The sequence below is a fragment of the Aythya marila genome (genome assembly GCF_965140915.1).
Source record: "Aythya marila genome assembly, chromosome: W".
NCBI classification, from domain to species: Eukaryota; Metazoa; Chordata; class Aves; order Anseriformes; family Anatidae; genus Aythya; species Aythya marila.
In genome coordinates, this window is record NC_139081.1 from 16,049,044 (window position 1) to 16,193,222 (window position 144,179).

A 144,179-nucleotide genomic window follows, 5' to 3' on the forward strand; every position below is an offset into this window, starting at 1 on the left:
AAAGCTCCTGAACACCTGCAGTAAATCAATGACATTATTGTGTGGGGTGACACAGCAGAGGAAGTTTTCGAAAACGGAAAGAAAATAGTCCTTCTGAAGGCCAGTTTTGCCATAAAACAAAATAAAGTCAAAGGACCTGCATGAGAGATCCATTTTTTAGGAATAAAATAACAAGACGGAGGTCGTCAAATCCCAATGGATGTGATCAACAAAATAACAGCTATGTCTCCACCAACTAACAAAAAAGAAACACAAATTTTCCTAGGCAAGTAAGTGGGTTGCACTGATTACTCAACGGGCTCAAATAGGAAACCCCAATCGCCCAGGAATCCTGGAAGTGACTGTGGACTGGCCAGAAGGCAAATGTTTTGGGATATCATTGGAGGAAGGGGTGTCCCATGCTGAAGAAGCCCCACTTTATAACAACCTACCAGAAAATGAGAAGAAATATGCCCTGTTCACTGATGGGTCCTGTTGTATTCTGGGAAAGCATCGGAGGTGGAAGGCTGTTGTCCTACACGACAAGTTGAAGAAGCTGCTGAGGGAGAAGGTGAATCGAGTCAGTTTGCAGAAGTGAAAGTCATTCAGCTGGCTTTAGATATTGCTGAATGAGAAAAGTGGCCCGTTCTCAATCTCTATACTGATTCATGGATGGTAGCAAATGCCCTGTGGGGGTGGTTGCAGCAATCGAAGCAGAACAATTGGCAGCGCTGAGGTAAACCCAACTGGGCTGCTGCATTATACTATAGTATACATTGTAACATAGTATAGTATAGTATAGTATAGTGCCTATACACTATAGCACAGGTTATTCATGATTGTGAGACATGCGCTGCAATCAAGCAAGCCAATCTGTCAAAGCATGTTTGGTATGGAGGACGATGGCTGAAATATAAATAAGGGGAGGCCTGGCAGATTGATTATATCACACTCCCTCAAATCCGCAACGGCAAGCGCCATGTACTTACAGTGGTGGAAGCAACCACTGGAAACATATCCTGTGTCCCATGCCACCGCCCGGAACACTATACTGGGCTTTGAAAAGAAAGTCCTATGGTGACATGGCACCCCAGAAAGAACTGAGTCAGACAATGGGACTCATTTCCGAAACAACCTTATAGATACTTGGGCCAAAGAACATGATATTGAGTGGATGTATCACATCCCCTATCATGCACTAGCCTCTGGGAAAATCGAGCAATACAACAGACTGTTAAAGACTACACTGAAAGCAATGGGTGCTGGGACATTCAAAAATTGGGATACGCATTTGGCAAAGGCCACCTGGTTAGTCAATGCTAGGGGATCTGCCAACCGAGCTGGACCTGCCCAATCAAACCTGTTATGTACTGTGGAAGGGGATAAGATCCCTGATGTACATGTAAGAAACATGCTGGGGAAGACAGTCTGGGCTACTCCTGCCTCAGGCAAATGCAAACCCATTTGTGGGATTGCTTTTGCTCAAGGACCTGGATGCACTTGGTGGGTAATGCAAAGGAATGGGGAGGTCCGATGTGTACCTCAAGGGGATTTAATACTGGGTGACAGTAGCCCATGAGTTGAATTATATTATGTTAATTATTATATAATACTGTATGTCATCACCATTATGATTGCTGTATGACGATGTCCTATTAATGGTATCACAGTAACAGCCACGCAGATAATGACAAATGAATTTTGATAGAATTGAACAAGCCCAGCAGTGTGGTGGAACCAGAACAGGTTTCAACATGTGACAATCCAACATCACACACCATTTCTTCTGCCCTAAAAGACTGCTGTGACAGCAGTCAGTCATGGACTACACAAACTCAGTGGACATTTTATATACATATATGAAAATTGGTGATTAATTGGAATGTATTGGAAAGTGTGAGACCAAAGCATGACATAAATGGTGTGGAATAAGGGGTGGATTTATGTCCTGGTTTCAGCTTGGATAGAGTTAATTTTCCTCCTAGTAGCTGGTAGGGTTCTATGTTTTGGCTTAGGATGAGAAGAGTGCTGATAACATGCTGATGTTTTAATTGTTGCAGAGCAGTGTTTACACCAAGCCAAGGACTTTTCAGCTTCTTGCTCTGTCCTGCCAGCAGGAAGCCTGGGGGTTGTCGTGGTTTAACCCAGCCGGCAGCTAAACACCACACAGCTGTTCTCTCACCCTCCCCCCTCCCTCTCTGGGATGGGAGAGAGAAACAGGAAAGTAAAGCCCGTGAGTTGAGATAAAGACAGTTTATTAAGACAGGAAAATAATAACAACAGCAACAACAACAACAACAATAATAATAATAATAACAATAATAATAATAACAACAATGATGATAATACTACTACTAATAATAATGTGTACAAACAAGTGATGCACGATGCAATTGCTCACCACCCGCTGACCAATGCCCAGCCTAACCTCGAGCAGCCGGCCCCCCTCCCCCAGCTAGCCACCCCTATATATTGTTCAGCATGACGTCAGATGGGATGGAATACCCCTTTGGCTAGTTTGGGTCACCTGTCCTGGGTCTGTCCCCTCCCAGCTCTTGCTGCACCCCCAGCCTGCCCATTGGCAGGACAGAGCAAGAAGCTGAGATGTCCTTGGCTTGGTGTAAGCACTGCTCTGCAACAATTAAAATATCAGGGTGTTATCAGCACTCTTCTCATCCTAAGCCAAAACAGAATCACAGAATCACAGAATCACAGAATCACAGAATTTCTAGGTTGGAAGAGACCTCAAGATCATCGAGTCCAACCTCTGACCTAACGCTAACAGTCCCCACTAAACCATTTCCCTAAGCTCTACATCTAAACGTCTTTTGAAGACTTCCAGGGATGGTGACTCCACCACTTCCCTGGGCAGCCTGTTCCAATGCCTCACAACCCTTTCAGTGAAGAAGTTCTTTCTAACATCTAACCTAAAACTCCCCTGGCTCAACTTAAGCCCATTCCCCCTCGTCCTGTCACCAGGCACGTGGGAGAACAGGCCAACCCCCACCTCGCTACAGCCTCCCTTGAGGTACCTATAAAGAGCGATAAGGTCGCCCCTGAGCCTCCTCTTCTCCAGGCTGAACAAGCCCAGCTCCCTCAGCCGCTCCTCGTAGGACTTGTTCTCCAGACCCCTCACCAGCTTCGTCGCCCTTCTCTGCACCCACTCGAGCACCTCCATGTCCTTCTTGTAGCGAGGGGCCCAAAACTGAACACAGTACTCGAGGTGCGGCCTCACCAGAGCCGAGTACAGGGGGACGATCACCTCCCTAGCCCTGCTGGCCACACTGTTTCTGATACAAGCCAGGATGCTGTTGGCCTTCTTGGCCACCTGAGCACACTGCTGGCTCATATTCAGCCGACTATCCACCATCACTCCCAGGTCCTTCTCTGCCTGGCAGCTCTCCAACCTTTCCTCTCCCAGCCTGTAGCTCTGCTTGGGGTTATTGTGCCCCAGGTGCAGGACCCGGCACTTGGCCTTGTTGAACTTCATGCAGTTGACCTCAGCCCATTGGTCCAGCCTATCCAGACATAGCATTCTACCAGCTACTAGGAAGAAAATTAACTCTGTCCTAACTGAAACCAGGACAGGATGCAGCAGGAGCTGGGAGGGGACAGACCCAGGACAGCTGACCCAAAGTGGCCAAAGGGGTATTCCATACCATCTGACGTCATGCTGAACAGTTAATATGGGGTGGCTGACCGGGGTGGGGGTACTGGCTGCTCGGGGATAGGCTGGGCATCGGTCAGTGGGTGGTGAGCGATTGCATTGTGCATCACTTGTTTCATACACATTATTAGTAATAGTACATTTATAATTCTCTTCTCTCTTCTCTTCTCTTCTCTTCTCTTCTCTTCTCTTCTCTTCTCTTCTCTTCTCTTCTCTTCTCTTCTCTTCTCTTCTCTTCTCTTCTCTTCTCTTCTCTTCTCTTCTCTTCTCTTCTCTTCTCTTCTCTTCTCTTCCCTTCTCTTCCCTTCCCTTCCCTTCCCTTCCCTTCCCTTCCCTTCCCTTCCCTTCCCTTCCCTTCCCTTCCCTTCCCTTCCCTTCCCTTCCCTTCCCTTCCCTTCCCTTCCCTTCCCTTCCCTTCCCTTCCCTTCCCTTCCCTTCCCTTCCCTTCCCTTCCCTTCCCTTCCCTTCCCTTCCCTTCCCTTCCCTTCCCTTCCCTTCCCTTCCCTTCCCTTTTCTTTCTTAATAAACTGTCTCTATCTCAACCCACAGGCTTCATTTTCCTGATTCTCTCCCCCATCCCAGAGAGGGAGGGGGGAAGGTGAGCGAACAGCTGTGTGGTGCTTAGCTGCCGGCCGAGTCAAACTGCAACACAGCTCCCGCATCTCCCTCTCCTGAAAGGCTTATCACCCAGTATGTGCCATGCTCCTATTCTTCAAGGCTGCCCAGCAGGCAACAGAGCTGCTCCTTCCCCTCCTGACCTGGCCCCGTGCAGTGGGGCTCCTGGCAGCTCCACACTCATCCCAAGAGGCTGTGCCAACCCTGTTCCCTCTCCTGCCCCTTGCCAGGCTATTAGCAATAACCACGGCACAGCATCCCCAAAGTGCTTGCGGTTCTCTGGATGTGTGCCAGGAGAAGAGACGCCAAGAGGCTGGTGATGGTGGTCAGAGCAGGACCACAGCAGGGCTGCCCAGCCCTGGCCTTGGCTGACCCGCAACGTCAGCTTCAGGGGAGTAGGGCAGAGAGTAGGGCTGGTAGGCTCCATGGGGCTTGGCCCGCATTTCATCGCCACCCTTTGATCTGAACAGCTTGGTGTTTTTGCAGGGAGGAACTCAGGAGCAGTACAGCAATGTACAGGGAAAGGCCAGTGAGAGCGTGCGTAGCTCAGCACAGTGCTTGCCAGACCCTACAGGCCAAACCCACCTGCACAGTCTGCCCAGAGACCCCGCATTAACAAACCAACCTCCTCAGCTTTGCCCTGGCTTCATCGCCCATCTGAGATATGACAAAAAGAAAACCTGGAAGAGAGCAATGCATTGGGCTGGAGATCCATCTCTACCACAGGGTGGGACCCATCCCATCCCTGCCACAGGGGGAGGTAGCAGGGCTGCCTGAACTCAGCAGTACTGTATCCTCTGGTGGATCCAAATTCAGGAGGCTCCCACTCTGCAGAAAACATGTGAGGCCAGTGCTCCCAGGCCAGCAGTGACAGCAGCACGTGGGGAGAAGCTGGGGCAGTGGGGGACAGTGCCACCTTGAACCGGTGGCCCTGGCACAATGCAGAGTTGGGCTGAGCTGAGTGGGACAGGGCTTAGGTTCCCATGCCACCCCAACACATTAATCACTTTGATTATAATGGCCTACTTCCTGTCCACTCGTGTCATGGGTGACCCTGCATCCCAGCCTGCATCCCAGCCAGCATGCCTCATGGCCCTGGGCTCTGCAGCATTTCAAGGAGGAACTGGCCAGGCTAATCAGGGATTCCTTGTGGGAGGTTGTCACATGAGGTGGGACCTTCCTTTTGCCCCCAAGTCATCTGTGGCTCTGCTGTAGATCTGCTCAGGATCTTCCCCTTGGCTTGATCCTGGGCTGGAAACACACGTGACTTTATGTATGTATTTATACGATAAAGGGCAGCCTGGGCACCGTGCCATCCCCACCACTCACACTGACCTACCAGGACACAGTGCCCTTCTCTCTTCTCCTTTGTGAGGAACAAGCTCACACTGAGGCGAGCTGTGGCTAGACATCTCAACTCATCCTGAAGGCGGGGGAAAGCCAGCAGGCTCCCCAGTTGTTTGCATGGAAGAAAGAGGTGATGGGGAGCTCAGACAACCCCATGATGATGGCAACCCCATGGCCAGGACATGGCCAGGTCAGGTGGGGGCTCTGCCAGCTCAGGGTCCTGCTGGCAGTGAGGCGACCAGCACCTCCAAGGTGCCATTGGTGCAGGGCCAGGCAGGATGAAGGGTTCTGCATCCCACAGAAGCCCAGCTTGAACCACTAGCTGTGCCACCTTCCCCCTCTGACAGGCCACTGGTTCCAGTTCACCAGGGAAACAGATGCTGGGCTTTTTCTACCCTATTCATACTGTTCCTTCTGGGCTTATGATATTTTGGGCACTTCTCTGTTCCCAGCTACCCTGGGTGGCACAGGTGGTTCCTCAGGATTTTCTTTCCTCTGGAAGCTCTACAGGGTGAGAACTGAAATGGAGAAATGCCAAGCCCTTTATTTAAGACCTGAGTATGGAAGGAGAGATTCATGACTCTACCAAACACATGTACTCCATCAGCTGCCGATGAAGGCGAGCTGTGATGGGTGGGGCCAACATGCAGGGCAGGGGGGAACATTTGGGAGGAGCAGCATAGAGGCTTGAGGAACAAAGGCAGTACAGAGTGCAGGATTTGTGTAGGAGATACAGAGCTGCTCTGCTCCAGTGGCAAGAGAGACCACTGGCACAACATGCCACCCCTGCCAGAGGGCAGATGGCTGATGTGGGTATGAAAAAGTGGGGCAGAAAGAGCATGTCAGAAGTATCAGTCTTGGTGCAGAGACACTGTCTGAAAGTGGCACCTTCAGGTAGCAAGGTTTGGGGAGAAGCTGGTCTGGCCTGAGATGTCGCTCCAGATCTTATGGTTCCCACCTCTAGGGCTTAGCTAGGTTGCCTGTCCAAGAACCAGGGTGGGATGAGCTGAAGGCAGCCCTGGGGAGTGGAGCAGGAAGGGATGGGCCAAATGTGGAACTGCTCAGAGGTTGGAGCTAGAAACCCCATTTCTGAGCACATCTCCTTCAAACCAAAGTGCAGCATCCCACACCCCTCCAGCCTTACTCCACCCTGCTCCAGCTGCAAACTGCTTACATCTAATTTGGTGCACTAAAAATATCTTTCTGGGTGGTCAGCAAGTGCACAGCCAGATGGGAGCAGGTTGCAGTGTGAAGCAAAGGGAAGTGGGGGATTGTTTGGGGTGGTGTGGGCTGCAGCACAAGGCCAGGTGGGTGCAGGCAGGCTGGGTAGGGGCCGTGGGCTGGCTGTCACTGCAGAGGGAACATGCACCAAGATGGCGGTGCCAGGGCAGAGTCTTGCTCAGCTTGTGTCCGTGCTCCTGCAGAGGTGGGCATCGCAGGGAGGCATGCACAGATGGACTCGGAAAGGTGCAGAGATGGCAAAACATCCAGCTTCCTCCCCTGGAAAGAGGATGCTGGAGGGATGGTCATCTGGCCCCCAGGACCACAGCTCTGTCTGGCACCCAGGAGTGCCCTGCTGAGGCCATGCACCTCACACCACTCTCAGCTCACCCCTCCTGAACAAGGCCAGGCTGCAGGCAGAGCTGGCAGCTCGAGAAGCCAACTTGGGAGCAGAGATGATAGCCTCGGGTGGCCATTGCCAAAAGAGCTGCCCAGGCTGCTGCATCTGGATGGGTGACAACAAGGATGCCCTCCTACAGTCTGTGATAGCCCACGGTGACCAGGCTGTCACCCTTGTGAGAAACAAAGTTGTGTTTTTGCAATAGAAGGTGTTTTTGCAGTGGAAAATTTCACTAACCTTGCATAATCAAAAGTGATTGTGCAGCATAGCAGTGGGGAGTATGTTAAGCAGATAAGGGGAAGGTCCCACTATCCCAAAATAAGGAGGATAGGTAAGAAAAACAGGATGAGCAGTACAAAATCAGTAAAAATAAATGACAATGTTCCCATATCGCCGTTTGCGGAATTAAAAAATATTGTTGCCAGCAGCTGGCTTCAAGGACAGGATCTACCTGACTGCTAATCACAAGGGGGTTGTTTTCTTGCAGGTAGGGTTGTTTTCTTGCAGTTGTTTGTCTGAGTGCTTTTGACCAATAATCTTGTGTGAGACACTATCTGCCCCTATTAAATTTGCTATAAAAATCAGGCTATTCAGGTAATAAAGAGGGAGCATGATCTGACCATATTGGTGTGTGTCATGTCTTCGGCCGTTCTTCCTGCAACAAGCCCCCGTTCTTCTATCCCTGGCTTCACCACCGCTGACGTTGCTGGCTCTGCCTACACCTCATCAGCCTCCCTTGTGGGAACAAAAATGTTGTTTTTGCAAAGAGTTACATTGTTTAAAGGTAAGGAATGTGGTATTGAGATATGCCTGCAGCAATAATAAAGCTTAAGAGACAACCTTGTAAAATGCAGACAACCAGACTCTTTAGTGCAATTAGGTGAAAATCACAGAAAATCAGTCAGGTAACTGAAGAAACATTACCACCTCACAGAGTAAAAAAGTCAAAAGAAATTTGAAATTTAATAGGCCAGTAACTGAAAGCCATGTATTGTCTGTGAAACATAGGATATGTTGTGAACCTGGACTCCCCAGGTAATGGGGAAACAGGGGATGGTCCTGGTCTTTGAGAAATAAACTGTGCAATGTGACCAGAAGGTGAGCTCCTGCTTGTGGGACACTGTCGTGGTTTAACCCGGCTGGCAGCTAAACACCACGCAGCCGTTCGCTCACCCTCCCCCCTCCCTCTCTGGGACGGGGGAGAGAAATGGAAAGTGAAGCCCGTGAGTTGAGATAAAGACAGTTTAATAAGACAGGAAAATAATAATAATAATAATAATAATACAATGATGATAATAGTACTACTAATAATAATATGTACAAACAAGTGATGCACAATGCAATTGCTCACCACCCGCTGACCGATGCCCAGCTTAACCCCGAGCAGTCCGGCCCCCTCCCCCCGGCTAGCCACCCCTATATATTGTTTAGCATGACGTCAGATGGTATGGAATACCCCTTTGGCTAGTTCGGGTCACCTGTTCTGGGTCTGTCCCCTCCCAGCTCTTACTGCACCCCCAGCCTGCCTGTTGGCAGGACAGAGCAAAAGTCTGAGGTGTCCTTGGCTTGGTATAAGCACTGCTCTGCAACAATTAAAACATCGGGGTGTTATCAGCACTCTTCTCATCCTAAGCCAAAACACAGCATTCCACCAGCTACTAGGAAGAAAATTAATTCTGTTCTAACTGAAACCAGGACAGACACCCACCATTGCAATCGCAAATAAAATTGCTAGTTCACTGAGATCCTTGCCTGAGCCTATGTTATTGGCTACTGAGTGTTTCTCACATCCTCGCGAGGGCTGCTGGTTCCTGGCGGCTCCCTTGGTTGCCTCAGGTGGTCTCAATGCTGGAAAAAAAGCCCTGCCTGCCTCAGTCTCCCACTCCGCTGCAGAACGCGTGTGCCCTGGAACTTGTTGAGCACCTCATCCTTCTCCATGTCTTTGTTACCAGTTCTCCCTTCTCATCTATCAGAGGGGTATATTCTCCATGGCCTTTCTTTTCTGACCAATGTACTTATAGAATCCCTTCTTGTTATTCTTGGCATCCCTTGCCAAGATCAGTTCCATCCGTGCCTTGTCTTTCTTGATCCTGTAAATGTGTTCATCTGATTCGTGTCAATATCAAACAATGCTAGGGCCGCATGGTATGATTGTTATATATATGGAGTGGTAATTCGTGTCGAGAAAATGGTTGATATTAATAAAGAAGGGGGAGATTTGAGAGCATGGCCATGGGGGTTGGAAAGCCCCATTATTGAGATAACATTAGACTCTTAATGATGAGGCCATCAGTAATGTAAAAGAGTTTAGAGGGAACAAAGAAGGGTGATTCAGGAGACTCCATGCAGTCTCAGGTTTCTTGTTCTCCAGATGGTCTCTTGTTCTCCAGCCTTTAAGGCATGGAAGTTGCTGGGTGTTTTCTGTTGTTGTTATATGCAAAATTGTTTGACCAATGAAAAGTTGTTTTGAAAAGAACTGCTGTGGGGAGAAGGGTATAAGAGGGGAGCCTGACCTCAGAATAAAAAAAAAAAAGGCAACGCGATGTGATGAAGTTATGTCATCAATAAAGAAGCAGAGAGAAGGAATGAAGAGGAACAGGCTGGCAGAATGGAGACCAGGACGGGAACAGGCACTTTGATTGCCTCATGAAGATGGGTTCGGCCAAACTCAGCAAACTGCTCAAAGAACTCGTACAGGAAGTCGCTGGAAACAGGCACACCGGAGCTGGAAAGAAGCTCGAGCTGAGAGAAGTGGACCCGCGCACACAACTGCCCCTGGCTGGTAAGCAGCTGCACATTATGGGGAATCATACATCCTTAGAAACAAAGACTGTCCTGGTAACCTTACAGCTTATTCTCCTTATTAACAATCTGACAGTTTATGATCCTGAAACATGGAACCAAACTGAGGTCAAGGTGTGGGACTCTGCAACTAAAAACGACAAGGTTGCAGTGGGATTGCTCGGCACCTGGCGAGCAGTCTCTGAGGCCTTAAAGAGCCATGTGGGTTCACAGTCAGAAATGTGTGGTTTGCCAGACAGTGAGGGATTTGCGGGCTCCTTTACTGACCCGACTGCTACGCCATCGGCCCCTCTGCTGCTACAGCCATGGAAGGCTTTTGCTGTTACGCCCCCTGCTGACCTGGACGTTCCTTTTGACCCAGGCCCTATTGGCCTTGATAGGCTTTTCTTCGATCCAGGAAGAATGGGATACATAAGGCCTGAAGACCGAGTTGCTTGACAACTTAAAGCGAGACATATTGTTCAAAAGGAATGGAAAATGGAGACTGTTAAGTCATGAAACTTAAAGGATTGTTTGTTACCTTTCCTGATTGTACGTATGTATAGGCATACTCTCTTTTAGTATGTAAAGCAATGTTCTATATATTTAGAATGTTTGATGTTCATGTGTGCATGTTGGTGGAGCGTAGACTGCCCGCAGACCCAGTGCTGTTTACTTGCCTTTTATACCTTTTATACCTTTTATAAATATTCCTTTTTTAAATATTACTAAATTTTGATTGAGTTGAGACTTTATTTATAACAAAGCTGTAATAGAAATAGTTGTAAATAAAACTGGAGATGCACTTGGATTAATTGCAAAGCAAAATACCAAGATGAGAACTGCTTTGTATCAAAATCGCTTAACTTTGGATTATTTACTAGTACAAGAAGGAGAAGTCTGTGTAAAATTTAACCTTAGTAATTGCTGTTTAGAGACTGATGATGAAGGTGTTTCTTCCTAGTAGCTGGTAGAATGCTATGTTTTGGCTTAGGATGAGAAGAATGCTGATAACACGCCGATGTTTTAATTGTTGCCGAGCAGTGCTAACACCAAGCTAAGGATGTCTCAGCTTCTTGCTCTGTTTTGCCAACAGGCAGGTTGGGGGTGCAACAAGAGCTGGGAGGAGGGCCGGACTGCTCGGGGTTAGGCTGGGCATCGGACAGCGGGTGGTGAGCAATTGCATCGTGCATCACTTGTGTCGTACACATTATTATTAGTAGTACTATTATCATCATTATTGTCATTATTATTATTGTTATTATTATTTTCCTGTCTTTATCTCAGCTCACAGGCTTCACTTTCCCATTTCTCTCCCCCATCCTGGGGGGGGGGGAGGTGAGCAAATGGCCGTGTGGTGTTTAGCTGCCAGCTGGGTTAAATCACAACAGAAAGAAAAGCTGTCAATGAAATTGTAAAATAAATGAAGAAAATTGCACATGTCCCAGGAAAAAATTGGAATGGAATTGATCTAAGAGGATTATGGAAGGGAGCTTTATGGGTGATGATTGGTTTGCTAAAATAAGGATGGATGTATTTGGGATAGGTGGAGGATTGTTAATAATTCCATGTTTAATACCTTTTATTACCAGACTAATACACTCAGTTATACAAGGAATGCAAATATCTCTGGTACCTGTTGACCCAGAACCAGGGAAAGTGAAAACCCATTCCCTGATGATAATAACTGATGAAATCCAGTTGTTACTGGCAAAAGTTGAAGAAGAGAAATGAATTGAGAATATTAAAAGAAGATGAGGGATTGTAAGGAATGTTTCAGCAATTCATGTCAATAGAGGGCTTGAAGAGTAAACCTTGAGTCTCAAAGACAAAGCTTGCATGGGACGCTGCGCAAGTCTCTGACATCTGGCCAATATGGACAAAGGAGAAGGAGAAGGACAAAGCCTGGGAGGAAGACTACGAGCCTTCAGCACGAGAGACCCCCAGAGGGACCACTGGAGACTGATATGCATGCTCCAGTGGGAGGATTCAGATTCCAGGAACTAATTATAATAACCCTGCCTTTTCTAGAAGTATTAATGAATATGTATTAGCCTAGGAGCATAAAAGCCAGCCGCCTGATGTAATAGGTGTGTGTGTTGGAGGAGCACAGACTCCCCACGCACCCAGCGCTGTTTACTTGCCTTTTATTGACCCCATAAATAAATCTTATAAAGCTAAATTGACTCAGAATTTATAACATGAGGTTACCGCTGCATCCCAGTATTGGGAGCCAGGACAGACCTGCTAATGACTGTATAAGAAGCAGGAGAAGGTTAAGCAGGCCTCTCACAATTGTGACAAGGTTACCTGGGTAATATTTGCAGCTGCTGGAGGGATATTAATTGGAGTGTTAGTAATTGTATGTCTTATTTGTAGATGTCTATGTATCCCATGTTGAAAGCATTTGTGTAAGTGTATGTGTTTGAGTCAAAGTATTGTTGTGAAGTGAGTTACTCCACGAGGAACATGGCCAGAGACGATACAAACAAGTTTGCTTATTGTTTTAAGTGATATATTCCTGTGGTATGAACGAGAAGTGCAAGGGGTGTCTTTGTGTGATTGTGTGACTGTGCTGTGTGAGTGAGACACAGCATCGCTGAGAAGTGAGTGTGAAGTTCAGATCCACGGTTCCGTATTCTTTGCGAGGGGAGCAGTCAGAGACGAATGAAGTGCATGACAGACCAAAAAGAAGTGCTGTTTTATCCAAATGTTGACCAATGGTGCCCAATAACTGGGAACAGCGGTGCATTTTGTAATCCTATTTTTTTTGTTCTTAAATGTTTTGAGTGTGACAAGGAGGAAGGCAGGAGCATTATCTAAGTAACAGTTAAGACGTTTTGATATATTCGCGGTGGTGTTTGTTCGGTTTCCCAAGTATCAGGGGAGGGGGCCTGAACTGATTATCAAAGTGGTAGAACAGAGAGTCACTACTTTGGTGGTTCGGGCTTGAGTCCTGTGAATTTAATAAGAAGGGGGAGAGCAAATTTATTTAGGCCTGTTATAAATGAAGATACAACTCAATCTGAATTTAGTAATATTTATAAAAGGCAAGTAAACAGAGCTGGGTGCACGGGGAGTCTATGCTCTACCAACATGCACACCCAACTGTCGAACTTTCTAAACATACATGTATATAGAACATTGCTTTTACATATACATAAGAAACCCAAGTATGCCTATACATATGTATGACCTATTCCTGCTTCGTATTATAATTAGTATTTTCACAAACTCCTCTTTTTGGCACCTTCACAGTGTCTCTTGGTGGTGGTCGTTGGGGTTGTGGGGATGAAGGCTCACGGTTCCCCCCCATGGCTGCTAGCAACCTTTTGTTCCTGGATCTCGTCCCAGACCACAGGAGCAGCTTCGACTGCCTCCCTCTTCTTCTGCACATTGTGATAAATTAGTAGGGGTTTGTTCATTGTCCTTGAGAATTTAAAGAATCTACTGAGGAGATAAGGTTTCACAACTCACGGCATTGTAACATGGGGACAAATGGGGAAGGGGGGTTGGGTGAACATCCTTGTTAAAACAAAGATTTTGTAAGATACCACCCACCCACCGCAAGACATCCTGTTTTGCCCCCACCTGAACACAAGCACAACGCATGATCACCGGAGGAAGAATAACAACCCCCAACAACAGACTGCGCAGTCTCAGGACAGGTCTCGACAAGTCGACAAGTCGACAGGTCTCGACAAGTTGACAAATCGACAAGTCTCGACAAGCCAGAACTTCAATGCTATAAAACAGCGACACTGGAAAGGGGAAGTTGCGTGCCGTGGTGGAGCGGAGACTCCCCAGCCACCCAGCGCTGTTTTGCTTGTGTCTGCTTACTTGATTAATAAAATAATTTCAATAGACCAGTAAATTGTGTGGTCTAACTTATAACACACATGCTCTGCCCTCCACAAGGTTCCCAAAAGCAACAAAATGTGATCGACGCCAACCCATGCAAGGCCGTTTTTCCCCGCATTTCGTTAACCCTTTGAAACCACACTAATAATATGGTCATCATATAATATTAAACAACAAATTTTAACAGCTTCAACCAGAAACCCCCCCAGCAACTTCCATGCCTTAACGGCTGGAGAACAAGCAAGCTGAGATGGCATGGCATCTCCTGAATCACCCTTCTTTGTTCCCTCTAAACTCTTTCCATTCCTGATGGCCTCATCATTAAGAGTCTGATGTTATCACTAACCATGGGGCTTGTCAACCCCCATGGCCACACTCCCACATCTACCCCTTCTTTATTAATATCAATCATCTTCTTGAAAAGAATTATTACTCCATATATCACAGGCCTCAATACCTTTTTAAACCCCCATATTGATAGATACGTCAGAGTCATTCCTTGTTTTTGGGGGCTTACTAACAAAGTGCATGAGAAAAATTGGCATTCAGCTTGAAATTCGGTCCTGTTGAAAAGTACATTTTGTGAAAGAGGTGGCAATATTTGTCTGGAAGATGGAGGGCTGAGTGCTTCAGGTGTTTTCCCAAAGCCCTTTGGATTTATGATTGGATAAGAATCTGAAAAAGTAGAAAAATGTGGAAGGAAAGGTTCAATCCCAGAGAAATGGGAAATTTGGGAAGATTAGGAAAAGATAGTAAAAACCTGCAATAAAAAGTTTTGTGTGGAAATGGAAACAACGGCCAGTAACTAATAAGGAATAGTAATAAATAAAAAATGTGGGAATAGAAATATTGTTTTTACAGAGTTACATTGTTTAGAGGAAAGGAATGTGGTATTGAGATATGCTTGCAGTGATAAGAAAGCTTGGCAGACTACCTTGTAAAATGCAGACATCCAGAATCCTTAGAGCAATTAGGCCGAAATCACCATGTAAGAAACATTACCACCTGAAAGAGTATAAAAGTCAAAAGAAATTTAACTTATAACAGGTCGGCAAATGAAGGTCATGCAATGTCTGTGAAGCATCAGATACATTGTGAACCTGGATTACCCACTGAGTGGGGAAACACGGGAGGGTCCTGTCATCAAAAAGTATATAAACTCTGTTTTGGAACTAGTATGTGCGCTCTCCTGCTTGTGGGGCACCCGCCATTGCAATCGCGAATAAATTACTACTTCACTGAGATCCTTGCCTGAGCCTAAGTTACTGGCTACAGAGTGTTTCTCACAATTTGGGGGCTCATCCGGGATCCAGTCACCTGCTGCGGAGCCCCACCGCCGCAGCAGCAGGAAGGCATGCCCTGCTGATTTCAGCGGTCCTGTGCATGGACAGTGGCGGTTCTGCGGAGAGCTGACAGAGGGCCTGAGATTGATTAAAGAGTCAGGATCCATGAAGTATTGGGTGTGATCTATGGCATAATAATTCGTGTCAAGAAGATGGTTGATATTAATAAAGAAGGGGCAGATTTGGGAGTGTGGCCATGAGGGTGACCAAGCCCTGTAGTTGATGAAAACATCAGACTCTTAATTATGAGGCCATCAGGAATGTAAAAGAGTTTAGAAGGAACAAAGTAGGGTGAGTAGGTCAAAGCAGAGCTACAGACTGGGAGAGGAATGGTTGGAAAGCTGCCAGGCAGAGAAGGACCTGGGAGTGATGGTTGATAGTCGGCTGAATATGAGCCAGCAGTGTGCTCAGGTGGCCAAGAAGGCCAACGGCATCCTGGCTTGTATTAGGAACAGCGTGACCAGCAGGGCTAGGGAGGTGATCGTCCCCCTGTACTCAGCTCTGGTGAGGCCGCACCTCGAGTCCTGTGTTCAGTTTTGGGCCCCTCGCTACAAGAAGGACATCGAGGTGCTTGAGCGGGTGCAGAGAAGGGCGACGAAGCTGGTGAGGGGCCTGGAGAACAAGTCCTACGAGGAGCGGCTGAGGGAGCTGGGCTTGTTCAGCCTGGAGAAGAGGATGCTCAGGGGTGACCTTATCACTCTCTATAGGTACCTCAAGGGAGGCTGTAGCGAGGTGGGGGTTGGCCTGTTCTCCCACGTGCCTGGTGACAGGACGAGGGGGAATGGGTTTAAGTTGAGCCAGGGGAGTTTTAGGTTAGATGTTAGGAAGAACTTCTTCACTGAAAGGGTTGTGAGGCACTGGAACAGGCTGCCCAGGGAAGTGGTGGAGTCACCATCCCTGGAAGTCTTCAAAAGACGTTTAGATGTAGAGCTTAGGGATATGGTTTAGTGGAGGGCTGTTAGCGTTAGGTCAGAGGTTGGACTCGATGACCTTGAGGTCTCTTCCAACCTAGGAAATTCTGTGATTCTGTGATTCTGTGATTCTGTGTGTGATTCAGGAGATGCCATGCAGTCTCAGGTTTCTTCTTCTCCAGCCCTTAAGGCATGGCAGTTTCTGGGTGTTTGCTGTTATTGTTATATTCAAAGTTGTTTGACCAATGAAAAGTTGTTTTTGAAAAGGACTGCTGTGGGGAGAAGGGTATAAGAGGGGAGCCTGCCCTCAAGATAAAAAAAAAAAAAAAGCAACACGATGAAGTTACGTCATCAATAAATAAGCAGGTAAAAGGAGTGAAGAGGAACAGGCTGGCAGAATGGAGACCAGGATGGGAACAGGCACTTTGATTGCCTCATGAAGATAGGTTTGGCCAAACTCAGCAAACCGCTCAAAGAAGCTCGTACAGAAAGTCGCTAGAAATAGGCGCTCCGGAGCTGGAAAGAAGCTCAAGCTGAGAGAAGCGGACCCGCGCACACAACTGCCCCTCACTGGTATGCATTTGAGCATTATGGGGAATCATACGTCCTTAGAAACAAAGACTGTCCTGGTAACCTTACAGCTTATTCTCCTTATTAACAATTGGACAGTTTATGAGCCTGAAATATGGGACCAAACTGAGGTCAAGGTGTGGGACTCTGCAACTAAAAACGACAAGGTTGCAGTGGGATTGCTCGGCACCTGGCGAGCAGTCTCTGAGGCCTTAAAGAGCCATGTGGGACCACAGTCAGAAACATGTGGTTTGCCAGACAGTGAGGGAGCTGTGGGCTCCTTTACTGATCGAACTGCTATGCCATCGGCCCCTCTGCTGCTACAGCCATCGCAGGCTTTTGCTGTTCTACCCCCTGGTGACCTGGACGTGCCTTTTGACCCAGGCCCTATTGGCCTTGAAAAGGAGATGGATATGCTTTTCTTCGATCCAGGAAGAACGGGATACATAAGGCCCAAAGACCGAGTTGTTTGACAACTTAAAGCAAGACATATTGTTCAAAAGGAATGGAAAATGGAGACTTGTTTGTAGTCAAGAAAAGGAATGGAAAATGGAGACTGTTAAGTCATGAAACTTAAAGGATTGTTTGTTACCTTTTCTGATTGTATAGGCATATTTGGGTTTAGTATGTAAAGCAATGTTCTGTATGTTTACACAGAATCACAGAATCACAGAATTTCTAGGTTGGAAGAGACCTCAAGATCATCTAGTCCAACCTCTGACCTAACGCTAGCAGTCCCCACTAAACCATATCCCTAAGCTCTACATCTAAACGTCTTTTAAAGACTTCCAGGGATGGTGACTCCACCACTTCCCTGGGCAGCCTGGTCAAACAACCCTTTCAGTAAAGAAGTTCTTCCTAAGATCCAACCTAAAACTCCCCTGGCGCAACTTAAGCCCATTCCCCCTCGTCCTTTCACCAGGCACGTGGGAGAACAGACGAACCCCCACCTCGCTACAGCCTCCTTTAAGGTATCTGTAGAAAGCAATAAGGTCACCCCTGAGCCGCCTTTTCTCCAGGCTGAACAAGCCCAGCTCCCTCAGCCGCTCCTCGTAGGACTTGTTCTCCAGGCCCCTCACCAGCTTCGTCGCCCTTCTCTGGACCCGCTCGAGCACCTCGATGTCCTTCTTGTAGCGAGGGGCCCAAAACTGAACACAGTACTCGAGGTGCGGCCTCACCAGAGCCGAGTACAGGGGGACGATCACCTCCCTAGCCCTGCTGGTCACACTGTTTCTTATACAAACCAGGATGCTGTTGGCCTTCTTGGCCACCTGAGCACACTGCTGGCTCATATTCAGCTGACTATCCACCATCACTCCCAGGTCCTTCTCTGCCTGGCAGCTCTCCAACCTTTCCTCTCCCAGCCTGTAGCTGTGCTTGGGGTTATTGCGCCCCAGGTGCAGGACCTGGCACTTGGCCTTGTTAAACTTCATGCAGTTGACCTCTGCCCATCGGTGCAGCCTATCCAGATCCTCCTGCAGAGCTTTCCTACCCTCAAGCAGATCGACACATGCACCTAACTTGGTGTCATCTGCGAACTTACTGAGGGTGCACTCAATGCCCTCGTCCAGATCATTGATGAAGATATTAAAGAGGACTGGCCCCAGCACCGAGCCCTGGGGGACTCCACTAGTGACTGGCCTCCAACTGGACTTGGCTCCATTTACCACGACTCTTTGGGCCCGGCTATCCAGCCAGTTTCTAACCCAACGAAGCGTGCGCCAGTCCAAGCCAAGAGCAGCCAGTTTCTTGAGGAGAATGCTGTGGGAGACGGTGTCAAAAGCCTTGCTGAAGTCAAGGTAGACCACATCCACAGCCTTTCCCTCATCCACCCAGCGCATCACTTTGTCATAGAAGGAGATCAGGATCGTCAAGCAGGATCTGCCTTTCATAAACCCATGCTGACTGGGCCTGATCGCCTGCTTGCCCTGCAAGTGCTGCGTGATGACTCTCAGGAGGATCTACTCCATGAGCTTCCCTGGCACTGAGGTCAAACTGACAGGCCTGTAGTTTCCTGGGTCTGCCCTCCGGCCCTTCTTGTAGATGGGCGTCACATTTGCTAGCCGCCAGTCAACTGGGACCTCCCCCGATTGCCAGGACTGCTGATAAATGATGGACAGTGGCTTGGCCAGCTCCTCTGCCAGTTCTCTCAGTACCCTTGGGTGGATCCCATCCGGCCCCATCGACTTGTGCACATCCAAGTGCCATACCAGGTCACCAACCAGTTCTTCATGGAAAGTGAGGGCCACATCCTGCTCCCCATCCCCTTCCACCAGCTCAGGGTACTGAGTATCCAGAGAACAACCGGTATTTCCACTAAAGACTGAGGCAAAGAAGGCATTGAGCACCTCCGCCTTTTATGGCGGAGGTTTAGAATGTTTGATGTTCGTGTTTGCGTGTTGGTGGAGTGTAGACTCCCCGCACACCTGGCACTGTTTACTTGCCTTTTATACCTTTTATAAATATTCTTTTATAAATATTACTAAAGTCAGATTGAGCTGAGACTTCATTTATAACAGTTCCAAGAAGTCATTTCCATAAACTCCTCCCCTCTGCAGTTGCGCGGTGTCTTCGGGTGGTGGGTGCTGAGGGTCATGAGGATGAAGTAAGATGTCTTGATCAGGGTTGAAGTTTTCACCTCATCTCCTTGCTCATGCTATCTGAGGCCTTGGTCACAATCTGGGCCATAAGGTTGGTTTGGTCTGTTTCTCTGGGTCTGAGGGGCTCGAGGGTCTGTTATCTCGAGGCCTTGCATGTTTGACATTCTTTATCTGTTCCTTTATGAACAGTCCTCCTTATCTCAGACCCCTTTGTTAAATTCCAAACCATGAAGTTGTTTTGATCTGGTTCTCAGGGTCCGAAGGGCTCCTGTTATCTGGAGGTCTAAGCGCAGCACAGGCACAGTACATCGCAAATGTAGCACATATTCATTGTTAATAAATTGCTGTCTAATTTCTAATTCCATGTTTCAGTCCCCCTTTCTGTAGAAAATCTAGTAAATTCTTTTACTTAATACAAAATTATTCCCAATCTCTATATGTATCCCTCAATGCCTTGCCATGTACATTTATCAAGGAAGCTAATATAGCCATTCGTTGTAACAATTTCCAATTCCAAACAAGTATTACAAAGCACAATATTAAACTTATACCAACTAATATCAATAAAACAATAATTGGGTGACACAATGTGTTCAAAATCCCAATTGCAGTTGGCAACCATCCAAAGAGTGCGTCCCACCAGTTGTGATTTGTGTCTTGTTTTACTCTTTGCAAAACTCTGCTTATTTAAAATTTTGATCAGGTCTTGGTGTTTAACTAGTTGCTTCACTAATGTGAGGTTCATCCCAATAGGTGTAGGTAATAACTTGTGATACATTGTGTTGTTAGACTTGATCAACTGGTGGGATACCACTGGTGCCAGATATAGAAAATCATATCCGACGATTCTAACAAAGTTACAAATACAAAAGTTAGGATGATTTTTGCTAGGGAGAGTTATGTCCTCCTTATCTACTTCTACAAAAGCACAAGCAGTTCTTAAACACACACAGCCTTATACATGCACAGTCTTTTGACTAGTATTTGGATGAATTTCAAAGTGGCAAACACCTTGCGCCGTGTTAAGACATACATCCTGAGCATCAATTGTGTTGCCTTCACAAATAAATCCTTGTTGTTCCCAGGTAACACATGATTCTAGATTTACAGACTGCCATTTCCCATTCTCCATCTGTCCCCATGTTCTATGCTCCAAAGGATAGAGCACTGTCTCCTCATGGTTTAATCCTAGTGCAATGATGGGGTGGATAACATAAACTGTGGCATTACTTATAGTAAGCACAAAGGCAGTAGCCATGTTAACAATGGGATCACAGGTAAAATTTACCAGAGTCCACCAAGACTGGAACTTCTTCTCAAAATCATTGGCATTGTCCCAAACATTCTTTTGGACTTCAGACGGAAAAATGCCTTCACTTCCTTCCCTAATGATCAAGGCAGCCGTTGCCTGCAACCATAACTGTGCTTGCATACAAAAAAGAGCTAAAGGTACATTATCTTGAACCATACTGAGTGCATCTATTATTAGTTTGTGGTCTTGGTCTTAGCCTTTTCCCATCTCGGTGACACCTTTGAAACTTGCCGTTGGCTAGTTCCCAATGCCAATAAGGATGATTGTAGAGGCTGTTTTAGTTTTGTCCCGCTGTTGTAGGAAGTACAGCCAAAACCAGCTAATTACTACAGTCTGTGTTAATATAAAATTATACCAGCAATCTGATTTACCTGGGTGGATACAACCTTCTTGTTGGCCACTTTTGGAAATCGGTTTTACTAAAATCCCCATTACTTTCTCGTGGGTCGTTCCATTAATTATTCAGCACCCTATTTTAATTTCGTCCCCTACAGTTCTTTGGTGTGTCCATTCTTCCCCTATTTTTTTCCATTCTTATAATGTATATAAATGGTCACCATTTGTTCACCAAATAACCACAACTGCTAACTTTCCATTAATGCTCTTATCCTCTGTTGTTACAGCTTTGGACCAAGGCCACTCACCATTCTCTATTATCATAGAGGCACCTTCTTGAATCACAATTACAACTTATAAGCCAATAAAACAATTCTGTTAACAAAATTCCTGCTAACTATATTACTAAATACTCCTGACTGTAATGTCCTCATTTTGCTCGACTGAGCTTTAGTTTCAGTTCACTGTCACCTGGCGTTACTTTCCAGGGGGCTTCTGGAGCTTTCTTCACTCGAGAATGGTGAATCCAGGCACTCTGTTCCTTGATCTCAATTGTGGTGGAGGTTGTAAGGAGCACCTGGTATAGTACTTCCCACTGTGGTTTCAAAGTTTTCTCTACAAGAGACTTAGTTGCCTCTCAGGGTTTGGCAGTCCTAGTGGGGAAAGCCTCTGGCCATCCTGAAAAGGTATCTGTTAACACCAGTAAATATCTACACTCCCCTTTTCTTGGAAGTTCAAAAAAGTCAATTTGCCACTGTTGCCCAGGCCCATGACCTTTTCCAATTTGACCCAGTTTTGGTTTGGGGGTGTTTTTGGGGTTAGTCTGGAGACAAAGATCACATTGTTAAGTTATTTGAGTGATGGTAGTATATAAGATCCTGGCAATAATTTTTCCAATTAGATAGTTATACAAAGCGTCTATTCCCCAATGTGTTTTCCGGTGTTCCTTCTTTACCAGTGACCACAATAAATTGGAGGGGATGACTAGCTTCCCTTCCCTTCTTTGGTAATAGCCCAACCCCCTTGGTTGTATTTTCCCTTTTGACTTTCGATTAATTTTCTATCCTTATTGCTATATATAGAAGCTTACTGTCAAGGGGAATTTGCCTGTCTGGAATCAGGGCTCCCTCAGTTGCTACCTCACCTTCTGCTGCTTCTTTTGCCTTTCTGTCTGCCAGATCATTTCCTTTCTGAGCTCAATTCTGAGCTCACCTTCTGGTGTGCCTCAGTGTGCATTATTGCTACCTTTTCAGGCAGCTGAACTGCTTCCAATAATCTCATTATTTAGTCCCTATAGATGTTTATTTTCCAGATTCTATTATGTCTTTGCAAGTGATAACTGCATACCCAGCATGTCGTTTTCCACTGACGATGTAGCTGCTCCCATATTTCCACATCATCAAAAGGAGTGTCCTTCAGATCTGGACGGCTGGAGTAGATAGCTTCAATGGTCTCCAGGCAGTCACGGTGTACTGGCTCCCCTTGGTTTCTGCTGATTTCAGGAACCTTTGGGGGGAAAGCCAGAGACCGCCTTTCACTTCCAGCACTGTGGACACTTGTGTGAGACACTAGCACAGTTATTTTCTGTCCCAAGGTGAACTTGCATGCTTCCTGGATATTTAGCACCACTGCTGCAAGGGCTCTGAGGCATCCCAGCCATCCCTTGGCAGCAGCATCCAGCTGCTTCGAAAAATAAGCAACTGCCCTTCAATATGGGCCCAGGTCCTGTGCTAGTATTCCCAGGGCAATCCCCTGTTTCTCATGGGAGAAGAGGAAAAATGGTTTATTCACATCTGGAAGTCCCAAAGTTGAGGCTGACATGAGAGTCTTCTTTAGTTGGCCAAAGGCTCGCGTGGCCTCCTTTCTCCATTGGAGGTCCCTGTTCCCATTTGCAATGAGCACATACAGCGGTTTTACAAGCAATCAGTAATTATAGATCCACAATCTGCACCACCATAACATCCTTCCCCAAAATATTCATAGTTCTTTTATTGTCTCGGGTTTCAGGGTTTGACATAGTGCTTCTTTATGATCTTGCCCCAAGGTCCGTTGTCCAGCACTAACCTCATAACCCAGGTAGGTCACCTTCTGCTTTACCACCTGAACCTTTTTTTTCGATACCCTGTACCCCTGTAGTCCCAGAAAGTTTAGGAGGCTTACGGTCCAGGCCACGCATGCTTCTTCCTTCTAGGTGGCTATAAGGAGGTCATCTACCTACTGCAAAAGCCTTCCTTCTCCTGATGGGGCTTCCCAGATCTCCAAGTCCTTTGCAAGTTGTTCTCCGAACAAGGTGGGTGAGTTCTTAAAGCCCTGAGGCAACCTTGTCCATGTGAGCTGTGTTTTGTGCCCACTCTTAGGGCTTTTCCAATCAAATGCAAAGATTTTCTGACTGGCTTCATGGAGAGGGAGGCAAAAGAAGGCATCCTTCAGGTCTAAAACAGTAAACCAAGTTAGCTCTGGTGTTAAGCATGTTAATCAATTATCGGGCTAATTCCTTCTCTATCTTCCTTTTTCAAGGGATACTGTTTAAGTGCATTTTTCACCTTCCCTGATACATTAGAAGATCGTACTCCGGAAAACACTTGACTTAGAATTTCCTCACTAATTTCCTCTTTGGTCTCAATAGCTGTCAATATCAAACTCAACACTTCCACATATCTTTGATCATTTACCTCCAGAATAATCTCCCCATTTTTAAATGAAATGGTTGCTTGTAATCTTTCCAATAAATCTGTCCCTAGGAGTGACTCCGGGGAGTTGGGCATGTATAGGAACTTGTGAACGCCCCACTGCTTCCCATATTTGTATTTCAATGGTTTGCAGAAATATGCTCTTTCAGACTGGCCAGTTGTTGAGGGATTTCTTGAAACAGCAAAAATCCCATGGCTTGCTGTAGCTGAGCAAACCAAGCTACCAGGGCAACTATGAGAAGTTCCCATGACAGTGTTCCCACATCGCCCAATTGAGGAATTCAGGAAAATATTGTTACCAGTAGCTGGCCTCAAGGACAAGATCTATGTGACTGCTAATCACAAGGGGGTTGTTTTCTTGCAGGTGGGGTTGTTTTCTTGTAGCTGTTTGTCTGAGTGCTTTTGACCAATAATCTTTTGTGAAACACTGTCCACCCCTGTTAAGTTCTCTATAAAAGTTAGGCTATTCGGGCAATAAAATGGAGCATGATCTGACTCTACTGGTGTCTGTCGTGCTTTCGGCCGTGCTTCCTACAACATATGGCGCCCGAATAGGGACCCCTGAACAGGACCCGAACAGGACATCGCAGCGGCGCCGGGACAAACATCGCAGCGCAGCGGGACACTAGCGGCGCCGGCACATTGGAACGCAGGGGGACCAGGAAACCAGCGGCGCCGGGGACCAGCGGCGCCGCGACCTCGCCGTGCCGCCGGGACATCGGAGCGCCCATCCGACCGGCGCTAGAGCAGACCAGACACCAACCCGGAAACACTGTACACGGGCCTCACGGTGAGACGCGGTACTCCCGGTGAGAGATGCGGGACGCGGAAAACGGAATCGTGGTGAGACGCGGAATCGCGGTGAGACGCGGAATCGCGGTGGGACGCGGAAAACGGAATCGCGGAGGGACGCGGAATCGCGGAGGGATGCGGGAAACGGAATCGCGGTGGGACGCGGAATCGCGGTGGGACGCGGAATCGCGGAGGGACGCGGAAAATGGAATTGCGGTGAGACGCGGAATCGCGGTGGGACACGGGAAACGGAATTGCGGAGGGACGCGGAAAACGGAATCGCGGTGAGACGCGGAATCGCGGTGGGACGCGGGAAACGGAATCGCGGTGGGACGTGGAAAACGGAATCGCGGTGAGACGCGGAATCGCGGTGGGACGCGGAATCACGGTGGGACGCGGAAAAAGGAATCGCGGTGGGATGCGGAATCGTGGGGGGACGCGGAAAAGGGAATCGCGGTGGGACGCGGAAACGCGGGGGGACGCGGAATCGCGGTGGGACGCGGGAAACGGAATCGCGGTGGGACGCGGAAAACGGAATCGCGGTGAGACGCGGAATCGCGGTGGGACACGGAATCGCGGTGGGACGCGGAAAAAGGAATCGCGGTGGGACGCGGAATCGCGGGGGGACGCGGAAAAGGGAATCGCAGAGACACGCAGAATCGCGGAGAGACGCGGAAAAAGGAATCGCGGTGGGACGTGGAAAACGGAATCGCGGTGAGACGCGGAATCGCGGTGGGACGCAGAAAAAGGAATCGCGGTGGGACGCGGAAATGCGGGGGGACACGGAAAAGGGAATCGCGGAGAGACGCAGAATCGCAGAGAGACGCAGAAAAAGGAATCGCAGAGAGACGCAGGAAATTTGAAGTAATTGCATGAAATTGAAGTAATCGCGGTGCGATACGGGACATCCGAGATCGAGTTGCTACGGGAGACCAGAGGCGTCAGTGGACAACGGCAGCCGACCCTCACCGTGTGGCGAGTCGGCACAGAGCAGAGGGACGGACATCAGGACCCTGCAGCCTGTCTGACGTAACCATGGAGGCAGCGGCAGCAGCGGCTGTGCTGCTTCTCTCTGGCATTCTTTTTATAAGAAGTTTATCTTGCAATGCAAAAAAGACTATTCGTCCCCAGATCGGTGTTATAACTATGTTTCTGGATAAGATTCCGTGGGGTTGCCACATTCAACAGATTACTAGTGACAATTTAGCTCTATTGCGGGGCAGGAGTGCAGAGACGCAGATTACACTGCCAAATGACCACCGGCAGGCTTGTTCACAAACAGCTTCTAGGGTTGCAGCTGGCACGGCCTGCAGCCGTATAGCAGACGTTACACTCTCTTTCCTAACTAGTAATCATGTGTCTCATCCATTTGTGGTGAATGGTCAGTGGCAAAAAGAAAAGGGGGAGAGTAAGGGGCGGCAAAGACAGAAATGGTACCAGGAGGATGCCACTGACACTAACAGCAGGGGTAATAGGAGTAGTATAAGTGACACAGGTGCAGAGCGGTGGCAGGCGCTGCTGCTCTGTGGGGCGCTCTGCCTGCTGCTCGCCCTCGCCTGCCTGTGCACTGCCGCCGACAGTGCTAGAGTAAAATGTGAAGACTGCTCAGATGGCAGTGATGAGAGTGCTTGTGTGAAGAAGACGTGTGCTGAACCTGACTTTGTCTGCAACAGTGGTCAGTGTGTGCCAAATAGATGGCCGTGTGATGGGGATCCGGACTGTGAAAATGGGTCTGATGAGAGTGCTGATCTGTGTCATATGAGAACATGTCAGGTAAATGAAATTAGCTGTGGTCCTCAGTCAGTCCAGCGTATCCCGGTGTCCTGGAAATGTGATGGTGAAAAGGACTGTGACAGTGGAGAAGATGAAGAGAATTGTGGCATTGTGACTTGTAGTGCAGCAGAATTCACATGCAGTAGTGGGCAATGTATTTCCAAAAGCTTTGTCTGCAATGTTCAAGATGACTGCAGTGATGGTAGCAATGAGCTGGAGTGTGCACCTCCTACCTGTGGTGTTCATGAGTTTCAGTGCAAGAGTTCTACCTGCATCCCTATCAGCTGGGTGTGTGATGATGATACTGACTGCTCCGACCACTCGGATGAATCTTTGGAGCAGTGTGGCCGCCAGCCTGCACTTCCAGTGAAGTGTTCTACGAGTGAGGTGCAGTGCGGCTCAGGTGAATGTATCCACAAAAAGTGGCGATGTGATGGAGATCCTGATTGCAAGGATGGAAGTGATGAAATTAACTGCCCTTCTCGGACCTGCAGGCCAGACCAGTTCAGATGTGAAGATGGGAACTGTGTCCATGGGAGTAGGCAGTGCAGTGGTGTGAGAGACTGTCTGGATGGCACTGATGAAGCAAACTATAACAATGTTATTCAGTGCTCTGGACCTGGCAAATTCAAGTGCAGAAGTGGAGAATGCATAGATATGAATAAAGTGTGTAACCAGCAGAGAGACTACAAGGACTGGGGTGATGAGCCCCTGGAGGAATGCATCATAAAGGAATGTGACTGTCCAGCTGGGTTTGAGTTTATAGACAAGAGAAACTGTGGAGACATTGATGAATGTCAAAACCCTGGTATCTGTAGTCAAATATGTATCAATGTCCTGGTTTCAGTTAGAACAGAATTAATTTTCTTCCTAGTAGCTGGTGGAATGCTGTGTTTTGGCTTAGGATGAGAAGAGTGCTGATAACACCCCGATGTTTTAATTGTTGCAGAGCAGTGCTTATACTAAGCCAAAGACATCTCAGCCTTTTGCTCTGTCCTGCCAACAGGCAGGCTGGGGGTGCAGTAAGAGCTGGGAGGGGACAGACCCAGGACAGGTGACCCAAACTAGCCAAAGGGGTATTCCATACCATCTGACGTCATGCTAAACAATATATAGGGGTGGCTAGCCGGGGGGAGGGGGCCGGACTGCTCGGGGTTAAGCTGGGCATCGGTCAGCAGGTGGTGAGCAATTGCATTGTGCATCACTTGTTTGTACATATTATTATTACTTTCCTATTATCACCATTGTAACATTATTGTTATTATTATTATTTTGTTATTATTATTTTCCTGTCTTGTTAAACTGTCTTTATCTCAACTCACGGGCTTCACTTTCCATTTCTCTCCCCCGTCCCAGAGAGGGAGGGGGGAGGGTGAGCGAACGGCTGCGTGGTATTTAGCTGTCGGCCGGGTTAAACCACGAGAGTCTTTTTGGCGCCCAACGTGGGGCACGAAAGGTTGAGATAACGGCAGATCTGACCACAGTGTGTTAAACTAAAATTGGTGTATTAGACCTGCTTAATAGTCACTTGTCATAATGCTGATTGCTTTAATCTCAACTCTGCTGTGCCTGTTTTCCAAATTGAGTATTATAGTACATTATTTTCCGTACTTGCTCTCTGTCATGTTGTTTATCCTCTCCGGGCCCTGGTTTAAGATCATTATGGTACTGAGTGTTGTAGCAATGGCTTATGAGACGATGAGATATCTGGTCATGACTCTAACTTGGTATTTGTACTCAGTAACATCGTCGACTCTGTATTTTGGAAACTGTATCTTGGAAACTATTAGCAATTATACCTATTGTTTTTTTCCATTAGGGAGTCAATCTGTGGAGGGGAAAGGGGAAGATATTTTTTCTTACTTGATTACTCTCCCTTTCTCCTTCACCACCCCTGTATCCTCCTTGTTCACTCTCCCTTTCTCCTTCACCACCCTCTTACCCTCCGAGCTTGCTACAATAGCTCTCCAAGATATTGAATATCCTTGGGATACTCAGACCAGCATAGTCTTGTTGTTCTGCCTCCTGAATGCACTTCAGGTTCTGCTTAAAGTTAAACAACTACTTAGGAAGCTCATCCGGAGATCTGCCCGGAGGCAGTATAGTTGTGGGTGGCAGGGAGTATGGGAGGATATGGGCAGGCATCTAGAGCAGTTGGCACCCCCAGTGTTTTGGAAATTCACCCCTGAACAACTGCAAAATCCTCAAAAACTGGCAGAATGCTTGAGAAAAAGGTGTCATGATTCTGGCAGTTCCAAAGTAACACAAATCATTGTAACATGCTGGGGCCTGGCTCATGCCTATCGAGCTGCCATTGATACTGCTATCAACTTAGTGACAGACCCTGCGGCCACTCCAAGCCCTGTGACAGATCCAACGGCCACTGTGACCCCTACGGTGGACTCTGCAGCCGCTCCAGTCCCAGCTTCTGCAGATGCTCCAGTCCCAGTTCCTGTAGCTGCTCCAGTTCCAGCTCCTGCAGCCACTCCAGTCCCAGCTCCTGCAGCCGCTCCAGCCCCAGCTCCTGCAGCTGCTCCAGTCCCAGCTCCTGCAGCCGCTCCAGTTCCAGCTCCTGCTGCTACTCCAGTCACAGCTCCTGCAACTGCTCCAACTCCAGTTCCTGCAGCCACTCCAGCTCCGGTTCCTGCAGCTGCTCCAGCTCCTGCAGCCCCTCCAGCTCCTGTGGCTGGGTCAGAGAAAGCTGTAGCAGTGCAAGTTGACCCTGCAGAGGGTATTCCAACCTCTGTGGCAGACCCTGTAACAAGGTCAGAGAAACGAGCAGTAGCAGTGCAAGCTGCCCCTGTAGAGAAGGTGAAAAAATGGTATAGAGATTCAGGTCGTTTAGAACGCAGAGAATCTTCTGCCAAATCTAGGTATAGAGACGACGGAGACGACGACGACGCTGGGCCATCAAGGGTTCAGGAGGAAGAAGATGAGGATGTCGAAAAATCAACAGTAACTACCCGAAGCCTAAACGAGCGTGAGTTATGAGATGTGCGAAAAGATTTTGGTCGCTGTATAGGTGAGCAGCTTGTCACCTGGCTGCTCCGATGCTGGGACACTGGAGCCAATTGTGTGGAATTAGATGACAGGGAAGCCAGGCGGCTGGGATCCCTTGCTAGAGACGCCGGCATTGACAAAGCAATTGCAGATGGAGCACAATCTAACAGCCTCTGGAGGCGTCTCCTCTCAGCTGTGAGGGAAAGGTATCCCTTCAAGGAAGAACTTTTATGTCTACCAGGCAAGTGGACCACTATGGAGAAGGGAATCCAGTATCTGAGGGAATTAGCCGTACGGGAAGTGATTTATGAGGATCCAGACCTCAGACAAACATCCACAGATCCAGATGAAGTCAGGTGTACACGACCCATGTGGAGGAAGTTTGTACGGAGTGCACCATCATCATATGCCAGCTCATTGGCAATAATGGCCTGGAAAGAGGATGAGGAACCCACAGTGGATGAAGTGGCTAAACAACTCCGGCAGTACGAAGAAAGTCTCTCCTCTTCCTTACAGGCCTGCGTCTCAGCTGTGGAGAAACTTTCTGAAGAGTTCCACCAACTTAAAGAGAATCTATCTTCATCCCCACCTGAACCAACCAGTGTCCACCGACCAAAAGAGAACACTGTGGAGAAACTTTCTGAAAAGGTTCACCAACTTGAAGAGAGATTATTCTCCTCCGCACCTGTACAGAGCAGTGTCTCAGCTATCAGGGGTAGGCGTTCATCCACACAAGGAAGACGATATGGTGGGTACTCACCCCGTGCCACCCTGTGGTTTTACTTACGAGACCATGGAGAGGACATGAGAAAATGGGATGGAAAATATACTGCGACCCTAGAGGCACGGGTACGTGAGTTGGAAAAGAAAACAATCAAGAAAAAGGGATTCTCTGAAAAGTTTGCTGCTCCAACTTCCAGCAGACAGTCCTTCAAACACAGAAATGAAGAAGATTCTGACCAGGATTAGGGGAGCCCTGCCTCCAGCCAGGGGGAGGAAAGGGACAATCGAGTTTATTGGACTGTGTGGATTCGATGGCCTGGCACGTCAGACGCACAGAAGTATAAGGCTTTAGTAGACACCGGTGCACAATGTACTATAATGCCATCGAGATATAAAGGACCAGAGCCCGTCTATATTTGTGGAGTGACAGGGGGATCTCAGCAGTTGACTGTATTGGAGGCTGAAGTGAGTCTGACTGGGAATGAGTGGGAAAAGCACCGCATTGTAACTGGCCCGGATGCTCCATGTATCCTTGGCATAGACTATCTCAGAAGAGGATATTGCAAGGACCCAAAAGGGTTCCAGTGGGCTTTTGGTATAGCTGCCTTAGAGACAGAAGGCATTAAACAATTATCTACCTTGCCTGGTCTCTCAGAGGACCCCTCTGTTGTGGGGTTGCTGAGGGTCGAAGAACAGCGAGTGCCAATCGCTACCACAACTGTGCACCGGCGGCAATATCGCACTAACCGAGACTCCCTGATTCCCATCCATAAGCTAATTCGTCAATTGGAGAGCCAAGGAGTGATCAGCAAGACTCATTCACCTTTCAATAGTCCCATATGGCCAGTGCGAAAGTCTAATGGCGAGTGGAGACTAACAGTGGACTATCGTGGCCTGAATGAAGTCACGCCACTACTGAGTGCTGCAGTGCCGGACATGCTGGAACTTCAGTACGAACTTGAATCGAAGGCAGCCAAGTGGTACGCCACAATTGATATCGCTAATGCATTTTTCTCCATCCCTCTAGCAGCAGAGTGCAGGCCACAGTTTGCCTTCACTTGGAGGGGAGTCCAATATACTTGGAATCGGCTGCCCCAGGGGTGGAAACACAGCCCTACTATTTGCCATGAACTGATCCAGTCTGCGCTGGAGCAGGGGGAAGCTCCTGAACACCTGCAGTACATCGATGACATTATTGTGTGGGGTGACACAGCAGAGGAAGTTTTTGAGAAAGGGAAGAAAATAGTCCAAATCCTTCTGAAGGCCGGTTTTGCCATAAAACAAAATAAAGTCAAAGGACCTGCACGAGAGATCCAGTTTTTAGGAATAAAATGGCAAGATGGACGTCGTCAAATCCCAATGGATGTGATCAACAAAATAACAGCTATGTCTCCACCAACTAGCAAAAAAGAAACACAGACTTTCCTAGGTGTTGTGGGGTTTTGGAGAATGCACATCCCAAATTACAGTCTGATTGTAAACCCGCTCTACCAAGTAACCCGTAAGAAGAATGAGTTGAATGGGGCCCTGAACAACGACAAGCCTTTGAACAAATCAAGCAGGAAATAGTCCATGCAGTAGCCCTTGGGCCAGTTCGAACAGGACCAGATGTAAAGAATGTGCTCTACACTGCAGCCGGGGAGAACGGCCCCACCTGGAGCCTCTGGCAGAAAGAACCTGGGGAAACTCGAGGTCGGCCCCTGGGGTTTTGGAGTTGGGGATACAGAGGATCTGAAGCCCGCTATACTAAAACTGAAAAGGAGATATTGGCAGCATATGAAGGAGTTCGATCTGCTTCGGAGGTGGTCAGTACTGAAGCGCAGCTCCTCCTAGCACCATGACTGCCGGTACTAGGCTGGATGTTCAAAGGAAGGGTTCCCTCTACACATCATGCAACTGATGCTACATGGAGCAAGTGGGTTGCACTGATTACTCAGCAGGCTCGAATAGGAAACCCCAGTCGCCCAGGAATCTTGGAAGTGATTATGGACTGGCCAGAAGGCAAATACTTCGGCATATCATCAGAGGAGGAGGTGGGTCGTGCTGAAGAAGCCCCACTGTACAACCAGTTACCAGAGAATGAGAAGAAATATGCCCTGTTCACTGATGGGTCCTGTCATATTGTGGGGAAGCATCGGAGATGGAAGGCTGCTGTATGGAGCCCTACACGACGAGTTGCAGAAGCTGCTGAGGGAGAAGGTGAATCGAGTCAGTTTGCAGAAGTGAAAGCCATTCAGCTGGCTTTAGACATTGCTGAACGAGAAAAATGGCCAGTTCTCTATCTCTACACCGATTCATGGATGGTAGCAAATGCCCTGTGGGGATGGTTACAGCAATGGAAGCAAAACAACTGGCAGCGTAGGGGCAAATCCATCTGGGCTGCTGCTTTGTGGCAAGACATTGCTGCTTGGGTAGAGAACCTGGCTGTGAAAGTACGTCACGTAGATGCTCATGTGCCCAAGAATCGGGCTACTGAAGAACATCAGAACAACCAGCAGGTGGATCAGGCTGCTAAGATTGAAGTACCTCAGGTGGACCTGGATTGGCAGCATAAAGGTGAATTATTTATAGCCCGATGGGCCCATGACACCTCAGGCCATCAAGGTAGAGATGCAACATACAGATGGGCTCGTGATCGAGGGGTGGACCTGACCATGGACGCTATAGCACAGGTTATTCATGACTGTGAAACATGTGCTGCAATCAAGCAAGCCAAACGGTCAAAGCCTCTTTGGTATGGAGGACGATGGCTGAAATATAAATATGGAGAGGCCTGGCAGATTGATTACATCACACTCCCTCAAACTCGCAATGGTAAGCGCCACGTACTTACAATGGTGGAAGCAACCACTGGATGGCTGGAAACATATCCTGTGCCCCATGCCACCACATGGAACACTATCCTGGGCCTTGAAAAACAAGTACTATGGCGACATGGTTCCCCAGAAAGAATAGAGTCAGACAATGGAACTCATTTCCGAAACAACCTTATAGACACTTGGGCCAAAGAACATGGTATTGAGTGGGTGTATCACATCCCCTATCATGCACCAGCCTCTGGGAAAGTTGAACGATACAACGGACTGTTAAAGACTACATTGAAAGCAATGGGCGCTGGAACATTCAAAAATTGGGATACGCATTTGGCAAAGGCCACCTGGTTAGTCAATACTAAGGGATCTGCCAACCGAGATGGACCTGCCCAATCAAACCTGTTACGTACTGTAGATGGGGATAAAGTTCCTGTAGTGCATGTAAGAAATATGCTGGGTAAAACAGTCTGGGCTACTCCTGCCTCAGGAAAAGGCAAACCTATTCGTGGAATTGTTTTCGCTCAGGGACCTGGATACACTTGGTGGGTGATGCAAAAGAACGGAGAGGTCTGGTGTGTACCTCAAGGAGATTTAATACTGGGTGAGAATAGCCCATGAACTGAATTGTACCATGTTAATTACTATATAATACTGTATGTTATCACTACCATGACTACTCTAGGTGACTAATTAGAATGTATGGAAAAGAGTGTAACCTGAGCATGACATAAATGGTATGGAATAAGGGGTGGATAGATGTCCTGGTTTCAGTTAGAACAGAATTAATTTTCTTCCTAGTAGCTGGTGGAATGCTGTGTTTTGGCTTAGGATGAGAAGAGTGCTGATAACACCCCGATGTTTTAATTGTTGCAGAGCAGTGCTTATACCAAGCCAAGGACATCTCAGCCTTTTGCTCTGTCCTGCCAACAGGCAGGCTGGGGGTGCAGTAAGAGTTGGGAGGGGACAGACCCAGGACAGGTGACCCAAACTAGCCAAAGGGGTATTCCATACCATCTGACGTCATGCTAAACAATATATAGGGGTGGCTAGCCGGGGGGAGGGGGCCGGACTGCTCGGGGTTAAGCTGGGCATCGGTCAGCGGGTGGTGAGCAATTGCATTGTGCATCACTTGTTTGTACATATTATTATTATTTTCCTATTATCACCATTGTAACATTATTGTTATTATTGTTATTATTATTTTGTTATTATTATTTTCCTGTCTTATTAAACTGTCTTTATCTCAACTCACGGGCTTCACTTTCCATTTCTCTCCCCCGTCCCAGAGAGGGAGGGGGGAGGGTGAGCGAACGGCTGCGTGGTATTTAGCTGCCAGCCGGGTTAAACCACGACAATCAACCTGAAAGGTGGCTACAAAAGTGAACGTAGCCATGGATATCAGATGATTCCTGCTACAGGAACCTGGAAAAGTCCATACCGGTACAAAACCACAAATAACACCTGTGATTACAATGACGCTGCTAAGCAGGGTTTAGGGGTTTATAGCATGGAGACAAGGGGTAACAACTACAGTGTTTGGAACAATTGTACAGCTTTGGCCTTACCTCCTGATGTTTTTCTGATTTGTGGGGATAGGGCCTGGCAAGGTATCCCTGCAAATGCTATCAGATGTCCATGTTACTTAGATAAACTCATTGTATTTGCTCCTAGCTTGTTACAGTTGTGTGAGATCACCAGACATAAATGGACATTGCTTGCATCGGATTGCAATGATAATGTTGAATTGTGTGGGGTTGCAGCTAGAGCGGCATTAGCAATTTCAGTGCCTGGAGTGGCATCTGCGGCCGCACGTAACAACTTAGAAAAATTGGTATGCTGGGCCGAGAGGCAAGCATATGCCACGACAGAGATACTTGAGGAGATGTTACCAGATCAAAATAGTCTGCGACATCTGCTTTTACAGGATCAAGCTGCTATTGACATCTTGCTTTTGGCTCAAAGGAATGGGTGTGAGGACTTTAAGGGAATGTACTGTTTAAACCTTTCTGATCATAATGAGTCAATTCACAAATCCATTACTTTCCTGAAAGAGCACACGAGAAAGATTCAATATGGTATCAATATGGTATCAATCCTTTCAATCAATGGTTCACTGACTTGTTTGAAACAAAGTGTAGATGGTTGCTGGGTTTAATCACAAGGGGATTAAGGATTTGGTTTATGGTGGTGGTAATCATTGTTGTGTGTTGTAAGTATAGCTAAAGAGTTACTTGTAAAACTGCTGTGTCGGGCTTGGTTTGCTCAAAAGAAGAAGGGGGAATTGATGAGGGATTTCTTGAAACAGCAAAAATCCCATGGCTTGCTATAGCTGAGCAAACCAAGCTACCAGGGCAACTATGAGAAGTTCCCATGACAGTGTTCCCACATCGCCCAATTGAGGAATTCAGGAAAATATTGTTACCAGTAGCTGGCCTCAAGGACAAGGTCTATGTGACTGCTAATCACAAGGGGGTTGTTTTCTTGCAGGTGGGGTTGTTTTCTTGTAGCTGTTTGTCTGAGTGCTTTTGACCAATAATCTTGTGTGAAACACTGTCCACCCCTGTTAAGTTCTCTATAAAAGTTAGGCTATTCGGGCAATAAAATGGAGCATGATCTGACTCTACTGGTGTCTGTCGTGCTTTCGGCCGTGCTTCCTGCAACAGCCAGTTGCCCCCTTCACTACAATGTAATCATTCCCCACTGATACTAATGCTTTATTTAAAACTGAATATGTTGCCCCCGCATCTACCATAAGTTCCACCTCTTTTCCCTCCTTCTCCAGCTTCATTTTTATAACCAACGGAACTGCTGGGGTAGATTTCCCGGTCCTCTTGAGTCATCTTTTGCATATGCGATAACCAAATCCCTTCCCCAGTTCCCTTTTACATTTCTTTTCCATTCTGGGCATTTATTTTTCCAATGCCCAAATTTCTTACATAGGGCACATTGCACCTTGCCTAGCTGGGGCTGTTCCTGTCTGGGCCAACTTTTTCCTTCTTCCCTAATAACTGCTATCAGCCTCTTCTGCATGTTTAACTGAGGAAGATAAAAGGATTCTCTCCTTCCAAATTGCCCCGTGGGCATGCACCACACCAAAGGCATTGTCGTGGTTTAACCCAGCCAGCAGCTAAACACCACACAGCCGTTCGCTCACCCCCCTCCCTCTCTGGGACGGGGGAGAGAAATGGAAAGTGAAGCCCATGAGTTGAGATAAAGACAGTTTAATAAGACAGGAAAATAATAACAACAACAACAACAATAATAATGATACAATGATGATAATAGTACTACTAATAATAATTTGTACAAACAAGTGATGCACAATGCAATTGCTCACCACCCGCTGACCGATGCCCAGCCTAACCCCGAGCAGTCCGGCCCCCCTCCCCCGGCTAGCCACCCCTATATATTGTTCAGCATGACATCAGATGGGATGGAATACCCCTTTGGCTAGTTTGGGTCACCTGTCCTGGGTCTGTCCCCTCCCAGCTCTTGCTGCACCCCCAGCCTGCCCGTTGGCAGGACAGAGAAAAAGGCTGAGATGTCCTTGGCTTAGTATAAGCACTGCTCTGCAACAATTAAAACATCAGCATGTTATCAGCACTCTTCTCATCCTAATCCAAAACATAGCGTTCTACCAGCTACTAGGAGGGAAATTAACTCTGTCCTAGCTGAAACCAGAACAGGGTTCAAAGGTCTCATTCAACAGCACAAAGTTCCACGTCAAGCCATTGGCCCTGAGGACATGGCTGAAGCTACTTTCACCAGCACTGGACTCCTTGTGCTGCTGACCAGCAGGAAGGGGACATACTGCAGGCTTCGGGTGTGTTCAACCACAGAGCTGATTAAATTCCGGGTGTTGCCGCACAATATGGGTGGCCTCACCCAGTGTAGGCGTTCTAACTGAAACCAGGACATCTATCCACCCCTTATTCCATACCATTTATGTCATGCTCAGGTTACACTCTTCTCCATACATTCTAATTAGTCACCATTTTCAACTAGGGTATATAGTAGTCATGGTAGTGATAACATACAGTATTATATAGTAATTAATGTGGTACAATTCAATTCATGGGCTATTCTCACCCAGTATTAAATCCCCTTGAGGTACACGCAGGACCTCTCCGTTCTTTTGCATCACCCACCAAGTGTATCCAGGTCCCTGAGCAAAAGCAATTCCACGAATGGGTTTGCCTTTTCCTGACGCAGGAGTAGCCCAGACTGTTTTACCCAGCATATTTCTTACATGCACTACAGGAACTTTATCCCCTTCCACAGTAGGTAACAGGTTTGATTGGGCAGGTCCAGCTCGGTTGACAGATCCCTTAGTATTGACTAACCAGGTGGCCTTTGCCAAATGCGTATCCCAATTTTTGAACGTCCCAGTGCCCATTGCTTTCAATGTAGTCTTTAAGAGTCCATTGCATCGTTCAATTTCCCTGAGGATGGTGCATGATAGGGGATGTGATACACCCACTCAATACCATGTTCTTTGGCCAAGTGTCTATAAGGTTGTTTCTGAAACGAGTTCCATTGTCTGACTCTATTCTTTCTGGGGTGCCATGTCACCATAGGACTTGCTTTTCAAGGCCCAGGATAGTGTTCCATGTGGTGGCATGGGGCACAGGATATGTTTCCAGCCATCCGGTAGTTGCTTCCACCATAAGTACATGGCGCTTGCCATTGCGAGTTTGAAGGAGTGTGATGTAATCAATCTGCCAGGCCTCTCCATATTTATATTTCAGCCATCGTCCTCCATACCAAAGAGGCTTTGACCATTTGGCTTGCTTGATTGCAGCACACGTTTCACAGTCATGAATAACCTGTGCTATAGCGTCCATGGTCAGGTCCACCCCTCAATCACGAGCCCATCTGTATGTTGCATCTCTACCTTGATGGCCTGAGGTGTCATGGGCCCATCGGGCTATAAATAATTCACCTTTATGCTGCCAATCCAGGTCCACCTGAGCTACTTCAATCTTAGCAGCCTGATCCACCTGCTGGTTGTTCTGATGTTCTTCAGTTGCCCGATTCTTGGGCACATGAGCATCTACGTGACGTACTTTCACAGCCAGGTTCTCCACTCTAGCAGCAATATCTTGTCACAGTGCAGCAGCCCAGATGGATTTGCATCTGCGCTGCCAGTTGTTCTGATTCCATTGCTGTAACCACCCCCACAGGGCATTTGCTACCATCCTTGAATCAGTGTAGAGATAGAGAACTGGCCACTTTTCTCGTTCAGCAATATCTAAAGCCAGCTGAATGGCCTCCACTTCTGCAAACTGACTCGATTCACCTTCTCCCTCAGCAGCTTCTGCAACTCATCGTGTAGGGTTCCATACAGCAGCCTTCCATCTCCGATGCTTCCCCACAATATGACAGGACCCATCAGTGAACAGGGCATATTTCTTCTCATTCTCTGGTAACTGGTTGTACAGTGGGGCTTCTTCAGCACGACCCACCTCCTCCTCTGATGATATGCCGAAGTATTTGCCTTCTGGCCAGTCCATAATCACTTCCAAGATTCCTGGGCGACTGGGGTTTCCTATTCGAGCCTGCTGAGTAATCAGTGCAACCCACTTGCTCCATGTAGCATCAGTTGCATGATGTGTAGAGGGAACCCTTCCTTTGAACATCCAGCCTAGTACCGGCAGTCATGGTGCTAGGAGGAGCTGCGCTTCAGTACTGACCACCTCCGAAGCAGATCGAACTCCTTCGTATGCTGCCAATATCTCCTTTTCAGTTTTAGTATAGCGGGCTTCAGATCCTCTGTATCCCCAACTCCAAAACCCCAGGGGCCGACCTCGAGTTTCCCCAGGCTCTTTCTGCCAGAGGCTCCAGGTGGGGCCGTTCTCCCCGGCTGCAGTGTAGAGCACATTCTTTACACCTGGTCCTGTTCGAACTGGCCCAAGGGCTACTGCATGGACTATTTCCTGCTTGATTTGTTCAAAGGCTTGTCGTTGTTCAGGGCCCCATTCAAACTCATTCTTCTTACGGGTTACTTGGTAGAGCGGGTTTACAATCAGACTGTAATTTGGGATGTGCATTCTCCAAAACCCCACAACACCTAGGAAAGTCTGTGTTTCTTTTTTGTTAGTTGGTGGAGACATAGCTGTTATTTTGTTGACCACATCCATTGGGATTTGACGACATCCATCTTGCCATTTTATTCCTAAAAACTGGATCTCTCGTGCAGGTCCTTTGACTTTATTTTGCTTTATGGCAAAACCGGCTTTCAGAAGGATTTGGACTATTTTCTTCCCTTTCTCGAAAACTTCCTCTGCTGTGTCACCCCACACAATAATGTCATCGATGTACTGCAGGTGTTCAGGAGCTTCCCCCTGCTCCAGCGCAGACTGGATCAGTTCATGGCAAATAGTAGGGCTGTGTTTCCACCCCTGGGGCAGCCGATTCCAAGTATATTGGACTCCCCTCCAAGTGAAGGCAAATTGTGGCCTGCACTCTGCTGCTAGAGGGATGGAGAAAAATGCATTAGCGATATCAATTGTGGCGTACCACTTGGCTGCCTTCGATTCAAGTTCGTACTGGAGTTTCAGCATGTCCGGCACTGCAGCACTCAGTGGTGGCGTGACTTCATTCAGGCCACGATAGTCCACTGTTAGTCTCCACTCACCATTAGACTTTCGCACTGGCCATATGGGACTATTGAAAGGTGAATGAGTCTTGCTGATCACTCCTTAGCTCTCCATTTGACGAATTAGCTTATGGATGGGAATCAGGGAGTCTCGGTTAGTGCGATATTGCCGCCGGTGCACAGTTGTGGTAGCGATTGGCACTTGCTGTTCTTCGACCCTCATCAACCCCACAACAGAGGGATCCTCTGAGAGACCAGGCAAGGTAGATAATTGTTTAATGCCCTCTGTCTCTAAGGCAGCTATGCCAAAAGCCCACTGGAACCCTTTTGGGTCCATGCAATATCCTCTTCTAAGGTAGTCTATGCCAAGGATACATGGAGCATCTGGGACAGTCACTATACGGTGCTTTTCTCACTCATTCCCAGTCAGACTCACTTCAGCCTCCAATACAGTCAACTGCTGGGATCCCCCTGTCACTCCACAAATACAGATGGGCTCTGGTCCTTTATAGCTTGATGGCAATAGAGTACATTGTGCACCGGTGTCTACTAAAGCCTTATACTTTTGTGCGTCTGACATGCCAGGCCATCGAATCCACACAGTCCAACAAACTCGATTGTCCCTTTCCTCCCCCTGGCTGGAGGCAGGGCTCCCCTAATCCTGGTCAGAATCTTCTTCGTTTCTGTGTTTGAAGGACTGTCTGCTGGAAGTTGGAGCAGCAAACTTTTCAGAGAATCCCTTTTTCCTGATTGTTTTCTTTTGCAACTCACGTACCCGTGCCTCTAGGGTCGCGGTAGATTTTCCATCCCATTTTCTCATGTCCTCTCCACGGTCTCGTAAGTAGAACCACAGGGTGGCACGGGGTGAGTACCCACCATATCGTCTTCCTTGTGTGGATGAACGCTTACCCCTGATAGCTGAGACACTGCTTTGTGCAGGTGCGGAGGAGAATAATCTCTCTTCAAGTTGGTGAACCTTTTCAGAAAGTTTCTCCCAAGTGTTCTCTTTTGGTCGGTGGACACTGGTTGGTTCAGGTGCGGAGGAAGATAGATTCTCTTCGAGTTGGTGGACCTCTTCAGAATGTTTCTCCACAGCTGAGATGCAGGCCTGTAAGGAAGAGGAGAGACTTTCTTCGTACTGCCGGAGTTGTTTAGCCACTTCATCCACTGTGGGTTCCTCATCCTCTTTCCAGGCCATTATTGCCAATGAGCTGGCATATGATGATGGTGCACTCTGTACAAACTTCCTCCACATGGGTCGTGTACACCTGACTTCATCTGGATCTGTGGATGTTTTAAATCACCTCTTGTACGGGTAATTCTCTCAGGTACTAGATTCCCTTCTCAATAGTGGTCCACTTGCCTGGTAGACATAAAAGTTCTTCCTTGAAGGGATACCTTTCCCTCACAGCTGAAAGGAGACGCCTCCATAGGCTGTTAGATTGTGCTCCATCTGCAATTGCTTTGCCAATGCCGGCGTCTCGAGCAAGGGATCCCAGCCGCCTGGCTTCCCTGCCGTCTAATTCCACACAATTGGCTCCAGTGTCCCAGTACCGGAGCAGCCAGGTGACAAGCTACTCACCTATACAACAACCAAAATCTTTTCGCACATCTCGTAGCTCATGTTGGTATAGGTTTCGGGTAGTTACTGTTGATTTTTCGGCATCCTCATCTTCCTCCTCCTGAATCCCTGATGGCCCAGCATTGTTGTCTCTATACCTAGATTTGGCAGAAGGCTCCCTGCGTTCTAAACGACCTGAATCTCTATAACATTTTTTCACCTTCTCTACAGGGGCAACTTGCACTGCTACAGCTTGTTTCTCTGACCCCGTTACAGGGTCTTCCACAGGGGTTGGAATACCCTCTGCTGGGTCAACTTGCACTGGTACAGCTCGTTTCTCTGACCCAGCCACAGCAGCTGGAGCAGCTTCAGGAGCTGAAGCAGCTGCAGGAGCCGGAACTGGAGCATCTGCAGGAGCTGGGACTGGAGCAGCTACAGGAACTGGACCTGGAGTGGCTGCAGGAGCTGGAACTGGAGCGGCTGCAGAGTCCATCGTAGGGGTCTCAGTGGCCATTGGATCTGTCACAGGGCTTGGAGTGGCCACAGGGTCTGTCACTAAGTTGATAGCAGTATCAATGGCAGCTCGATAGGCATGAGCCAGGCCCCAGCACGTTACAATTATTTGTGTTACTTTGGAACTGCCAGAATCATGACACCTTTTTTTCAAGCATTCTGCCAGTTTTTGAGGATTTTGCAGTTGTTCAGGGGTGAATTTCCAAAACATTGGGGGTGCCAACTGCTCTAGATGCCTGCCCATATCCTCCCATACTCCCTGCCACCCACAACTATACTGCCTCCGGGCAGATCTCCGGATGAGCTTCCTAAGTAGTTGTTTAACTTTAAGCAAAACCTGAAGCACATTCAGGAGACATAACAACAAGACCATGCTGGTCTGAGTATCCCAAGGATATTCAATATCTTGGAGAGCTATTGTAACAAGCTCGGAGGATAAGAGGGTGGTGAAGGAGAAAGGGAGAGTGATCAAGTAAGAAAAAATATCTTCCCCTTTCCCCTCCACAGATTGACTCCCTAATGAAAAAAAGGCAACAGGTATAATTGCTAATAGTTTCCAAGATACAGTTTCCAAAGTATAGAGTCGATGATGTTACTGAGTACAAATACCAAGTTAGAGTCATGACCAGATATTTCATCGTCTCATAAGCCACTGTTACAACGCACAGTACCATAATGATCTTAAACCAGGGCCCGGAAAAAATAAACAACATGACAGAGAGCACATACGGAAAATAACGTGCTATAATACTCAATTTGGAAAACAGGCACAGCAGAGTTGAGATTAAAGCAATCAGCATTATGACACGTGACTATTAAGCAGGTCTAACACTTATACCAATTTTAGTTTAACACACTCTGGTCAGATCTGCCGTTATCACAACCTTTCGGGCCCAACATTGGCACCAAAAAGACTGTCGTGGTTTAACCTGGCCGGCAGCTAAACTCCACACAACCATTCGCTCACCCCCCTCCCTCTCTGGGACAGGGGAGAGAAATGGAAAGTGAAGCCCGTGAGTTGAGATAAAGACAGTTTAATAAGACAGGAAAATAATAATAACAACAACAACAACAATAATAATAATGATACAATGATGGTAATAGTACTACTAATAATAATTTGTACAAACAAGTGATGCACAATCCTGGGTCTGTCCCCTCCCAGCTCTTGCTGCACCCCCAGCCTGCCCGTTGGCAGGACAGAGCAAAAGGCTGAGATGTCCTTGGCTTGGTATAAGCACTGCTCTGCAACAATTAAAACATCGGGGTGTTATCAGCACTCTTCTCATCCTAAGCCAAAACATAGCGTTCTACCAGCTACTAGGAAGAAAATTAACTCTGTTCTAACTGAAACCAGGACATCTATATTTCAAATCTGTCCAAATGTTTGCCAGCTCAAGAGCTCTTATCAAGGCGATGATTTCCACCTTTTGGGCTGATGTTTGTTACCACATATCCTGTGAGGCAAAATCCCTGGTGGACGAAGCTGCTTCCATCTATATACCAATCCTCTGCATCTTCTAGGGGTGTATCTTTTAAGTCTGGTCAGCTGGAGTATACTGTGTCCATTGTCTTGATGTAATCATGAATGGGTGATCTGGAAACTCTGTTACTAAGGAAAGAGGCTGGGTTCACAGTATTAGTGTTGAAAAAATGTAGTGAACTAACAGTCCATTATACACATTCCTTTTCTTCTTCAGTAGCTATCATTTGCGTATTGCAACAGTGTCCTCTTTTCCCGAAGGGGTCTTTCAAGCTTCAAGATCACAGTTCCCAAATATGGTGGGGCTATTCTTGAACCCCTGTGGTAACACTGTCCAAGTAAGCTGAGTTTTCCGTCCTCTATTATTATTTTCCCACTCAAAGGCAAAGAGTCTCTGGCTTTCAGTTGCCACAGGCAGGCAGAAAAAGGCATCCTTTAAATCTAGTACCATGAACCAAACTTGACTGTTTTTCTCAGTTTGTAATTCCAATCATTTTCCCAATTTAAATTTCAAGCATTCCAAAAAGATTCCTTTTCCTGTTGGCCACTTGCTCCTATTACATTTACAGACTAATTAACACGGAGAAAGAAGCTCCCGTAACCAACAAAAAATTCAAGCTTCACTTCTTCATTCCCTAGCTTTATTTCAACCAGTGGACCTGCTAGGCTAGATGCCCCAGGTCCCCATCATTCCTGACTGTTGTAAGTTTATCCTGCAACCTAAGAAAATTTCTTTCCGATATCAGGGGCTGATTGCCCTAGAAAGAGGCTAATCAATTGCCTCTGTTTGTTTTCTGAAGCCAGGTCCAATTTTTTAATTTATTTTTTAATTATTTTTTCTCTTTGAAAGTTCTCTGAGCAGTCCCATTAAAAATCTGAGCTCACACATGAACTCGGGTTGTATTTAAGAGTTAACTGCTTTTCTGTTTCCATGACAACTCTCTTGGACCCATCATGGTCCCTCTGTCCCAGAGGGCTCACACCCGTGATTTTGAGATCACAGCCTCCTGTTGAGGCAGAACTATTAACATTCCTACATCCTCTTTCCCTGCTCATTCAACTTCAAACAGCTCTGTCAAATACTACATGCCACACCTTTAACACCTTCAACAACCCTTTTAACACTTCCTTTATCTTTCTCCAGACTGTACTTTTCTAATGCCAATACCAAAGGCTAAGTCAGGGACCAACTTAATTCCATACCTTTTCCCTACAAGATGCTGAAACAACATATCAGTATACATTTCATCCTATTTTCACAGAATCACAGAATTGAAGAGGTTGTGTGATATATGGAGTAATAATTTGCGTCAAGAAGATGGTTGATATTAATAAAGAAGGGGGAGATGTGGGCAGACTTTTAAAGATGAGGCCATCAGGAATGTAAAAGAGTTTAGAGGAAACAATGAAGGGTGCTTCAGGAGACTCCATGCAGTCTCAGGGTTGCTTGTTCTCCAGCCATTGAGGCATGGAAGTTGCTGGGTGTTTGCTGTTGCTGTTATTTGCAAAGTTGTTTGACCAATGAAAAGTTGTTTTTGAAAAGAACCGCTGTGAGGAGAAGGGTATAAAAGGGGAGCCTGTCCTCAAGATGGAAAGAAAAAAAAAAGGCAACACGATGTGATGAAGTTATGTCATCAGTGATGAAGTAGAAAGAAGGAATGAATAGGGACAGGCTAGCAAAATGGAGACTAGGATGGGAACAGGCACATTGATCGACTCATGAAGATAGGTTCGGCCAAACTCAGCAAACTGCTCAGAGAAGCTTGTACAGAAAGTCACTGGAAATAAGCACACCGGAGCTGGAAAGAAGCTCAAGCTGAGAGAAGCGGACCCGCGCACACAACTGCCCCTCACTGGTATGCATTTGAGCATTATGGGGAATCATACGTCCTTAGAAACAAAGACTGTCCTGGTAACCTTACAGCTTATTCTCCTTATCAACAATGAGACAGTTTATGATCCTGAAACATGGGACCAAATTGATGTCAAGGTGTGGGACTCTGCAACTAAAAATGACAAGGTTGCAGTGGGATTGCTCGGCACCTGGCGAGCAATCTCTGAGGCCTTAAAGAGCCATGTGGGTTCACAGTCAGAAACATGTGGTTTGTCAGATAGTAAGGGAGCTGCGGGATTGTTCCGACTGCTATGCCATCGGCCCCTCTGCTGCTACAGCCATGGAAGGCTTTTGGTGTTCCACCCCCTGCTGACCTGGACGTGCCTTTTAACCCAGGCCCTATTGGCCTTGAAAGGGAGATGGATATGCTTTTCTTCGACCTGGGAAGAACGGTATACATAAGGCCCGAAGGCCATGCATTGTCTGTGAAGCATCAGATAGATTGTGAACCTGGATTACCCACTCAGTGGGGAAACACGGGAGGGTTCTGTCATCAAAAAGTATATAAACTCTGTTTTGGAACTAGTAGGTGTGCTCTCCTGCTTGTTGGGCACCTGCCATTGCAATCGCGAATAAATTACTACTTCACTGAGATCCTTGCCTGAGCCTAAGTTATTGGCTACATATTGTTTCTCACAATTTGGGGGCTCATCCAGGATCCAGTCATCTGCTAGGGAGCCCCACCGCTGCAGCAGCAGGAAGGCATGCCCTGCTGATTTCAGTGGTCCTGTGCATGGACGGTGGCAGTTCTGCAGAGAGCTGACAGAGGGCCTGAGACTGATTGAAGAGTCAGGATCTGTGAAGTAGTGGGTGTGGTGGTTTTACTCAGGTGGGCAGCCGAGCTCCACCACAACCGCTCTCTCACTCCCCCTCTCCTCAAAGAGGAAGGGGGAGAAAATACAACACAGAGAACTCGAGGTTTGAGATGAGAAAGGTTTAATTAAAGGGAAAGGGAATGGGGAGGAAAAAAAGAAACAAAAGAAACAATCAGTCCGCGCGGAAGCACAGGGAGGGAAAAAAAAATTATTCTCTACTTCCCATCAACGAGCGGTGTTCGGCCACGTCCTGGGAAGCAGGGCCTCAAACGCGTAGTGGTTGTTCAGGAGGAACAGCCCCCTCCCCCACGAGAGCCCCCCCTTTTATTGCTGAGTGTGACATCAGGTGTTATGGGATATCCCTTTGGTTGGTTTAGGTCAGCTGCCCCGGCAATGTCCCCTCCCCATCACTTGCCCACCCCCAGCCTGCTGGCTCTTGGGGGCTTGGAAGGAGTCCTGATGCTGTGCCAGCACTACACAGCAATAGACACAACACTGGAGTGATATCAGTGCTGTTCCAGCTACGAGTGCAGAGTACAGCACTGTGTGGGCTGCTGCAGGGAAAAGGTGACTCCAGCTCAGACCCAACGCAACTTCCACCCCTTATTCCATAACATTTGTGTCACAATCAGGTACAGTTTAGTATATAGATGTTCTCATCACCATTGTTTTCTGTCCATTGAAACATTTATATGTCTGTACTTCCCTTTATTCCATAGGTCTTTTCCCAAAATGCTCATAAAAACTGTTGATGGTTTCAGCTTCATCTGTCAATGTGGTCACTCAGGGCAGGCGAAGTTGGTTTTCTTGACACCAGCACCAGCTTAGCTCAACACAGGAAGAAGGTAGGCACTCAGGGTTTTAAGAATTGATCCGGTAACTGTGCACAGACCAAGGTAAGAAATATTAAGTATTGCCTTGGGGGTCGAGTGAGACTCTGTATGATGTGTGATTGAGACGTACTTTTGTACGAAGTCAGTGTGGAGTCCTGATCCACAGTTCTGCATCTCCGCGAGGGGCGCAGCCGGAGACGGATGAAGCACGAGATAAGGCAGAGAAAGGATGTCTCAGGAAATTTGGTGTATGGTAAGCTCTTGCACGGGGAAGTGCTTGGCAGTACAACAGGGAATCTGGTAAACTCATAGGTGTGCGGTACCCCTTGCACAGTGAAGTGCTTGGCAGTACACCCCCATTTTCCATTATTGGAACATTAGTGTGTGGTACCCTGCCACACACTAGGTACCTAGGTTGCGTTGTTTTCTTGCAGTTGTTTGTCTAAGTGCTTTTGACCAATAATCTTGTGTGAGACACTATCCGCCCCTGTTAAGTTTACTATAAAAGTCAGGCTATTCAGGTAATAAATGGAGCATGATCTGACCATACTAGTGTGTGTCGTGTTTTCGGCCGTTCTTCCTGCAACATATGGCGCCCGAACAGGCTGAGACCCGCAGATGCTGAGAGACGCTGAGAGACCTGACAGACGCTGAGAGAAGCTGAGAGACGCTTAGAGACACAGAGAGACTTCAGAGACACAGAGAGCCCTGAGAGACGCTTCAGAGACACGGACAGCCCTGAGAGACACGGAGAGACCTGACAGAAGCCGAAACACCTGAGAGACATTGAGAAACTCCAAGCACCGACCCGGACACAGAAATCACGGTGAGAGGCGGGGAGAAATCGCGGTGAGACGCGGGAAAGTGACGTCATCGCGGTGAGACGCGGGACATCCGGGATCGAGTTGCTACGGGAGACCAGAGGCGTCAGTGAACAACGGCAGACGACCGCCACCGTGTGGCGAGCTGGCATATAGCAGAGGGGTGGAGATCACGACCCTGCAGCCCGTCTGACCATGGAGGAGGAAGCGACTGTGCAGCTTCTCTCTAGCATTCTCTCTAAGAGAGGCGTATCTTGCAATGTAAAAAAGATCAAATCCTTGGTACACTGGGCCCAGAAGGAGGGTTTTCTAAAGGAAATCCTAATTTTTAGCCCAGATGAATGGCGGCTCGTAGGAGATCATTTAAGGGATACAACCATCACAAGTGGAAAGTTCGATAAAGATCTATGTACAACCTGGCATGCAGTGCTTAACACGCTGTGCGGTATAAAAACCGAACGACTTTTTATACTCAACAGCAGATGGGAGAGCGAGGAGCGAGAAACCTCCCCGAGGGCACCCAATTCAGCACAGAAGGAGGGGGAGGAGGCGCTCCAGGCACTGGATCCAAAGCCCCCTGCGGCCTGTGGAGAGGCCCCTGGTGGAGCAGGCTGTCCCCCCCATCCTCCCCCCTTCCTGATACTTGGAAAACTGACCAAACACCACAGCAAATATACCAAAACTTCTAGACTGTTACTTAGATAATGCCTACATCCACTTTCCCTGCTCATTCAACTTCAAACAGCTCTGTCAAACGCTACATACCACACCTTTAACACCTTCAACAACCCTTTTAACACTTCCTTTATCTTTCTCCAGCCTGTACTTTCACCAAAGTCTCAGTCATTGGCCAACTTAATTCCATACCTTTCTCCCTCCAAGATGCTGAAACAACATATCAATAATGCCATGTTTCATCCCATTTTCCTTCTTTCCTCCTTCTTCCACTCCGGATACTACTATTTGAAGTGGCCAGCCTGGCCACATGTAAAACATCTTATCAAAGTCTGTCCCTGCTAGGATTCAGGCCGCAACACAGGCAGCCTTCCTTGCCTGCCATTCCTTCATCTCTCTTCCTCTCCTTTCCATCCTGGCCCTGACTCCTCCTGAAGATTTTCTTCCTCTTTCTCCAACCCTCTGCCTCACTACCTGCTGCACTGTCAATACCATTAGTTTCACTCTCTGCTTTTCCTTCTCATCTCCCCTCCATTTCAGGGCAGCTTCAGGGCCTCCCACAGGAGGGCCCCCCAGTAACTGTTCACTACATCCCCTCATCTTCTGGAGCATTTTCTGCATATCTTGCCAGGCTTTAATCACAAAATGAACTTTCCAGAGCCCTTGGGATACTGGGTCCTCAGGACTCATCCCCGAGTACTTTCTCATTCTGACCCCAAGTCTCTCATATGATTTCTGTGTTGCACACTATTATTATTCCAGCCAGGAACAGCAAGTGGGTATTTCTGCCCTGTTGGTATTACCCCTGGTCCTGGAGGATGAGATCTTTCCCATTCTTGTATACCAGCTCTCCTCCTGATCATTCCCATTTCTTTCCCTGTAAACAACATATTTATAGACATAATTCCCCCCACATGAGTGTAATTTAGGTTGCAGGAACTGGTCTAATAGTTCAGCTAGGCTGTTGGGGTCCTCGAATAAAGACTTCCTCTCCTTCTTAAAAGTCCTAACCTCTCTGCTGGTAAGGAGGGGGGGGGGAGTTCACCTAAGAGGATGCACAGTTAGTACTGTTAGTATCAGGAAAGGCAAAATTCTCAATATCTCTTCTACTGTGTTCTAATTCTTGCCAGAGCCTAGAGTACGCTCCTTCTCTAGGGACAGTGTTAATTGCAGTCCCTGTCTCCCTGGAGTGACTGCTGCTGCCACCGGTGAAATATTAGGATTATAGGGAGCATAACTTGGCTCCTTCTCCAAAAAAGGAATCTTATTTTTTACATATAAAATTAAAGCCTGAATTTTCAGCAGACCCGTATTTTGGCCAAAATACTGCTGTTTCTTTAATTGGTTCTTTTGTCCAGACAGATACACAGTATTTAGCCTTTTTTTTTTTTTTCTTTTATCATCTCCTCTAATTTTGAGATTATTTTTCCAATTTCTCATCATTCTTCAGGAAGAACTGTCAGAAGAACTGTCGGCTTTCCCTTCAGTACTGGTACTGGTAGCCTGCTTGCGAGAAACCTGGCCATGGTATCAACCAGGCAGAAAACCATGGCCTCCATATCTCTTGCGGTTTCTCTAGCCACCGTCACCGATGTGGCTACTCAGATGGAGGGCTCGGGGAAACACACACTGCTGTCCAGGTCTTGGGCTGCAGGGTGTTCCCGAGTCTTGTGTCCATATCTGACAGCAGCAGCAAGGGGTATGCCTGTGGGAGGTGTGCCCAGGTTGAAGAGCTGCTCAAACAGGTAGAGGAGCTTTGGGAGGAGGTGAGCAGGTTCAGGAGCATCAGGGAGTCAGAGAAGGAAATTGACTGGTTGAGGTGTACTCTAACTTCTCTGAGACAGACTCAAGAGCCTGCCACAGCACAGGTGTCTCCTGCTGCACAGAAGACAAAAGTCCCCTCATCCCACCAGGCAGTAAGAGGGGGTGTAGGCTATGGGGGAGAATGGAGGCAAGTTTCTGTTCGGGGTAGTAGGTGAGCCCTGTCCCTGCCCACCTCACCTTCCCATCTACCCTTATGTAACAGGTATGAGGCTCTAGAACACCATAGTCAGAACAATGAAGGAGACGAAAGCCTGTCCCAGTTGAAGAGGGTGCCTAAGGCAAGGCAACCTACCCCCCACATTGCTACACTGTCTGTCAAGAAAGACAGAAGGGTTATTGTCATGGGTTATTGTGACTCCCTTTTGAAAGGGACAAAGGGCCCGATATGCCGACTGGACCCAACCCACAGGGAAGTCTGTTTTCTCCCCGGGGCTCAGGTGAGAGACTTCGCTAAGAAAGTCAAGCGCCTGGTACGGCCCACCAACTACTACCCGCTACTGGTCTTTCAGGCTGGTAATGACAAGGTAGCAACGAGAAGTCTGAGAGATCAAAAGGGACTTCAGGGCTTTGGGGCAACTACTTAAAGGATCAGGGGCACAGGTTGTGTTTGCCTCTGTCCTTCTGATAGGGGGGATTGATGCTGACAAGCGGGATCACCACATTAACACGTGGCTTCGGGACTGGGGCAACTGACAGAACTTTGGGTTTTTCAATCATGGGAAGGTCTACGTGACACCAGGCCTACTGTCACCAAATGGGATGCACCTCTCTCAGAGAGGGGTAAGGATTTTGGCTCAGGAGTTGGCAGGGCTGATAGATAGGGCTTTAAACTAGAGTTGAAGGGGGAAGGGGATAAAATCAGGCACACCGGTGATGAACTAAGGGATGGTGCGCTAGAATCAGAGGGACTGTGTGTCAGTGAGGTCCTTCGGTCGGATCCACAAGGTGCTGCGTGTAGGGAAGTGCATTTGAAGTGCTTCTACACAAACACATGCAGTATGAGGAATAAAATGGACGAGCTAGAAGTCTTGTCCCAGTCCCACAGCTACGACATCATCGGCATAAGCGAAACCTGGTGGGATGAGTCCTGTGGCTGGTGTGCTGCAATAGATGGTTACAGGCTCTTCAGGAGGGACAGGCAGGGTAGGCGAGGTGGCGGGGTGGCAATATATGTGAAGCATGGGCTGGACTGCGTGGAACTTCAAGTTGGGGATGGCAAAGTTGAGAGCCTCTGGGTAAGGATTAAGGGATGAACAAATAAAGGGGATGTCGTTGTGGGAATCTATTACAGACCATTCGGCCAGGACAACAACGCCAATGAATTATTCTTTGCAGAACTAAGAGATGCCTCGAGATCAACTCCCCTTGTCCTTATGGGGGATTTCAACTTGCCAGACGTCCAATGGGATCACCACACGGCTGACACGAGCAAGTCCAGGAGGTTCATAAAGCACCTAGATGATAACTTCTTGATGCAGGTGCTAAGGGAGTCAACTAGGAAAGGTGCCCTCCTAGATCTGTTGCTGGAAAACAGAGAGGGTCTTGTGGGAGACATGGCAATTGGCGGTCATCTCGGTCATAGTGACCATGAAGTGGTTGAGTTTAGAATTTATGGCGACAGCAGGAAAACTGCCACCAAAACTTCAGCCCTGGATATGGGGAAAGCAGACTTCAGGCTGCTCAGGGAACTGGTTAGCAAGGTCCCCTGGGAAGCTGCTTTTGAAGGCATTGGCGTCCATCAGTGCTGGTCAGTCTTTAAGCACTGCCTCCTAAAAGCACAAGATCAGGCAATTCCAAAATATTGGAAGGCAGGCAGGCAGGGCAGAAGGCCGTCCTGGCTGACCAGGGATCTTCTTCTGGAGCTTGGGCGAAAAAGAAAGTGTACGGCTGATGGAAGGAAGGTCAGGCGATAAGGAAGGAATACAGGGATGCTGTTCGTGTTTGTAGGGAGAAAATTCAGGTGGCCAAAGCCCAACTAGAGTTGAAGCTGGCCATGTCTGTGAGAGACAATAAAAAAGGTTTTTTTAGATATGTGAACAGAAAAAGGAGAAACAAAGAAAACATAGGTCCGCTACTTGATGGGGAAGGTCTCCTCACAGACAATGACATAGGCAAGGCAGAGACATTTAATGCCTTCTTCACCTCTGTCTTCAATGCTGATGATGGGCTTCAGGACCCTGGGTGCCCTGAGTGGGAGGACCATGATGGTGGGAATGACAGACTCCCAACCGACCCTGAATGTGTGCGGGATTTGCTGCTCCACCTGGATCCATACAAGTCCATGGGTCTGGATGGGATCCATCCCAGGGTGCTTAAAGAGCTGGCTGACGTCATCGCGGGACCTCTCTCAATTATTTTTCAACGATCTTGGGAATCTGGAGAGATCCCAGTAGACTAGAAGCTGGCAAACGTTGTGCCAATTTTCAAGAAGGGTAAGAAAGAAGACCCTAACAATTACAGGCCTGTCAGTCTCACGTCAGTGACTGTAAAATTATGGTGAAGATGATTCTTGAAGTTATTGAGGCACACCTGGGGGACAATGCAGTCATTGGTCCCAGCCAACATGGGTTCATGATGGGTAGGTCCTGCCTAACAAATTTGATTTCCTTTTATGATAAGATCACCCATCTAGTTGACCAAGGGAAACCAGCTGATGTGATCTTTTTGGACAAGATCTTTTTGGACAAGATCTTTTGGACAAGATCTTTTTTCAGCAAGGCTTTTGACACGGTTTCCCATAGGATCCTACTGGACAAAATATCCAGCATACAACTTAACAAAAACATCATACGATGGGTGAGCAATTGGCTGACGGGCAGGGCTCAAAGGGTTGTGGTAAACGAGGCCACATCAGGCTGGCGGACGGTCACTAGTGGGGTCCCTCAAGGCTCCATCTTAGGGCCAGTCCTCTTCAATGTCTTTATAAATGATTTGGATGTAGGACGAGAAGGTGTTTTGAGCAAATTTGCCGACAACACCAAACTTGGAGGAGTTGTGGACTCTGATGAGGGTGGAAAGGCCTTGCAGAGAGATCTGGACAGATTGGAGAGCTGGGCGATCACCAACCGTATGAAGTTAATAAAGCAAGTGCCAGGTCCTGCACCTGGGATGGGGCAACCCTGGCTATATGTACAGACTGTGAGATGAGATGCTGGAGGGCATCCCCACAGAGAGGGATCTGGGGGTTGTGATCGACTGCAAGTTGAATATGAGCCAGCAGTGTGCCCTGGCAGCCAGGAAGGCCAACTGTATCCTGGGATGCATCAAGCACAGTGTCGTGGTTTAACCCAGCCGGCAGGGTTTAACCCGGCCGACAGATCCCCCTGTCACTCCACAAATACAGATGGGCTCTGGTCCTTTATAGCTTGATGGCATTATAGTACATTGTGCACCGGTGTCTACTAAAGCCTTATACTTCTGTGCGTCTGACGTGCCAGGCCATCGAATCCACACAGTCCAATAAACTCGATTGTCCCTTTCCTCCCCCTGGCTGGAGGCAGGGCCCCCCTAATCCTGGTCAGAATCTTCTTCGTTTCTGTGTTTGAAGGACTGTCTGCTGGAAGTTGGAGCAGCAAACTTTTCAGAGAATCCCTTTTTCCTGATTGTTTTCTTTTCCAACTCACATACTCGTGCCTCTAGGGTCGCAGTAGATTTTCCATCCCATTTTCTCATGTCCTCTCCATGGTCTCGTAAGTAAAACCACAGGTGGCACGGGGTGAGTACCCACCATATCGTCTTCCTTGTGTGGATGAACGCCTACCCCTGATAGCTGAGACACTGCTTTGTACAGGTGCGGAGGAGAATAATCTCTCTTCAAGTTGGTGAACCTTTTCAGAAAGTTTCTCCCAAGTGTTCTCTTTTGGTCGGTGGACACTGGTTGGTTCAGGTGGGGAGGACGATAGATTCTCTTCAAATTGGTGAACCTTTTCAGAAAGTTTCTCCACAGCTGAGAAGCAGGCCTTTAAGGAAGAGGAGAGACTTTCTTCGTACTGCCGGAGTTGTTTAGCCACTTCATCCACTGTGGGTTCCTCATCCTCTTTCCAGGCCATTATTGCCAATGAGCTGGCATATGATGATGGTGCACTCCGTACAAACTTCCTCCACATGGGTCGTGTACACCTGACTTCATCTGGATCTGTGGATGTTTGTCTGAGGTCTGGATCCTCATAAATCACTTCCCGTATGGCTAATTCCCTCAGGTACTGGATTCCCTTCTCCATAGTGGTCCACTTGCCTGGTAGACATAAAAGTTCTTCCTTGAAGGGATACCTTTCCCTCACAGCTGAGAGGAGACGCCTCCAGAGGCTGTTAGATTGTGCTCCATCTGCAATTGCTTTGTCAATGCCGGCGTCTCTAGCAAGGGATCCCAGCCGCCTGGCTTCCCTGTCATCTAATTCCACACAATTGGCTCCAGAGTCCCAGCATCGGAGCAGCCAGGTGACAAGCTGCTCACCTATACAGCGACCAAAATCTTTTCGCACATCTCGTAACTCACACTCCTTTAGGCTTCGGGTAGTTACTGTTGATTTTTCAGCATCCTCATCTTCCTCCTCCTGAATCCTTGATGGCCCAGCGTCGTCGTCATCTCCGTCGTCTCTATACCTAGATTTCGCAGAAGACTCTCTGCGTTCTAAACGACCTGAATCTCTATACCATTTTTTCTCCTTCTCTACAGGGGCAGCTTGCACTGCTACTGCTCGTTTCTCTGACCTTGTTACAGGGTCTGCCACAGAGGTTGGAATACCCTCTGCAGGGTCAACCTGCACTGCTACAGCTCGTTTCTCTGACCTTGTTACAGGGTCTGCCACAGAGGTTGGAATACCCTCTGCAGGGTCAACCTGCACTGCTACAGCTCGTTTCTCTGACCCAGCCACAGGAGCTGGAGCGGCTGCAGGAGCTGGAGTTGGAGCAGTTGCAGGAGCTGGGACTGGAGTAGTAGCAGGAGCTGGGACTGGAGCGGCTGCAGGAGCTGGGACTGTAGTAGCGGCAGAGTCCACTGTAGGGGTCTCAGTGGCCATTGGATCTGTCACAGGGCTTGGAGTGGCCGCAGGGTCTGTCACTAAGTTGATAGCAGTTTCAATGGCAGCTCGATAGGCATGAGCCAGGCCCCAGCACGTTACAATTATTTGTGTTACTTTGGAACTGCCAGAATCATGACACCTTTTTTTCAAGCATTCTGCCAGTTTTTGAGGATTTTGCAGTTGTTCAGGGGTGAATTTCCAAAACACTGGGGGTGCCAACTGCTCTAGATGCCTGCCCATATCCTCCCATACTCCCTGCCACCCACAACTATACTGCCTCCGGGCAGATCTCCGGATGAGCTTCCTAAGTAGTTGTTTAACTTTAAGCAGAACCTGAAGTGCATTCAGGAGGCAGAACAACAAGACTATGCTGGTCTGAGTATCCCAAGGATATTCAATATCTTGGAGAGCTATTGTAACAAGCTCGGAGGATAAGAGGGTGGTGAAGGAGAAAGGGAGAGTGATCCAGGAGGATACAGGGGTGGTGAAGGAGAAAGGGAGAGTAATCAAGTAAGAAAAAATATCTTCCCCTTTCCCCTCCACAGATTGACTCCCTAATGGAAAAAAACAATAGGTATAATTGCTAATAGTTTCCAAGATACAGTTTCCAAAGTACAGAGTCGATGATGTTACTGAGTACAAATACCAAGTTAGAGTCATGACCAGATATCTCATCGTCTCGTAAGCCATTGCTACAACACACAGTACCATAATGATCTTAAACCAGGGCCCGGAAAAAATAAACAACATGACAGAGAGCAAGTACGGAAAATAATGTACTATAATACTCAATTTGGAAAACAGGCACAGCAGAGTTGAGATTAAAGCAATCAGCATTATGACAAGTGACTATTAAGCAGGTCTAATACTTACACCAATTTTAGTTTAACACACTCTGGTCAGATCTGCCGTTATCTCAACCTTTCGAGCCCCACATTGGGCGCCAAAAAGACTGTCGTGGTTTAACCCGGCCGGCAGCTAAACACCACGCAGCCGTTCGCTCACCCTCCCCCTCCCTCTCTGGGACGGGGGAGAGAAATGGAAAGTGAAGCTTGTGAGTTGGGATAAAGACAGTTTAATAAGACAGGAAAATAATAATAACAAAATAATAACAATAATAATAATAATAATACAATGGTGATAATAGGAAAATAATAATAATATGTACAAACAAGTGATGCACAATGCAATTGCTCACCACCTGCTGACCGATGCCCAGCCTAACCCCGAGCAGTCCGGCCCCCTCCCCCTGGCTAGCCACCCCTATATATTGTTTAGCATGACGTCAGATGGTATGGAATACCCCTTTGGGTTTTAGTTTGGGTCACCTGTCCTGGGTCTGTCCCCTCCCAGCTCTTACTGCACCCCCAGCCTGCCTGTTGGCAGGACAGAGGAAAAGGCTGAGATGTCCTTGACTTGGTATAAGCACTGCTCTGCAACAATTAAAACATCGGGGTGTTATCAGCACTCTTCTCATCCTAAGCCAAAACACAGCATTCCACCAGCTACTATTCTCTGACCTATTCTCTGTAAACACCAGTGATAGGACCCGAGGGAATGGTGTTAAGCCGAGGCAGGGGAAGTTTAGGCTGGACATTAGGAAGAGGTTCTTCACCAAGAGGGTGGTTGCACACTGGAACAGGCTCCCCAGGGGCGTAGTCCCTGCACCACGCCTGTCTGACTTTAAAAAGCGATTGGACTGTGCACTTAGTCACATGGTCTAAACTTTTGGGCAGACCTGTGCGGTGCCAGGAGTTGGACTTGATGATCCTTATGGGTCCCTTCCAACTCAGGATATTCTATGATTTTATGATTCTATGATAGGCACTTCCCCAGGGATATCTCCCTGTCCCCTGGATCTCATATTTCCCATTTTTCCTAGCCTTTGTCAGTGTGCTGCTACAGAAATTTCCCTCCTGCAGGGTACCACACACTAATGTTACGATTCTGGAAAATGGGGGTGTACTGCCAAGCACTTCACTGTGCAAGGGCTTACTGTACACCAAATTTCCTGAGACTCTTCTTGTCTCTCCCTTATCTCATGCTTTGTCTGTCTCCAGCTGCGCCCCTCGTGGAGCTACGGAACCGTGGATCAGGACTCCACACTGACTTCGTACAAAAGTACGTCTCAATCACACATCACACAGAGTCTCACTCGACCCCCAAGGCAATACTTAATATTTCTTACCTTGGTCTGTGCACAGAGTTACTGGATCAATTATTAAAACCCTGAGTGCCTACCTTCTTCCTTTCCCCACTACTTCAAGGTTCCTACCTCTTTAATCAGTCTCAGGCCCTCTGTCAGCTCTCCGCAGAACCGCCACCGTCGATGCACAGGACCGCTGATATCAGCGGTGTATGCCTTCCTGCTGCTGCAGCGGTGGGGCTCCCCGGTAGGTGACTGGATCCCAGACGATCCCCCAAATTGTGAGAAACACTCTGTAGCCAGTAACTTAGGCTCAGGCGAGAATCTCAGTGAAGTAGTAATTTATTCGCGATTGCAATGGCGGGCGCCCCACAAGCAGGAGAGCACACCTACTACTTCCAAAACACAGTTTATATACTTTTTGATGACAGGACCCTCCCCTGTTTCCCCACTCAGTGGGTAATCCAGGTTCACAATCAATCTGATGCTTCACAGACATTGCATGGCCTTCAGTTGCTGGCCTGTTAAATTTAAAATTTCTTTTGACATTTTTACTGCTTGAAGTGGTAATGTTTCTTCACTTATCTGACTTGACTTGACACCGCGATTTTCACCTAATTGTCCTAAGGAGTCTGGTTGTCTGCATTTTACAAGGTCGCCTGCTAAGCTTTCTTATCACTGTAAGCATATCTCAATACCACATTCCTTTCCTCTAAACAATGTAACTCTGCAAAAACAACATTTCTATTCCCACATGTATATCCGACAAAGCGTGGTAGAATGAGCTTGAGGGGGATTCTCAGTAGACAATCCAACCCTAACCCGGTTCTTCGCCATTCACTTCCTACTGCCTCTCCTAATCGCAGGAATTACCCTAGTCCACTGTGAGAAGCTAAGTTGTGTTTTTGCAGTAGAGAACTAATTTTCTGTATTCAAAGGTAGCTGTGTAGTCATGACAAGGAGAAATGCTAAGTAGATAATTGGACAGTAGAAGGCCTCACTGTTCCAAAATAAGGTAGCAGCTTGAGAAAAACAGGATGAGCAGTGTGAGAACAGTAAAAAAAAATCACAAATTCTCAAAACATAAGAAAGGAAAAAAAAAGGGGGGAAAAAGGAGAAATTAAGGGGTTGAAAAAAAGAAAAATTGTACATACATGGTATAGAGGAGTGTCAAGTAGCTTGTGAACCTGTAGTACTCAGCTAATGAGGAAACAGGGGAGGTGATCAGGTGTCAAGTAATAGGGAATAAAAGGTTATGATATGTTTACTAAAATGCACTCCTAATTGGCAGGACGCCTGCCATTGCAATCACGAATAAAATAGCTGCACAGAAGATCCTGTCTGAAGAAAATTATTTGAGATTTTTCTCACAATCTGAGGGCTCGTCCGGGATCTTGTCACCTGCCAAAGATTTCTTGCCATCACAGACAGGAAGTTGCACCCTGCTGATTTCAGCGGTCCTGTCGGGGGTGGTGCGTTGTCTCCATACAGCCAGCAAAGGATCTATTGTTAATCTGAAGACAGGCTCTGCAAAGCACTGGGGAGAATGGAGGCCAGCACTGACAGACCACAGACACAGCCCAGACACAGCACAGACATGGTACAGGCACAGGGATTACTGCTGATAACCTGGACCAGGAAGCCGTGCACGGACCGAGGTAAAGGAAACTTTACCGTATATTGTCTCGGGTTGGATTCAGGGAGACTCTTGTGTGGAGCATGAATTAGATGTGTTTTTAGTGCGAAGCAAGTGTGGAGTCCTCATTTTGTGATCAAAGCCTTACAAGATATGCAGAAAAAGCTCCAGAAGGTGTGAGGATGGAGTGAACAGTGTAGGTAGTATGAAGGTGTATGCCAGGAGGGGAGATGAGAAGGAAAAGTAGAGAGCAAAATAAATGGTATTCACAGTGTACTGGGTAGTGAGGCAGAGGGCTAGAGATAGAGGGACTTTCGGGAGGAGTCGGTTCCAGGCTGGAAAGGAGAGGAAGAGAGACAAAGGAATGGCAGGCAAAGAAAGCTACCTGTGTTGCAGCCTAAATCCTAGCTGTGACAGGCTTTGAGAAGCTGTTTTAAGTGTGGCCAGGCTGGCCATTTCAAAAAGGAGTATCTGGAGTGGAAGAAGGAGGAGAGATTGCTGTTATAAATTCAGAATAGGGGAGTTGGGGATTCTCAGAAAGCTAGTTCCTGTTGGGAATTGGCATACAGGGCCTGCACATGTGTCCATGGAACAATTGTTCAATCTGAGCTTGCCTTAAGCAACCAGGAGTAGGCCTTAGAAAATCTCATGGCCTGCTGTAGCTGAGCAAACCAAGCTACCAGGGTAACTGTGAGAAGCTCCCACGGCAATGACTCCCACATCGCCCAATTAAGGAACTCAGAAAAATATTGTTACCAGCAGCTGGCCTCAAGGACAAGGTCTACGTGACCGCTAATCACAAGGGGGGTTGTTTTCCTGACTGCTAATCACAAGGGGGGTTCTTTTCTTGCAGGTGGGGTTGTTTTCTTATAGTTGTTTGTCTGAGTGCTTTTGACCAATAATCTTGTGTGAGACACTGTCCGCCCCTGTAAAGTTCACTATAAAAGTTAGGCTATTCGGGCAATAAAATGGAGCAGCATGATCTGACTCAACTGGTGTCTGTCGTGCTTTCGGCCCTGCTTCCTAACCATTTATCCCTGATAAATGAAAAAGTGCACCTCAAGGGTTCCTCGAGTGTACCTCAATGGGGATCACTCTACAGTTATTGTTGCGGGCAAAACAGACTTAGCATAGGAAGATTAATAAAATTTATTACCTATTGCTGATGGGCTGGAGCGGTAAGAAATGGAGAAACAAGCTGGGGGCACCTTCCTCCGTTCACTCTCTTCCATGTTTTCCCTACCCTCAGTGGCTCAGGGGGGCCGGCAGTGGAGGCTGCTGTCAGACCGTGGTGCTCCATTTCCCCTGCTCCTTCACGGTCACTCTTGCCCCTGCTCTGGTGTGGGGTCCCTCTCGTGAGGATGGCTCCTGATTCCTTAAAAAAAAATCTTTCTCTTAAAACTTTTTAATTCTTTCCTTGGCTGCTCCTGTGTGGGTTTCTCCACAGGCGGTGAAAAATGTTTTTTTTGGTGCTCCAGGTATGGGTCTTGTGGGAAAAAAATGTTGGTTTTGCAGAGTTACATTGTTTAAAGGTAAGGAGTGTGATATTGAGATATGCTTGCAGTGATAAGAAAACTTAGCAGGCGTATCAGGGATTAAATTAACTAATGAAACCCTAAAAAGTGGTGGGGGTAGAAGGGGCTGGGATAACAGTGACACTTTTGGGGGATACCAAGCTGAGACTAGGGGATAAAATGATCACTGGGCAATTATTGTATGTACCCAAGGCAGGGACTAACTTGTTGGGAAGGGATTTGATGATGAAATTGGGCATTCAAATAGTAAATTGTTAGGCTGGAATAACAGTGTTATTAATGGAGCGCTCTCAGGCCTTGAGAGCAAAGATATATTCACCTCTGACTGGAAGACCCTGAAATGGGGGCAGAAGCAACAATACAGGTGGACAGTTTTACCTCAGGGGTTTACAGGGCCACCTATTTATTTGGTCAAGTTCTAGAACAGATTTTGGAGCAATTGTAACCTCCCTAGGAGGTATTACTGTTACAAAAACGTGGATCATTTTTTATTGTCAGGACAGGAGAAAAGAGTTATGAAGGAAGCTACTAACAAGCTATTCAACTTTCTGGGAAAGCAGGTCTTGAGAGTTTTGAAAAATAAATTACAATATTTAGAAAAAGAAATCAAGTATTTAAGGTGTGAAATGTGTTCATCTGATTCGTGTCAATATGGAACAATGCTAGGGCCGCATGATGAAATGTGACCTTCTGTCTTACATATCCTTGTATAACCACAAGTCTAAGAAAAACAGAGTGGTTAATGTATATAGTTCTTGTATCTTGCAAAGGAATGGTCCAGCAATTCTTGTCAATAGGGGATTTGAAGGATTAACATTGAGGCCTGGGTCTAGGGGATAAGAGAATAAAGGGGTTTTAAAAAAAAAAAACCTGCTGACTACTGCGAGTCTCTGGCATCCGGCCCAGAGACTACCAGATAAGAAGAGAGCACAAGTTTCTGATATCTGGCCAAGAGATTAAGAAGGGGAAAGCTGAAGGATGACTAAAAGACAAAACTTGCATGTGTGAGGAATGTTTTAACAATTCGTGTCCATAAAGAACAATTCTGTTTGAATCCTGTCTGCCTCTGGGCCCTGCACTGGCAATTTAATTCTTGAACCACAGATGCAGTGTGTCCCAGTCTCCCCCTCATTCTAGTCAATTTATCACTTCTTAAATTTATGAACCTGTTTGCTTTTGTTATTACGGACTTCTATTTCTAACACTGCTATAGATGTGTCTGTGAATGGCTGGGGAAGAATGTTTTAATTATTCGTGTGTCTGGGAGTTTCAGAACAACTGATAACAACTAGTGACTGTTATGGGATACTATGTGGATCTTTGGTATCTGGTTAGGGGGGGCCAAGAGATAAAGAGGAAGGAGAAAGAAGCTGAAGGGCGGCTGGGAGACAAGACTTGAAGAAGATGTTCCGTAAACTTGGTATGGTGCCCAGTAAGTACAAAGGTGGAGAGGAAGACTACGAGCCTTCAGCATGAAAGACCCCTAGAGACCCCCAGAAGAGACCCCAGAGGAGACTGCGCATGCTCCAGTAGGAGGGACTGCACCCCGGAAGCTAATTTTAATAATCTATTTTTTTTAGAAGTAGTAATGAATATGTATTAGTCTAGGAGCATAAAAATCAGCTGCTTGATGTAACTGGTGTGTGCGTCCTGGTGGAGCGGAGACTCCCGGTGCACCCAGCGCTGTTTGCTTACCTTTATTCCTTTGTATTCTTTCAATAAATCCTATTTTTTTATTTAATCCTGGTTTGAATCCTGAGCCATTTATAACAATTTGGGGGCTCGTCCGGGATGGCTATAGTTCCTGAATTCTGATTTAATCTAGGAGAGGCGCCCCACCATTTGGTGGCTCCTGTTTGAGTCAGATCGGGACTAATGCCATCCTGAACCTGAATAAAGGTAAGCAAAGAATTTGATTTTTTTTGAGCTCCCTTGCCGGCTGTTTTTTGCCCGTAATTCTGCGCGCGAAGATCCGGACGAAGACGACAGGGTCGTTTGGATACCGTTCGGTTGGATTCCGGTGTCCGGAATCGAACCGGATGAAGACGACAGTCGTTTGGATACCGTCTGGTTCGATCCCAGACGAAGACGCTTGTGGATACCGTCCGGTTGGACTCTGGACGAAGACGACTGATTCGTAAGATACCGTCCGGTTGGGTAAAGGTACGGTTGCCCGTGTTTGTGTGTGAGAGTGTAACTGAGACTTCTAAAGTCAGCGTGGAGGTCTTTTTGTTTTCTCACCGGTTCTAATCTCCTGTCGGGGGGGCTGGGCTGGTGAATGGAGTGATACGTGGGTGGGTGATAGGTCCTAAACCCCCTGCAAGACACTCTCACTGGGGGCAACCAAGGGCTGTGGGAATTGCCACTAGTAAAATTCCCGGATGGGTCAGATAAAATCGAAGACCAATGACCAGAAAGTGAGCAAATTACCAGATATATGACCAAAAAGTCCATTATGAATAATGATTAGAAATTGGATCAATAGGGGCCCCAGAAAATTAAAGAGTAAATTAAAAATGATCCAGTATTATATGATAGAATGACCAAAAGAACCCTTAAGACCCCATGTATTTTGATCCACGGAGGACGGGGTCTGTCAGGCTTTGAACATTAATAGTAGAATACCTGTGGATCCGGAAAAGAGCAAGCTGAAACATTGGAATTAGAAATTAGAGAGCAATTGATTAAGAATGAATATGTGCTACATTTGTGCCTGTGCTGCACTTATACCACCAGATAACAGGAGCCTCTCGGACCCCGAGAACCAGATCAAAAACAACCTCACAGTTCGGACTTTAATCAAGGGGTCTGAGATAAGGAGGACTGTTCACAAAGGGACAGGTTAGGAATATGTATATGTATAGGAATGTTCATGTATATGTAACTCTTTACTAGAGCAATTTGCCACGTTAGGCGTGCACGACTCTGGTGGGACTACCCGCCCCATGCTGCATGGAACTGAGTAAACATACCTACTTTACAATCTTACTGATTGTGGAGTCAGCTTTCTGTGAGTCATTTTGGTGAGCCAGGCAGGAGACACTCTGCTCGGCTGCAGGATCGGCTGCAGCGCGGACGCCCCTAGGTGCACCCTGAGTGTTTTTGCTCGGAGGGGACTCCACTCTCAGCTGCTCACCGCAGGAGCAGAGATCTCCCGAAACTGCAGACAAACGGTATGTTTTCAGCTGCTGGAGGGATACTAACTGGAGTGTTAATAATTGTATGTGTTTTTATGTATGTATTTTGTGTTGAAATTTTGTATATTGTAATATTTGCATATTGTACGTATTTTGTGTTGAAAGTATTTGTGTAAGTGTAAGGGTTTGAAACAAAGTGTTACAAGTCACTTCACGAAGAACACAGTCAGAGACAATACTTATTTGGTTGGTTATGGTTCTAAGTTATATTCCTGTGGTATGAATGAGATGTGCTGGAGGCCTCCGTGTGCGATTGTGCTGTGTGAGTGAGACGCAGCGTTGCTGCAAAGCGAGTGCAGAGTTCCGATCCGTGGTTCTGTACTCTCCGCAAGGGGAGTGGGCAGAGATGAACGAAGTGCTTGACAGACTGAAAAGAAGTGCTGTTTTATCCAAGTTTGAGTGGTGGTGCCTAATATATGGGCCCGGTGTATCTTGTGTATCTCGTGTATCCTATTTTTGCTCTTAAATGTTTTGACTGTGACAAGAAAAAGGCAGGAGCATGATCTGACTCTACTGGTGCTTTCGGCTGTGCTTCCTGCAACATATGAGGCCCGCACAGGCTGAGACCTGGACTCGCTGAGACCTGAACAGGCCGAGAGACCGGAGCGGCGCTGAGAGACTGGAGCGGCGCTGGGAGACCCGAGACACTACGGAGGGACTACCGCTGGACGGAGAGAGCCCTGGGACGCTGCAGAGCCACGGCCGGCTCTGAGAGACACAGAATAGACCTGACAGAAGCTGCAAAACGCGGGGAAATTGAAGTAATTGCGGAACATCCGAGATCGAGTTGCTACAGGAGATCAGAGGCGTCAGTGGACACCGGCAGTCGACTCTCACCGTGAGGCGAGTCGGCGCAGAGCAGAGGGGCGGACATCAGGACCCTGCAGCCTGTCTGATGTGACCATGGAGGCAGCGGCAGCAGCGGCTGTGCTGCTTCACTCAAGCATTCTTTTTATAAAAGGTTTATCTTGCAATGCAAAAAAGACTATTAGTCCCCAGATCGGTGTTATAACTATTACTAATGACGACTTAGCTCTATTGCAGGGCAGGAGTGCAGAGACGCAGATTACACTGCCAAATGACCACCGGCAGGCTCTTTCACAAACCTAAGGTTGCAGCTGGCACTGCCTGCAGCCGTATAGCAGACGTTACACTCTCTTTCCTAACTAGTAATCATGTGTCTCATCCATTTGTGGTAAATGGTCAGTGGCAAAAAGAAAAGGAGGATGCCACTGACACTAACAGCATGGGTAATAGGAGTAGTATAAGTGACACAGGTGACGGTGCGGGGCGCTCTGCCTGCTGCTCGCCTTCGCCTGACTGTGCACTGCTGCCGACGGTGCTAGAGTAAAATGTGAAGACTGCTCAGATGGCAGTGATGAGAGTGCTTGTGTGAAGAAGATGTGTGCTGAATCTGATTTTGTGTGCAACAGTGGTCAGTATGTGCCAAACAGATGGCAGTGTGATGGGGATCCGGACTGTGAAAATGGGTCTGACGAAAGTGCTGAGCTGTGTCATATGAGAACAGTGTCATGGAAATGTGATGGTGAAAAAGCCTGTGACAGTGGAGAAGATGAAGAGAATTGTGGCAATGTGACTTGTAGTGCAGCAGAGTTCACATGCAGTAGTGGGCAATGTATTTCCAAAAGCTTTGTCTGCAATGGTCAAGGTGACTGCTCCGACCACTCGGATGAATCTTTGGAGCAGTGTGGCTGCCAGCCTGCACCTCCGGTGAAGTGTTCTGTGAGTGAGGTGCAGTGCGGCTCAGGTGAATGTATCTACAAGAAGTGGCGATGTGACAGAGATCCTTATTGCAAGGATGGAAGTGATGAAATTAACTGCCCTTCCTGGACCTGCAGGCCAGACCAGTTCAGATGTGAAGATGGGAACTGTGTCCATAGGAGTAGGCAGTGCAGTGGTGTGAGAGACTGTCTGGATGGCACTGATGAAGCAAACTGTAACAATGTTATTCAGTGCTCTGGACCTGGCAAATTCAAGTGCAGAAGTGGAGAATGCATAGATATCAATAAAGTGTGTAACCACCAGAGAGACTCCAAGGACTGGGGTGATGAGCCTCTGAAGGAATGCAACATAAATGAATGTTTGGTGAACAACGGTGGATGCTCCCACATCTGCAGAGATTTCATTATTGGCTATGAATGTGACTGTCCAGCTGGGTTTGAGCTTGTAGACAAGAGAACCTGCGGAGATATTGATGAATGCCAAAACCCTGGTATCTGTAGTCAAATCTGTATCAACCTGAAATGTGGCTACAAATGTGAATGTAGCCGTGGCTATCAGATGAATCCTGCTACAGGAACCTGGAAAGGGCCATACGGCAAAGCAAATTAGATAACTGTTATTTAACTTGTCAGAAGATAAAAAAGAAAGTGTTTCAACAAGCAGCCATGGGAGGGAAGAATCACTGAACCCCCGATGTGAGGGACTGTACCTTGTTTTACTGACTACTGAAACAGCTGTGAGAACTGCAGAAAGGGACCCACGCATCCAGAATAAAAGGACCAGTAACTACTGAAACTTGGAGGGTTGAGTCCGCTCCTGGGAAACTGAAACTCAAGCTAAGGGAGAACTAATATTCTGGCAACGAGGCTCTGCATGAATGAAGGATGCTAAATAAAGGGGACAAGCCTAAAGGGAGAAAAGGGAGAAGGCAAGACCGGGGCAGGACCCTCCACTGTGGTGTGTATGGTCTACCGAGGGAGGCAACCCCTATGGGTATTGACTGCCGAGTGAGAGGGCCTTGACCGGACTTCTCCCACACTAAGATCAGGTTGTCCCGAGAAAATAACATAAAAAAAACTTTTTTTTAAACCTATATAAAATTGTGATTCGTTTTCCAGGAGCTGGATCACCCTGACAGGCCGAACGGTAACACAAGCCTGAAGTGACCCTGAAAGCAGGCCTAACTCCTTGACTGAAGGCGTTTGCCTATTATGATCCAGCTACGTGGGCAGAAGACAGATCCTGGGACTATAGGACCCCAGTATATATACTTAATAGAATAATTAGGTTATTAGCTGTAATAGAAATAGTTATAAATGATGAGAACTGATTTAAATGAGTTATAAAGATGAGAACTGCTTTGTATCAAAATTGCCTAGCTTTGGATTATTTACTAGCACAAGAAGGAGAAGTCTGTGGTGCGCAAGTCTCTGATATCCGGCCAAGATGGGCAAAGGAGAAGGAGAAGGACAAAGCCTGGGAGGAAGACTACGAGCCTTCAGCACGAGAGACCCCCAGAGACTGATACGCATGATCCAGTGTGAGGGTTTGGATTCCAGGAACTAATTATAATAACCCTGCCTTTTCTAGAAGTAGTAATGAATATGTATTAGCCTAGGAGCATAAAAACCAGCCGCCTGACATAATAGGTGTGCATCTTGGTGGAGCGGAGACTCCCGGTGCACCCAGCACTGTTTTCTTGCCTCTATTCCTTTAATAAATTGTAAACTTTAATTGCAGTCCTATTTGGGACTCAGTCATTTATTACAGAAACAGTCCTCTATTGCCATCAGAGAAAGGGAGAAACTCAAGGAGAAAACGGGAGAGAAAACAGGAGGCCTTCTTTGAAATGCGGCAGTTCAAACATTTGAGATTCAAACAGGGTATGGGGATGTGAATGCCTGGATAGAATGGGTCAAATATACTGTCCAGAGTCTCAACCATAGCGATTGCTATGCTTGTGCCTCGGGATGACCGATTGCCCAGATAGTGCCCTGTTGAGGGATTTCTTGAAACAGCAAAAATCCCATGGCTTGCTGTAGCTGAGCAAACCAAGCTACCAGGGCAACTATGAGAAGTTCCCATGACAGTGTTCCCACATCGCCCAATTGAGGAATTCAGGAAAATATTGTTACCAGTAGCTGGCCTCAAGGACAAGGTCTATGTGACTGCTAATCACAAGGGGGTTGTTTTCTTGCAGGTGGGGTTGTTTTCTTGTAGCTGTTTGTCTGTCGTGCTTTCGACCGTGCTTCGCAACAAATGGCACCCGAACAGGCTGAGACCTGAACTGGACCTGAACAGGACATCGCAGCGGGAGACCTGAACAGGGCCTGAACAGGACATCGCAGCGGGACAGACATCGCACCGGAGCAGGACATCGCAGCACCGGAGCAGACATCGCAGCCGAGCACAGACATCGCAGCGGCGCCGGGGCGAACATCGCAGCGCAGCGGGACACCAGCGCAGCGGGACACCAGCGGCGCCGGCACATCTGAACGCAGGTAGAGCAGGAGACCAGCGGCGTTGGGACCAGCGGCGCCGGGCGCCGGGACATCGGCGCGGCGCCGGGACCAGTGCCGCCGGGGACCAGCGGCGCCGCGACATCACAGCGCCGAGACTGAGACATCGGAGCGGCGCGGGACATCGGAGTGGACATCGGAGCGGACATCGGACCGGCGCTGCACCTGACCAGACACCGAGCCGCAAACACTGTACAAAGGACTCACGGTAAGACACGGGGAAAGGAAACCGTGGGGAGCGTGGGAAAAGATCCGCGGGGAAGCGCGGGAAACGGAACCGCGCAGGGACGCGGGAAAAGGAGCCGCGGAAAACGCGGGACATTGAAATAATCGCGGTGCGATGCGGGACATCCGAGATGGAGTTGCTACGGGAGACCAGAGGCGTCAGTGGACAACGGTAGTCGACTCTCACCGTGTGGCGAGTCGGCACAGAGCAGAGGGACGGACATCAGGACCCTGCAGCCCGTCTGACGTAACCATGGAGGCAGCAGCGGCTGTGCTGCTTCTCTCTAGCATTCCTTTTCTAAGAGGTTTACCTTGCAATGCAAAAAAGACTATTCGTCCCCAGATCGGTGTTATAACTATGTTTCTGGATAACATTCCGTGGGGTTGCCACATTCTACAGACTATTAATGACGAATTAGCTCTATTGCGGGGCAGGAGTGCAGAGACGCAGATTACCCTGCCAAATGACCACCGGCAGGCTGTTTCACAAACAGCTTCTAAGGTTGCAGCCGGCACTGCCTGCAGCCGTATAGCAGACGTTACACTCTCTTTCCTAACTAGTAATCATGTGTCTCATCCATTTGTGGTGAATGGTCAGTGGCAAAAAGAAAAGGGGGAGAGTAAGGGGCGACAAAGACAGAAACGGAACCAGGAGGATGCCACTGACACTAACAGCAGGGGTAATAGGAGTAGTATAAGTGACACAGGTGTGGGGCGGTGGCGGGCGCTGCCGCGCTGCGGGGCGCTCTGCCTGCTGCTCGCCCTCGCCGGCCTGTGCACTGCTGCCGACGGTGCTAGAGCAAAATGTGAAGACTGCTCAGATGGCAGTGATGAGAGTGCTTGTGTGAAGAAGACGTGTGCTGAATCTGACTTTGTGTGCAACAGTGGTCAGTGTGTGCCAAATAGATGGCAGTGTGATGGGGATCCGGACTGTGAAAATGGGTCTGATGAGAGTGCTGAGCTGTGTCATACGAGAACATGCCGGGTAAATGAAATCAGGTGTGGTCCTCAGTCAACCCAGTGTATCCCAGTGTCCTGGAAATGTGATGGTGAAAAGGACTGCGACAGTGGAGAAGATGAAGAGAGTTGTGGCATTGTGACTTGTAGTGCAGCAGAATTCACATGCAGTAGTGGGCAATGTATTTCCAAAAGCTTTGTCTGCAATGTTCAAGATGACTGCAGTGATGGTAGCAATGAGTTGGAGTGTGCACCTCCTACCTGTGGTGTTCATGAATTTCAGTGCAAGAGTTCTACCTGCATCCCTATCAGCTGGGTGTGTGATGATGATGCTGACTGCTCCAACCACTCGGATGAATCTTTGGAGCAGTGTGGCCGCCAGCCTGCACCTCCAGTGAAGTGTGCTACGAGTGAGGTGCAGTGCGGCTCAGGTGAATGTATCCACAAGAAGTGGCGATGTGATGGAGATCCTGATTGCAAGGATGGAAGTGATGAAATTAACTGCCCTTCTCGGACCTGCAGGCCAGACCATTTCAGATGTGAAGATGGGAACTGTGTCCATGGGAGTAGGCAGTGCAGTGGTGTGAGAGACTGTCTGTATGGCACTGATGAAGCAAACTATAACAATGTTATTCAGTGTTCTGGACCTGGCAAATTCAAGTGCAGAAGTGGAGAATGCATAGATATCAATAAAGTGTGTAACCAGCAGAGAGACTGCAAGGACTGGGGTGATGAGCCCCTGAAGGAATGCATCATAAATGAATGTGACTGTCCAGCTGGGTTTGAGTTTATAGACAAGAGAAACTGTGGAGACATTGATGAATGTCAAAACCTTGGTATCTGTAGTCAAATGTGTATCAACCTGAAAGGTGGCTACAAAAGTGAACGTAGCCGTGGATATCAGATGATTCCTGCTACAGGAACCTGGAAAAGGTCATACTGGTACAAAGACACAAATAACACCTGTGATTGCAATGACGCTGCTAAGCAGGGTTTAGGGGTTTGTAGCATGGAGACAAGGGGTAACAACTACAGTGTTTGGAACAATTGTACAGCTTTGGCCTTACCTCCTGATGCTTTTCTGATTTGTGGGGATGGGGCCTGGCAAGGTATCCCTGCAAATGCTATCAGATGTCCATGTTACATAGATAAACTCATTGTATTTGCTCCTAGCTTGTTACAGTTGCGTGAGATCACCAGACATAAATGGACATTGCTTGCATTGGATTGCAATGATAATGTTGAATTGTGTGGGGTTGCAGCTAGAGCGGCATTAGCAATTTCAGTGCCTGGAGTGGCATCTGCGGCCGCATGTAACAACTTAGAAAAATTGGTATGCTGGGCCGAGAGGCAAGCCTATGCCACGACAGAGATACTTGAGGAGATGTTACCAGATCAAAATAGTCTGCAACATCTGCTTTTACAGGATCAAGCTGCTATTGACATCTTGCTTTTGGCTCAAAGGAATGGGTGTGAGGACTTTAAGGGAATGTACTGTTTAAACCTTTTTGATCATAATGTGTCAATTCACAAATCCATTACTTTCCTGAAAGAGCACACGAGAAAGATTCAATATGGTATCAATCCTTTCAATCAATGGTTCACTGACTTGTTTGAAACGAAGTGTAGATGGTTGCTGGGTTTAATCACAAGGGGATTAAGGATTTGGTTTATGGTGGTGGTAATCATCGTTGTGTGTTGTAAGTATAGCTAAAGAGTTACTTGTAAAACTGCTGTGTCAGGCTTGGTTTGCTCAAAAGAAGAAGGGGGAATTGTTGAGGGATTTCTTGAAACAGCAAAAATCCCATGGCTTGCTGTAGCTGAGCAAACCAAGCTACCAGGGCAACTATGAGAAGTTCCCATGACAGTGTTCCCACATCGCCCAATTGAGGAATTCAGGAAAATATTGTTACCAGTAGCTGGCCTCAAGGACAAGGTCTATGTGACTGCTAATCACAAGGGGGTTGTTTTCTTGCAGGTGGGGTTGTTTTCTTGTAGCTGTTTGTCTGAGTGCTTTTGACCAATAATCTTGTGTGAAACACTGTCCACCCCTGTTAAGTTCTCTATAAAAGTTAGGCTATTCGGGCAATAAAATGGAGCATGATCTGACTCTACGGTGTGTCTGTCGTGCTTTCGACCGTGCTTCCTGCAACAGTGCCCTTCCCATGGGGGTGGACCAAGGATTCTCAGGGGGATGCGATGTGTGATTGCATTGTACCAAGAAAAGACTGCCTGGGGAAATGAGGCCTGTAAGTCTCTCTTTCCTGTTCCTTGCATGATAGCAATATCATGGTTCCCCCTGCATTCTCTACAGCTATAGGTAACCATACAGCTTGCCTCTCACAGCAGGGTGTGAGTGCTACCTGGCATCTGGGAGAATTTGCCTTGTGCTACCAAGGACTTGATGGGAAACTGCTCAAGACTAGAGATCCCCAGGGCAGATCTCTGGTGGTACTGTGGGGGGAAGATCTTACAGTCCACCCTACCATCTAATTGGGGAGGCACTTGTGCACTTGTTCAATTAGCTATACCCTTCACCCTGGCATTTGAAAGAGAAACATCACAAATACCCAGAAGAAGTAAAAGAGGCTTAGGAATATCTTTTGATGATAGAGTATACATAGATTCTATTGGGGTGCCTAGAGGAGTTCCGGATGAACATAAAGAGAGGAATCAAATTTCTGCAGGGTTTGAGTCACTGTTCTGGTGGGTAACAATCAATAAGAATGTGGATTGGATTAATTATATTTATCAGCAGAGATTCATAAATTATAAAAGGGATGCGATAAGAGGAATTGATGAACAACTAGATGCCACCAGCAAAATGGCTTGGGAAAACAGAATAGCATTAGATATGATGTTCGCGGAGAAAAGTGTGTGTGATACTAAGCAACCATTGTTGCACTCTTATACCCAACAATACTGCCCCAGATGGCACAGTAACTAGAGCATTGCAAGGGCTTACCACCCTTGCCAGTGAATTGGCAGAAAAATTAGGCATATTTACATCCTTGATTGTAGCTTCAGGAGTTTTGACAGCCGTTGGTTGCTGCATTATCCCCTGTGTAAGAGGACTAGTACACTGGTTAACTGAAACTGCACTATTGCAACAAATGACTGTGGAGCCACCACCTTATTCAGATAAGGTGATGAGGAAATGGAAAGCAAAGAAAGTGAAGAAGAGGAAGATATCTACCAAATTACACTTTAGCAAAAAGTTCTGCAAAAATTAACAGTTTATAAAGAAGAAAAGGGGGGAACTGTGGGAATAGAAATGTTGTTTTTGCAGAGTTACATTGTTTAGAGGAAAGGAATGTGGTATTGAGATATGCTTACAGTGATAAGAAAGCTTAGCAGGCGACCTTGTAAAATGCAGCCAACCAAACTCCTTAGGAAAATCACGGTGTTAAGTCAAGTCAGATAAGTGAAGAGACATTACCACTTCAAGCAGTAAAAATGTCAAAAGAAAATTGAAATTTAACAATCCAGCAACTGAAGGCCACGCATTGTTTGTGAAGCATCAGATAGATTGTGAACCTGGATTACCCACTGAGTAGGGAAACACGGGAGGGTCCTGTCATCAAAAAGTATATAAACTCTGTTTTGGAAGTAGTAGGTGTGCTCTCCTGCTTGTGGGGCGCCCGCCATTGCAATCGCGAATAAATTACTACTTCACTGAGACTCTCGCCTGAGCCTAAGTTACTGGCTACAGAGTGTTTCTCACATATGGAAGGGCTGAGAATAGGTTGGTAATTATGGAAGCCCCTCAGAATGATATTGGTCCTCAGGGTAGGATGTAGCCTACGAAGGCAGTTGCTATGAGGGTAAGTAGGAGGATTACTCCTGTGTTTCAGGTTTCTTTATATAGGTAGGAGCTGTAGTAGAAGCCCCGCCTGATATGTAAATAGATGCATATGAAGAAGAAGGAGGCGCCATTTGCGTGGAGATTGTAGATGAGTCATCCGTATTGGACGTTTCAGCATGTATGGACTACTGAGGAGAAGGTAAGTGAGGTGTCTGCGGTATAGTGTATGGCTAGTAGGAGACCTGTTAGGATTTGTGTGGCCAGGCAGATGGCTAGTAGGGATCCGAAGTTTCATCAGGCAGAAATGTTCGAGGGGGCGGGCGGGTCAATTAGTGAGTTGTTAATTATTTTTAGTAGGGAGGGAGATTTACAAATGTTAGGGGACATTAGTGGGTCTGTGTGTCGTCAGAATTATTACTAGAATAGAGAGAGCAAAAGATCCCAGGTAGGTTTTAATCAGTCCTGTGTGTATTAGGGTTGCAGCTTTGCTTGCAGCCACTTGCAAGTCGGCGAGGCCCTCTGGTCCTACTTTTTTGAATCAAGAGAGGTCGATTAGGTGTAAGGCAATTTTTTGCCCTTTTTCTAGTATGTTTTTGGAGTAGAATCGGTGTACTAGGGGTTTGAAGTATCCTAATATGGAGGAGAAGTTTAAGAGGGGGTTTGGTTTAGGGTAAGTAAAGGCATGTGTTCCGTTTGAGAGTTCTAGGGCTATGGCGATTCCTAGGATTGTCACTAGGATAGCAGCGGTTTTAGTGATAATAGGTATGCTTATTGGGGTGTTTTGGTCGGTGCGATAAAGGAGGTGATGAGTATTCCTGCTGTGATGCTGCCTAGGGCAAGTTGAGTAAGTGCGGCAGTAATTAGTGGGTTGTTTTCATTTATTGGTGTTGTCCTGGTTTCAGTTAGGACAGAGTTAATTTTCCTCCTAGTAGCTGGTAGAATGCTATGTTTTGGCTTGGGATGAGAAGAGCGCTGATAACACCCCGATGTTTTAATTGTTCAGAGCAGTGCTTACACCAAGCCAAGGACGTTTCAGCTTCTCACTCTGTCCTGCCAATGGGCAGGCTGGGGTTCAGCAGGAGCTGCGAGGGGACAGACCCAGGACAGCTGACCCAAACTAGCCAAAGGGGTATTCCATACCATCTGATGTCATGCTAAACAATATATAGGGGTGTCTAGCCAGGGGAGGAGGGCCGGGCTGCTCGGGGTTAGGCTGGGCATCGGTCAGCGGGTGGTGAGCAATTGCATTTTGCATCACTTCTTTCGTACACTTTATTGTTAGTAGTACTATTATCATCATTATTGTTATTATTATTATTATTTTCCTGTCTTAATAAACTGTCTTTATCTCAACTCATGGGCTTCACTTTCCCATTTCTCTCCCCCATCCCAGAGAGGGAGGGGGGAGGGTAGGCGAACGGCTGTGTGGTGTTTAGCTGCCGGCCGGGTTAAACTACAACAGTCCTTTTGGCGCCCAACGCGGGGCTCAAAGGGTTGAGATAACGACAGATCTGACCAGAGTGTGTTAAACTAAAATTGGTATAAGTATTAGACCTGCTTAATAGTTGCTAGTCACAATGTTGAGTGCTTTAATCTCAAGTCTGCTGTGCCTGTTTTCCAAATTGAGTATTATAGCACGTTACTTTCTGTATGTGCTCTCTGTCATGTTGTTTATTTTTTCCGGGCCCTGGTTTAAGATCATTATAGTACTGTGCGTTGTAACAGTGGCTTATGAGACAATGAAATTTCTGGTCATGACTCTAACTTGGTATTTGTACTCAGTAACATCGTCGACTCTATACTTTGGAAACCGTATCTTGGAAACTATTAGCAATTACACCTATTGCCTTTTTTCATCAGGGAGCCAGTCTGTGGAGGGGAAAGGGGAAGATATTTTTTCTTACTCGTTCACTCTCCCTTTCTCCTTCACCACCCCCCTTATCCTCCTTGTTCACTCTCCCTTTCTCCTTCACCACCCTCTTATCCTCCGAGCTTGTTACAATAGTTCTCCAAGATGTTGAATATCCTTGGGATACTCAGACCAGCATGGTCTTGTTGTTATGTCTCCTGAATGTGCTTCAGGTTTTGCTTAAAGTTAAACGACTACTTAGGAACCTCATCCAGAGATCTGTCCTGAGGCGGGATAGTTGTGAGTGGCAGGGAGTATGGGAGGATATGGGCAGGTTTCTAGAGCAGTGGGCACCTCCAGTGTTTTGGAAATTCACCCCTGAAAAACTCCAAAATCCTAAAAAACGGGTAGAATGCTTGAGAAAAGGGTGTCATGACTCTGGCAGTTCCAAAGAGACACAAATCACTGTAGTGTGCTGGGATCTGGCCCATGCCTATCGAGCCGCAATTGATGCTGCTATCAACCTAGTGCTGGGACACTGGAGCCAATTGTGTGGAATTAGAGGGCAAGGAAGCCAGGTGGCTGGGATCCCTTGCTAGAGACGCAGGCATTGGCAAAGCAATTAGAGATGGAGCACGATCTTACAGCCTCTGGAGGAGTCTCCTCTCAGCTGTGAGGGAAAGGTATCCTTTCAAGGAAGAACTTTTATGTCTACCAGGCAAGTGGACCACTATGGAGAAGGGAATCCAGTACCTGAGGGAATTAGCCGTACGGGAAGTGATTTATGAGGATCCAGACCTCAGACAAACATCCACAGATCCAGATGAAGTCAGGTGTACACGACCCATGTGGAGGAAGTTTGTACGGAGTGCACCATCATCATATGCCAGCTCATTGGCAATAATGGCCTGGAAAGAGGATGAGGAACCCACAGTGGATGAAGTGGCTAAACAACTCTGGCAGTACGAAGAAAGTCTCTCCTCTTCCTTAAAGGCCTGCATCTCAACTATGAAGAAACTTTCTGAAGAATTCCACCAACTTAAAGAGAATCTATCTTCCTCCCCACCTGTACAAAACAGTGTTCACCAACTAAAAGACAATACGTTGGAGAAACTTTCTGAAAAAGTTCACCAACTTTAAGAGATATTATTCTCCTCCGCACCTGTACAAAGCAGTGTCTCAGCTATCAGGGGTAAGCATTCATCCGGGCAAGGAAGACAATAAGGTGGGTATACACCCCATGCCAGCCTTAGGTTTTACCTACGTGATCATGGAGAAGACATGAGAAAACGGGATGGAAAATCTACCGCAACCCTAGAGGCATGGGTTTGTGAGTTGCAAAGGAAACAGTCGGATAAAAGGGATTCTCTGAAAAGTTTGCTGCTCCAACTTCCAGCAGGCAGTCCTTCAAACACAGAAACGAAGAACATTCTGACCAGGATTAGAGGGGCTCTGCCTCCAGCCAGGGAGAGGATGGCCTGGCACGTCAGACACACAGAAGTATAAGGCTTCAGTAGACACTGGTGCACAATGTACTCTAATGCCATCAAGCTATAAAGGGCCAGAGCCCATCTGTATTTATGGAGTGACAGGGGGATCTCAGCAGTTGACTGTATTGGAGGCTGAAGTGAGTCTGACTGGGAATGAGTGGGAAAAGCACCGTATAGTGACTGTCCCAGATGCTCCGTGTATCCTTGGCATAGACTACCTTAGAAGAGGATATTTCAAGGACCCAAAAGGGTTCCAGTGGGCTTTTGTCATAGTTGCCTTAGAGACAGAGGGCATTAAACAATTGTCTACCTTGCCCGGTCTCTCGGAGGACCCTTCTGTTGTGGGGTTGATGAGGGTCGAAGAACAGCAAGTGCCAATCACTACCACAACTGTGCAGTGGTGGCAATATCGCACCAGCCAAGACTCCCTGATTCCCATCCATAAGCTAATTCGTCAATTGGAGAGCCAAGGAGTGATCAGCAAGACTCATTCACCTTTCAGTAGTCCCATATGGCCAGTGTGAAAGTCTAATGTTGAGTGGAGACTTACAGTGGACTATCGTGGCCTGAACGAAGTCATGCCACCACTGAGTGCTGCAGTGCCGAACATGCTGAAACTCCAGTATGAACTGGAATCGAAGGCAGCCAAGTGGTACGCCACAATTGATATCGCTAATGCATTTTTCTCCATCCCTCTAGCAGCAGAGTGCAGGCCACAATTTGCTTTCACTTGGAGGGGAGTCCAATATACTTGGAATCGGCTGCCACAGGGGCAGAAACACAGCCCTACCATTTGCCATGAACTGATCCAGTCTGCGCTGGAGCAGGGGGAAGCTCCTGAACACCTGCAGTACATCGATGACATTATTGTGTGGGGTGACACAGCAGAGGAAGTTTTTGAGAAAGGGAAGAAAATAGTCCAAATCCTTCTGAAAGCTGGTTTTGCCATAAAACAAAATAAAGTCAAAGGACCTGCACGAGAGATCCAGTTTTTAGGAATAAAATGGCAAGATGGACGTCGTCAAATCCCAATGGATGTGATCAACAAAATAACAGCTATGTCTCCACCAACTAGCAAAAAAGAAACAGACTTTCCTAGGTGTTGTGGGGTTTTGGAGAATGCACATCCCAAATTACAGTCTGAATGCAAACCTGTTCTACCAAGTAACCCGTAAGAAGAATGAGTTTGAATGGGGCCCTGAGCAACGACAAGCCTTGAACAAATTGAGCAGGAAATAGTTCATGCAGTAGCCCTTGGGCGAGTCCAAACAGGACCAGATGTAAAGAATGTGCTCTACACTGCAGCCAGGGAGAACGGCCCCACCTGGAGCCTCTGGCAGGAAGAACCTGGGGAAACTTGAGGTCGACCCCTGGGGTTTTGAAGTCGGGGATACAGAGGATCTGAGGCCTGCTACACACCAACCGAAAAGGAGGTATTGGCAGCATATGAAGGAGTTCGATCTGCTTCGGAGGTGGTCGGTACTGAAGCATGGCTCCTTCTGGCACCCTGACTGCCGGTACTAGGCTGGAAGTTCAAAGGAAGGGTTCCCTCTACATATCATGCAACTGATGCTACATGGAGCAAGTGGGTTGCACTGATTACTCAGCGGGCTCGAATAGGAAACCCCAGTCACCCATGAATCTTGGAAATGATTATGGACTGGCCAGAAGGCAAATACTTCGGCATATCATCAGAGGAGGAGGTGGGTCATGCTGAAGAATCCCCGCTGTACAACAAGCTACAAGAGAATGAGAAGAAATATGCCCTGTTCACTGATGGGTCCTGTCATATTGTGGGGAAGCATCGGAGATGGAAGGTTGCTGTATGGAGTCCTACACGATGAGTTGCAGAAGCTGCTGAGGGAGAAGGTGAATCGAGTCAGTTTGCAGAAGTGAAGGCCATTCAGCTGGCTTTATCACAGAATCACAGAATCACAGAATTTCTAGGTTGGAAGAGACCTCAAGATCATCGAGTCCAACCTCTGACCTAACGCTAGCAGTCCCCACTAAACCATATCCCTAAGCTCTACATCTAAACGCCTTTTAAAGACTTCCAGGGATGGTGACTCTACCACTTCCCTGGGCAGCCTGTTCCAATGCCTCACAAACCTTTCAGTGAAGAAGTTCTTCCCAACATCTAACCTAAAACTCCCCTGGCTCAACTTAAGCCCATTCCCCCTCGTCCTGTCACCAGGCACGTGGGAGAACAGGCCAACCCCCACCTCGCTACAGCCTCCCTTGAGGTACCTATAGAGAGTGATAAGGTCGCCCCTGAGCCTCCTCTTCTCCAGGCTGAACAAGCCCAGCTCCCTCAGCCGCTCCTCGTAGGACTTTTTCTCCAGGCCCCTCACCAGCTTCGTCGCCCTTCTCTGCACCCGCTCAAGCACCTCGATGTCCTTCTTGTAGCGAGGGGCCCAAAACTGAACACAGTACTCGAGGTGCGGCCTCACCAGAGCTGAGTACAGGGGGACGATCACCTCCCTAGCCCTGCTGGTCACACTGTTCCTGATACAAGCCAGGATGCCGTTGGCATTCTTGGCCACCTGAGCACACTGCTGGCTCATATTTAGCCGACTATCCACCATCACTCCCAGGTCCTTCTCTGCCTGGGAGCTCTCCAACCATTCCTCTCCCAGCCTGTAGCTGTGCTTGGGGTTATTGCGCCCCAGGTGCAGGACCCGGCACTTGGCCTTGTTGAACTTCATGCAGTTGACCTCTGCCCATCGGTGCAGCCTATCCAGATCCTCCTGCAGAGCTTTCCTACCCTCGAGCAGATCGACACATGCGCATAGCTTGGTGTCATCTGCAAACTTACTGAGGGTGCACTCAATGCCCTTGTCCAGATCATTGATGAAGATATTAAAGAGGACCGGCCCCAGCACCGAGCCCTGGGGGACGCCACTAGTGACTGGCCTCCAACTGGACTTGGCTCCATTCACCACGACTCTTTGGGCCCGGCTATCCAGCCAGTTTCTAACCCAATGAAGCGTGCGCCAGTCCAAGCCTAGGTGTCCTGGTTTCAGTTAGCACAGAATTAATTTTCTTCCTAGTAGCTGGTGGAATGCTGTGTTTTGGCTTAGAATGAGAAGAGTGCTGATAACACCCCGATGCTTTAATTGTTGCAGAGCAGTGCTTATACTAAGCCAAGGACATCTCAGCCTTTGCTCTGTCCTGCCAACGGGCAGGCTGGGGGGTGCAGTAAGAGCTGGGAGGGGACAGACCCAGGACAGGTGACCCAAACTAGCCAAAGGGGTATTCCATACCATCTGACGTCATGCTAAACAATATATAGGGGTGGCTAGCCGGGGGGAGGGGGCCGGACTGCTCGGGGTTAGGCTGGGCATCGGTCAGCGGGTGGTGAGCAATTGCATTGTGCATCACTTGTTTGTACATACTATTATTACTTTCGTATTATCACCATTGTATCATCATTATTATTATTATTATTATTATTTTCCTGTCTTATTAAACTGTCTTTATCTCAACTCACGGGCTTCACTTTCCATTTCTCTCCCCCGTCCCAGAGAGGGAGGGGGGAGGGTGAGCGAACGGCTGCGTGGTGTTTAGCTGCCAGCCGGGTTAAACCACGACAGTCTTTTTGGCGCCCAACGTGGGGCACGAAAGGTTGAGATAACGGCAGATCTGACCAGAGTGTGTTAAACTAAAATTGGTATAAGTATTAGACCTGCTTAATAGTCACTTGTCATAATGCTGATTGCTTTAATCTCAACTGTGCTGCGCCTGTTTTCCAAATTGAGTATTATAGCACGTTATTTTCCGTATGTGCTCTCTGTCATGTTGTTTATCCTCTCCGGGCCCTGGTTTCAGACCATTATGGTACTGTGTGTTGTATCAGTGGCTTATGAGATGATGAAATATCTGGCCATGACTCTAACCTGGTATTTGTACTCAGTAACATCTTCGATTCTATACTTTGGAAACTGTATTTTGGAAACTATTAGCAATTGTATCTGTTGCCTTTTTTCATTAGGGAGTCAATCTGTGGAGGGGAAAGGGGAAGATAATTTTTCTTACTTGATCACTCTCCCTTTCTCCTTCACCACCCCTGTACCCTCCTTGATCACTCTCCCTTCCTCCTTCACCACCCTCTTATCCTCCGAGTTTATTACAATAGCTCTCCAAGATATTGAATATCCTTGGGATACTCAGACCAGCATAGTCCTGTTGTTCTGCCTCCTGAATGCACTTCAGGTTCTGCTTAAAGTTAAACAACTACTTAGGAAGCTCATCCGGAGATCTGCCCGGAGGCAGTATAGTTGTGGGTGGCAGGGAGTATGGGAGGATATGGGCAGGCATCTAGACCAGTTGGCACCCCCAGTGTTTTGGAAATTCACCCCTGAACAAGTGCAAAATCCTCAAAAACTGGCAGAATGCTTGAATAAAAGGTGTCGCGATTCGGGAAGTTCCAAAGTAACACAAATCATTGTAACATGCTGGGGCCTGGCTTATGCCTATCGAGCTGCCATGGATACTGCTATCAACTTAGTGACAGACCCTGCGGCCACTCCAAGTCCCGTGACAGATCCAACGGCCACTGTGACCCCTACGGTGGACTCTGCAGCCGCTCCAGTCCCAGCTTCTGCAGATGCTCCAGTCCCAGCTCCTGCAGCCGCTCCAGTCCCAGCTCCTGCAGCCGCTCCAGTCCCAGTTCCTGAAGCCGCCCCAGTCCCAGCTCCTGAAGCCGCCCCAGTCCCAGTTCCTGCAGTCGCTCCAGTTCCAGCTCCGGCCGCTACTCCAGTCCCAGTTCCTGCAGTCGCTCCAGTTCCAGCTCCGGCCGCTACTCCAGTCCCAGTTCCTGCAACTGCTCCAGTCCCAGCTCCTGAAGTCGCTCCAGCTCCAGCTCCTGAAGCCGCTCCAGCTCCAGCTCCTACTGCTGCTCCAGTCCCAGCTCCTGCAACTGCTCCAGCTCCAACTCCAGCTCCTGTAGCCGCTACAGCTCCGGTTCCTGCAACTGCTCCAGCTCCTGTAGCCGCTCCAGCTCCTGTGGCCGTGTCAGAGAAACGAGCTGTAGCAGTGCAAGTTGACCCTGCAGAGGGCATTCCAACCCCTGTGGCAGACCCTGTAACAAAGTCAGAGAAACGAGCAGTAGCAGTGCAAGCTGCCCCTGTAGAGAAGGTGAAAATATGGTATAGAAATTCAAGTCGTTTAGAACGCAGAGAGTCTTCTGCCAATCCAGGTAAGGCTTCTGCCAAAACTAAGTATAGAGATGACGAAGATGATGACGACGCTGGGCCGTCAAGGATTCAGGAGGAGGAAGATGAGGATGCCGAAAGAGCAACAGTAACTACCCGAAGCCTAAACGAGCGCGAGCTACGAGATGTGCGAAAAGATTTTGGTCGCTGTATAGGTGAGCAGCTTGTCACCTGGCTGCTCCGGTGCTGGGACTCTGGAGCCAATTGTGTGGAATTAGACGGCAGGGAAGCCAAGCGGCTGGGATCCCTTGCTCGAGACGCCGGCATTGACAAAGCAATTGCAGATGGAGCACGACCCACCAGCCTCTGGAGGCGTCTCCTCTCAGCTGTGAGGGAAAGGTATCCCTTCAAGGAAGATATTTTATGTCTACCAGGCAAGTGGACCACTATGGAGAAGGGAATCCAGTACCTGAGGGAATTAGCCGTACGGGAAGTGATTTATGAGGATCCAGACCTCAAACAAACATCCACAGATCCAGATGAAGTCAAGTGTACACGACCCATGTGGCGGAAGTTTGTACGGAGTGCACCATCATCATATGCCAGCTCATTGGCAATAATGGCCTGGAAAGAGGATGAGGAACCCACAGTGGGTGAAGCGGCTAAACAACTCCGGCAGTACGAAGAAAGTCTCTCCTCTTCCTTACAGGCCTGCGTCTCAGCTGTGGAGAAACTTTCTGAAAAGGTTCACCAACTTGAAGAGAATCTATTGTCCTCCCCACCTGAACCAACCAGTGGCCACCGACCAAAGGAGAACACTTGGGAGAAACTTTCTGAAAAGGTTCACCAACTTGAAGAGAGATTATTCTCCTTCGCACCTGTACAAAGCAGTGTCTCAGCTGTCAGGGGTAGGCGTTCACCCACACAAGGAAGACGATATGGTGGATACTCACCCCGTGCCACCCTGTGGTTTTACTTACGAGACCATGGAGAGGACATGAGAAAGTGGGATGGAAAATCTACCGCGACCCTAGAGGCACGGGTACGTGAGTTGCAAAAGAAAACAATCAGGAAAAAGGGATTCTCCGAAAAGTTTGCTGCTCCAACTTCCAGCAGACAGTCCTTCAAACACAGAAATGAGGAAGATTCTGACCAGGATTAGGGGGGCCCTGCCTCCAGCCAGGGGGAGGAAAGGGACAATCGAGTTTATTGGACTGTGTGGATTCGATGGCCTGGCACATCACGCGCACAGAAGTATAAGGCTTTAGTAGACACCGGTGCACAATGTACTATAATGCCATCGAGCTATAAAGGACCAGAGCCCATCTATATTTGTGGAGTGACAGGGGGATCTCAGCAGTTGACTGTATTGGAGGCTGAAGTGAGTCTGACTGGGAATGAGTGGGAAAAGCACCGCATTGTGACTGGTCCGGATGCTCCATGTATCCTTGGCATAGACTATCTTAGAAGAGGATACTGCAAGGACCCAAAAGGGTTCCGGTGGGCTTTTGGTATTGCTGCCTTAGAGACAGAGGGCATTAAACAATTATCTACCTTGCCTGGTCTCTCAGAGGACCCCTCTGTTGTGGGGTTGCTGAGGGTCGAAGAACAGCAAGTGCCAATTGCTACCACAACTGTGCACCGGCGGCAATATCGCACCAACCGAGACTCCCTGATTCCCATCCATAAGCTAATTCGTCAATTGGAGAGCCAAGGAGTGATCAGCAAGACTCATTCACCTTTCAATAGTCCCATATGGCCAGTGCGAAAGTCTAATGGCGAGTGGAGACTAACAGTGGACTATCGCGGCCTGAACGAAGTCACGCCACCACTGAGTGCTGCAGTGCCGGACATGCTGGAACTTCAGTATGAACTTGAATCGAAGGCAGCCAAGTGGTACGCCACAATTGATATCGCTAATGCATTTTTCTCCATCCCTCTAGCAGCAGAGTGCAGGCCACAATTTGCCTTCACTTGGAGGGGAGTCCAATATACCTGGAATAGGCTGCCCCAGGGGTGGAAACACAGCCCTACCATTTGCCATGGGCTGATCCAGTCTGCACTAGAGCAGGGGGAAGCTCCTGAACACCTGCAGTACATCGATGACATTATTGTGTGGGGTGACACAGCAGAGGAAGTTTTCGAGAAAGGGAAGAAAATAGTCCAAATCCTTCTGAAAGCCGGTTTTGCCATAAAACAAAATAAAGTCAAAGGACCTGCACGGGAGATCCAGTTTTTAGGAATAAAATGGCAAGATGGACGTCGTCAAATCCCAATGGATGTGATCAACAAAATAACAGCTATGTCTCCACCAACTAACAAAAAAGAAACACAGACTTTCCTAGGTGTTGTGGGGTTTTGGAGAATGCACATCCCAAATTACAGTCTGATTGTAAACCCACTCTACCAAGTAACTCGTAAGAAGAATGAGTTTGAATGGGGCCCTGAACAACGACAAGCCTTTGAACAAATCAAGCAGGAAATAGTCCATGCAGTAGCCCTTGGGCCAGTTCGAACAGGACCAGATGTAAAGAATGTGCTCTACACTGCAGCCGGGGAGAACGGCCCCACCTGGAGCCTCTGGCAGAAAGAACCTGGGGAAACTCGAGGTCGGCCTCTGGGGTTTTGGAGTCGGGGATACAGAGGATCTGAGGCCCGCTATACTCCAACTGAAAAGGAGATATTGGCAGCATATGAAGGAGTTCGATCTGCTTCGGAGGTGGTCGGTACTGAAGCGCAGCTCCTCCTAGCACCCCGATTACCGGTACTAGGCTGGATGTTCAAGGGAAGGGTCCCCTCTACGCATCATGCAACTGATGCTACATGGAGCAAGTGGGTTGCACTGATTACTCAGCGGGCTCGAATAGGAAACCCCAGTCGCCCAGGAATATTGGAAGTGATCATGGACTGGCCAGAAGGCAAATACTTTGGGATATCATCAGAGGAGGAGGTGGGTCGTGCTGAAGAAGCCCCACTGTACAACCAGTTGCCAGAGAATGAAAAGAAATATGCCCTGTTCACTGATGGGTCCTGTCGTATTGTGGGGAAGCATCGGAGATGGAAGGCTGCTGTATGGAGTCCTACGCGACGAGTTGCAGAAGCTGCTGAGGGAGAAGGTGAATCGAGTCAGTTTGCAGAAGTGAAAGCCATTCAGCTGGCTTTAGACATTGCTGAACGAGAAAAATGGCCAGTTCTCTATCTCTACACCGATTCATGGATGGTAGCAAATGCCCTGTGGGGATGGTTACAGCAATGGAAGCAAAACAACTGGCAGCGTAGGGGCAAACCTATCTGGGCTGCTGCATTGTGGCAAGATATTGCTGCTCGGGTAGAGAACCTGGCTGTGAAAGTACGCCACGTAGATGCTCATGTGCCCAAGAATCGGGCTACTGAAGAACATCAAAACAACCAGCAGGTGGATCAGGCTGCTAAGATTGAAGTAGCTCAGGTGGACCTGGATTGGCAGCATAAAGGTGAATTATTTATAGCCCGATGGGCCCATGACACCTCAGGCCATCAAGGTAGAGATGCAACATACAGATGGGCTCGTGATCGAGGGGTGGACTTGACCATGGACGCTATAGCACAGGTTATTCATGACTGTGAAACATGTGCTGCAATCAAGCAAGCCAAACGGTCAAAGCCTCTTTGGTATGGAGGACGATGGCTGAAATATAAATATGGAGAGGCCTGGCAGATTGATTACATCACACTCCCTCAAACTCGCAATGGCAAGCGCCACGTACTTACAATGGTGGAAGCAACCACCGGATGGCTGGAAACATATCCTGTGCCTCATGCTACCGCCCGGAACACCATCCTGGGCCTTGAAAAGCAAGTCCTATGGCGACATGGCACCCCAGAAAGAATAGAATCAGACAATGGGACTCACTTCCGAAACAACCTTATAGACACTTGGGCCAAAGAACATGGTATTGAATGGGTGTATCACATCCCCTATCATGCACCAGCCTCCGGGAAAGTTGAACGATACAATGGCCTGTTAAAGACTACCTTGAAAGCAATGGGCGCTGGGACGTTCAAAAACTGGGATACGCATTTGGCAAAGGCCACCTGGTTAGTCAATACTAGGGGATCTACCAACCGAGCTGGACCTGCCCAATCAAACCTGTTACGTACTGTAGATGGGGATAAAGTTCCTGTAGTGCATGTAAAAAATATGCTGGGTAAAACAGTCTGGGCTACTCCTGCCTCAGGAAAAGGCAAACCTATTCGTGGAATTGTTTTCGCTCAGGGACCTGGATATACTTGGTGGGTAATGCAAAAGAACGGAGAGGTCCGGTGTGTACCTCAAGGAGATTTAATACTGGGTGAGAATAGCCCATGAACTGAATTGCACCATGTTAAATAGTATATTATACTGTATATTATCACTACCATGATTACTATAGGTGACTAATTAGAATGTATGGAAAAGAGTGTAACCTGAGCATGACATAAATGGTATGGAATAAGGGGTGGATAGATGTCCTGGTTTCAGTTAGCACAGAATTAATTTTCTTCCTAGTAGCTGGTGGAATGCTGTGTTTTGGCTTAGAATGAGAAGAGTGCTGATAACACCCCGATGCTTTAATTGTTGCAGAGCAGTGCTTATACTAAGCCAAGGACATCTCAGCCTTTGCTCTGTCCTGCCAACGGGCAGGCTGGGGGGTGCAGTAAGAGCTGGGAGGGGACAGACCCAGGACAGGTGACCCAAACTAGCCAAAGGGGTATTCCATACCATCTGACGTCATGCTAAACAATATATAGGGGTGGCTAGCCGGGGGGAGGGGGCCGGACTGCTCGGGGTTAGGCTGGGCATCGGTCAGCGGGTGGTGAGCAATTGCATTGTGCATCACTTGTTTGTACATACTATTATTACTTTCGTATTATCACCATTGTATCATCATTATTATTATTATTATTATTATTTTCCTGTCTTATTAAACTGTCTTTATCTCAACTCACGGGCTTCACTTTCCATTTCTCTCCCCCGTCCCAGAGAGGGAGGGGGGAGGGTGAGCGAACGGCTGCGTGGTGTTTAGCTGCCAGCCGGGTTAAACCACGACACTAGGGCAGCCAGTTTCTTGAGGAGAATGCTGTGGGAGACGGTGTCAAAAGCCTTGCTGAAGTCAAGGTAGACCACATCCACAGCCTTTCCCTCATCCACCCAGCGCATCACTTTGTCATAGAAGGAGATCAGGATCGTCAAGCAGGATCTGCCTTTCATAAACCCATGCTGACTGGGCCTGATCGCCTGCTTGCCCTGCAAGTGCTGCGTGATGACTCTCAGGAGGATCTGCTCCATGAGCTTCCCTGGCACTGAGGTCAAACTGACAGGCCTGTAGTTTCCCGGGTCTGCCCTCCGGCCCTTCTTGTAGATGGGCGTCACATTTGCTAGCCGCCAGTCAACTGGGACCTCCCCCGATAGCCAGGACTGCTGATAGATGATGGATAGTGGCTTGGCCAGCTCCTCTGCCAGTTCTCTCAGTACCCTTGGGTGGATCCCATCCGGCCCCATCGACTTGTGCACATCCAAGTGCCGTACCAGGTCACCAACCAGTTCTTCATGGATAGTGAGGGCCACATCCTGCTCCCCATCCCCTTCCACCAGCTCAGGGTACTGAGTATACAGAGAACAACCGGTATTGCCGCTAAAGACTGAGGCAAAGAAGGCATTGAGCACCTCCGCCTTTTCCTCATCTCTTGTAACTAAGTTTCCCCCCGCATCCAGTAAAGGATGGAGATTCTCCTTAGTCCTCCTTTTTGTGTTGATGTATTTATAGAAACGTTTTTTGTTTTCTTTAACGGCAGTAGCCAGATTGAGCTCCAGATGAGCTTTAGCCTTCCTAATTTTGTCCCTGCACAGCCTCGCTACATCCTTAAAGTCCTCCCTAGTGGCCTGCCCACTTTTCCAAAGATTATAAACCCTCTTTTTTCTCCTAAGATTAAGCCACAATTCTCTGTTGAGCCAGGCCGGTCTTCTTCCCCGCCAGCTCATCTTTGGGCACTTGGGGACAGACCGTTCCTGCGCCATTAAGATTTCCCTCTTGAAGAGCGCCCAGCCTTCCTGGACCCCTCTGCCCTTCAGAACCGCCTCCCAAGGGACTCCACCAACCAGTGTCCTGAGCAGCTCAAAGTCAGCCCTCCGGAAGTCCAATACAGCGGTTTTACTGGTCCCCTTCCTGGCCTCGCCAAGAATAGTGAACTCCACTATTGCGTGGTCACTCTGTCCAAGACAGCTCCCGACAATCACATCCTCCACCAGTCCTTCTGTTTGTGAAGAGAAGGTCTAGCGGGGCACCACCCCTGGTAGGCTCACTAACCAGCTGCGTCAGGAAGCTATCTTCCACGCTCTCCAGAAACCTCCTAGACTGCTTTCTCAGGGCTGTGTTGTGCTTCCAGGATATGTCAGGGAAGTTGAAGTCCCCCACGAGTACAAGAGCTGACGATTTTGCAACTTCTGTCAGCTGCCTGTAGAGTTCCTCATCCGTCTCCTCATCCTGGTTCGGCGGTCTATAGCAGACCCCGACCAGGACACTAGCCTTGTTGTCCCTGCCGATCCTAACCCAAAGGGACTCGACCTTGTCATTCCCAGCCTCGAGTTCTACAACCTCGAAAGACTCTCTAATATAGAGAGCCACACCACCACCCCTTCTGTGCTGCCTGTCCCTTCTGAAGAGCTTATAGCCAGGCATTGCAGCACTCCAGTCATGAGAGTGGTCCCACCACGTCTCCGTGATGGCAACCAAGTCGTAGCCTGCCTGCTGCACGATGGCTTCCAGCTCCTCCTGTTTGTTACCCATGCTGCGTGCATTGGTGTAGATGCACTTCAGCTGGGCCATTGCCTTATCCTTCGGCCTTGCCATCGTTCCCCCTGGCACAGCCCCAACAATCCTAGCTTCAGCCCCATCCCCCTTCCTACCTAGTTTAAAGCCCTCTCAATGAGCCCTGCCAGCTCCTGGCCCAGGATCCTTTTTCCCATAAAAGATAGGGACCCGTCTGCGGCCATCAGGCCAGGTGCTGAGTAAAGTGCCCCATGATCAAAAAACCCAAGATTTCTGCATTGGCACCAGCCCCGGAGCCACGTGTTTAACAGGTGGGCTTTCCGTGTCCTCTCTGAACCCCTCCCTGCCACCATAGGGATGGATGAAAACACCACCTGCACTCCCGCTCCATCCACTAACCATCCCAGCCCCCTAAAGTCTCGTTTGATAGCCTTCAGGCTTCTCTCTTCAATGTCGTCACTGCCCGCCTGGACTATCAAAAGAGGGTAATAGTCAGAGGGGCGTACCAGGTTGGGAAGCTTCCTGGCAACATCCCTGACCCTGGCCCCAGGGAGGCAGCAGACTTCCCTACGGGTAGGGTCAGGCCGACAAATAGGGCCCTCTGTTCCCCTGAGAAGAGAGTCTCCCACAACAATAACCCTCCTGTCTTTCCTGGTGGAGTCAGTCCTGAGGCGTGGAGTCGACCTCCTCGCCCTAGGCATCCTCCCGGGAACACTTGCTACCTCTTCCTCACGCACCGGCCTCTCAATCTCTAGGGCCTCAAACCTGTTGTGTAAGGGCACCTGGGAAGGTGGGGCCAGAAGGGGAGGGCGTCGCCTGCGATGTCGAGCAGGGACCTGTTTCCATTCCTCCTCAGCTCCCAGATCCCCTCCCTCTGCCCGACGGGGACAGGGCAGGGGGTCCACCCCCATTTGAGGAGTCTCACCTTGGTACCTCCCCTTGAGGCCCTGCAGGGAGTTACTCCAGAAGTCTATCTCTCGCTCACACTCCCTGATATCCCTCAACCTCTCCACCTCCTCCTTGAGCTCCGCCACCATGCGGACCAGGTCATCCACCTGCTCGCACCTCACGCACGCAGTTTCTCTGCCTCCCGCCAATGGCAGCAACAGGCTCAGACACTCCTTGCATCCGGTGACCTGAACTGCGGCATTTTTTAACGGGTAGTCGGTCTGGGTGTGTACCGACTTCCTGGAGAGCGCGCCGTGCCTGGTGGAGACCATTATCACCTAGCTACGGCTGTTGTTAAGGAGGTGTTGTTTGTGTGTAGGGGGAGCGCTCTGCCCTTCCTGCGCGCCCTGCCTGCGCTAACTGCCGCGCCACGCCCTGCTCGCCGCGCTCCTGGTCGCTCGCGCTCCCTAGGGGCAGCTTTTGAACGGCCGGGGAGGGGGCGCGTCTGGCTCCGCCTTCGCCTCGTCAGCCTCCCTCACGAGGGCTGCCGGGTCCTGGCGGCTCCCTCAAGTAGGCTCGATGCCGGAAAAATTAGCCCTGCCTGGCCCGATCCTCCGCTCCGCTGCAGAACGCATCTGCCCCGGAGCCGATCGCCTCGGCAAATGGCCAATTTAGACATTGCTGAACGAGAAAAATGGCCAGTTCTCTATCTCTACACTGATTCAAGGATGGTAGCAAATGCCCTGTGGGGATGGTTACAGCAATGGAAGCAAAACAACTGGCAGCGCAGATGCAAATCCATCTGGGCTGCTGCACTGTGACAAGATATTGCTGCTCGGGTGGAGAACCTGGTTGTAAAGGTATGCCACATGGATGCTCATGTGCCCAAGAAACGGGCGACTGGAGAACATCAAAACAACCAGCAGGTGGATCAGGCTGCTAAGATTGAAGTGGCTCAGGTGGACCTGGACTGGCAACATAAAGGTGAATTATATATAGCCCGATGGGCCCATGACACCTCAGGCCACCAAAGCAGAGATGCAACATACAGGTGGTCTCATGATCAAGGGGTGGACCTGACCATGGACACTATAGCACAAGTGTCCTTGTTTCAGTTAGAATAGAATTTTCTTCCTAGTAGCTGGTGGAATGCTGTGTTTTGGCTTAGGATGAGAAGAGTGCTGATAACACCCCGATGTTTTAATTGTTGCAGAGCAGTGCTTATACCGAGCCAAGGACATCTCAGCCTTTTGCTCTGTCCTGCCAACAGGCAGGCTGGGGGTGCAGTAAGAGCTGGAAGGGGACAGACCCAGGACAGGTGACCCAAATTAGCCAAAGGGGTATTCCATACCATCTGACGTCATGCTAAACAATATATAGGGGTGGCTAGCCGGGGGGAGGGGGCCGGACTGCTCGGGGTTAGGCTGGGCATCAGTCAGCGGGTGGTGAGCAATTGCATTGTGCATCACTTGTTTGTACATATTAGTAGTAGTAGTACTATTATCACCATTGTATTGTTATTGTTATTGTTATTTTCCTGTCTTATTAAACTGTCTTTATCTCAACTCACGGGCTTCACTTTCCATTTCTCTCCCCCGTCCCAGAGAGGGAGGGGGAGGGGGAGCGAACAGCTGCGTGGTGTTTAGCTGCCGGCCGGGTTAAACAACGACAGTCTTTTTGGCGCCCAATGTGGGGCTCAAAGGGTTGAGATAACGGCAGATCTGACCAGAGTGTGTTAAACTAAAATTGGTGTAAGTATTAGACCTGCTTAATAGTCACTTGTCATAATGCTGATTGCTTTAATCTCAACTGCGCTGCGCCTGTTTTCCAAATTGAGTATTATAGCACATTATTTTCCGTATGTGCTCTCTGTCATGTTGTTTATTTTTTCCGGGCCCTGGTTTAAGATCATTATGGTACTGTGTGTTGTAGCAATGGCTTACGAGACGATGAGATATCTGGTCATGACTCTAACTTGGTATTTGTACTCAGTAACATCGTCGACTCTGTACTTTGGAAACTGTATCTTGGAAACTATTAGCAATTACACCTATTGCCTTTTTTCATCAGGGAGCCAATCTGTGGAGGGGAAAGGGAAAGATATTTTTTCTTACTCGTTCACTCTCCCTTTCTCCTTCACCACCCCTGTATCCTCCTGGATCACTCTCCCTTTCTCCTTCACCACCCTCTTATCCTCCGAGCTTGTTACAATAGCTCTCCAAGATATTGAATATCCTTGGGATACTCAGACCAGCATGGTCTTGTTGTTATGTCTCCTGAATGTGCTTCAGGTTTTGCTTAAAGTTAAACAACTACTTAGGAAGCTCATCCGGAGATCTGCCCGGAGGCAGTATAGTTGTGGGTGGCAAGGAGTATGGGAGGATATGGGCAGGCATCTAGAGCAGTTGGCACCCCCAATGTTTTGGAAATTCACCCCTGAACAACTGCAAAATCCTCAAAAACTGGCAGAATGCTTGAAAAAAAGGTGTCATGATTCTGGCAGTTCCAAAGTAACACAAATAATTGTAACGTGCTGGGGCCTGGCTCATGCCTATCGAGCTGCCATGGATACTGCTATCAACTTAGTGACAGACCCTGCGGCCACTGTGACAGATCCAACGGCCACTGTGACCCCTACGGTGGACTTTGCAGCTGCTTCAGTTCTAGCTCCTGCAGCCGCTCCAGTCCCAGCTCCTGCAACTGCTCCAACTCCAGTTCCTGCAGCCACTCCAGCTCCGGTTCCTGCAGCTGCTCCAGCTCCTGTGGCTGGGTCAGAGAAAAGAGCTGTAGCAATGCAGGTTGACCCTGCAGAGGGTATTCCAACCCCTGTGGCAGACCCTGTAACGGGGTCAGAGAAACGAGCTGTAGCAGTGCAGGTTGACCCTGCAGAGGGTATTCCAACCTCTGTGGCAGACCCTGTAACAGGGTCAGAGAAATGAGCTGTAGTAGTGCAAGTTGACCCTGCAGAGGGTATTCCAACCTCTGTGGCAGACCCTGTAACAAGGTCAGAGAAACGAGCAGTAGCAGTGCAAGTTGCCCCTGTAGAGAAGGTGAAAAAATGGTATAGAGATTCAGGTCGTTTAGAACGCAGAGAGTCTTCTGCGAAATCTAGGTATAGAGACGAAGATGACGCTGGGCCATCAAGGATTCAGGAGGAGGAAGATGAGGATGCCGAAAAATCAACAGTAACTACCCGAAGCCTAAACGAGCGCGAGCTACAAGATGTGCGAAAAGATTTTGGTCGTTGTATAGGTGAGCAGCTTGTCACCTGGCTGCTCCGGTGCTGGGACTCTGGAGCCAATTGTGTGGAATTAGATGGCAGGGAAGCCAGGTGGCTGGGATCCCTTGCTCAATACGCCGGCATTGACAAAGCAATTGCAGATGGAGCACAATCTAACAGCCTCTGGAGGCGTCTCCTCTCAGCTGTGAGGGAAAGGTATCCCCTCAAGGAAGAACTTTTATGTCTACCAGGCAAGTGGACCACTATGGAGAAAGGAATCCAGTACCTGAGGGAATTAGCCGTACGGGAAGTGATTTATGAGGATCCAGACCTCGGACAAACATCCAAAGATCCAGATGAAGTCAGGTGTACACGACCCATGTGGAGGAAGTTTGTATGGAGTGCATCATCATCATATGCCAGCTCATTGGCAATAATGGCCTGGAAAGAGGATGAGGAACCCACAGTGGATGAAGTGGCTAAACAACTCCGGCAGTACGAAGAAAGTCTCTCCTCTTCCTTACAGGCCTGCGTCTCAGCTGTGGAGAAACTTTCTGAAAAGTTTCACCAATTTGAAGAGAATCTATCTTCCTCCCCACCTGAACCAACCAGTGTCCACCGACCAAAAGAGAACACTTGGGAGAAACTTTCTGAAAAGGTTCACCAACTTGAAGAGAGATTATTCTCCTCCGCACCTGTACAAAGCAGTGTCTCAGCTATCAGGGGTAAGCGTTCACCACACAAGGAAGACGATATGGTGGGTACTCACCCCGTGCCACCTGTGGTTTTACTTACGAGACCATGGAGAGGACATGAGAAAATGGGATGGAAAATCTAACGTGACCCTAGAGGCACGGGTACGTGAGTTGGAAAAGAAAACAATAAGGAAAAAGGGATTCTCTGAAAAGTTTGCTGCTCCAACTTCCAGCAGACAGTCCTTCAAACACACAAACGAAGAAGATTCTGACCAGGATCAGGGGGGCCCTGCCTCCAGCCAGGGGGAGGAAAGGGACAATCGAGTTTATTGGACTGTGTGGATTCGATGGCCTGGCACGTCAGACGCACAGAAGTATAAGGCTTTGGTAGACACCGGTGCACAATGTACTATAATGCCATCGAGCTATAAAGGACCAGAGCCGATCTGTATTTGTGGAGTGACAGGGGGATCTCAGCAGTTGACTGTATTGGAGGCTGAAGTGAGTCTGACTGGGAATGAGTGGGAAAAGCACCGCATTGTGACTGGCCCGGATGCTCCATGTATCCTTGGCATAGACTACCTTAGAAGAGGATATTGCAAGGACCCAAAAGGCTTCCAGTGGGCTTTTGGTATAGCTGCCTTAGAGACAGAGGGCATTAAACAATTATCTACCTTGCCTGGTCTCTCAGAGGACCCCTCTCTTGTGGGGTTGCTGAGGGTCGAAGAACAGCAAATGCCATTCGCTACCACAACTGTGCACCGGCAGCAATATCGCAATAACCGAGACTCCCTGATTCCCATCCATAAGCTAATTCGTCAATTGGAGAGCCAAGGAGTGATCAGCAAGACTCATTCACCTTTCAGTAGTCCCATATGGCCAGTGTGAAAGTCTAATATTGAGTGGAGACTTACAGTGGACTATCGTGGCCTGAATGAAGTCACGCCACCACTGAGTGCTGCAGTGCCGGACATGCTGAAACTCCAGTACGAACTGGAATCGAAGGCAGCCAAGTGGTACGCCACAACTGATATCGCTAATGCATTTTTCTCCATCCCTCTAGCAGCAGAGTGCAGGCCACAATTTGCTTTCACTTGGAGGGGAGTCCAATATACTTGGAATCAGCTGCCCCAGGGGTGAAAACAAAGCCCTACCATTTGCCATGGGCTGATCCAGTCTGCACTAGAGCAGGGGGAAGCTCCTGAACACCTGCAGTACATCGATGACATTATTGTGTGGGGTGACACAGCAGAGGAAGTTTTCGAGAAAGGGAAGAAAATAGTCCAAATCCTTCTGAAAGCCGGTTTTGCCATAAAACAAAATAAAGTCAAAGGACCTGCACGAGAGATCCAGTTTTTAGGAATAAAATGGCAAGATGGACGTCGTCAAATCCCAATGGATGTGATCAACAAAATAACAGCTATGTCTCCACCAACTAGCAAAAAAGAAACACAGACTTTCCTAGGTGTTGTGGGGTTTTGGAGAATGCACATCCCAAATTACAGTCTGATTGTAAACCCGCTCTACCAAGTAACCCGTAAGAAGAATGAGTTTGAATGGGGCCCTGAGCAACGACAAGCCTTTGAACAAATCAAGCAGGAAATAGTTCATGCAGTAGCCCTTGGGCCAGTTCGAACAGGACCAGATGTAAAGAATGTGCTCTACACTGCAGCTGGGGAGAACGGCCCCACCTGGAGCCTCTGGCAGAAAGAGCCTGGGGAAACTCGAGGTCGGCCCCTGGGGTTTTGGAGTCGGGGATACAGAGGATCTGAAGCCCACTATACTCCAACTGAAAAGGAGATATTGGCAGCATACGAAGGAGTTTGATCTGCTTCGGAGGTGGTCAGTGCTGAAGCGCAGCTCCTCCTAGCACCCCGATTGCTTGTACTAGGCTGGATGTTCAAAGGAAGGGTCTCCTCTACACATCATGCAACTGATGCTACATGGAGCAAGTGGGTTGCACTGATTACTCTGCGGGCTCGAATAGGAAACCCCAGTCACCCAGGAATCTTGGAAGTGATTATGGACTGGCCAGAAGGCAAATATTTTGGGATATCATCAGAGGAGGAGGTGGGTCGTGCTGAAGAAGCCCCACTGTACAACCAGTTACCAGAGAATGAAAAGAAATATGCCCTGTTCACTGATGGGTCCTGTCATATTGCAGGGAAGCATCGGAGATGGAAGGCTGCTGTATAGAGTCCTACATGATGAGTTGCAGAAGCTGCTGAGGGAGAAGGTGAATCGAGTCAGTTTGCAGAAGTGAAGGCCATTCAGCTGGCTTTAGATATTGCTGAACGAGAAAAATGGCCTGTTCTCTATCTCTACACTGATTCAAGGATGGTAGCAAATGCCCTGTGGGGATGGTTACAGCAATGGAAGCAAAAAAACTGGCAGTGCAGATGCAAATCCATCTGGGCTGCTGCATTGTGGCAAGATATTGCTGCTCGGGTGGAGAACCTGGCTGTAAAAATATGCCATGTAGATGCTCATGTGCCCAAGAATCGGGCTACTGAAGAACATCAAAACAACCAGCAGGTGGATCAGGCTGCTAAGATTGAAGTAGTTTCAAACTAAACACCACGCAGCTGTTCGCTCCCCCTCCCCCTCCCTCTCTGGGACGGGGGAGAGAAATGGAAAGTGAAGCCCGTGAGTTGAGATAAAGACAGTTTAATAAGACAGGAAAATAATAATAACAATAACAATAATAATAATAATAATACAATGGTGATAATAGTACTACTAATAATAATATGTACAAACAAGTGATGCACAATGCAATTGCTCACCACCCGCTGACCGATGCCCAGCCTAACCCCGAGCAGTCCGGCCCCCTCTCCCCGGCTAGCCACCCCTATATATTGTTTAGCATGACGTCAGATGGTATGGAATACCCCTTTGGCTAGTTTGGGTCACCTGTCCTGGGTCTGTCCCCTTCCAGCTCTTACTGCACCCCCAGCCTGCCTGTTGGCAGGACAGAGCAAAAGGCTGAGATGTCCTTGGCTCGGTATAAGCACTGCTCTGCAACAATTAAAACATCGGGGTGTTATCAGCACTCTTCTCATCCTAAGCCAAAACACAGCATTCCATCAGCTACTAGGAAGAAAATTAATTCTGTTCTAACTGAAACCAGGACAGCATGACTGGCCTCAACCTTCAGCACCTGAGAAATCCACCAAACCATGTACCCACACCAAACCCCAACCCTCTCCCTCATGAGACTAATCCTCGCTGCCACAGGAAAGTCCACCCAATTCGGACTTCACACATAACTTACCTGCAGTGATAGAAGGTCCCACCCTCGTGTCAGCCCTATTGCCCTCTAGCACAACAGTAGTAGCAGGAATCTTCCTACTCATTCGCATACACCCCATACTAGCCACCAACCAAACAGCCCTAACTACCTGCCTATGCTTAGGTGCCCTATCAACCCTGTTCGCTGCCATGTGTGCCCTAACCCAAAATGACATTAAAAAAATTATTGCTTTCTCAACACCCAGCCAACTCAGACTAATAATAGTTACCATTGGACTAAACCTCCCACAACTAGCATTCCTACTTATCTCAACCCATGCCCAATAACCACTTTCTGTTTCTTGTCCAAAATATTAACATCCAGTAAGGTAAGCTGGAGTTTGTTCTTCAGGGAATACATAAGAGTGAAAAAGCAATAGATAATATTCTATTGTTGTTATTGAAAATGATTGTTAGAAGGTCAAATTGTCCCATCCAGACAGCAGATAAACATTATACTTTGTGAAATCCCTTAAAGAAGGTTGTGCTTGAACACAAAATCTCCTTCGGACTGTAACATACTCTAGTAATGAAACTGAACGTAGAAATGAAAACTTGAAAACTTGCAGTGACCTTTTTATGTACTGGCTAGGTTCATTTAAACATGGAGTTAAACAAAGACATTGTGAACTTACTCTGCTTTGTTTTGTTATGCAGCATGCTCTGTTTGCCACATTTTGCTTCAATGGGTATTCTTGGTGAATAAGCACAACCAGAAAGCAGGTAGAGCAACAACAGAATTTGGCTCTCACTAATCTAATACTAATGAGTATATAATGCTACAAACAAGATCTTCTTCCCATAGGGTTGATTTGTATCAGTCCAAAACACTCTACGGTAACTAAATCAGAAGTGGAAAATAAGTTAAAATGATGTATTAGATATTTTTGATAGAGAAGGGAACTTTTCAAGAAAATGTTTCCTACATTCTGATAAAGAAATTATAGAGTAAATGGTTGTAAATAATTGATAGTCTTCCCTTAGATAGGTGAAAGCAAAACTTTACCATCCTTTTAGCATTTTTTGTTTCTGTCAGCTGTTGTCACTGAATACTTTAATATGCAGCTGTGATGATTTTGCAGATCTTCAAGATGTTTATGTGTTGGGTGTTTAAACCTGTGTTTTCGAAGAACGCTTTTTGGTGACTAAGGGTTTCTCCTTCATGCTCATAGAATGTAGAGCAATATCAATGCTGCTCTAGGTCCAGGTATTAGCCTCTCCAAAAATTCTGTGCTATCTCCATCCTCTTGCTCAGGGACAAGTCCTGGACTGGAACTTTCTTCTAGGAAGCTTGTGGCACTGTAAGTCCTCACTTGTTTTTTTTTGTTTGTTTGTTGTTGTTGTTCCATGTCTTTACCTCCAGCCCTACTCCTTTCTTCCTGCTCTGTAACGCTCTGCTCCCACTGCTCTGTTTTTCTCACTCTGCTGTGCTGCTCTCTGACAGCCTGCTGGTACCACCACATCATGCTCTCACTTCCACCACATGGGCAGGAATGGTGGGAGTGAAACCGAGGCACTTCTTATTGCATGGAGACATACACGTAAGAGTAGTGGGGTGAGGATGTGGGAGCACATTGTGCTGGGACACATTGGATATGTGGGGAAGTGCTCTCCAGCCTTGAAACACACAGGGAAAGAAACAGGCAACTGAAGGAGTGGGTCAATGCTTACACGAATAGGCTAAGGAGTACAGCGTGTTCAACGGTATAGGGTATACGCCACATGTGAGGGCCACTAAATGGTAGGTGGAATATAGGCCAGCTGAAGGTGTTTGAAAATCCTACTGCATGCATTGGAGAGGAGCCCACACCTGTGCCCTGCACAGCCATGCAGGCAGACCCTTCCCTGCGCAGCGTGCTGTGTCTTGCCTTGCACACAATGAGCCCCCTGAGGGCTGTTCTCTTCAGTGCTTGTTAGCTGTACGCACCACCGGATGTGGCTGAACACTAATCAACACTACTTTGCTCTTTAACATAATATTTTCCCTCCATTGTTGCTCTTGTTCTTGTGATGTAAATAGCATCAGACAGCTCCAGCTATTCCAACTGTGTGCTGGGCAGCAAGCTGGCAGGGGAGCAGCTATGGATTCAAAGGTTTCTTCTGATGTGGCAGAGGTTTGTCTGCGGGGCTGGGGGCACACAGGGACACATGCGATGAGGAGGGGAGCACAGCAGGTTGGGAAGTTCACTGCGTGCTGTTAGTTCACTGTGTGCTCCTGACTGGCAGAAGCACCTGGCGGTCACCCTGAGAGAGGGAGTTAGGAGAATCTTAAGTAGCAATAGAGTGCTATGAAATGTGTTCATCTGATTCGTGTCAATATGGAACAATGCTAGGGCCGCATGGTATGATGAATGTGACCTTCTGTCTTACATATCCTTGTATAACCACAAGTCTAAGAAAAACAGAGTGGTTAATGTATATAGTTCTTGTATCTTACAAAGGAATGTTTGAGCATTTTGTGTCAATAGAGAGCTTGAAGGGCAATGTTTTTGTAGGCTTTTCCTTGAAGTCTATGATATCTGGGGGGGGTTCAGAATAACTGCTATTATGACTATTGCATGGGACACTATGCAAGTCTCTGATATCTGGCCAGGAGATTAAGGAGAAGGGGAAAGCTGAAGAACAACTAAAAGACAAAGCTTGCAGGGGATGCTGCACAAGTCTCTGACACACAGCCAAGTTGGACAAAGGAGAAGGACAAGAGGGAGAAAGACTATCAGCACGAGAGACCCCCAGAGGGACCACCAGAGACTGATACGCATGCTCCAGTGGGAGGGTTTGGATTCTGGAAACTAATTATAATAACCCTGTTTTTTTTAGAAGTAGTAATGAATATGTATCAGCCTAGGAGCATAAAAATCAGAATCTCAATGTAACTGGTGTGCGTCTTGGTGGAGCAGAGACTCCTGGAGGACCCAGCGCTGTTTGCTTACCTCTGTTCATTTAATAAATTGTAAACTTTAATTGTAACCCTATTTGGGACTTAGCCATTTATTACAGCGCTGACGGCATTAAACTAGGATGCTACTTAGTGTCTTTGGAAGACACTACAGGAAAAGGCATTTTTTGCAATGCTTGAAATTTAAATTGGAAAAAATGATTGGAATTACAAAATGTGAAAAACAGTCAAGTTTGGTTCATGGTAATAGATTTAAAGGATGCCTTTTTCTGCCTGCCTGTGGCAACTGAAAGCCAGAAACTCTTTGCCTTTGAATGGGAAAATCCTAATAGAGGATGGAAAACAGCTTACTTGGACAGTGTTACCACAGGGGTTCAAGAATAGCCTCACCATATTCGGGAACTGTGATCTTGAAGCTTGAAAGGCCCCTTCGGGAAAAGGGGACACTGTTGCAATACGCAAATGATAGCTACTGAAGAAAAGGAATGTGTATAATGGACTATTAGTTTACTTTTTTTTTTTCGGCACTAATACTGTGAACCCAGCCTCTTTCCTTAGTAACAGAGTTTCCAGATTACCCATTCATGATTGCATCAAGACCATGGACATGGTATGCTCCAGCTGACCAGACTTAAAGGATACACCCCTAGAAGACGTGGAGGATTGGTATATAGATGGAAGCAGCTTCATCTGCCAGGGACTTCGCCTCACAGGAGGCGAACAAACATCATCCCAAAAGATGGAAATCATCGCCTTGATAAGAGCTTTTGAACTGCCAAACATTTGGACAGATTTGAAATATGCCTTGGGTGTGGTGGATGCACACAGGGCAATTTGGAAGGAGAGAGGACTTTTAAACATGCAGAAGAGATACTGAAATTGCTCTGAGCAGTATACCTGCCTACTAAAGTTGACACTAAAGGACATCAAGCAGGGGATACTGATATTGAAAGGGGGAATAGATTGGCTGATGCAGGAGCCAAAGGGGTGGCAGAACAGGCATCTGAAAGTCAAATTTTGGCACTAGTACCGAGAACAGAAAACCAGGCATTAACAAAAGCTTTAGAAAATGAAGTATAATATTCTAAGATGTAAACAGAAAATGTTACCTGCAGGTTTAATGTAAATAAATGATGGGAGAATTGTGATACCATTTTAAATTGAATGGTGATTGGAAAACATAATAAAGCATTCTGGGGAGCTGAAGTAGTATAAGAGTTTTTAAATAGAAAATGAATAGGGCCTAATTTGTATACCATTGTTAGACAGGTATAAAAGTAATCAAGCTCCAAACAGTGGTAAATTAATTTTTTTTGAACTCCCAAGAAAAGGGGAGTATCAGTATTTGTCGGTATTAACTGACACATTTTCAGGATGGCCAGAAGCATTCCCGACTAGAACAGCCAAGGCTGGGGAGGTAATTAAGATACAAGAAATAATATCTCATTTTGTGGTTTCAGCAACTATATCCTCTGACAGGGGCAAAAGTGGTACAACAAATTACTTCACACCACATATCGTCCTCAGTCGAGTGGCCAAGTAGTAAAAATGAACCACTTAATCAAACAACAAAGTGTGAAATTAGGACAAGACGCAAATTTGGCCTGGCCTCAGTATCTTCCTTTAGCCCTTTTGCATATACGAACTAGACCAAGGGCAAAGGAAGGGCTAAGCTCCTTTGAAATATTATATGGGCGACCCTATGGCATACAAAGAGGAATATCCATGCAAGCTGGGGATGAAATTATGACCTCCTATATGGTGGTTTTAGGTAAACAGCTTAATGAAATTGGAAAGCATGTGAGTGGGACTCCGGGTAGAGGGTTAGATGGACCGGTGCACAATAGACAACCTGGAGATTATGTGTATATAAAGTCTCTTGCAGAGAAGACCTTGAAACCACAGTGGGAAGGACCGTTCCAGGTCACAGCGATCAGAATCAAGGAGCAGAATGCCTGGATCCATTACACCAGAGTGAAAAAGGCACACAAGACCCCATGGAAGGTTACTCAGGTGTGACCTGGAAGGTTACATTTCTCACGGTCTTAATGGTATCATTGGTCAAGGAAACTGAACAGTGGGTGCACAATACCTATGTGAAACTCACTCAGGCAGTGAGTAATAGTTTCAACCTTCCTGACTGTTGGGTATGCACAGTGCTGCCTAGAGGCAACCTAGAATTATGAATTGGACATTGACCTTTGCGCACCTAAGAAATGGAACATGTCCATTTGGCAAGGATGATCGTGAACATCTAGGAGAGAGATTTGAACTACTCCCACACAAAAATGTTAACATATACACCAGATGCTTAAACGATAAAACCCCATGCGTAGGTACAGGTCCACTTAGTTATTTAGCCCTGGAACCTGACAACTGTAGTATGGCAGAAATGTTACTAAAATTAGAGATAATGGTGTAGGAGTCACAATATGTGCTGTTAAAAAGGATACGAGCTCAGGATCTCACGGCCTCAATTCTCTCATGCAAATTTGCAAGCTACAAAAAGGATTCTATTGGCTATGTGGAGATGGGCATGCTAGAAAAAGCTTACCCTTAAATTGGAAGGGTCACTGTATTGGGGGCTATCTTAGCCCTCGAGGGGGTATATTCACTGAACCACCTCTGGGAATAGTCCGGACCTTATGGAGACAAACACATACTGTTTCGAATAAGCCCCTCGTGATGAGACTCACAGGATTCCATCAACCACCAATTAGAAAAAGCTGTTGTAAATATCTCAGACACATTAGAAATTACTGAAAATGCCACAGGCCATACCCAGACTGTCGCCCCCCAACACACACCCAGCCGCCTGCTATCCCCGGCTGGGGCCCCGCGGGCGGACCCTTTCCCACCTTGCACCCTGACCCCCTCCGCCCCACAGCGGCCAGGCCCTGCCCCTTCCCACCCCCTCAGCCCGGGGCAGCCCAACCAATAGGCCTGCCGACGCCCCTCCCCGTTAAACAGCAGTCCTGGTGCTGAGCCTGCCAGCTCTACTTAGGGTGGAGAATGAGGTTTTCTTAATCCCACTGTTCTTCTGCTAGCCACTTTTGCTAGCACACGTGTAAGTTAAAGCAAAGGATAGATTCTCACACCTCTACATGCTATTAGTGAAGATACCCCGAGAGAGGGTTCAGTAACATGCTGCCGAAGGATCTAGATCAGGCAGCATGCTTTATGGAATGCAACTATCAAGCAGACTAATTTGAGCATTCATTTAAATATACAAATTTAAAGAAATCAATTAAAATTTTCTGTAAGATTAGACAGAAGTTTGCTGGTGTCTAATCATTACTTTTATAATACTCCTGTGTTTTGTATGAAATCAACCAATAGAACTAGAAGGACTGAACAAAATGTGATAGCTAACTTTTTTCCTGTCAGTCTTAAGTGCTGTTTTCCAGTGCTCCATTTGAGGACACAGCTGTATAGTAATGGTTATTGCCTGAAAAATGGTGTTGTACAGAGTAGTGAGTTGCATTTCAGTCTTTTGTTTGAGGAACTGTTTTGCTTTCTGTGGACCAAATGTGCTGAAATACCCGGCCTTTCGCCGCTGCTGTCTGGATCACTGGTTTCAGTGGGAGCCATGATTGTCCTGGGGTGCTGTAAATCTGAACTGAGTGAAAGGGAGAGAATTTGTCCAATTCATCTTAGGTATGTTTCTTACTTGTTTAACAACAATATACAAGGGCATGCAGGCCAAGGGCCCAATCCCTTTTGCGTAGGGTGATTTGGGTGAGGAAATTGAGTGTACCCGCAGTAAGTTTGCAGATGACACCATGCTGGGGGGGAAGTGTCAATCTGCTGGAGGGTAGAAAGGCCCTGAAGAGAGACCTGGACAGGTTGGGTCAATGGGCAGTGGGATGAGGTTCAACATGGTCAAGTGTCGGGTCCTGCACTTTGGCCACAACAACCTCATGCAATGCTACAGGCCTGGGGCAGAGTGGCTGGAAAGCTGTGCAGAGGAAAGGACCTGGCTGTGCTAGTCGATGCTCACCTGAACATGAGCCAGCAGTGTGTGTAGGTAGCCAAGAAGTCCAACGGCATCCTGGCTTATATCAGGAACAGTGTAGCCAAAAGGAAAAGGGAGGTGATCGTCCCCCTGTACTCTGCTCTGGTGAGGCCGCCCCTCGAGTACTGTGTTCAGCTTTGGGCCCCTCAGTGCAAGAAGGACATCAAGGCCCTGGAGCGTGTACAGAGAAGGGCTACGAAGCTGGTGAAGGGCCTGAAACACAAGTCCTATGGGGAGCAGCTGAGGGAACTGGGGTTGTTTAGTTTGGGGAAGAGGAGGCTCAGGGGAGACCTTATTGCTCTCTACAACTACCTGAAAGGGAGGTGTGGGGAGCTGGGGGTTGGCCTCTTCTCGCAGATAACTAGCGATAGGACTAGAGGGAATGGCCTCAAGTTGTGCCAGGGGATGTTCAGGTTGGAAACAAAGAGACATTTCTTCTCAGAAAGAGTAGTCAGGCATTGGAACAGGTTGCCCAGGGAGGTGGTGGAGTCACTATCCCTGGGGGTGTTCAAGGAAAGGTTGGATGTGGTGCTTAGGGACGTGGTTTAGTGGGCGACATTGGTGGTAGTGTGAGGAATGTTTTAACAATTCGTGTCCATAAAGAACAATTCTGTTTGAATCCTGTCTGCCTCTGGGCCCTGCACTGGCAATTTAATTCTTGAACCACAGATGCAGTGTGTCCCAGTCTCCCCCTCATTCTAGTCAATTTATCACTTCTTAAATTTATGAACCTGTTTGCTGTTGTTATTCCGGACTTCTATTTCTAACACTGCTATAGATGTGTCTGTGAATGGCTGGGGAAGAATGTTTTAATTACTCGTGTGTCTGGGAGTTTCAGAACAACTGATAACAACTAGTGACTGTTATGGGATACTATGTGGATCTTTGGTATCTGGTTAGGGGGGGGGCAAGAGATAAAGAGGAAGGAGAAAGAAGCTGAAGGGCGGCTGGGAGACAAGACTTGAAGAAGATGTTCCGTAAACTTGGTATGGTGCCCAGTAAGTACAAAGGTGGAGAGGAAGACTACGAGCCTTCAGCATGAAAGACCCCTAGAGACCCCCAGAAGAGACCCCAGAGGAGACTGCGCATGCTCCAGTAGGAGGGACTGCACCCCGGAAGCTAATTTTAATAATCTATTTTTTTTAGAAGTAGTAATGAATATGTATTAGTCTAGGAGCATAAAAATCAGCTGCTTGATGTAACTGGTGTGTGCGTCCTGGTGGAGCGGAGACTCCCGGTGCACCCAGCGCTGTTTGCTTACCTCTATTCCTTTATATTCTTTCAATAAATCCTATTTTTATTTTAATCCTAATTTGAATCCCGAGCCATTTATAACAATTTGGGGGCTCGTCCAGGATGGCTATAGTTCCTGAATTCTGATTTAATCTAGGAGAGGCGCCCCACCATTTGGTGGCTCCTGTTTGAGTCAGATCAGGACTAATGCCATCCTGAACCTGAATAAAGGTAAGCAAAGAATTTGATTTTTTTGAGCTCCCTTGCCGGCTGTTTTTTGCCCGTAATTCTGCGCGCGAAGATCCGGACGAAGACGACAGGGTCGTTTGGATACCGTTCGGTTGGATTCCGGTGTCCGGAATCGAACCGGATGAAGACGACAGTCGTTTGGATACCGTCTGGTTCGATCCCAGACGAAGACGCTTGTGGATACCGTCCGGTTGGACTCTGGACGAAGACGACTGATTCGTAAGATACCGTCCGGTTGGGTAAAGGTGCGGTTGCCCGTGTTTGTGTGTGAGAGTGTAACTGAGACTTCTAAAGTCAGCGTGGAGGTCTTTTTGTTTTCTCACCGGTTCTAATCTCCTGTCGGGGGGGGCTGGGCTGGTGAATGGAGTGATACGTGGGTGCGTGATAGGTCCTAAACCCCCTGCAAGACACTCTCACTGGGGGCAACCAAGGGCTGTGGGAATTGCCACTAGTAAAATTCCCGGATGGGTCAGATAAAATAGAAGACCAAGGACCAGAAAGGGAGCAAATTACCAGATATATGACCAAAAAGTCCATTATGAACAATGATTAGAAATTGGAACAATAGGGGCCCCAGAAAATTAAAGAGTAAATTAAAAATGATCCAGTATTATATGATAGAATGACCAAAAGAACCCTTAAGATCCCATGTATTTTGATCCACGGAGGACGGGGTCTGTCAGGCTTTGAACATTAATAGTAGAATACCCGTGGATCCGGAAAAGAGCAAGCTGAAACATTGGAATTAGAAATTAGAGAGCAATTGATTAAGAATGAATATGTGCTACATTTGTGCCTGTGCTGCACTTATACCACCAGATAACAGGAGCCTCTCGGACCCCGAGAACCAGATCAAAAACAACCTCACAGTTCGGACTTTAATCAAGGGGTCTGAGATAAGGAGGACTGTTCACAAAGGGACAGGTTAGGAATATGTATATGTATAGGAATGTTCATGTATATGTAACTCTTTACTAGAGCAATTTGCCACGTTAGGCGTGTACGACTTTGGTGGGACTACCCGCCCCGTGCTGCATGGAACTGAGTAAACATACCTACTTTACAATCTTACGGATTGTGGGGTCAGCTTTCTGTGAGTCATTTTGGTGAGCCAGGCAGGAGACACTCTGCTCGGCTGTGGGATCGGCTGCAGCGTGGACGCCCCTAGGTGCACCTTGAGTGTTTTGCTCAGAGGGGACTCCGCTCTCAGCTGCTCACCGCAGGAGCAAAGATCTCCTGAAACTGTAGACAAACGGTATGTTTTCAGCTGCTGGAGGGATACTAACTGGAGTGTTAATAATTGTATGTGTTTTTATGTATGTATTTTGTGTTGTATTTTGTGTTGAAATTTTGTATATTGTAATATTTGCATATTGTACGTATTTTGTGTTGAAAGTATTTGTGTAAGTGTAAGGGTTTGAAACAAAGTGTTACAAGTCACTTCACGAAGAACACAGTCAGAGACAATACTTGTTTGGTTGGTTTGGTTGGTTATCATTCTAAATTATATTCCTGTAGTATGAATGAGATGTGCTGGAGGCCTCCGTGTGCGATTGTGCTGTGTGAGTGAGACGCAGCGTTGCTGCAAAGCGAGTGCAGAGTTCCGATCCGTGGTTCTGTACTCTCCGCAAGGGGAGTGGGCAGAGATGAACGAAGTGCTTGACAGACTGAAAAGAAGTGCTGTTTTATCCAAGTTTGAGTGGTGGTGCCTAATATATGGGCCCGGTGTATCTTGTGTATCTCGTGTATCCTATTTTTGCTCTTAAATGTTTTGACTGTGACAAGAAAAAGGCAGGAGCATGATCTGACTCTACTGGTGCTTTCGGCTGTGCTTCCTGCAACATATGAGGCCCGCACAGGCCGAGACCTGGACTCGCTGAGACCTGAACAGGCCGAGAGACCGGAGCGGCGCCGAGAGACTGGAGCGGCGCTGGGAGACCAGAGAAACTACGGAGGGACTACCGCTGGACGGAGAGAGCCCTGGGACGCTGCAGAGCCACGGCCGGCTCTGAGAGACAAAGAATAGACCTGACAGAAGCTGCAAAACGCGGGGAAATTGAAGTAATTGCGGGACATCCGAGATCGAGTTGCTACGGGAGATCAGAGGCGTCAGTGGACACCGGCAGTCGACTCTCACCGTGAGGCGAGTCGGCACAGAGCAGTGGTGCGGACATCAGGACCCTGCAGCCTGTCTGACGTAACCATGGAGGCAGCGGCAGCAGCGGCTGTGCTGCTTCACTCAAGCATTCTTTTTATAAAAGGTTTATCTTGCAATGCAAAAAAGACTATTAGTCCCCAGATTGGTGTTATAACCATTACTAATGACGACTTAGCTCTATTGCAGGGCAGGAGTGCAGAGACGCAGATTACACTGCCAAATGACCACCGGCAGGCTCTTTCACAAACCTAAGGTTGCAGCTGGCACTGCCTGCAGCCGTATAGCAGACGTTACACTCTCTTTCCTAACTAGTAATCATGTGTCTCATCCATTTGTGGTGAATGGTCAGTGGGTCAGTGGCAAAAAGAAAAGGAGGATGCCACTGACACTAACAGCATGGGTAATAGGAGTAGTATAAGTGACACAGGTGACGGTGCGGGGCGCTCTGCCTGCTGCTCGCCTTCGCCTGACTGTGCACTGCTGCCGACGGTGCTAGAGTAAAATGTGAAGACTGCTCAGATGGCAGTGATGAGAGTGCTTGTGTGAAGAAGATGTGTGCTGAATCTGATTTTGTGTGCAACAGTGGTCAGTATGTGCCAAACAGATGGCAGTGTGATGGGGATCCGGACTGTGAAAATGGGTCTGACGAAAGTGCTGAGCTGTGTCATATGAGAACAGTGTCATGGAAATGTGATGGTGAAAAAGCCTGTGACAGTGGAGAAGATGAAGAGAATGGTGGCAATGAGACTTGTAGTGCAGCAGAGTTCACATGCAGTAGTGGATAATGTATTTCCAAAAGCTTTGTCTGCAATGGTCAAGGTGACTGCTCCGACCACTCGGATGAATCTTTGGAGCAGTGTGGCTGCCAGCCTGCACCTCTGGTGAAGTGTTCTGAGTGTTCTGTGAGTGAGGTGCAGTGCGGCTCAGGTGAATGTATCTACAAGAAGTGGCGATGTGACAGAGATCCTTATTGTAAGGATGGAAGTGATGAAATTAACTGCCCTTCCTGGACCTGCAGGCCAGACCAGTTCAGATGTGAAGATGGGAACTGTGTCCATAGGAGTAGGCAGTGCAGTGGTGTGAGAGACTGTCTGGATGGCACTGATGAAGCAAACTGTAACAATGTTATTCAGTGCTCTGGACCTGGCAAATTCAAGTGCAGAAGTGGAGAATGCATAGATATCAATAAAGTGTGTAACCACCAGAGAGACTCCAAGGACTGGGGTGATGAGCCTCTGAAGGAATGCAACATAAATGAATGTTTGGTGAACAACGGTGGATGCTCCCACATCTGCAGAGATTTCATTATTGGCTATGAATGTGACTGTCCAGCTGGGTTTGAGCTTGTAGACAAGAGAACCTGCGGAGATATTGATGAATGCCAAAACCCTGGTATCTGTAGTCAAATCTGTATCAACCTGAAATGTGGCTACAAATGTGAATGTAGCCGTGGCTATCAGATGAATCCTGCTACAGGAACCTGGAAAGGGCCATACGGCAAAGCAAATTAGATAACTGTTATTTAACTTGTCAGAAGATAAAAAAGAAAGTGTTTCAACAAGCAGCCATGGGAGGGAAGAATCACTGAACCCCCGATGTGAGGGACTGTACCTTGTTTTACTGACTACTGAAACAGCTGTGAGAACTGCAGAAAGGGACCCACGCATCCAGAATAAAAGGACCAGTAACTACTGAAACTTGGAGGGTTGAGTCCGCTCCTGGGAAACTGAAACTCAAGCTAAGGGAGAACTAATATTCTGGCAACGAGGCTCTGCATGAATGAAGGATGCTAAATAAAGGGGACAAGCCTAAAGGGAGAAAAGGGAGAAGGCAAGACCGGGGCAGGACCCTCCACTGTGGTGTGTATGGTCTACCGAGGGAGGCAACCCCTATGGGTATTGACTGCCGAGTGAGAGGGCCTCGACCGGACTTCTCCCACACTAAGATCAGGTTGTCCCGAGAAAATAACATAAAAAAAAACTTTTTTTTAAACCTATATAAAATTGTGATTCGTTTTCCAGGAGCTGGATCACCCTGACAGGCCGAACGGTAACACAAGCCTGAATTGACCCTGAAAGCAGGCCTAACTCCTTGACTGAAGGCGTTTGCCTAATATGATCCAGATACATGGGACACGTATCTGACAGACAGATCCTGGGACTATAGGACCCCAGTATATATACTTAATAGAATAATTAGGTTATTAGCTGTAATAGAAATAGTTATAAATGATGAGAACTGATCTAAATGAGTTATAAAGATGAGAACTGCTTTGTATCAAAATTGCCTAGCTTTGGATTATTTACTAGCACAAGAAGGAGAAGTCTGTGGAAAATTTTGCTTTAGTAATTGCTGTTTAAAGATTGATAAAAAGGGTGTTTCTTCCTAGTAACTGATAGAATGTTATGTTCTGGTTTAGGATGAGAAGAATGTTAATAATATGCTGGAGTTTTAATTGTTTTTAATTGTTACAGAGCAGTGTTTACACCAAGCCAAGGACCAAGCCAAATTCAGCTTCTCACTGTCCTGCCAGCAGGCAGGCTGGGAGGAGGGCCGGACTGCTCGGGGTTAGGTTGGGCATCGGACAGCAGGTGGTGAGCAATTGCATTGTGCATCACTTGTTTCGTACACATTATTACTAGTAGTACTATTATCATCATTATTGTTATTATTATTATTGTTATTATTTTCTTGTTTTTATCTCAACTCACAGGCTTCACTTTCCCATTTCTCTCTCCCATCCCAGAGAAGGAAGGGGGGGAGGTGAGCGAGCAAACACAAACCTGGAAGGATATGGAATGGGATTTATTTTCATGGCTGCCTGGTGGACCATGGGTTAAAAGAGTGTTATTTTTATTGTCATGTGGTGTAATTATGTTATTCTATATACCTTGTATGATACCTTGCCTTACGTTATTAATACACCGGGTGATAAATAGTACATTTGTAATAACTTCATTAAAAAGGGAAGGGGATATGTCAATTATGATGTTTAAGAATTGGACCCTCCAAGAACGGACTGATGAAATCCAGTTATTAACAACAGAAGTGACACGAATTGTTGATATTAAAAAGAAGATAAGGGATTGTGAGGAATGTTTTAACAATTCGTGTCCATAAAGAACAATTCTGTTTGAATCCTGTCTGCCTCTGGGCCCTGCACTGGCAATTTAATTCTTGAACCACAGATGCAGTGTGTCCCAGTCTCCCCCTCATTCTAGTCAATTTATCACTTCTTAAATTTATGAACCTGTTTGCTGTTGTTATTCCGGACTTCTATTTCTAACACTGCTATAGATGTGTCTGTGAATGGCTGGGGAAGAATGTTTTAATTACTCGTGTGTCTGGGAGTTTCAGAACAACTGATAACAACTAGTGACTGTTATGGGATACTATGTGGATCTTTGGTATCTGGTTAGGGGGGGGGCAAGAGATAAAGAGGAAGGAGAAAGAAGCTGAAGGGCGGCTGGGAGACAAGACTTGAAGAAGATGTTCCGTAAACTTGGTATGGTGCCCAGTAAGTACAAAGGTGGAGAGGAAGACTACGAGCCTTCAGCATGAAAGACCCCTAGAGACCCCCAGAAGAGACCCCAGAGGAGACTGCGCATGCTCCAGTAGGAGGGACTGCACCCCGGAAGCTAATTTTAATAATCTATTTTTTTTAGAAGTAGTAATGAATATGTATTAGTCTAGGAGCATAAAAATCAGCTGCTTGATGTAACTGGTGTGCGTCCTGGTGGAGCGGAGACTCCCGGTGCACCCAGCGCTGTTTGCTTACCTCTATTCCTTTATATTCTTTCAATAAATCCTATTTTTATTTTAATCCTAATTTGAATCCTGAGCCATTTATAACAGTAGGGAGATGGTTGGACCAGATGATCTTGAAGGTTTTTTCCAACCTTAATGATTCTGTGATTCTATGAAAACTCTCAGTAGAATTGTAGAATCCTTGAACTCAGTATGGGTATAGACTTGAGCTAAGATCTACATTCTTTTATGAGATGAATGGAAAAACATCTTCACTTCTTTTTTGGAAATGACATCAGTGTCCAAATGAATGGATGCTTCAGAAAGAGCAATGGAAGCAGCACAAAGATGGGCTCTAATTTAAGGGAATAAGGTTTACCATATGGCTGTGGGTAGGACCATGTGCCCATATGATTGTCCTCTGAGCACTCTTGAGTGCCCTTCAGCTCATTTTCAGTATGGAAACACTGGGTTAGTAGGATGGTCCCAGCTTTGTAGGTGATGGTCCGTCTCTGAGGGAAAAGGATGTCCCAGCTCTGATAGGCCTGTTGGAGTGGCAGTGGTATGCAACTACTAAATATACCTGTATACTTAAATAGTGCTTGTGTATAGTCATTTATCAGTCTTCATTGGAAGGATATAATGTATATACTGCTCTGATGGCAGCAGGCTGGAATAGGAGTTTACCAAGAAGCCTCATGTAATAGTTTGAGTTTGGAGACATCATAGATTTAGGAACACCGAGGAATAACCCAGCTTGTTGTTTCAGTGCTATGAGGGGGATAGCTGGCATACTTATAATACTTAGACTCTTTGCTGATATATTGTGCGAAAATTAAAAAGAAAAATTGGAAACAGCTTTCACTATGCCTTCAGGGTTATTTTTTTTTGTCAGGCCTGTCTTTCTTTGTTATCTGTGCCAGAAGGGAAAGATGAGTCTTATTTATATATTATGTCTTCTCAGAAGTCAGTGAAGTGAGACGGAGGCTATTAATATCTTATTACTTACCTGGCTCTTTAGCATTTTAATTGATGCCCTGCAAATGTCATCGAAATATTTCTTAGGATAAGCACACTGGAAATCTGTCTGAAAATGTTGATGCTGGATTCTGAATGTAATGAAAATATTCATTTGAATTTATGAAAGCAGAAATAGTTTGAAAAGCTTTCTGTTGAGGTGCATCGCAAAAGACATGAATCTTGGAGACCTACCTGGAAGTATTTGAGAACATCAAATTGAAGACTATTTCTGTTTTTCTAAATTATCAATAATTCCTTTAAAAAAAAGAGTCACAGAAAGGTAGTCAGTTGCAACAAAATCTATGTAATATTTTCATATTATTCACTTCTGTTTTTATATTCCTTATTTTAGGAAGGACATTTTGTGTAATTTTAGAGTATCTATATGGAAATAGAGAAGAATGTGCAATCTTCTACAGGGTGGCATGGGGATGAACAACCTTCAGGCAGAGTTCTTCTCTGCTCATTATTGTATTTAAGCTGCTGTTGAAACTTTATTTTTCAGTTATTGATCTTCTTTCATATTCCAACAAGAGAGTGATAACAAACTTCCTGCAACAAGCACTTGGCGATCCTACACTGAATGAAATGTTCTTGCTCTCAACATTCAAACTGCAGCCAAAGAGCACAGCCACCATATTTGGCCTGTATTCATCAACTGGAGACAGCAAGTCTATTTTGAGTTTACAGTAATGGGATGGATGAATAAAGGTGAGTTGTTTGGAGTAAGTAGAGTAAAACTAGTATGGGATCCATGGTTATTGGTGCCTCACAGAAGGACATTGAAAATAGCGCGACTAACCTTTGTGCTCGAGTCATTCCTGCTTAGGGTTGTATCCACTTAGCCCCCCTCCACAAGGCAAAAGACTTGGCAACATCCGCTCTCCCCTTCTGCTGCCTCCCTCTCGCTGGATGCTGCTTTCTCCTGGGCAGGGAAAGCTGACCTGACAGCCAGCTGGTATCTCTGCTCTACCATACAGCGTGCTTTGAGTAATGCTGAGAAAGTGGGGGTGGGGACAAAGTATTGGAGAAAGGAGTCATTTTTTTTCCTCCTTTTCTTCTCCTTTGGAACAATCACTGGTTCTAATTACTTAGGAATACTTAATACTTAGGAATACTTAGGAATGTAAGGGACACACGCACTGTGCTGCCTCATGCATATGAAAGGCCAGTTCTTGTTCCATTGACCCTGGAGGTTAGCTGTGACTATGCAAGACAAACATTCCTAGCATTTACAGGATCTTTTGGGTGAATTAAAGTGTATGTTCTTAATTTAATGAAATTGGTTCATTAGGAGGCAGAGTAGAAACTTCAGTAAATTTTCATTACTTTCTAGACCGTATCTAGGATATATTGCAATATTAAGGTTCAGTGAAAAATGATCAGATGACGTAAATTATTGTTGCTCCACTGCTATGATAATTTGCTGCTGTCGTTATTATAGTCAGGCAGCTGACTGGGCCTATATATGAGAAAGTACTGAAAAATTTCAGTTTAGATATAGGAAAATTATTCTATATGCTGAAGAAAAGCACAACTTTTATTTGGGAAATGCAGAGAAATGAGTTGGATAAAACACTGGCAGTTTTATCAGGTCTACCAAAGTCCTTCTGAGGTCAGAGAAAAAGAACTTATCTGCTATGCTTGTACTGAGGGCAGGTGAGATGTGGTCACAGTCATATCAGTAACTGTAGTGCAGTTCCTAAAACTGTTTACTTAATTTCTAAATAAGTAATATATCACACATGCTTTCTCTCTATTCCTCACTCACTTGTGCATGCACAAAATTATGCCTGTAAATGTTATATAGGAGTTATATAGGAATGAATATGTATATACACGTGTATGTAAATAATTTTAAGCTCATCACACTTTTTGACTTGCAACAATACCTGCGTGACTGATAGTTACTGATATGCTATAATTAACAGACTTGGGAAGCTTCATGGTGGAAAGTTGCATGGTTTCTTTTGGTTTTGTCCTCAGTATATTAGTGCTGTATTTGAGAAGTGTCTGTGACAGAATTGTGGTGTACAGATGGACAACGTGAAGAAGCTTCTACTGTCAGTGACTAGTGCCATTTTTACTCTGAGTAGTTGTGGGGCTCTTGTAACCTACCTGTTATAAAGGACTGGTTGAACATATGGAGGCTTTTCACAGCAAGTCTATTCTACGGGGGTCTCTTTGCCTTGTTATTTTAGTGCACCTTTTTTAAGACGTATGGCACTGTGCGAATAGTAGGCAGTGTTTCACAGTGTTTTCACATGTGATGTCTCTGTAAGTGTCAAGTGTCCCATATGGCTACTTCATACTGTTAAACTGCATCCAGAAGATCATCACGTGAACTGAAAGTATGGAGTGTGGGGACTGTTTGTGATCTTCTCAAGGGTGGAGATCATCACTTCAGTGGTGAGCCAATGTTGACATCTTAGCAAAATGTAAGGTTTAAATATCTGGGCTTTTGGAAGGGTGCATACAGGCATTCCTCTGCATGATATTTCTGCTTATGCACCCAAGTTTCAACTAAGTAGCCCAAAGCCAGCCTTAGTTACCTTTTAAAATGCTACATATGAAAACTGCATTCCCCATGGTTTGCTGATGTTCTGTTTTTGTTATGGTAGACATGATAGTAAATACGTTCATAATAACAAAATGTTATTTAAAGCACAAATTTTATGTGAGATTTTTTTCCCTTTGATTTGCTAAGTCCATACTGACATCTTGCCTGGCCCAGCATTAGCTTACCTACATGATGTAGTAACTTCTGCCATGGTTATCACCATTTTATAGTCTTACTGATGCAAGATAGGTTGAGTTCAGATGTTCTAGGTGTGTCTGAATTGCCGGGCAACTGTTTAACTTGTTTTGGTTAGGCCAATGTGCTTCTTGGATGCAAATTGCAAATGAAGTCCATGGGTTTCTTATCCTTTTTGAACAATTCCTTTCTGGAAAAAACAGTGGTAAATGCATAAAACTAATATAACTTAACAACTCTGTAAAGTGATTCATACTTACTGTCAGGATTAGTAGTTTCATTGAAAGTCTGTTTCCTAAATAGAGCAGGTGAGCCACTTACCCTCAGGAATGTCAGTGTAAGACATCTTAGCAGCAAAAAGTTAACGCAGGGGCTTGGATGGGTTAAGTCTTATGGAGTCAGTGGTCCAGCAAAAATCTCCCTTCAAAAGCCTACTCTAGTTTACCAGATGGGTATTTGGCTTTGGCTGAGGAAGGAATACTTGATCGTTCATCCAAGCCAGACTGCTGCTTGTCTTGAAACTGTTCTGGCAGGGTCTGTTCAGAGCTCTGCCACCATCTCCTCCTCCTTTAACTTACTGCTGCACTTGGTCACTATGAGTGCTGGGACCAGTGCTGGGAGTGCAGATCCAAGGACCTTGTTTATATACGACCCAGTGTGCATAATATTTACATAAGTAAAATGTCTGCAACATACCCTGTCTTGCTAGATCTTTGAGTTGGCCAATAAGTGCTAACTTTTAGCAAGTTACTGGTGACCTCATGCATCTTTGCGGAAATCTCAGCGCTGGCAGCATTTTGACATAGACAGCAGTGAAAACATTCCTGATATTGATCACAGCTGCTGAGGCTTTAGCAGTAGCATAGAATTGAAAGATGGAGACATACCCAACCCTGTTTATGCTGGTATAAATCTGAATTACTTTAATCATTAGACCAAGCAATTAAAGATTGTCAGGCATCTTCTGAGTTACTGGGTACATGTCCCATACCAGCTGAAATAGCACGATGTCAGAGGGTACATTAGTAGTTGGAAGTTGAGAAGAAAATTTGTTACATGAGTAGAAATGGCATGAATTCAGTAAGTGTTAGACTAATGGCTTCTCTGAATCTGGTAAGAGCTTTTTCCCTCTATCATATCCACAATTTTTAGTTGTCCTCATTTCAGTGTAGGCATTTCTTGAAGATCAGAGTATGTGTGAGCTCTTGCTTGATGCAATAGTGGCAGTGCTCTGTGAACTTCAGACAGATGTTGAAAAGAGTCAGCACTTAACTGCTTAGGTGCACAGTGTCTGTGCAGCTTGAGTCCTCAGTGCACGGAACTGTTGCCATGAAGAAATAAAGGACACACAGAGTTGGTGATCAGTGGGATCTTTAAACTGAGGTCTATTTAACACTGTAGAATTGTTATATGCTGTCTAGATGCTCTCAGCTCAGTGTTTCTGCAGATAGCTGTGTGCATTCAGAGATCCAGGGAGAGATTTTTGTGGAAAGAAATAGCTATCTGGTCTAAGAGATTTTAGCTTGCAGATCTTAGCTTACATATCCAATTTCCTAAGGAAGGAGACATTTTTAAGATACTATACCATATGTAAGAGTTTTTGTTTAGCTGCTCTTGAGGTTTTGATGGTGCATTTTATTTCTATCACCTGTTGTGTGAAGTATCAAATAGGTAATTCACAAAAGTCTTAAAGAGTGAGAGGGGGATCAGTCATCTTTAAGGGTGGGGTGTGTCTTTTCCGCATTGTATTTTTGTTTTAATTTCCAATTTAGAGTAAAATGCAGATTATTTCATTGGAATTGTGCTTTCTTCAGTGATGCATTTGGATACACTGTCAGATGGCTTTTAGTGCAATATGCTTCACTGAAGCTGATTTTCTAGTTGTACATTTCTGCTACCAAGTATTTCTAGGACTATCAGATACGTACCTGCCAAAGTGCTGACTGCAGGTTGCTAGCTGTAACTGCTACCTTTATCACCATTTTTTAGCACTGTGTGTCCTTTAAGGTGATGTGTTTCATTGTTTAAGCCAATTAAAAAGGCTTGGGCAAAGCAGCGGAAAATATCCTACAAGCAGCAATTACTTACAAATGGGGTGTCACACGAGTTCTGGTAATTCTACTTTGAGAGTCCACATCTCATTTATTCTTACCATGTACAGAGCAATTACAGATTTCCACAGGATCTTTCCTTGATCAGACATGGATTATTTGCTACCTTCTGATAGTCATTCTGTGTTTTGCACCAGTGGTACTTCGCTATCTGAAGAGTGATGGGAGGTTGAACTCAGTGATTTTTAACAACATACAGCATGGGAAACCCCATGCTGTCATCTTGTGGCTGAGTGGTCTGCAGCAGGAATCAAGCACAATAGAGTTGTATCTGGACTGTCTGCAAGTAGGTGCCATTCAGGACCTGACAAAAGCATTTTCAACTCTGCCTGAGAGGTCAGCAGCAGTAGAATTGCACATCTTCCAGAAGAAGCCACAGGTGAGCAGGAAAACTGGGAGCAGGGTGAACACTTGGAGGGACCATCAGAGATCCTCTGGATCACTGAATCCAGATTTCTGAAATAAAAGTAAATAAAGTTCCCTATTGAACAGCTGAAATCTTAGCTTCACTGAACCCAGTAGTAGTTTTACTATTCATTGTAAACACAGTTTCTGGCCTTTTTTTCTTTTTTTTTTTTTTTTAATACAGCCTCCATCACTTCTGTTTAGGTGCTTCTTGGGGACTGAACTTTTGTAAGCTCTTAGCTGATACAATAAGGGCAGCTCTTCATGAGCTTCTTACAGCCATTGAGCAAGGGTGAGTAACCTGTGGCTGGTTATGTGGTTCTTCTCTTCACGATAAGCCACATAGACTTAGAAGACAAAAGTGGCAACTTGTGTGTTGCCAGCTGAGTGTCAAAACTCCATCTGTTTCACTACAATGGCTTTTCTGCTTCTGTCTCCCAATCAGGGATTGGCATAGCCTCCTGTCATTTCTATATTAGTAGTCCAAGGTAAACAGTATCCTCCACAAGCATCTTCCATCACTATTTATGCAAAATTTGCTTTAGGAGGTGCAAAGGCATTCAGCCCCCAGGTTGCCCCTGAGCTTTGTTTCATTGAAGACTTGAAAATGGGGAATCACCAAGGAGCTTACATACTTGATATGAATGTAAACCTGTTTGAGAGGGGGAAGAAAGACTGCTTTGGATTCAGTTCAACAACAACAACAAATTGTGTACCACAGATATAAAAATTAAAAAAAAAAAAAAACACAAATAAACAAACAAAAAACAACTTCCCACTATGTGAGATTATATGAATTTTAACAGGAGGGGGGGGGAAGAGTTTGAAATAAAAACCATAGGTATTTGAAAATCTGCAAGGCAAAAATTTAGGATTTTATTACAGTTGGGATGGTGATGGGTGGTTCCTAAGGAAAGACATAGGAGCCCTACATGCTTAGGAAGTAGAGATCCTCTCTGAAAAATTAATCTGCTTTCTCTGATATTTTGCATTATTCCCATTGTTGTAACAGAACTGAGCTCTCACTTTTTGTTGTGACTCCAGGATATACTGGATGAACTGAAGCTGGTAACCGGAGGAATACTTGCCCAAGTGGGGAACCTGCAGGACTGTTTTCTTCAGCAAATTGAACCTGCTTCTCAGTACAATGGTAAGGCCTGCAACCAGGACTTAAAGTGGTTCATGGGAATACCAGTGCAAAGAAGTCATTCTGTTGAATATTAAAAATGTGGAGAAACTCTATAGACAAGTATGATAATTATTTGACCAAATTACAGGCATGACAATCGTCCATGAATATTTTAGAAATGGCTCAATTTGGAGAGAAAACAAACACTGTCCAGTGATAAAGAACTGTTGACCTAGCGGAGAGGGAGAGTCAGATGATTAGAAGAGGCTTTTTAGTGTAATTTTGTAAGACGATACTTCTGTGATCGTGGTCTGTTTGTGTCATTTTTTGTGGGTCACCTGAACGCTCTGGAGATGGGAAGGACAAAGCACAAGAGGTTGCAGGGTGTGTTGGTGCTGCAGTTACAGAGCCTGTGCATCCGTGTGGAAAAAGCCATTGCAAGGCAGCCACTAGTCCTGCCATAAGTTAGCTGATGTATTTGTTCACCTGCTGGGCCAGAAATCTGCTGCAAAACCAATTCCTTTTCTTCCTGTAATATGTATGGTAGAGACCAAGCTGGAAGGAGGAAGGAAAGAAAGGAACAGAGGCTGTTGGGATTCCTGCAGGGATGCATTTCTGCTGCATGCAATCCCATGTGATTGCACTCTCAGGTGAGGATGCTCTCTAACCTCTCAACACAGCAAATCCAGGCTAGACTGCCCCATCTGTACTCCTTCCTAGTCCCTGTCATCTGCCTTACTTCTGTGGGCGTGAGGGAACTGAATGGATTCGCACTGTGTGCAATATGCTAATATGTGACAACAACGGGTGAGAAAAAATAAGTGAGTTTGAGACCTGAAATAGAATCCATGTGAAATTCCCACTTTCTCTCACACTTTCCTGTCCTCCAGGACAGGCATTGCTACTTTAGATTAGAGTAGATTTGATGTGATTGGGTGAAAAGATGCAGAATGTTTATGTGAGAACATTCTGGGTGCTTTACAAGAGTATTAGGAATCAGTGCTGTGCAGTAACATATCTTGCCTTGCAGCTGTATAAATCCTCTGTTGTACACACTTGTTTTCTTGCTCCTTAACATACATGCAACTAGGCAAAAAAATAAAATCAAAATAAAACTGTTTTATCAAAGGTCTGCTTTTCTTTTTCCATAGATCAACAGGGACTTGCACGTACGCAGGAAGGGCAATTCAGTGTCTCCTCCTGGAGAATCTCACATCTTTGTGAGAAGTGTTTCTAAATTGCAGACTTGCTGCTTTCTCATTTGTCTTTTTGCTCATTAATCAATAATCTGATTTGTAGTAATACAGAGAGATATTGTTTCTCTCTCTGGCTGTTTTCACCTGGCTGAGCTATTTGAACTGGCAACTCAAATTCAGTTGTTTATAGCCTTAAAGTGGATTTCGTATCATATTAAAATTAATCTAAAAAAGAAGAAAAAAACAACTCACCTAAATATATTCAAGGTCTTTATAGTCAAATTGTTAAAAATGGCTCAGGATTCAAATTAGAATTAAATGAAAAATAGGATTTATTAAAGGATATAAAGGAATAGAGGTAAGCAAACAGCGCTGGGTGCACCGGGAGTCTCCGCTCCACCAGGATGCACCCCAATTACATCAAGCAACTGATTTTTATGCTCCTAGACTAATACATATTCATTACTACTTCTAAAAAAAATAGATTATTAAAATTAGCTTCCGGGGTGCAGTCCCTCCTACTGGAGCATGCGCAGTCTCCTCTGGGGTCTCTTCTGGGGGTCTCTAGGGGTCTTCCATGCTGAAGGCTCGCAGTCTTCCTCTTCCCCTTTGTACTTACTGGGCACCATCCCAAGTTTACGGAACACCTTCTTCAAAACACCTTCTTCAAATCTTGTCTCCCAGCCGCCTTTCAGCTTCTTTCTCGGCCCCCCCCTAACCAGATACCAAAGATCCACATAGTATCCCATAACAGTCACTAGTTGTTATCAGTTGTTCTGAAACTCCCAGACACACGGGTAATTAAAACATTCTTCCCCAGCCATTCACAGACACATCTATAGCAGTGTTAGAAATAGAAGTCTGGAATAACAACAGCAAACAGGTTCATAAATTTAAGAAGTGATAAATTGGCTAGAATGAGGAATGAGGGGGAGACTGGGACACACTGCAGCTGTGGTTCAAGCATTGAATTGCCAGTGCAGGGCCCAGAGGCAGACAGGATTCAAACATTTCAAACAGAATTGTTCTTTATGGACACGAATTGTTAAAACATTCCTCACAAAATCCACCAAAGGAAAAGGTGCAAATGTTCCAATGGCAATATTAACTCAGCTGCCTTACACTTTATATATGCTTCACAGTGCCCTTTTACAGGAGCAATATATCAGATAACCACAATTTTGCCTTTAGCCAGAAAAAAAACAGCAATGCAAATGCTTAGCTGCATAGGGGTATGAGGCCTCTGTATCTTGGTAAAAGCATGATTTTCATGTTAATCAGAAAATCATGAGGAGAGCTTTGGACCTGAATAACTGTATGTGGGTTTGACTGCATGTCAGGTCATTGCTCACTGCTGTGGCAGCAGCATTCCCTCCGTGCTCAGCTTGTGAGGTTGAAGCACCTTATCAGTGTAGCTGAGACATGAGAATATGATGTTCAGATAGATATTGAACATGTATTTGGGTCTTCCCACATGTGCAGGAAAATACACTGCAAGATGCACTGATTTTGGTAGACGAGATCAGTGTGCCACATGTAATCAGTACCAGAAAATCACTCAGGTTGGAAGAGACCTTTGGTTCATGAAGAGACCATCTGGTTCATGTAGAGTACCTGAACTTGACATAGTATGTTTTTAAAAACAAACAAACAAAAAATCCTGTGTTGCATGAGATCTAGGGGTATTTTTGTTGTTGTGTTTATGTTATTATCATTTTTTCCTACCTCACTACTGTGTACCAATATGAGTATGGGAAGAGTATGAGCAACAGGAGTGATAGTGTTGAATTCCCTGAATTCCCCAACAATTTGTGGGAAACAGAGCTCTGTTACTTTTGTTCTTTTCTCAGGAGTCTCTAGTTTTCTGTTTGGTATTGAGAACTGACTTTGTTGCAAGTTTGTAGCCTGTTGCATAGATGTTTTGTGAGTCCTTACAAATTCTGTACCCACCAGTACTCAAGAGGTGTTTTCTATGATGAGTCTGTATGGATTTGAACAAATGTCTCCTGGCAAAAAGATCGTTACTTGTCTGCGGAGAGATTTCCTTCTGTTTAGTTTTGAACCTGCCTCTTAGTAATTGCATGTGCAACTTCTATATGAAGCTTCCTTGGTAGTAGGTTACAGACTGACAAGAAACTACTCTCTCATCAACTGCTATCTGTATAACTACTATCATCAACTACTGTAATCATGGTTGGATCTCTAATTTTGGCCAAGTAACCACAACATCTTTAAATGACACTTCAGGACTGGCCTTGTTGAATGGTCTTCAGCGTGGTGCTTAAGCCAGTATCACTCCCAAGAGGACTAGAAGAAGGGCCAATAGATCTATGAGGCATTTCAGTGGCCTGCAGACATGCAACCTAGTGTTTGTGTGTCACCCTGCATGGGTTGATTATCTGAGCAAGGCAGCTGGGCACCTGCTCCAAATGCAAGGAAGAGAAGGAGCCTGTCATGACCTCAGACTTGAAGAGAATAAGTGGGTCAAGAGACTTTAGTTCCCTCTTGGAGAGTAATTCTTCAGATCCATCTCTAAATTTAATAATTGTCATGAAAGCTATTCTGTTAGGTTGTTACTGACTCAAAATATAGAGGTGAGCACTCACTGTACTGGGGAGATGCCCAAGCAGGTGGGGGCATGGATGACAGAGACTACGTGGTAGGTCCAGATAACCATATAGCTTCAGTATGTACATGTGCCTTACCCTGCTTTCTCCTGGGAAAAGCCACTCCACAATATGCTCTACAGCATTATGTGGCCCAGCAGCTCTCTGAAGGGCCTTTCCAAGCTCTGACCATGGACAGTCAGTTATTCTGTTAGAGGTAGGGCTTACCATAGGGCTTGGCTTTAAATGTAGGAGGAAAAATAAATGCTATGGTGTCCTGGTTTCAGTTAGGGCAGAGTTATTTTTCCTCCTAGTAGCTGGTAGGGTGCTATGTTTTGGCTTAGGATGAGAAGAGTGCTGATAACATGCTGATGTTTTAATTGTTGCAGAGCAGTGCTTACACCAAGCCAAGGACGTTTCAGCTTCTCACTCTGTCCTGCCAATGGGCAGGCTGGGGGTGCAGTAAGAGCCGGGAGGGGACAGACCCAGGACAGGTGACCCAAACTAGCCAAAGGGGTATTCCATACCATCTGACGTCATGCTAAACAATATATAGGGGTGGCTAGCCAGGGGAGGGGGGCCGGACTGCTCGGGGTTAGGCTGGGCATCGGTCAGCGGGTGGTGAGCAATTGCATTGTGCATCAGTTGTTTTGTACACATTATTATTATTAGTAGTACTATTATCATCATTATTGTTATTATTATTATTGTTATTATTATTTTCCTGTCTTAATAAACTGTCTTTATCTTAACTCACAGGCTTCACTTTCCCGTTTCTCTTCCCCATCCCAGAGAGGGAGGGGGGAGGGTGAGCGAACAGCTGTGTGGTGTTTACCTGCCATCTGGGTTAAACCACAACATATGGTTAGTCATCTGTTTATGCTCCAATACCTAAATTTGTAAACAGGACATGTAGTTCGTGTCAGTATAACCTATTTAATCCACCTTAACATCCAACATTCTGCAAAAGTGTACAAAATTGATAGTTTTTTTCATTGAAATGGTAGCCAACAAAGAAGCATCTAATATCTTGAGATTTTTTTGCAAGTTTCAGTCAACAATGCCTAGACCATTGTTTATTTAATTATTATAACTAATATGAATTTTTTATTAAAAAAAGATAAAACAAGAACAAACTCCTGCATCTGGCCTGAGAATCAGTGCGCCAGGTTCTGTGACTGGATTCTGAAATAGTCAGAAATTAATTCCTGCTATCTTCCTCCACAAATAAAAATCAGAAAAGGTTGGGACTAGAATAGAGGAAAGTCCTTGAACTAGTTGTTCCTGAGTCTTTAAATTTGTTTAGCGTTCTGATGGAAAAAATCTGAAATGAAGAAAAAGTAACATATGAGGAGTAGAACAACTTGCACTAGAATATTTGGAAACATTTAGAGACACTCTGAAGTACCAAACATTGTGGTAAACATTAAGAAAAGCATTTTTCATACAGGCTTTTAGTACTCTGAAAAGCAATACATGAATAAACTTCCCCGAAGCCAATGGGCATAATATCAAAATATCCTGCTTGCTTAGAATGCAAAACAGCATATATTTGTGACAGTTGTTTTGCCATACAGACTTTGAGAAGTAAATAATGGGAAGTAAACAAATAGCTGCTTGAGAGAGCAAGAAACTCAGAAGAGAGCTACAAACAGAAATTACTGTGCTAACCATACTCTTTTATTCTTCCCTGTCGTGGTTTAACCCGGCTGGCAGCTAAACACCACGCAGCCGTTCGCTCACCCTCCCCCCTCCCTCTCTGGGACGGGGGAGAGAAATGGAAAGTGAAGCCCGTGAGTTGAGATAAAGACAGTTTAATAAGACAGGAAAATAATAATAATAATAATAATAATAATACAATGATGATAACAGTACTACTAATAATAATATGTACAAACAAGTGATGCACAATGCAATTGCTCACCACCCGCTGACCGATGCCCAGCTTAACCCCGAGCAGTCCGGCCCCCTCCCCCCGGCTAGCCACCCCTATATATTGTTTAGCATGACGTCAGATGGTATGGAATACCCCTTTGGCTAGTTCGGGTCACCTGTCCTGGGTCTGTCCCCTCCCAGCTCTTACTGCACCCCCAGCCTGCCTGTTGGCAGGACAGAGCAAAAGTCTGAGGTGTCCTTGGCTTGGTATAAGCACTGCTCTGCAACAATTAAAACATCGGGGTGTTATCAGCACTCTTCTCATTCTAAGCCAAAACACAGCATTCCACCAGCTACTAGGAAGAAAATTAATTCTGTTCTAACTGAAACCAGGACATCTATCCACCCCTTATTCCATACCATTTATGTCATGCTCAGGTTACACTCTTTTCCATACATTCTAATTAGTCACCTATAGTAGTCATAGTAGTGATAACATACAGTATTATATAGCAATTAACATGGTACAATTCAGTTCATGGGCTATTCTCACCCAGTATTAAATCTCCTTGAGGTACACACCGGACCTCTCCGTTCTTTTGCATCACCCACCAAGTGTATCCAGGTCCCTGAGCGAAAACAATTCCACGAATGGGTTTGCCTTTTCCTGAGGCAGGAGTAGCCCAGACTGTTTTACCCAGCATATTTTTTACATGCACTACAGGAACTTTATCCCCATCTACAGTACGTAACAGGTTTGATTGGGCAGGTCCAGCTCGGTTGGCAGATCCCCTAGTATTGACTAGCCAGGTGGCCTTTGCCAAATGCGTATCCCAATTTTTGAATGTTCCAGCGCCCATTGCTTTCAATGTAGTCTTTAACAGTCCATTGTATCGTTCAACTTTCCCGGAGGCTGGTGCATGATAGGGGATGTGATACACCCACTCAATACCATGTTCTTTGGCCCAAGTGTCTATAAGGTTGTTTCGGAAATGAGTTCCATTGTCTGACTCTATTCTTTCTGGGGTACCATGTCGCCATAGGACTTGCTTTTCAAGGCCCAGGATAGTGTTCCGGGCGGTGGCATGAGGCACAGGGTATGTTTCCAGCCATCCGGTGGTTGCCTCCACCATTGTAAGTACGTGGCGCTTACCATTGCGAGTTTGAGGGAGTGTGATGTAATCAATCTGCCAGGCCTCTCCATATTTATATTTCAGCCATCGTCCTCCATACCAAAGAGGCTTTGACCGTTTGGCTTGCTTGATTGCAGCACATGTTTCACAGTCATGAATAACCTGTGCTATAGCGTCCATGGTCAGGTCCACCCCTCGGTCACGAGCCCATCTGTATGTTGCATCTCTACCTTGATGGCCTGAGGTGTCATGGGCCCATCGGGCTATAAATAATTCACCTTTATGCTGCCAATCCAGATCCACCTGAGCTACTTCAATCTTAGCAGCCTGATCCACCTGCTGGTTGTTCTGATGTTCTTCAGTAGCCCGATTCTTGGGCACATGAGCATCTACGTGACGTACTTTCACAGCCAGGTTCTCTACCCGAGCAGCAATATCTTGCCACAATGCAGCAGCCCAGATGGGTTTGCCCCTACGCTGCCAGTTGTTTTGCTTCCATTGCTGTAACCATCCCCACAGGGCATTTGCTACCATCCATGAATCGGTGTAGAGATAGAGAACTGGCCATTTTTCTCGTTCAGCAATGTCTAAAGCCAGCTGAATGGCCTTCACTTCTGCAAACTGACTCGATTCACCTTCTCCCTCAGCAGCTTCTGCAACTCGTCGTGTAGGACTCCATACAGCAGCCTTCCATCTTCGATGCTTCCCCACAATACGACAGGACCCATCAGTGAACAGGGCATATTTCTTTTCATTTTCTGGTAACTGGTTGTACAGTGGGGCTTCTTCAGCACGACCCACCTCCTCCTCTGATGATATCCCAAAGTATTTACCTTCTGGCCAGTCCATAATCACTTCCAATATTCCTGGGCGACTGGGGTTTCCTATTCGAGCCCGCTGAGTAATTAGTGCAATCCACTTGCTCCATGTAGCATCAGTTGCATGATGCGTAGAAGAGACCCTTCCCTTGAACATCCAGCCTAGTACCGGCAATCGGGGTGCTAGGAGGAGCTGCGCTTCAGTACCGACCACCTCTGAAGCAGATCGAACTCCTTCATATGCTGCCAGTATCTCCTTTTCAGTTGGAGTATAGCGGGCCTCAGACCCTCTGTATCCCCGGCTCCAAAACCCCAGGGGCCGACCTCGAGTTTCCCCAGGTTCTTTCTGCCAGAGGCTCCAGGTGGGGCCGTTCTCCCCGGCTGCAGTGTAGAGCACATTCTTTACATCTGGTCCTGTTCGAACTGGCCCAAGGGCTACTGCATGGACTATTTCCTGCTTAATTTGTTCAAAGGCTTGTCGTTGTTCAGGGCCCCATTCAAACTCATTCTTCTTACGGGTTACTTGGTAGAGCGGGTTTACAATCAGACTGTAATTTGGGATGTGCATTCTCCAAAACCCCACAACACCTAGGAAAGTCTGTGTTTCTTTTTTGTTAGTTGGTGGAGACATAGCTGTTATTTTGTTGATCACATCCATTGGGATTTGACGACGTCCATCTTGCCATTTTATTCCTAAAAACTGGATCTCTCGTGCAGGTCCTTTGACTTTGTTTTGTTTTATGGCAAAACCAGCTTTCAGAAGGATTTGGACTATTTTCTTCCCTTTCTCGAAAACTTCCTCTGCTGTGTCACCCCACACAATAATGTCATCGATGTACTGCAGGTGTTCAGGAGCTTCCCCCTGCTCCAGTGCAGACTGGATCAGCCCATGGCAAATGGTAGGGCTGTGTTTCCACCCCTGGGGCAGTCGATTCCAAGTATATTGGACTCCCCTCCAAGTGAAAGCAAACTGTGGCCTGCACTCTGCTGCTAGAGGGATGGAGAAAAATGCATTAGCGATATCAATTGTGGCGTACCACTTGGCTGCCTTCGATTCAAGTTCGTACTGAAGTTCCAGCATGTCCGGCACTGCAGCACTCAGTGGTGGCGTCACTTCGTTCAGGCCACGATAGTCCACTGTTAGTCTCCACTCGCCATTAGACTTTCGCACTGGCCATATGGGACTATTGAAAGGTGAATGAGTCTTGCTAATCACTCCTTGGCTCTCCAATTGACGAATTAGCTTATGGATGGGAATCAGGGAGTCTCGGTTAGTGCGATATTGCCGCCGGTGCACAGTTGTGGTAGCGATTGGCACTTGCTGTTCTTCGACCCTCAGCAACCCCACAACAGAGGGGTCCTCTGAGAGACCAGGTAAGGTAGATAATTGTTTAATGCCCTCTGTCTCTAAGGCAGCTATACCAAAAGCCCACCGGAACCCTTTTGGGTCCTTGCAATATCCTCTTCTGAGATAGTCTATGCCAAGGATACATGGAGCATCCGGGCCAGTCACAATGCGGTGCTTTTCCCACTCATTCCCAGTCAGACTCACTTCAGCCTCCAATACAGTCAACTGCTGAGATCCCCCTGTCACTCCACAAATACAGATGGGCTCTGGTCTTTTATAGCTCGATGGCATTATAGTGCATTGTGCACCGGTGTCTACTAAAGCCTTATACTTCTGTGCGTCTGATGTGCCAGGCCATCGAATCCACACAGTCCAATAAACTCGATTATCCCTTTCCTCTCCCTGGCTGGAGGCAGGGCCTCCCTAATCCTGGTCGGAATCTTCTTCGTTTCTGTGTTTGAAGGACTGTCTGCTGGAAGTTGGAGCAGCAAACTTTTCAGAGAATCCCTTCTTCCTGATTGTTTTCTTTTGCAACTCACGTACCCGTGCCTCTAGGGTCGCGGTAGATTTTCCATCCCATTTTCTCATGTCCTCTCCATGGTCTCGTAAGTAAAACCACAGGGTAGCACGGGGTGAGTACCCACCATATCGTCTTCCTTGTGTGGATGAACGACTACCCCTGATAGCTGAGACACTGCTCTGTACAGGTATGGAGGAGAATAATCTCTCTTCAAGTTGGTGAACCTTTTCAGAAAGTTTCTCCACAGTGTTCTCTTTTGGTCGGTGGACACTGGTTGGTTCAGGTGGGGATGAAGATAGATTCTCTTTAATTTGGTGGAACTCTTCAGAAAGTTTCTCCACAGCTGAGACGCAGGCCTGTAAGGAAGAGGAGAGACTTTCTTCGTACTGCCGGAGTTGTTTAGCCACTTCATCCACTGTGGGTTCCTCATCCTCTTTCCAGGCCATTATTGCCAATGAGCTGGCATATGATGATGGTGCACTCCGTACAAACTTCCGCCACATGGGTCGCGTACACCTGACTTCATCTGGATCTTTGGATGTTTGTCTGAGGTCTGGATCCTCATAAATCACTTCCCGTACGGCTAATTCCCTCAGATACTGGATTCCCTTCTCCATAGTGGTCCACTTGCCTGGTAGACATAAAAGTTCTTCCTTGAAGGGATACCTTTCCCTCACAGCTGAGAGGAGACGCCTCCAGAGGCTGTGAGATTGTGCTCCATCTGCAATTGCTTTGTCAATGCCTGCATCTCTAGCAAGGGATCCCAGTCGCTTGGCTTCCCTGCCATCTAATTCCACACAATTGGCTCCAGTGTCCCAGCATCGGAGCAGCCAGGTGACAAGCTGCTCACCTATACAGCGACCAAAATCTTTTCGCACATCTCGTAACTCACGCTCGTTTAGGCTTCGGGTAGTTACTGTTGATTTTTCGGCATCCTCATCTTCCTCCTCCTGAACCCTTGATGGCCCAGCGTCGTCGTCGTCTCCGTCGTCTCTATACCTAGATTTGGCAGAAGATTCTCTGCGTTCTAAACGACCTGAATCTCTATACCATTTTTTCACCTTCTCTACAGGGGCAGCTTGCACTGCTACTGCTCGTTTCTCTGACCTTGTTATAGGGTCTGCCACAGAGGTTGGAATACCCTCTGCAGGGTCAACTTGCACTGCTACAGCTCGTTTCTCTGACCCAGCTACAGGAGCTGGAGCGGCTGCAGGAGCTGAAGCAGCTGCAGGAACCGGAGCTGGAGCAGCTGCAGGAGCTGGAACTGGTGCGGCTGCAGGAACCGGAGCTGGAGCAGCTGCAGGAGCTGGAACTGGTGCGGCTGCAGGAGCTTGAACTGGAGCAGCTGCAGGAACCGGAGCTGGAGCGGCTGCAGGAGCTGGAACTGGAGCGGCTGCAGGAACTGGAGCTGGAGCGGCTGCAGGAACCGGAGCTGGAGCGGCTGCAGGAGCTGGAACTGGAGCATCTGCAGAAGCTGGGACTGGAGCGGCTGCAGAGTCCACCGTAGGGGTCACAGTGGCCGTTGGATCTGTCACGGGACTTGGAGTGGCCGCAGGGTCTGTCACTAAGTTGATAGCAGTATCCATGGCAGCTCGATAGGCGTAAGCCAGGCCCCAGCATGTTACAATGATTTGTGTTACTTTGGAACTTCCCGAATCGCGACACCTTTTATTCAAGCATTCTGCCAGTTTTTGAGGATTTTGCACTTGTTCAGGGGTGAATTTCCAAAACACTGGGGGTGCCAACTGGTCTAGATGCCTGCCCATATCCTCCCATACTCCCTGCCACCCACAACTATACTGCCTCCGGGCAGATCTCCGGATGAGCTTCCTAAGTAGTTGTTTAACTTTAAGCAGAACCTGAAGTGCATTCAGGAGGCAGAACAACAGGACTATGCTGGTCTGAGTATCCCAAGGATATTCAATATCTTGGAGAGCTATTGTAATAAACTCGGAGGATAAGAGGGTGGTGAAGGAGGAAGGGAGAGTGATCAAGGAGGGTACAGGGGTGGTGAAGGAGAAAGGGAGAGTGATCAAGTAAGAAAAATTATCTTCCCCTTTCCCCTCCACAGATTGACTCCCTAATGAAAAAAGGCAACAGATACAATTGCTAATAGTTTCCAAAATACAGTTTCCAAAGTATAGAATCGAAGATGTTACTGAGTACAAATACCAGGTTAGAGTCATGGCCAGATATTTCATCATCTCATAAGCCACTGATACAACACACAGTACCATAATGGTCTGAAACCAGGGCCCGGAGAGGATAAACAACATGACAGAGAGCACATACGGAAAATAACGTGCTATAATACTCAATTTGGAAAACAGGCGCAGCACAGTTGAGATTAAAGCAATCAGCATTATGACAAGTGACTATTAAGCAGGTCTAATACTTATACCAATTTTAGTTTAACACACTCTGGTCAGATCTGCCGTTATCTCAACCTTTCGAGCCCCACGTTGGGCGCCGAAAAGACTGTCGTGGTTTAACCCGGCTGGCAGCTAAACACCACGCAGCCGTTCGCTCACCCTCCCCCCTCCCTCTCTGGGACGGGGGAGAGAAATGGAAAGTGAAGCCCATGAGTTGAGATAAAGACAGTTTAATAAGACAGGAAAATAATAATAATAATAATAATACAATGATGATAACAGTACTACTAATAATAATATGTACAAACAAGTGATGCACAATGCAATTGCTCACCACCCGCTGACCGATGCCCAGCTTAACCCCGAGCAGTCCGGCCCCCTCCCCCCGGCTAGCCACCCCTATATATTGTTTAGCATGACGTCAGATGGTATGGAATACCCCTTTGGCTAGTTCGGGTCACCTGTCCTGGGTCTGTCCCCTCCCAGCTCTTACTGCACCCCCAGCCTGCCTGTTGGCAGGACAGAGCAAAAGTCTGAGGTGTCCTTGGCTTGGTATAAGCACTGCTCTGCAACAATTAAAACATCGGGGTGTTATCAGCACTCTTCTCATTCTAAGCCAAAACACAGCATTCCACCAGCTACTAGGAAGAAAATTAATTCTGTTCTAACTGAAACCAGGACATTCCCTGTCATTGGATCAAAACTAATGTTTCATTTAACAAATATGAGTTTTGCGTGAAGATCATGGGTCAGGTTTGCTCTTTCCTTACGGCTCTGTACAGATCTAGCTTTTGGTCTTTTCTATGAGTTCTTTAATATTCTATTTGGTATTGAGAACTAGTTTTGGTGCCAGTTTGTAGCCTGTTGAGTGGATGTTTTGTCAGTCCATATGAATTCTGCACCCACCAGAAGCAAACACAGCTGTGGAAATGGTGCACAGAGCAATGACCTGCCTTTTGGAAGAAAGGCCAATGGACAGTTGCAGTTATTAAAACTGCTGTTCTGGTCAGAGCGACTGCTTTGATGCATAGTCAGAGCTGCACAATGAGTTTGCTCAAAAAGTTGGGTAACTTCATGCTGGAAAGTGTTTAGGTTGGTTGTAGTGATGTGGAATACATTCGTATAGTCTAAGTTCCTATTGTATGGACAGATGCTTCATGCTCCTGCCTTGCCCTGCTATCTCAAATGGGTTATCACAAAAATACTCCTTTTCAGTCTTACAGTTTCATTTAGGGCCTTGTGGGAACTTGTAAAGCTGGTAGCATTAGTTGCCGGTATTGTTAGATCTTAGCAGAGAGCCTTGATGCTGAATTAATGATGGAAAAATCACAGACTGCTTTTCTCTCTGTGTGAAAGAAGTTTGTGCTTTCTCTGCCTCTTTCTGTGGCATACCATGAAGTTCAGTCCAGAAAAGTGTTGAGTTCATGCAAATCCCTCTGTAAAAATTGGAGCTAGACACTACCTTTCCTCTAAGTATAGCTACAGGACTTAAGCAACTGGCCTCCTTGGCTTTTCAAGGTGCTTCCATCTTGTTTTTCAGAAACTATCGTGACAAATGAAGGAGTTATGTGCATTGTGCACTCTTTTTCATTGCTGTTTCCCTACAGGTGATTTTAATAGGCAGCTGATGAGCCAGGTGATGCAAATGAACCAGATACTGGGTGATGTGAAAGACAACAGGTACTGTATAAGGACTTCAGTATGAAATCTCCCATGCTTGTGACTTTAGTAGGGTCAGTGAAGAATTCATGTAAGCAGTAAGATTTTGTGTAGAGTTCGTTGCCTCAGGTGTTTGACACAGTGGAGAAAAAAAAAAAACAGATAATTTCTGGTACAGGCCTGTTGCACAGAATTAAATTTATTCCAGTTGCTGCTTGGTCTCAGTACTGGATTTGCATGGCGGCTGTTAAGCATGTCATTCTTAGAGATCCTATTGATGGAAGATGAAGTGAAGTACAACCATTATCACTGTTCTTAGCTTTATAAAATACAAAGAGCATTTCATTTCAAGGTACAGAACATGTGTTGCATGATCTGAGTGACTTCCTGGGAAAAATTGTAACAGTTCTTCTGGCAAACTGGAGCTGCTTGTATCCAAATAATTTTTATTTTCTATATTCTCAAGGTCAAAGAAACAACTTTTTTGAGAAATACCCTAGCTGAATGCCAGGCAAGTGGTGAGTATTCCTGAACTGCTTGTAAAAGGCAACCAGATGAGATGTATGGTCATTTAAAAACTAATATTTATAGTATCAGTTATGTTTGGTTTCTAAGAAATATGTTTAGAAAATCATGTGCTCAAAATTCTAGATGTATTGGTCACAAATTTAGAATAGATTCTCATTAGAGAAAAAGCTTTTAGTTTCCATAGATCTGGCAGTCACTTAATGGGGTATAAAAACCCTGTAAATGAAGCGGTGCTATCTCACGCTGTACTGTCAGTTTTCACTCTGCCACAAAGGTGTGCCACGTGTTCCTGGGGACAGAGACATTGCCAGCCAATTGTCTCATGAACAATCTTAGTAGAAGCTGAGGAATCAGAAATACTATGCAGAAGCTGGTGTATGTCAATCTGAGGCAGGTTCTGGGTAGTCTACCTGAACTAATCTGGATCCAGGTATGTTGTTGTTGATTAACAGCAGTAAGATCCAAAGGAAAGTTTCCATCTTTTCACTAAATGGAAGAAGTAAATTTCCAAATGCTACAGCATGGCCCTTCTACTCAACTGTAGGACATGCATGCACTCAGTATAAAAAGAGAAAATACTTCCTCACTGGATGGGGTGAAGGGGCTTAAAATCATCAAGTCTCTTAGCTGCTGGCTTCTCCCAAGGTAATCAAAATTCTCAATATAAAAATTCTGTTGAGCTCCAGCCAGGTTAAACTTAATGTGCAAGTGCCAAAGACAAAGTCTTTAAATCTTGTACAACTGCAAAGATGCAGCCCATGCATTGGTATCAGGGTTCAGCACCAGCCACTCAGAAAATCTTGCTTTAACCCAGTGCTGGTCTCTGTGTGCCTTAGCCTGTGTACTTGCATGTCTAGCTGTGCATCCGTGGTTTGCCAGCTGCTGCTTCTTTATTTCCCTTATTTGTATATTGTCAGATATGTTTTTGCAAAACCATGACACCATTTTTCTTATGAAATTGTGATGTTGCTGATTTAGTTGCAGAAATACCTTGTACTGTCAAACTTTAGTCCCTTGGGCATCCTTTTGGCCATCTGAGGTCGCTGGCTTTCAGTTTCCTACCCTGGCCAGCAGCAGATTTGTACTGGGACTAACCTAGAAGGAGGGCCCTCATGTGTAGCCAGGAACAACACAGGAACATAAAACTGCCTTAATTTTCACCATCTGGGGACACAGCAACCTGCTGGGCTGTTGCTAGCATGAAGTCTCTTCAGCCACAGCACAACTGGTAGCAATGCAGTGCAGAAACACGAAGTCCCTGCTGAGCAGCATCCTGGGGATCTCTTCAAAGCTCTTGCCAGCCAAAAGCCATGATGGATGTTTCTCTCAATTGCTAAAACTGCTTTTCTTTTTGCTTTAAAGGTTTGGGAACTGTGAATTTTCCAACTCCAATCCCTAGGTGCAGCAAATCCAAATGTGAAGCAAGTTCCTGCTTCAGGGGAGTCAGGTGCATGGAGACAGCTGAGGGATTTCAGTGCAGCCCCTGCCCTGAAGGGCTCACAGGGAATGGAGTGACATGCTCAGATATCGATGAGGTAAAATAGCGACTTTCACTGAATAAAAAAAAAAATAAAAAATAAAAAGCAACTGTCTCATATATAGCAACGGGTTGCTGATGCTTGCTGTTTGTAGCATTTGCTGACTGCATGCACAGTGTGCATATTAATTCATTCTGATTTGATTCTACCTCCCTATTTTGCTGTTGCTGCAACTTTATGAAGGTTACACATGTGAAAACTTGAAATATCCTGGTGGGTTGAAAAATTACTTAAAGGAATTCAATGTTTTTGGTTTTGTTTTTAAAAAGGCACTTTTGACATAGCTATTTCTATTCCACAAGAAGATTCAGTAGCTTATGTTATATGCAGAGCTGCAGAAGTACGTCTTGTTGACATGGGCTTTGTATCTTTAAACTGTAGTGATCCTGAACTGGCCTAGGAGACCACAGTCACCCCTAACTGGAGCCGTGTTTTCGGACTAACCTTAAATGTCTACGACGGAAAATAAACACTTATTGTTTTACTTCTTTATGGATGTGACAAAATCTGATAAGGTTGACTTAAATCTATTTTTTTTTCTTAAGATATGTTAGCAATTCAGAGTTTGCATGTATTGAGGACTGAGTTAATAGATTTACAACATCTTAAAATGATTAAATAAAAACTGTGTTCAATGAAATGTGTCACTTATTCGGTATACTTAACATGAACAACAAACCATTTACAACTTTTGTTTGTTTGTTTGTTTGTTTGTTTGTTTTTGGGGAAAAATGTCTGGATGTATTAGGCTAGGGAACTAGGTCATTAATTGTGCCTGTACTATGTACCTACCCAGTGATGGCAAAGAGCAACAGCAATTGCTTTTTTCTCTTTCCTAGCTAACAAGAGATGTGCTTTGACTGCTTGTTGGGTTTGTTCCTTCCTGTAGGCCAGCAGCAGAGAGGCTGCTTTATGCCCAACTTATGTCTGTGAAAAACACTGGGGAGAAAGTGGGTTGAGTGTGGCAGTTTCCTGAGTTGTAGGCGATGTCTTTTATTTTACCTCACATGGCATGAACTGTGTCTGCTGCAACAGAAGGTAAAAAAATAAAATAAAATAAAATAAAATAAAATAAAATAAAATAAAATAAAATAAAATAAAATAAAATAAAAATATGGAAACTCTGAAATGTGAATGCAAGAGGAGAAGAGCTGAGGCAGCTGTGGCATGAGTTCCATGCCAGGCAACCATCGTGGAAAAACTCAGGCCAGCTGAGATAGAGCCCATAAGTATGGAAGGGGTCTACCTACTGTTATAAATTCTGAGTCAATTTAGCTTTTTAAGATTTATTTATGGGGTTAATAAAAGGCAAGCAAACAGCGCTGGGTGCGCGGGGAGTCTGGGCTCCTCCAACACGCACACACATTATATCAGGCGGCTGGTTTTTATGCTCCTAGGCTAATACATATTCATTACTACTTCTAGAAAAGGCATGGTTATTATAATTAGTTCCCAGAATCCGAACCCTCCCACTGGTTCATACGTATCAGTCTCTGGTGGTCCCTCTGGGGGTCTCTCGTGCTGAAGGCTCGTAGTCTTCCTCCCAGGCTTTGTCTTTGTCCTTCTCCTTTGTCCATCTCAGCTGGATATCAGAGACTTTCATAGTGTCCCATGCACAATAGTCACAATAGTTAGCAGTTATTCTGAAACCCCTTTGTTCTCTTATCCCCGGATATCAGAGACTCAAGGTTTACCCTTCAAGCCCTCTATTGACACAAATTGCTGGAACATTCCTTACACTACTGATCTATATTCAAACTGAGGCAGAACACCTCCCTGCTATTTTCAGTGTTAGAGCGCTTCTACTCATGGTAGCCGTGGTAGGGGAAAAAAACACAAGACTGATGTAAAGTGTCCCAACCTTAAGATTAGGTTTCCCTGAGTGATTAGGATCTGCCACTGGAGGTTTACTTACCTTAAAGTTCCTACCACCACTCCACAAGGCAGAGCAGATCTTTTATTAGAAAGAGCAAGGAAATTTTTCCAAAATGATGTCATAGAGATAGTCTTGCATACATGAGGACACCTACTAAAATGCCAACCAGTCTGGTGCATTCTGTTCACCAGAAAATACCTCTTGTAGCAGGTGGATTTTTGCTTATGTAAGCAGAGGGAGAAAAGAGATAAATGATAATAGTCTTATTTTGTGTAATAAAGAGTCTCTGAGTTAGCTGAAACTGTAATGATAGTCATACATTTTTGAAAGTGATTTAGGAATCTCTTTTAGGATAACACCTTTCTACTGATAGAACTATTTCTGTACTTCCTAAAAAAATGGCATTTAAAAAGGAGTTCACATGCAAATCTGAGAAAGTGGGAAGCTTCTAGATTTCTCTAAGAGCTGCTGTCTTTCTTCCAGAGGCTGTTAACATTTCTGCAATAAGCTCCCTTCTTACTCGTTGCCATCTTGAAGAAATTACTTTCATATGTTGTACTTTGTGAGCTGCAGCTATGCTCTGTGATGTAATTTGAGTGTCCTCTCCTGGCTACAATAAAAAATCCATGTTAAATAGTTCCCTAATAGGGACAAAATGTCTGTCCTGGGTTTTACATTTTCCTTATGCTAATTGCAGACACACTTCTGTCAGATCTTTCTGTCCAAAATGCTTGGATTTCTTTGGCTTGTTTCCTCCTCATATTATAGATGTGTTGTTTTTTTTTTTTTTTCTGTTAGTGATGGAAGGAGAGAAGGCATATTTTAAAAACTTTTATTTCTTTCTAGTGTTTTTATATATTGTTCTCTCTAAGCCATAAGCAGCAAGATGACATGCTGATGTTTTTAGTACTCTTACAAATAATACCTACTGTCTAGTGTTGATACTTGAGAGGCAGCAATACAGGATGTAGTTCCTGAACTGGCACCCACAAGGCCACTGAAATGGGGTCACAACCATTCTGTGATACCACATGAGGTAACAAACTGAGTAATGTCTTCAGTCCAAGGGTGATGCTGTGGGTATGGAAGAAGTGCTGAGGGTTGCCAGTGGGCCTCTGGTCTAGAAAGGTGTGGGTGCTACTGACACATCCCTGTTCATCTGGCTCACATGTGGTTTACTTCTGACCAAATTACTTCTGAAATTTGCCCACATACATACAAGGGAAAACGCTGCTGCTACTTCAGTGTGTACAGAACACAACTGCAGGACCTTTTGTGGGTTTCAGCCTTGCTGCTTTCCTGATAATGTGGTCTGGGCCCTTCTAGGGAGATTCTCATCCTCCAAAGGAGCTGAACCTGTCCAACAAAAGGAAGGATGAGGATCAGAATTTAGGGCATCAACTGCAGGCAAAAATGGAAGATTGTAAATGTTATTTAAATCATGGGGATAGCTGAAGACCTACTAAGGTCAGATATACCCGATACTTTTCTCTGCAAGCCAGCTGTGAACAGAAGACAGAAGAATGTCCAGACGTTGGCATTTAGCATTGCCAAGATCTTAGGTTGTGTTTTTTTTTGTCTTTGATGTGAGTATTAACAGTCTAATACTCAGGACTGGTGTGGAAGCAAGAAAAAAAGTCATTATTTTTGTAGGTATCTAATCAATTTTAAAGAGAAACTCTGTTGATCTTTGTAAGCTTATTCTGAACTAAGAAGAGTGATAGGAAGCCCTGTTTTGCTGTGTTTTTTTGTTTGTTTGTTTGTTTGTTTGCTTTTAAAATTCCTGTAGTGCCCTACAAGGGGAGCATAGTTCTTATCTAAACTCTTATGGTTGAACCAGAAGCCCATCCTAAGGTTGAAGTTTCCTGTATTGCATGGTGTCTCTTCAGGGTTGGTATGTGTCTGGAGATCCATCCAAAAATTGAGCCTGTGGGGTTTGTCTCTGCCATTCTGAGACTAGACAAACTTTGGTGATTTTTCTTCAGACTTAGATCTCAAGCTGATGTAGCTTTTGCTATATATTCTGTTTTGTTGCTAGGTCTGCTTAGATATTGATGAATGTCAGAATGGTGGGCATGGACTCTGTGTTCCAAATTCCCATTGTATAAACACTTTGGTAAGTAATTTTTCATTTGTGACTATTAAAAAAAAAAAAAAGATTATTTTAAAATTCAGATTTTAGATGTAGATCAAATTCAATTTGAATTCAATTTAAATTCAAATTTTAGATGTAGAGCTTAGGGATATGGTTTAGTGGGGACTGTTAGCGTTAGGTCAGAGGTTGGACTCGATGATCTTGAGGTCTCTTCCAACCTAGAAATTCTGTGTGATTCTGTGTGAAATTCACTGAAGCTAGAATGGGATTCTTGGCTCTGATTCAAGAGCTGAATAATATAATCTATTTGTTGGCTTCATCTAAACTAAAGAATCCCTTCCTGTTTCTGTGACTAATAATGAAATAATCAATACTTGATTTGGCATTAATATGTCTACCTGAGTTGTGTCCATATTCCTTTCAATGAGGAATGGCAGTAACTTTTCTTTCCGCATCCTCCAATTACGTATGTTTTTGAATCTGTTATGGCAAGGAAACTCCTTTCAAATACTGAATCTTTGCTTCCACTCATCTCTTCCCATCTAGCTGCAGCTAGCAACATGCATCTGCAGCAAGCTGTTCCTCTGAATGCTATTTTTTTTGGGAAGTCTCCACGGATATTTTATATATCCCCAAAGATATTTTTTGTTGTATTAATTATCCTGCTATACATGTATGTATAAGCATGGAGAGAAGGGGAGCTGCGATTCATACAACACATTTAATACCTATAAGTTTTAAATCCAGGAAAACAAGCATAGCACGAATGGAAATGGTTTGAAAGATGTTAGGATCCAGTAGAGTGGATACACAACCAATTTAAGGTTCTGAAGCAATTTGGATGCAAATAAGCATTCATTTAACTTATGGCACTGTCAAATGTTGTTCTGCTTCAGCTGTCTGTATAAAGCAGACTTTGTTCATAACAAGAGAGGGGTTAAAAATAACCTACAGGTGTAAAGGTGCTCCTTTTTTTTTTTTTTTTTTTTTTTTGCAGCTGGGTGTTGTTGAGGCTACCAGCAGTGTTCCAAGTGATGTGTTTTCCTTGCAAATAACCTTGTCTTTCTAGGTTCACTGTTTTCACTATTCAGTATGTTTCTCTCTGTATATGTATGTATTCTGGTATCTGGAGTGCTTCTCTCACATGTTGTATCTTACTGCATGACTAGCCCTCTTCTGGAGGCTGTCAGGCCTGGTTTGCAGAGGGTGACGAGGTCTGCCAGCTGTCAAACAGAGCAGCGTGGGTTTTTTGGCTCCTGTCTTCCTTTTTTGATCTAGAGTTTGATCTAGAAATGCTACCTCAAAGTCTGGCTTAGTGCGTACCAGAGCTTGATATAGAATAGAATATACTGAGCAAATTTATCAGGGTCCAGAAGATACTACCCTGGTGTCCATTAGGAGGAAGTGCACATACTGTTAAGTTTTGCAAAGGCCATACCATCTGCATGGTCCAGTGATCACGTTACTGTTCACTCATCTGTATGTCTTTCAGCCTGAAAGTTATGAAGATGGCATAAAGTTAAAGTTTTCACTGAAGTTAGCTAGGAACACAGGAAAAAAAATAATGCCCAGTTGAATAGTGAATTTATCTCTCTGTCATGCTGGACTGGGGCATTCCTGACAGTTCATGCAGCATGCTGTGCATGGGTGAAGTCATCTGAAGCACCTCAGTTTCATAAAGAGGTGGATAGACAAGTTTGTCAGAGGACTGTCTACTTCTGTTCTTTGACATATCAAAAATAATTATTGATAGAATCATAGAATATTCCAAGTTGGAAAGGGTCCACAAGGATCATCAAGTTCAACTCCTCCACACGGCACCACTCAAAAGTTAAGCCAGCTGTCTGAGAGCATTCTCCAAACGCTTCCTGAACTCCAGGAGGCTTAGTGCCATGACCACTGCCCTGGGCAGCCTGTCCCAGTGCCCGACCACCTTCTGCGTGCAGAACCTTTTCCTGACACCCAGCCTGACCTTCCCCTGTCCCAGCTCCATGCTGTTCCCTCAGGTCCTGTCGCTGTCCCCAGAGAGCAGAGCTCAGCGTCTGCCCCTCCTACGCAGGCCTGTAAGGAAGAGGAGAGACTTTCTTCGTACTGCCGGAGTTGTTTAGCCACTTCATCCACTGTGGGTTCCTCATCCTCTTTCCAGGCCATTATTGCCAATGAGCTGGCATATGATGATGGTGCACTCCGTACAAACTTCCTCCACATGGGTCGTGTACACCTGACTTCATCTGGATCTGTGGATGTTTGTCCGAGGTCTGGGTCCTCATAAATCACCTCCTGTATGGCTAATTCCCTCAGGTACTGGATTCCCTTCTCCATAGTGGTCCACTTGCCTGGTAGACATAAAAGTTCTTCCTTGAAAGGATACCTTTCCCTCACAGCTGAGAGGAGACGCCTCCAGAGGCTGTAAGATCGTGCTCCATCTCTAATTGCTTTGCCAATGCCTGCGTCTCTAGCAAGGGATCCCAGCCACCTGGCTTCCTTGCCCTCTAATTCCACACAATTGGCTCCGGTGTCCCAGCACTAGGTTGATAGCAGCATCAATTGCGGCTCGATAGGCATGGGCCAGACCCCAGCACACTACAGTGATTTGTGTCTCTTTGGAACTGCCAGAGTCATGACACCCTTTTCTCAAGCATTCTACCCGTTTTTTAGGATTTTGGAGTTGTTCAGGGGTCAATTTCCAAAACACTGGAGGTGCCCACTGCTCTAGAAACCTGCCCATATCCTCCCATACTCCCTGCCACTCACAACTATCCCGCCTCAGGACAGATCTCTGGATGAGGTTCCTAAGTAGTCGTTTAACTTTAAGCAAAACCTGAAGCACATTCAGGAGACATAACAACAAGACCATGCTGGTCTGAGTATCCCAAGGATATTCAACATCTTGGAGAACTATTGTAACAAGCTCGGAGGATAAGAGGGTGGTGAAGGAGAAAGGGAGAGTGAACAAGGAGGATAAGGGGGGTGGTGAAGGAGAAAGGGAGAGTGAACGAGTAAGAAAAAATATCTTCCCCTTTCCCCTCCACAGACTGGCTCCCTGATGAAAAAAGGCAATAGGTGTAATTGCTAATAGTTTCCAAGATACGGTTTCCAAAGTATAGAGTCGACGATGTTACTGAGTACAAATACCAAGTTAGAGTCATGACCAGAAATTTCATTGTCTCATAAGCCACTGTTACAACGCACAGTACCATAATGATCTTAAACCAGGGCCCGGAAAAAATAAACAACATGACAGAGAGCACATACAGAAAGTAACGTGCTATAATACTCAATTTGGAAAACAGGCACAGCAGACTTGAGATTAAAGCACTCAACATTGTGACTAGCAACTATTAAGCAGGTCTAATACTTATACCAATTTTAGTTTAACACACTCTGGTCAGATCTGTCGTTATCTCAACCCTTTGAGCCCCGCGTTGGGCGCCAAAAGGACTGTTGTAGTTTAACCCGGCCGGCAGCTAAACACCACACAGCTGTTCGCCTACCCTCCCCCCTCCCTCTCTGGGATGGGGGAGAGAAATGGGAAAGTGAAGCCCATGAGTTGAGATAAAGACAGTTTATTAAGACAGGAAAATAATAATAATAATAACAATAATGATGATAATAGTACTACTAACAATAAAGTGTACGAAAGAAGTGATGCAAAATGCAATTGCTCACCACCCGCTGACCGATGCCCAGCCTAACCCCGAGCAGCCCGGCCCTCCTCCCCTGGCTAGACACCCCTATATATTGTTTAGCATGACATCAGATGGTATGGAATACCCCTTTGGCTAGTTTGGGTCAGCTGTCCTGGGTCTGTCCCCTCGCAGCTCCTGCTGAACCCCAGCCTGCCCGTTGGCAGGACAGAGTGAGAAGCTGAAACGTCCTTGGCTTGGTGTAAGCACTGCTCTGAACAATTAAAACATCGGCGTGTTATCAGCGCTCTTCTCATCCTAAGCCAAAACATAGCATTCTACCAGCTACTAGGAGGAAAATTAACTCTGTCCTAACTGAAACCAGGACAACACCAATAAATGAAAACAACCCACTAATCACTGCCGCACTTACTCAACTTGCCCTAGGCAGCATCACAGCAGGAATACTCATCACCTCCTTTATCACACCGACCAAAACACCCCAATAAGCATACCTATTATCACTAAAACCGCTGCTATCCTAGTGACAATCCTAGGAATCGCCATAGCCCTAGAACTCTCAAACGGAACACATGCCTTTACTTACCCTAAACCAAACCCCCTCTTAAACTTCTCCTCCATATTAGGATACTTCAAACCCCTAGTACACCGATTCTACTCCAAAAACATACTAGAAAAAGGGCAAAAAATTGCCTTACACCTAATCGACCTCTCTTGATTCAAAAAAGTAGGACCAGAGGGCCTCGCCGACTTGCAAGTGGCTGCAAGCAAAGCTGCAACCCTAATACACACAGGACTGATTAAAACCTACCTGGGATCTTTTGCTCTCTCTATTCTAGTAATAATTCTGACGACACACAGACCCACTAATGGCCCCTAACATTTGTAAATCTCTCTCCCTACTAAAAATAATTAACAACTCACTAATTGACCCGCCCGCCCCCTCGAACATTTCTGCCTGATGAAACTTCGGATCCCTACTAGCCATCTGCCTGGTCACACAAATCCTAACAGGTCTCCTACTAGCCATACACTATACCGCAGACACCTCACTTACCTTCTCCTCAGTAGTCCATACATGCTGAAACGTCCAATACGGATGACTCATCTACAATCTCCACGCAAATGGCGCCTCCTTCTTCTTCATATGCATCTATTTACATATCAGGCGGGGCTTCTACTACAGCTCCTACCTATATAAAGAAACCTGAAACACAGGAGTAATCCTCCTACTTACCCTCATAGCAACTGCCTTCGTAGGCTACATCCTACCATAAGGACCAATATCTGTCATGGTTCCGCTTGAGTGGGCAGCCGAGCTGAGGAATGGGGAGAAAATATGATGAAAAGGGCTCAAAGGCTGAGATAAGGACGAGAAGATCACGCAGTAATTATTGTAATGGGCAAAACAGACTCGGCATAAGGAGATAGTAAGATTTATTGCTTATTACTAACAAGCTAGAGAAGTGAGAAACAAAGGAAAGAAACCAAAAGCACCTTCCCCCCCCATCCACCCTCTTCCACCTCCTCCCCCCGAGTGGTGCAGGGGAACGGGGGAATGGGGGTTATGGTCAGTCTACAGTGCTTCTTCTCTGCCGCTCCTTCTCAGTCACTCTCGTCCCCTGTGCTGTGGGGTCCCTCCCACGGGATGCAGTCCTTGATGAACTGATCCGGCATGGGCTTCCCACAGGCAGCAGCTCTTCCAGAACTGCTCCAGATATGGGTCCGTACCACGGAGTCCATCCCTCAGGAGAAAACTGCTCCAACTTGGGTCCCCCACGGGCAGCAGCTCCTGCCAGGTCACCTGCTCCTGCGTGGTCTCCTCTCCACGGGCTACAGGTCCGGCCCAGAATCTGCTCCGGCAGGGGTCTTCCACAGGCGGCAGCCTCCGTCGGTGCAGGTACCTGCTCCACCGTGGTACTCCATGGGCTGCAGGGGGACAGCCTGCTTCACCATGGTCCTCACCACAGGCTGCAGGGCACTTCTGCTCCGGCTCCTGGAGCACCTCTCGCCTTTCTTCTTCACTGACCTTGGTGCCTGCAAGGCTGTTCCTCACTCCTCTCACTCTCCCAGCTGCTGTGTGGCGCAGCATTTTTTTCCCAGTCTTAGATATGCTCTCACAGAGGCGCAAAACAACATCGCTTATTGGCTCAGCTCTGGTCAGCAGTGGGGCCCTTACCAAACATGGGGCAGCTTCTAGATCCTTCTCACAGAAACCACCCCTATGACCCCCTGCTACCAAAACCTTGCCACGTAAACCCACTACCATATCATTCTGAGGGTCTACCGTAATTACCAACCTATTCTCAGCCCTCCCATGTATCGGACAAACCCTGGTAGAATGAGCTTGAGGGGGATTCTCAGTAGACAATCCAACCCTAACCCGGTTCTTCGCCATTCACTTCCTACTGCCTTTTCTAATCGCAGGAATTACCCTAGTCCACTGTGAGAAGCTAAGTTGTGTTTTTGCAGTAGAGAATTAATTTTCTGTATTCAAAGGTAGCTGTGTAGTCATGACAAGGAGAAATGCTAAGTAAATAAGTGGACAGTTGAAGGCCTCACTGTTCCAAAATAAGGTAGCAGCTTGAGAAAAACAGGATGAGCAGTGTGAGAACAGTAAAAAAAAAAAAAAAAAAAAAAGGTCACAAGATCTCAAAACAGAAGAAAGGAGAAAAAAGGGGGAAAAAGGAGAAATTAAAGGGTTGAAAAAAAAGAAAAAATGTACATACATGGTATAGAGGAGCGTCGAGTAGCTTGTGAACCTGTAGTACTCAGCTAATGAGGAAACAGGGGAGGTGATCAGGTGTCAAGTAATAGGGAATAAAAGGTTATGATATGTTTACTAAAATGCGCTCCTAATTAACAGGACGCCCGCCATTGCAATCGCGAATAAAATAGCTGCACAGAAGATCCTGTCTGAAGAAAATTATTTGAGATTTTTCTCACAGTCTGGGGGCTCGTCTGGGATCTTGTCGCCTGCCAAAGATTTCTTGCCATCGCAGACAGGAAGGTGCACCCCGCTGATTTCAGCGGTCCTGCCGGGGGTGGTGGGTTATCTCGATACGACCGGCAAAGGACCTATTGTTAATCTGAAGACAGGCTCTGCGAAACACTGGGAGAATGGAGGCCAGCACTGACAGACCACAGACACAGCCCAGACACAGGACAGACACGGTACAGGCACAGGGATTACTGCTGATAGCCCGGACCAGGAAGCTGTGCACGGACCAAGGTAAGGGAAACTTAACCATATATTGCCTCGGGTTGGATTTGGGGAGACTCTTGTGTGGAGCATGAATTAGACGCACTTTTAGTGCGAAGCCAGTGTGGAGTCCTCA

The 144,179-nt window shown here is 46.5% G+C and overlaps 2 protein-coding genes across 2 annotated transcripts; both read left to right on the top strand.

The window, feature by feature from the left end:
• Positions 1–24,560: 24,560 nt before the first annotated feature.
• On the top strand, positions 24,561–65,929 carry LOC309889521 (very low-density lipoprotein receptor-like; the record flags this gene model as incomplete). Its single annotated transcript, XM_082782369.1, has 3 exons — positions 24,561–24,709; positions 25,907–27,032; positions 65,546–65,929. 3 exons carry the CDS (start codon positions 24,561–24,563, stop codon positions 65,636–65,638), a joined length of 1,368 nt encoding a protein of 455 aa, XP_082638495.1. The 3' UTR covers positions 65,639–65,929.
• Positions 65,930–67,888: 1,959 nt separating this feature from the next.
• On the top strand, positions 67,889–108,265 carry LOC309889522 (very low-density lipoprotein receptor-like; the record flags this gene model as incomplete). The annotated part of the gene is made up of 3 exons (XM_082782370.1): positions 67,889–67,970; positions 68,481–69,161; positions 107,391–108,265. The coding sequence occupies 3 exons, from the start codon at positions 67,889–67,891 to the stop codon at positions 107,972–107,974; spliced, it is 1,347 nt and encodes a 448-aa protein (XP_082638496.1). The 3' UTR covers positions 107,975–108,265.
• Between the last annotated feature and the right edge of the window lie 35,914 nt (positions 108,266–144,179).